The 144,179-nt window shown below is 35.7% G+C and overlaps 4 protein-coding genes, 1 non-coding gene and 1 pseudogene across 5 annotated transcripts; 2 read left to right on the forward strand and 4 right to left on the reverse strand.

Moving 5' to 3' along the window:
• The first annotated feature begins 9,821 nt into the window (after nt 1-9,821).
• Nucleotides 9,822-10,163, forward strand: LOC142634888 (uncharacterized). Its single transcript, XM_075809135.1, has one exon. It carries the CDS (start codon nt 9,822-9,824, stop codon nt 10,161-10,163), a length of 342 nt encoding a protein of 113 aa, XP_075665250.1.
• Nucleotides 10,164-12,750: 2,587 nt separating this feature from the next.
• LOC142637408 (uncharacterized) lies at nt 12,751-15,847 on the reverse strand. Its single transcript, XM_075811684.1, has 2 exons — nt 15,564-15,847; nt 12,751-13,573 (listed from the first exon to the last, which is right to left on the reverse strand). The coding sequence occupies exons 1-2, from the start codon at nt 15,763-15,765 to the stop codon at nt 12,912-12,914; spliced, it is 864 nt and encodes a 287-aa protein (XP_075667799.1). The 5' UTR covers nt 15,766-15,847; the 3' UTR covers nt 12,751-12,911.
• A 2,089-nt stretch (nt 15,848-17,936) lies between these two features.
• Nucleotides 17,937-20,972, reverse strand: LOC142633411 (uncharacterized). The gene is made up of 2 exons (XM_075807647.1): nt 20,722-20,972; nt 17,937-18,598 (listed from the first exon to the last, which is right to left on the reverse strand). The coding sequence occupies exons 1-2, from the start codon at nt 20,936-20,938 to the stop codon at nt 18,330-18,332; spliced, it is 486 nt and encodes a 161-aa protein (XP_075663762.1). The 5' UTR covers nt 20,939-20,972; the 3' UTR covers nt 17,937-18,329.
• Nucleotides 20,973-46,368: 25,396 nt separating this feature from the next.
• Nucleotides 46,369-46,452, reverse strand: TRNAL-CAA (transfer RNA leucine (anticodon CAA)). The gene has a single exon. It is a non-coding gene; the product is annotated as a tRNA-Leu (tRNA).
• Nucleotides 46,453-49,480: 3,028 nt separating this feature from the next.
• On the forward strand, nt 49,481-50,359 carry LOC142634430 (transcription repressor OFP14). Its single transcript, XM_075808720.1, has one exon. The coding sequence runs from the start codon at nt 49,481-49,483 to the stop codon at nt 50,357-50,359; it is 879 nt and encodes a 292-aa protein (XP_075664835.1).
• A 20,189-nt stretch (nt 50,360-70,548) lies between these two features.
• LOC142634890 (receptor-like protein EIX1) lies at nt 70,549-113,984 on the reverse strand (annotated as a pseudogene).
• Between the last annotated feature and the right edge of the window lie 30,195 nt (nt 113,985-144,179).

The following is a 144,179-nucleotide window of genomic DNA, read 5'->3' on the forward strand; positions in this document are numbered from 1 at the left end:
TGAAAAATTGATTAAATGGAATAAGGAAACTAATTGAAAAGTACAGTAATTAAGATCAATATTAAATGCAGAAATGCAACTTATTATGACATGAAAATATCCACATGATTAATTTTACTATGTTCCTTTTCAGATGGATCAAACTTTCTTCTAAAAAAGAAAAAAAAGAAAAAAAAGAAAAAAGATGAATCAAACTTATCCTAAAAGAAATGATAGGAGACCCTTATAGAATGCGCTGGAAAAAGGTGGATTGCATTACCAGCAGCCCATACTTGTGACAATAATGAAAGTAGTCTCAAAAGTCAACTAAGTTTGAAATGTTCTCAAGCACATACAGCGGTGCTTACCAAACTGCTTTTTTGTGTTTTTCAAGCCAATACCACCGCAGATAAGAAGGGCATAACTATATATGTAGTCGAATTAAATAATAAATGTTTTAGCTTCCACTCCAATTAATGTCAAAAACTAATGAAATTTAACCAAGAGAATTAAACTGCTCATGTACATGCATGTATTATGATCAATGATCATTATGCTAAATCAACCTCTTGATAGCATCAACAGATTGGATATAGTTATCAATAAGTATAGGGACACAATATCTTTACACAACTATTGAAATGACTTCTATAAAAATTAAAAATAATAAAAATAAAAATATTGAGATGACTTGTTGATTGTTGCATAGTAAAACCATAAAAGTGGTGTTAGTTGTAGGCTCATGGGAAAGTAATATTACTCCAATCATAATAACCATTTCAACCATCATAAAAAAAAAAAAAAAAATTGTGAAAAATGTAGCGTTCCTAGTATTGCTTGTTGAACAAAATTTAGCTACAAAATCGGTTGTAGCCTTAAACTACAAACTCACTCAATATCTTTTTTACTGGAGGTGAATTTTAACAAATCTACCATTGGATTACATCTTCTTCTTATATCCTATATGTTTTCAAAATTTCAAGAAAATTAAAGATCAATAGCTATGTCATCAATACATTTTTAAATTGAAATTTTTTGTAATTTAAAATTATGTATAAAATAAAAGTTTATAGATTATATAGTAAATAATATCCGATTGACATAAAATTTGACATATGTATTAAGAGGATAAAGAATATACAATTCAACGGTTAAATTTTCAAAATATGCAGTAATATATATTTTATTGAGTGAGTTTGTAGTCTAGAGCTACAACCAATTTTGTAGCTAAACTTTGTCCTTGCTTGTTAGTTATTATTGCCTTATGACATAGAGCTTCAAAACAAACCTTACCAACTAATTATTAGTGACAGTTAAATATTAACCCTAAGTTATAAACCCCATCACAAACCAAGACAGAATACGTACAATTCTTGGGGGGAGAAAAGGCAGCCACTCTTTGAGATATATATCTCACTGAAACCTCAAGTCACATGCATTAGAACTTCAATGCTTTGGCCTCCCACTTACAAAGTGATGTAAGTTTGACACTCATCAAAATATTAGATGTTTAATCTAGTGCACCAACAATATGTCATTGGAATTTAAAGGGAAGGACAAAAAAAAGGCAATTCAAGGTCGATTGATGGTTAGGATGGGGGTTGGAATGTTTCGAGGACTTCTATTTTATATATTTCTCTCTCTCTCTCTCTCGCTCTCTCAAAGATCTCTTCTCCAAAAATTATGGGTTGACTAAATTGCTTTAGAAATTTCCCCACTTCCAGCATCTTATTGCTTAACAATTTTATTTTCATCTATTTTTTTATATTACACAATGTACTATACATGTATTAGAACCCCTAATCCCTAACACTTACAATATCCATTCATTTTTTTAAAATAAAAAAACTAAATTAAAAATAAAATCAGTGAATACTTTTTTTAACATTGTTTTCAGAACCGAACCGGACCGGGATGTAGGACTGTGAAAACCGGGAACCAGGATGAAAACCGGTTTTTTAAGTATAAAGAATAATATTTTTAGTTAATTCCGTGAACCCCTAAAACCGGGGTTGGACCGTACGAACCGGTCAAGAACCGTGCGGTCCAATCCCTTAGCAATTTTTTTAAATTTTTTTATTTTATAAAAACAACTTAACACAATTTTATTCTACTTAATTAAATTATCTATCTCTTACAAGGAATAAAAAAATATATAATTAAAATCCTTCAAAGATATTCAACTTTACTTCAAAAATTAATCATAAATTTTAATGTTTTCATGGTTATTATTTTATTTTATTAACTTTCTTATTTAATTATTAAATATATGCTTGAAAATCATTAAATTTCCCTCATATATATAGATATATTAGTAAATTTTTCTAGTTTTATAAATTTAATATCTATATTTAGGTTTTAATTAATTATGACATCATCACGATTCGACCCCTGTTCGACCTTGGTTCGACCTCAAAAACTTTGAACCTCTCCCTTTTACGGTTCAATGAACGGTCGGAGTTTCAAAACCTTGCTTTTTAATACAATTATTACAACGAATAATATTTAACTTGTACTTCAAAGAATTTAAAAGCCTTTTGCACGTAACATCAAATTACAAAACTATCAACTTGCATATAATTATTTGTTAAACCTCAATGAATGAATAAAAGTCTAAACATAAAAGTCTCTTAAACATAACATTTATCTAAACATAAAAGTCTCTTAAACATATGAGAAAATTAAATAATTTTATAAATTCATTCCTTTTATGCATGAATGAATTAATTACAACACATTTGACTGTGACATTATCAATGAATTTTCTAACTTTAAACATGAATTGAGGGCATTTTGGTTTGGTGGTTTTCGGTTGATATTTGGTCATTTTATAGTGTTTGGGGTATTTTGGTAATTTTGGATGCTCCAAGAATATTTTGGTCATTTAAGGGTTTTGTGGTATTTTGAAAGCTCCAAGTATTTTTAGTTATTTTTAGATGTTTCAAGTTTCAATAATTTTATAGGTTATTCATTGAGTGCCATAAAACGTGGCTTTTACACCATGACCTATTCTGATTTGAACTCCTTTAGGGGGTAGTTTGTAACGTGCGTATAAAATCTAGTCTACATGGACAACAACTAAATTGGTTATATATATAATAGATTATAATGTTATAGAGTATATTCAATCTTTTTGTTTTAGCTTTGATCCATTGAGCAATAACTGAAGTGCTTATATATATGACAAATGTAAAGCAAAATATTGCTATAGGATTTATTGTCATTCTTTGAGGCAACTGCGTCAACGACTAATATGATTCCTTAAGGCCCAATGAACTCTTTGAACATTCTACAAATATCTAAATTTGTTTGTATTTTAAAATGTATTAGAATGTCTTTCAATAGGCTATTTTTTATAGGTAACATTATTCCTCAAACTTTGAAATTATAATGACTAATTTAAAATTTTAATTAAACAATTAACTTTGCTTGTAATCTATATGCTAATAGCATTATTAGCATGATATATATATATATATATATATATATATATATATATTGATGATGTGAAGAAAATCAGTAGGCTGGATGTTTCGGACTTGAAATGACTACTTGCTCTCTTGGTGGTCTGAAAAAAAAAGAAAAACAATCAAAGGTGACCGGGGTTGCCGGTCAAGAACCCTCCAATGGCAAAGTTAGTTTTCTCTCTATAGTTTTGGAGTTCCAACTTTTTTGGAAATGTCAAAACGTACCTTTGTTTTGTCTGAATGAATGTATATATAGTGTCCTATGAACAGTTATCAAACTTGTAACCTCCCCTGGATTTGAGGAGGTGTGAGGGTTCAGAGATAACTTCCACAACTGTTTGAGAGTTACAGACTTCTCACCTAACTGTTATTGGAAGTTATGCGTGTAATAAGGAGCTGTACTACATGCTCAGGAATTTTCCCAAGTGTCCGGGGTTCGTCCAGGGGTCCTCGTCCTGAGGACTTCCTGCCGAGCGTATCTCGCATTTTAAGGGAGGTCCTTCCTTTATGGACGACCCTTTCTATGGACGAGGTTCATGATGACCCTAGACGACATGACGAGGTTCTTGTGAAATTTGACCATGCTAAACCTCATCCAAACATCTTTCTACATGGATAAGCTTCTTGGACGAGGTTCTTACAGCCTTCGATTGCTTGGTCTTGCCCTGGATGACCTCCATGGACGATTATTGGAGTTGTATTTTTTATACCCCATATATATATATATATATATATATATACATATATATATATATATATATATATATATATATTTGTGTGGAACTAATGCATATCAATGTTAATTGATGATTATGATGGTGTCTAGATAAGCTTTTGACACTTCTATTATATATTTATCGAAAATTTCTCCTTCATGAATTAGTGGGTGACTAAATTGCTTCAAAGATTTCCCCACTTTCGACATATTTTTACTTAACAATTTTATTTTCATTTGTAATTTTTTTAATACACAATGCACTATACATGTATAAGAGCATCTCTAGCAGATGCGGTATCTCTATTTTTTCTCCAAAAAATGCTACCGTTCATGCTCCAACTGATTCTCTATCAACAAAACTTTTCCAAATTTTTTTTGAAGTTGCTACAGTCTCTAGCAGATGCGGTATCTCTATTTTTTCTCCAAAAAATGCTACTGTTCATGCTCCAACTAATTCTCTATCAACAAAACTTTTCCAAATTTTTTTTGAAGTTGCTACAGTACTTCTCTTAATTTAGAGAACACTGTAACAACTCTATTCCCTTATTTTATCTTAAAAAATTGCCAGCAGTATTAATTTACTATTCTTTCTCTCTCATCCAAACGTTTTTCCTCCTCTCTGCTCTTTGGTTTCTCTTTACTCTTCAGAATACATCAACGCCATGCCACGGCCACACCATCAGCTTCTTCCTCAAAATCTTCAGAAAACCACATCCGGCAAGCTCTACCGGCTTCTTCAAACCTGAATCCCATCGGCACTTCCTTCCTCTCTCTCTTTCTCAGATCAGCACGGAGACAACCCCATCAGATCGGCATGGTTGTTGCGGCGTGGTTTTTGTGGAGAAGTGGTTGCTACGGCGCCGAGATCGGCGCGGTCGTGGGTGTTGATGGGTTTCTAATCGGTTCTTGATGATGGGTTTTGGCTGTGGGTCGTTTTGGTCATTTTTTTAGTAGAATTAATTTGGGTATGGGTGGTGTTTGTGTTGTTGATGGTGGAGATTGCGTGGTAGTGGCTGATGGGTTGTGGCTTGTGATAGTTGAGTTGTGGCGGTAGTTTTTTTTTTTTTTTTTTTTTCTAGTGGTGGTGGGTTAGATGAGTGTGGGTGTGGGAGTGGCTGGGTTTTGTGACTGATGTGGTGGTAGTGGTGAGGGGTTGCCGTGTTGGTTGTGGGGGTAGGGTGATTGATGGTGGTGGTGGTGGTGGATGTGGGTTTCCGATGCAGTGGTAGTGGCATGGTGGTGACAGCGGCAGTGATTGTGTGGGAGTGAATAAAGAAAGATTAAAAAAAGAATGAAAAAATAATATTTAAATGAGAATGAGGAAATGATAGAGAATCTATTGGAAGATGTATTTGAAAAAGTGATAGGTAAAAGTTAAATGTTACTATTGATTGTTCAAATAGTACAAAAATATGGAGAAGCTGTTGGTAATGCCCTACAAACCCCTAATTCCTTTCACTTACTTAATCCATCCATTTTTTATTTTTAAAAAAACTTAATTAAAAATAAAATCATTGAATTCTTTTTTTTGAAATTCATATAATTATTACAAAAAATAATGTTCAAATTGTACTCCAAAGAATTAAAAAAACCTTTTACATGTAGTACCAAATTACAAAACTATCAACTTAAATTTAATTATTTGTTAACCTTTAATGATGTAATAAAATCTTTGCAAACATAACATTTATCTATACATAAACTTATACTTAAACATATAAGAAAATTAAATAATTTTATACATTCATTCCTTATAAACTTATTCTCAAACAAAACCTTTTTACTAATCAAACAATGAATACATGGTGAGTTCCAGCTAGCTCAACTGGTAAAGTCTCTGATGGTTAAATAAGAGATCTGGGGTTCAATTTCCGCTTACACCAAAAACTAATTGGTATTTTGGTTTGATGATAAAGAGCTATCACCAGGAGTGAACGCCACAGGTTGAAATTCTCTCTAAAAAAAAAAAAAACAATGAATACATGATATGGTAAAAATTTAAAAACACATAGAAAATGTTGCCAAAAGAAAGATTACTACAAGGTAACTTACTGCGGCTAACAAAGGAGTCCACTGTAATACCGACCTTTGAACAAATAGGTTACTTTAGTAATTAAGAACACATTAAGATCGATTGAAGAGCAATCGAATTCTCATAAATTCTTTTATTAAATTTCTTTTTGTACAAAAAGTCTAACTTGAATTAATGAACAGGAATGTATATTGTCAATTAATTGATTATTATTTTTTTTTTGAGAATGTCAATTAATTGATTAAAACAAATTTGGCAATAACATATTGTCAAGGAATATTCTAACATTAAACTACCATTGAGGGTATCGTGGTCACTTAGCAGTTTTGATGGATATTTAGTTATTTTAGAGTGTTTGGGTTATTTTGGTCATTTAAAATGTTGTAAGGATAGATATATTTTTTTCATTTTAAGAGTTTTGGGGTATTTTGAAAGCTCCAAATATTTTGGCTATTTTAAGATGTTTCAAGAGTATTTTAGTAATTTTATAGGTTTTTGGTGTGGACATTGTTAAGGGGCTGAAAGCAGAAAATATTTTACAATTTTTTTTATAATTTTTTTTACTGGGATTTTATGAACTGGAAATAGGTAGGTTGGATTACGAGCAGCCCATACTTGACAATAATGAAAGTAGTCTCGAAAGTTAACTAAGGTTGAAATGTTCTCAAACAAGTTCAGCTGTGCTTACCAATTTGCATTTTGTGTTTTTCAAGCCAATACGATCAAAGATAAGAAGGGCATAACTATATATGTCGTTGAATTATTAGCTGATACATTTTTTAGCTTCCACCCCAATTAATGACAGTAACTAATGAAATTTAGCCAAGAGAACTGAACAGGTCATGTACATGTGTCATGATCATTATACCAAGTCAACTTCTTGAAAGCCTCAAGCCCTCAACGGCTTGGTTATAGTTATCAATAAGTATAGGGACACAATATTTATTCATAATCATTGAAATGATTTGTTGTGATTGGTGCATGGTAAAATTATAAAAGCAGTGTCAATTTTGAGCCCAATTGAAAGTGATATTGCTTCAATTATAACAGACCAGATATTGTGAAAAAAATTATGAAAAATGTTGTATTCCTAGTATTGTTCTTTAGTTATTAAACCTTGCTACTAATTAGTATTAACATTTAAATATTGGGGGAGAAAAGACAGCCCATCTTTGACATACATATCTCACTGAAAACCTCAAGTCACATGCATTAGTACTTCAATGCTATTTCCAGGCAGATTTGGCCTCCCACTTACAAAGTGATGTAAGTTTGACACTCAATATCAAATTAAAATGTCTTGCTTTTAATCTATTGCATCAACACAATAACATGGGAATTTAAAGGGTAGGACAATGCACAACTTTTTTTCATGGGGAAAGTAATTTGTTAACCCAAGAAGAAACCTCCTTCCTTGCCTATAAATAATTTAAGTAAATTTCTTTGTTCTTTCTTCTATTTCATAAATTCTTTGGCACCACTGTCACAGTGTTCTAATTGCAATGCACCACGCCTTGTTGGTTGTACATATCGAATGGTCCAAAATCTCTGAATTGGTCCCCCAATTTCATTCAATGAATTCCAGTTACCTTACCAACTATTGATCCTCACCGGATACAAAGGTTTTAAGATGGTATGGGCATCTACCCAAAGCAACTAATTCCCACCAACTACGTACACTGGCGAATTTTTCATCATGTACAACGAAATAGACATGCGCATATGAACTCAAATTTCCACAAAATGCAATAAATTCTAGTGAGACTTTTTTTTTTATGTGCTCTACTCTATAGAGTGTTTAAAAAAAAAAAAAAAAAAAAAAACTGAGAATATAAGAAAATGCAGTAGGAAACTATTTGTTGTATCTTGAATTTCTTCAATTCTTCTCTTGGCTGAGAGAGATATTTTTAGTACTTGTCCAGCCATATTATTACCAAGTAAAAATCGCACCACTGATTTAAAAACATGTACCGATGATAACTTAATTTTAGATTGGCCATGAGCCCATGACCAAAAGTCCTTTTTGAGCACATGGTCTTCCAACGGAGAGAGTCAGACAATGTCACTGAACCTAATATTTACAAGAAAACACCAAATATTCGATAATTAATGACATTATCACATACAATTGATATAGATTATGCAAGAAGCTCCAATAAGTTACCTAGTATACAATGTTTGTGCAGCAAGCTACATAAGCTGGATGTTCATGCACTCATGTGTCATGGCAAGTGGATTAATTATGGATACTAATATAATAGGTAAAAATAACTAAAATATACCATTCAAAATGTATATGTATTTAAATAAGCGGAAAGTATATTGGAAACACTCGAAGGAATTAAAAGGATATACATACTCATGGACCAAACTAGTCAGATAGCCCTCCAGTTCTCAATGAAATTAAAGAAAATGATCGTATCAAACAGGCAATGGCAGAGTACATAATTATAAAGGGTATATTGCCCCACTAGCTAGGACCTATATAGATATAAAGTTCTATTCTTGATACATCCCACTTTATTGATAATTTAATACTTACAATGGAAAGAATAATTTAAATTCTAGATGTCATGGACACATCAAAAGATGCCAACCAGTTGAGTTATTTATGATACGGATTTTTTTTCCAATTAACCTAAATATCAAACAATTTCGTTAGTTGTCAAGTTTCAAAACAATCTGAAAAACTAGCATCTCGAGTGTCCAAAACTCGAGTTCCAAGATAAAACTCAAGCTTCTAAGTTTCGATTTGTAAGTGGTGAGAAGTGATGTGGAAAAAAACTCCATGTGAGAAGTGAAGTCGCTGGTGTTCTTCTTCGTCGCTCCACCCAGCGTTCTTCTCCAGCCAAAACGCCCACCCAGCGTCTCTTTGTTCTTTCTTCAAATCTTTAGTGGGTTCTTCTCTTTGTCTTCAATTTCTTTAGAATCTCAGATCTTCATCATGTTCTTTCGATTCATCTTCTTCTTCTATAGAACTCGAATCTTAAATACTTGAGTTCCATGTGGCAAAAATATCTCCATGTCAGTAATCGATCTCGAGGCTTTGAGGCTCGATTTCTTCACCAAACTTGAGTTTCAAAGACTCGAGTTGCTAGTTTCCTAAATAGTTTCAAAACCTTGCTAACTAACGATATTCTCTCCCCTCACTATGCTAGTCTCCAAATATCCCCTTATGATATGTATGATTTTAGTTTCCGAGCCGCATCGTGTAAATTAAATGTCGAAATCATAAGCAATCTAACTCAGTAATAGCCAATTGAATGATCGATCAACTGGCCCTCAATCGTTTTCATTGTCTTCCAGTACAAGTACAAAGGCTTAGAGAATGAAACCAATGCGTCAATAAAAAGCAACCACATAATGTTGCATAATTTAAGCCTTAATTCTTATCACATTCTTTAAAAAAAAAAAAAAAAAAAGAAAAGAAAAGAAGGTAAAATGACAAGTTTACCACCACCCCAATTTGTCCTGTTGTTATAGTTTATAGTTAGGATTTTAGGAGGCATAGTATTAGATTTTGCAATCTCGTATAAATAGGCAAGTGCATGCACTTACACTCTTTGCTAACAAAAAACCCACTTCAAGTTCTAAGATCTACATTATTTATTGCTGTCTTTTTGCGATGGACTTCAATACTTGGTGGAATTCAGGAGGTACAAGCTTCAAGTCCAGCCTGAAATATGTGAAAAATGGCTATGAAAGAATTGCGTCATGTGATATAGTGGTGAGTGGATCTAAGATATCAAGGTGGAGAATCCTATGGAGGAAATTTAAGAAGGAAAAGAAGAAGATCTTCAATCGTTCTTCGAGTTTAGAGCATGTCCCTTCTTATGATCCTTATACGTACTCGCAGAATTTTGATCATGGTTCGATGTGGACTGACCCAGATAACCATTGTCGTTCATTCTCAGCTCGGTTTGCAGTTCCATCAAGAATTTTTCAGAAGAGAGAATTGATAGGTTGATGGGAGATATGAGGAAGAAAATGGAAGGTTTGAGGGGGTTTTTTTTTTTTTTTTAAAATAATAATAATAATAAATGTGTATATTTAATTTTGTTCACTGAAGTCTTTCTAGTTTTCAAGCTCCATTTGCTTCTTTTTGTTGTTGGGTTAAAAATTTAGATGTCATGTTTTGTGATGTCAAGAATGTCTTTGTCTTCTTCATATGATCTATCTCTGTCTCTGAGACACACATACCAGTTACAACGAATTCTCAAAGATTGGATCTCTCATCATGACTTTATTCTATTGAAGTTAAAGCTATAAGTTAAAGTAAGAGGAAAAGATAGCTGTTGTTTTTGTTCCCTTTGGACTTAGATAACACTATTATACTTGTGATGATGAAAAAGCAAAGTTTTAGCTTGAAGGAATGCCCTTTAAGTGTAATATAAGTTAATAGTAGTTGAAAATACAATGCTCTTGGGCATGTTCATTCTCGTTTCACAATGAATTACACTACTATGATCGATCTACTAACAAAATCATGAGAGTCTTGTTAAATGACTAGTGCCCCATAGTGCAGGCCTTGCAATAATTGTGATATTTGCTTCGACCTAAAATCTTAGATATGTAAAAAAAAAATTAGTCACATATCAGTTGAGTAGTAATGGCCTAGTAACAAAATTATTAGAATCTTAGTGGCGTCATGTTAGAAAGGACAATGTTTATTAAAAGCGTTTATAATATGTGATCACTTTTTTTTAGTGGTAAATCTTTTGGTGATGTTTATTTGCCTTTAATGATATATAATCATATAAATGTCTCTTTAATCTTTATATTACATAAAAAAGACTTTATCTTTTTTATTATGATATGAGGATCAAATCTCCTTTTTCTTCTAATCTCTCTCTCTCTCACTCAGACTAGAAGTGAGGTGCTTTAGCAGCTGTCTTGACCATTTCTGTCCGAACTTTATGTAATTGAAAATTGAAAGAATCCATGTTTACCTCAGATTTAGAAAACACTATTAATAAGATTACACTATTAATAAAGTGGTAAGTATAACACTACGCTGACATGGGGGTGCTCAGGTGGTGAGCTTATTGGTCAGGGGTGTAACGTAAACCAGAGGTTAGAGCGGAATAGTCTAGCCAAAAGCTTGGTTAAAGTATTGTGCTAGTTGATTAGTGGTCTTAGACCTTGCAATGGGGGGCGAGTTTACTTGCTTAATTATCTAGTAAAGTGCAAGCAAGCATGTGCTAGAAAACGTTTATACTATGTCACCTAAATTTCAAACCCTGCACATGATGATCGAGCCCACTATAGGCTTGATAACCAAATTCAAAGCTTTTGCGCTTTATCTGACTCACACTTTTTGGAGACATGAACAATTAGTCCAGACAACTAGTGCAACCCGGGCACAGCCTAGCCAATTCTTGCAGTTTAGCAGCCAAATGGAAAGCTTTAAGTGTTTATAGCAAGCACAGACCAGAAAAATCTAAGTGCTTTTAGGAAGCAATAGTTTAGATCCAATATTAATTGTGGCTACAAGTCCTACCTAAAGTGGTAGATTATCATAGAATAATAATGACTATCACACACTCGCTATCAAATCGTTTTCAAATGGAATGTATACAAAAGATGCAATAGCAAGTGTGTAACAAGATTTTCCCATCTGAAAAGGGAAAACCACTTTTTCTGGTACATACATTAAAGAAAAAATTAAGTCATATACATATGTTAACTGCAGCCAAAAAAAAAAAAAAAGTTTAACAACTGCATATATTAATGAGAATTATTCTTGACAGTGTAAAACGTTCGAGTCAATAGTTACAACAAATTAAGTAAATTTGAATCATTCTAACTCTTGCAACAACAACCAAAACGATAAAGGTTCTCTCCTTCCATGATTCCATCATGCCTTTTTGTATTACAAAGAAAAGATTTAAAGTTCTAGTCTTCCAGAAATATTGGTCCCCAATTTATTCAACGAATTCCAACTCCTAAGTTCTTCACAGCCCAATTGGTCACTATGAGCTGCAAAAGCAATAGTTGGCAGCATATCTATTGCCCAACAAAACAATGCTTCAATATATTGTTAACCTACTGCACTCATTAATCTCTACTCCTAATGATGATCGGTCTTGGCAGTCCTCAGAAGCCAGAACAAGTTGAAAGATACAGTCACCTACATTATGCACTAAAGTTAATATTCCAAATTCTAGATATATGGGCCATATGGCTAGTAATGGCATATTCGACATGCTCCATATTTAAACATGAAAAACTGAGAATGAATATCTGTGTATGCATGGTATAGAATTGTAGGAAACTCCTTTTGGTGACAGCAAAGTACAACTCACCTTTGATTTAGTTTTCCAGTGATAAGAAATTCTTGAATTGGCCATGTCCCAGAGATGCGTGCATCTGGTTTAATATACTTAAAAAAAATTCACTACTGAACAGTCGGTTGATGAACTGTGTCTGAACACCATGTATTGGTGATGAAGTGCTATGCAAACACAAATTGTTTACGCAGAAAACCATAGTAGCCCTTTTGTAGAATAAATGATTATTATTCATATATTTTTCAGTTGTGAACACAATTATCAGAAGCTAAATAGGAGGCGATCAAACTAAAGGCCATTTTGGTTACATGTCATTGTTTTAGGCAAAACACATGCTCTTTCTTACTATTCCTTTGATTTACATCAACGGGATAGATAAATTAATAAATAGAATAGAAATAAGTTTCATCATCATTGCAGCAGAGCTACACCAGAGAGAGGCCACATATGACAACAACTAAATAAACACTGCAGTCAATGAAGATCGCACGGGTGGCCTGGTACACCACCAGGCCTCTCTCTAAAACCTTCTCTGCTTTTGCCCAGTTATCTCTATCTTTCGGAGGTGCCACTTCTTCTTCCTCTGCCTCTTCAGGGCCTCTTAGCTTCTCGAAGTGCAATAGTACAAGCACAATTGTCACATCAGTTAGCAGAAGTATGTAAAGAGGTCTTGAGGCTACAACACTCTCTGACTTCACTATGTTTCTCCCAAATAATGGATAATCAACATAGGATAAAACTGCTAAGAATGCTATTATGAGAGCACAAATAATGCGTGTACCCTCAGAAGCTATAATGCAGGTACTCATTCGTTTGGAGGTAAAAATTTTAGGCTGATGCCTATGTACTTTTTGGTGCGGTTCTCTATCAATTGAGGTTCTTTGAACCATTGATGTGCCAAGTGATGGTTGCACTTTTATCATATCATCCAAAGTAGTCTTAATTTCTTCTATACTAGTGCCACGTTTCCTCAGTTGAGGTTCTCCGTGGCTTCCAATATCGAAATGATTTCCCCCAGAAACATCATCACTAGTCTCATGTTTCAGCAATGTAGAATCAAAGGCATCATTGTTGCCCTCAGGACCATCTGCAAAATGAGTAAAAAATTAATGAGAAATACTAGTTGAATATATATAAACTTCACACATTGAAGTAATAATGAGAAATACTAATTGGATATGTACAATCTCCACAAGTTGAAGTAACGATGGTATCTTGTCTGGGTGTAGTAACAATGTTTAATATCCACGATATACTGTTTTACAGTGCACAAATTGGATGGCAAGATTTTGTTCAAATTAATGCTGATAATCTCAGCCTTACCTTTGATGCTGTTGAAAGTACATTCTGCGTGACACTGACAATGCAATAATTTAAATTTCATTTTGGTGATACTAGAACATGTACTCTTAATGTACTATGGAGCCTTCTGAGTACCACTTAGACCACTAGAGCTATATTAAGAAGGCACTACTTTATAGAATTACAAGAACTTGTCTCAGTGCTAGTATACCGGGCTGACCTGCAGTTATAATGTTGCAAAATATATGTTCCCATTGCAAAATAGACAAAATTTACAACTTCAGTTTATTATTTTCTTTTATTTTACTATGACTTGCCATAAATCCATACATTGAAACCCTTTTGTTGCAACAATTTGAGAGATATCTAAATCTCAATCATGGTTTTGGATTTGAAAAATATAGGAGGTTGCTATTATGTTTTATGTTGGGTGTATTGGTGCAAGAGTGTTCGTAAATCTACCTGTAACAAGTCACTTTGCTGTTTGTGGCCCATTCCTTTTTATGTATTTGTATTGAGGGTTGTAGTTAGTTTTTAGCTCCTGGTTTTGTTTGTGTAGATGTGGCTTTATTGCTCTGCAGCTAAGCTATTGTCTTTTTTTGTGTTAAATGAAATTTCTCACTTATCGAAAAAGAAAAATATAGGAACTAAGAACTTAAATAATTTAAACCTTGCACAAAAGGTCATGTTTTGTCATTTGATGCATGCATAAATTCCTTTACCTTCTCAAGATACCTTTTGTAACTTGTACATGCAGCATTACTCTCACATGTACAGGGAGTTCATGTGTGTGACATAGATCCATTGTATAACATACTCTTTTACCAAAATGCAGTATATAGTGCATTGACTCAACAGAATTTAGGAATACTGGCAATGGAGTTTCGAAAATCTGAACTTTCCCATATACTTCAAAAGGAGTTTCTTTTTCTTTTCTTTTTTACAAAATCTGAAACATATTAAAAAAGCATTATAATTTACAGAGGATCCTTCACCATGATCTGAAAAGAATATTAGAGAGTTCACAAGCCAATCTTTAATCAAGCAAACCTTTCCTTTTTCTTTTCTATTAGCATAGGAAGTATTGAAGATAAATTCAAGCATGAACAATGAATGTTTTTCCCATTTCTTTCCCCTAAATAGATATACTAATCGTACAAAATTTTGTACTAAATAATGACTTGAAAAATCTAATGTCACACAACTTTATTTAATTTTTTTTTGTATGGAGAAATTAGCTTGTGAACTTTTACATAATCTGAACTTTTTCATCATCAGATTATGTCTTGCTCTCTAAAACCTCACTTTTAATAGATGTTTAGTTTTAAAACCTTACATAGTTTATTTTTAAGCATAATATACCAAAAATTAATCTCATCCAAAATCACTCTAATTCAAAAAAAAAATTGTAGGATGCAAGAATTATAGAATGCAGAAGAGAACCCACTTAAAAAGCATATCAACACAACTGCTCATATAAAAGTGAAATTGTCCAATGGTAAATCTTCATATAACTAATAATTATTGTAAATCACCAAAACCCAACACAAAATGAAACATATATACATCTCAAAAGTCCAAGAACCTTAACACTCTGCAAGTGAAGTTGTTTCACCCAGAATGTCAACTACCAAAACACAATTGTGTGACAAAAACAAATTGTACCCATTAAAAGAGAGTGCAGTAACAAAGTTATGCATAAGAATGATAAATAGAAAGATGAATGAATTATGTGTGTGTATATATATATATATATATAAAAAGAATGAGTGTACCATTGATGTGATGATGAGGGGGAGAGGCAGAGGCATGTGTGTCAGGGACATGAACATAGGGGAAGAATGATTGTGTTTGTGTGGCATGAAAATGTTGACGAGTTGATGGTGATGATGATGAGGATGATGGGGATGGAGGAGGTGGTGGTGGTGGTGGTGGTGCAATGGAAGCGTAGATAATGTCGTCGGTGGGTTTAGACATGTGAAGGGCCGCTGGGTCTATGGTTTTTGTTCTCTCTTGTCTGCTATTGCTATTGTTGCTTGCAATTTTCTCTCTCTCTCTCTCTCTCTCTGGTGGCTTTGAAAAATGCCAGACACTCAGACAGTTATTTCTGTTGAAAAGAATGACATTATTTTGACTGGAGCGTTGTTCGTTGAATGGCTGTTGAAAACAGAAAAGAAAAAATAGGAGAAAAAAGAATGTCAAAAGTGGGATTTGAACACACGCTCTCTATAGACTTAAGTATTTCACATTTCCTTTTTATGCGACAAATTTCAAATTTATTTTATGAGAAATGATATGTCCATAACATTTTTACAATATTTTTACAACAAATCCTAAGTGGCAGGATGTTACTGGTTGTTATTGTTGGGGCAAAAAAGTAATCTTAGTGTTAGGTTCAAATTTGAACCAATAACAACTAACCACCTATGATTTGTTGTAAAAATGTTGTGGACGTAGCACCTCTCTTATTTTATTATTATTTTTTTTATTATAGGAATGTCAAAAACCCTCATTGAAAAGTGAAAACACATAGCTGGAATGAACTTTTCCTATTTTATCAATAGTTTTTAATTTTCAAAAGTTATTAAAAAAAAGTAAAATTTTTTAATTAAAGAGAAGAAAAAGATCCATAAAAAATTGTCACCTTTAAAATAGAGTTTTAGCTGAAAAATGTTGTTTCCCCCAAAACCCCCCCCCCCCCCCCCCCCTCTTTAGCGGTGAAATAATAATAATAATAATGATATAAATAATAATTATTATTACTTGAATGCTTAAATAAAAAAATAATATTACCTATATATATAGTAAGATAGAAACATTTAATAAAATTTATGAAAAAATTATAAATATACATATATAAAAGGTATATTTGTTATAAAATTTTGAATATATTCAACTAATAACTAATTTATTCATCACTTATGTAATAATATTTAACAAGCTAACTAAATAAATCAAACTAGTATGTGATTATAACATATACATTCAAATTGCTTAAATTTGAAAGTGATAACATATTACAAATGATCCAAAAATAATAATTTATTTTCATTGTATTCATCATATTACCTAATCAAACCCATCTAAGTCAATGATTGATATTATGACGTTTATCATTTTACAAACTTATTTCTTTATTAAAATTTTCTTCATTGTCATTAACATTTAATATCTCTTCTTGTTCTTTTTATTTTAATAATTTTTATATAAAAAAAAATTTCTTCTTGACATTCAAGTTTTTTGGACTTATAACAATAATGAAAAAAAAAAAAAATATATATATATATATATATTATCAATTAATATCTTATTCATAGTATAGAAAATAAATTTGCAAATATGAAAGTTAAGCGTAAGCGTGTACTATGTAGTCCAAATTTTGTAGGAGAAAAAGAAGATTTTTTTTTTATTACAAATATATTATTTTATTAGGCAAAATTAAGTAACCAAATAATTTTATGTTAAAAGTAAGATTCAAATAAAAGTACAAATTTTAACAACAAAAACCTCATTTAAAGCATTTGTCTATGTATTATATGATATGCACGATTTTACGATATGATTTGATTTACACGATACACACAGTGTATCGTACAATTCATGAGCACTTACGATATGCTGATACGATATAGAACTTTTTATACATAATACAATACCTATTGCATATCATATGATACTTACAACTATATATATATATAATTATCACTATCAAATCTTCTATGAAAAAGTGTGTAAAAGTGTGGGTCTGTTTGATAATATTGTTTAGTAATGTTATTTATATTTTTTAGAAATACGTGTGGGTAAAAAAGTGTGTGAAAATACGTGTAATGTTGTTTAAACACTCAAAATTGTTGTTTAAACAATGGTTTCAAACGGGCCCAATAAACACTCTCATGAACCACAACACTAAGAATGAAAAATCTATATAAAAGTATTTTGGATAAAAATGAAAAGGGAAAACCACTATTTCTGATACACACATTAATGAAAAAAATTAAGTCATATACATATGTTAACTGCAACCTCATGAAAATAGTTTAACAACCACATATATCAATGAGAATTATTCTTGACAGTATAAAAAGTTTGAGTCAATAGTTACAACAAATTTAAGTAAATGTGAATCATTCTAAATCTTGTATCAACAAGAAAAACAGTAGAAGTTCTATCCTTCCATTATTCCATCATGCCTTTTTGTAATACAAAGAAAAGATTTAAAGTTTCAGTCTTCTAGAAATATTGGTCCCCAATTCATTCAATAAATTCCAACTCCCAAGCACTTTACAGACCAATTGGTCACTATGAGTTGCAAAGCCTATAGTTGGCAGGTTATCTATCGTCCAACTTAACCAAGCTTCGATACATTATCCACCTACTGCGCTTTTGAATCTCTCCTCCTAATGATGGTCGGTCTTGGCAGTCCTCAGAAGTCAAAACAAGTTGAAAGATACTGTCACGAACAATATTATGCACTAAAGTTAATATTCCAAAACTACTAAGAATGCTTTTATGAGAGCACAAATAATGCGTAGTCTCAGAAGCTATAATGCAGATGCTAATTTGTTTGGAGGTAATTTGTGTGGTTCTCTATCAATTGAGATTCCTTGAACCACTGATGAGTCAAGTGATGGTTGTACTTTTATCATATCATCCAAAGGAGTCTGAATATCTTCAATACTAGCGCCACGTTTCCTCAATTGAGGTTCTCCATGGCTTCCAGCATCGAAATTATTTGCCCCGGAAACATCATCACTAGTCTCATGTTTCAGCAATGTAGAATCAAAGGCATCATCCTTACTCTCAGGACCAGCTGCAAAATGAGTAAAAAACTAAGGAGAAATACTAATTGGATATATATCAACTTCACATATTGAAGTAATAATGAGAAATATGAATTGGATATGTACAAACTCCAAAGGTTGCAGTAATGATGGTATCTTGTCTGGGTGAGGTAACACTGTTTAATGTCCACAATTTACTGTTTTTCAGTGCACTAATTGGATGGCAAGGTTTTGTTCAAATTTATGCCGATAATCTCAGCCTTACCTTTGATGCTGTTGAAAGTAAATTCTGCATGACACTAACAATACAATAATTCAAATTTCATTTTACTGATACTAGAAGAACGTGTACTCTTAATGTACTACAGAACCTTCAGAGTACCCCTTAGACCACAAAGAAGACACTACTTTATAGAATTGCAAGAACTTGTCTCAGTGCTAGTATACCAGGCTGACCTGCAGTTATGATGTTGCAAAATGTATGCTCCATTGCAAAATAGACAAAATTTACATTTCAGTTTGATATTTTCTTATATTTTAATATGAGTTTCATAAATTTATATGTTGAAACCCTTTTGTTGAAACAAAACTAGAGAGATATCTCAATCTCAGTCATGGTTCTGGATTTGAAAAATATAGCAGCTTGCTATTATGTTTTATGTTGGGTGTATTGGTGTAAGATTGTTTGTAACTCAACCTGTAACAAGTCACTTTGTTGTTTGTGGCCAATTCCTTTTTATGTATTTGTATTGAGGGTTGTAGTTAGTTTTTAGCTCATGGTTTTGTTTGTATAAATGTGGCTTTATTAGTTTGCAGCTAAGCTACTGTCTTTTGTTTTGTTAAATGAAATTTCTTGCTTATCCGAAAAGAAAAATATAGGAACTAAGAACTTAAATCATTTAAACCTTGCACAAAAGCTCATGTTTTGTCTTTTGATGCATGCATAAATCATTTCATCTCCTCAAGATACCTTTTGTAACTAGCATGGAAAGTTCATGTGTGTGACATAGACGAATTTTATAACATACTCTGTTACCAAAATGTAATATATAGTGTATTCACTCAATAGAACTTGGGAAAGTAGGCAATAGGGTTTTAAAATTCTGAGCTTTTCCTACGTACTTCAAAAGGATTTTCTTTTTTTACTTTTTTTTTTTTTTGCAAAATTTTAAACATATTAAAAAGCATTATAATTTATAGAGGATCGATCCTTTCCTTTTTCTTCCATTTCTTTTCTATTTGCACAGGAAGAATTGAAGATAAATTCAAGCATGAAAAATGAATGTTTTTCCCCTTTATTTCCCCTAAATAGATATACTAATCGTACAAAATTTCATACTAAATAATGACGTGAAAAATCTAATGTCACACATTACGTTGTTTAATTATTTTGTGTGGAAAAATTATATGAATTTCTTTGAATTTTTCATATAGACACAATCTATAAAGATTAAAGAGTATGTTTGTTTTAGCTTGAAGTCATAATCTGATTTTTTTTATTTTTTCATCATCAGATTATGTCTTGCTTTCTCAAACCTCATTTTCAATAGATTTTTATTTTTAAAACCTTGCATAGTTTATTTTATTTTTAAACATAATAAACCAAAAAAATAATCTCATCCAATTTCACTCTAATTCAAAAAATAAGGCCCTGTTTGGTGAGTTAACTTAAACTCACATTTTTACATTTTAAACAATTTCACAAACATTTTCACACACTTTTTCATCCGCACAAATATCAAAAAACTATAAAAATCTTATCTCAAACTAAACTACCAAACACCCCTAAATATCTAGGATGCAAGAATTATAGAATCCAGAGGAGAACCCACCTAAAAAGCATATCAACACAACTGCTCATATAAAATTGAAATTGTCCTACAGTAAATCTTCATATAACTAATAATTATAATAAATCACCAAAACCCAAAACAAAATGGAACATATACACATTTCAAAAGTCCAAGAACCTTAAAACATTCTGCAAGTGAAGTTGTTTCGACTACCAAAACACAATTGTTTGACATAACAAATTGTACCCATTAATTTTTTTTTTTTAAATAACGATTATTGTATTAATAACAATATATGCATAAGAATAATAAACAGAAAGATATATGAATGAATTATATATAAAAAAGAATGAGCGTACCGTTGATGTGATGATGAGGGGGAGAGGCAGAGGCATGTGGGTCATGGTCATTAGCATTGGGTAATAATGATGATGAGGAGGAGGATGGTAGGATTAGAGGTGGTGGTGTTGTAATGGGAGCGTAGATAATGTCGTCGTAGGCTTTAGGCCTGGGATGGGCCGCTGGGTCTATGGTTTTTCCTCTCCCTCGTCTGCATTTGCTATTGTTGCTTGCCATTTCTCTCTCTCTCTCTCTCTCTCTGTGGTGGCTTTGAAAAATGCCAAACACTCAGACTGGTATCTCTGTTGAAAAGAATGACACTATTTTGACTAAACCGCGTTGTTCGTTAATTGGCTATTGAAAATAGAAGAGAAAATTTGGAGAAACAGATTGTCCAAAAGTAGGATTTGAACCCACGCTCTCTCACGAGAACCAGGGCTTGAGTCTAATGCATGGTTTTAAAAACCAGTACGATGAAAGAATCGAAAAAGAAACTGATTATTAGTTTTCTGGTCTGACTGGGGTCCAACCGATGGTCGAATCGGTGACATCATAAATAATTTAATTAATAATTTTTTAAATTATATCAATAAATAGTGATAAATATATTTTATTTTTATAATGTTAATAATTTTTTACAACTTATATAATAAATATCATTTAAATATTAAAGATAACTTACTATATTTGTCACAAATATAGTTAAAACTTTAAAAGAGGCACATACACTACAAGACTTTCTAAGCTCCACCAAAAAGAAAAAGAGATAATGAATAAAAAAATTAAAAAACCCACCTCACTTTGGTTACTTCTCCAAGCCATTGCTAACAATTATAACACTCACCCTTGACTTTTATGACATTGCATTTACTTCTCCCAACTCCCAAGACTCTCAGCCTTTCCACTTTTCTAATAGAAATCCATCAGAATCCAAATTGGCAATTTCCCATAAGGCCAGAACCTCTCATTCGTCTCTCTCTCTCTCTCTCTATTCTATCTCTCCCTCTCACCTTTTCTGCCAAGCCCGTCCATCACTCCATCTCTCTGCAACATATCAATTAGCAATAGTTCAAACTTCAAACCAAAATACCTTCCTCCACCCTTCTCATGTTGCTTCTCTTACCTCCTTTGCAAATTTTATTTTACCCGCAGATTTAAAAGTTTCATTCACCAAATCTATTTACAATAGATCTAAGATTCTCAAAATGAGGAAGAAAAATCGTTCATTCCCATCATTCACAGCAACAAAGTAACCGCTGCACCAATGAGAGAGGCCGAATGGGGAAGAAATCAAGAGAAACAAAGTCATTTTCTATGTATTTTGCAAAACTAGTTCAACCATACCGGTTTCCAGTTTTACGGTTGAATCGACTGGTTAATTACTATTTCTGGTTTTTATATGATTTTTGGTTTTTAGCTATAATCGGACCGGATTGTATGCCGGTTCTTGGTTGAACCGGTCGGACCGGCTGGTCCGGTCCGGTTTTTAAAACTATGGTCTAATGCCTTACACCACGTGGCCCTAGATTACGTATTTCACATTTGCGTCAAATTTCTAGAAAGTTTTAAATTTTTACTAATTAGACTCATTATCACTTGGCAATGGAGTGAGATAGTTTAGTAATCCAAAATAAAAAACATTATCTGTTCCTTATAATCTAACTTAATTTGGGGTTTATTTGGTTTCCTTTTACATATATAATTGTTACTCTGGATTTTGAAAAGAGTGATATTAAGACAACCTCATCCTTATTCATTTCTTTGTCACAACTATTCTTGTCAACTCAATCGTGGATGTGTTTCTTGAAAGTGCTATTAAGTATTAATATGTACAAAAAGATCCAAACTAACATTGGATCTGAATACAATTATGTTTTGGTCACAAGCAAGCAATATACAATTAAGTCCCTAATTCAATTATCTTTATTTTCTTTCTTACTTTACCGCCGGTATGATCGCAAGCTTGTAAAACTCAGTCCTTATTGTTCTTCTTTTCTCAAGCAGGTAGTGATGGGACTGACAAAACCACTTTCCTTAGACAGACTCATGAAACACCTTCGTCCACTTACAAAGAGACATGGATGAGAGTAGACAAGTCATTAATAAGAGGATTCAATGCCCCGGACAGTTACTGGCTAGCTGTCAGACCGTTGGAGCCTCATCAAAGCCTACATTAATAAGCCCTAAGGCATTACAAGAAGAGGCAATCAAAGCCCCAACGGCTAAAAACCATGAAACTATATATACACACTCATTAGAGGCACAAAAGGTACATAATTCTTACCCAAAGAAATACTTTTACACTTCTCATTTTCTCTAAAAAGATTTCTGAAAGTTCAAAAAGCTTGTAAAACACCTTTGAACGTTTAGACCCCTAAATTACAAATTACCAATTCAAGCTTATTAACAAACAATTTATGTGCGGAAAATGTAAATAAGCTAAAACAGAATTGATAACATAATCTAAACCAAATAAAATCACATCCACAGCAGAAATTAAATGGCAAAGATTAAGGGAAGAGAGATGCAAACACAAGGACAACACAACAATGTGTTATCGAAGAGGAAACCGAAGCCCTCGACGTAAAACTTCTCCGCTGCCCTCCAAGCGGTCAATAATCCACTAAAAATGTAGTTGGGATACATGGACAACAGAAGACCCTCCAAGCCTAATCTACCTAGTGTAGCTAAGCCCTCCAAGCTCCTACTCCAACGAGGTTGCGCCAAACCTATTTCTTCTTCAGCTTACTGGATTTCACTATAGCCATAGCATCAACCAATAATGAAATTGGTCCCTTCCTAACTGCTTCCCAAAGCACCAAACAGCCTTCTCACAGATATGGGTATGGTGAGAAAAGGTTTTGGTAATGTACCTCTCAAGGATGTAACAATGGAGAGAAAGAGAGTAGAGGAATTTGAAGAGTCTCTAAGTGAAGATTGTGGATGAGTCAATCTTGTTTTTCTCTAAGGTTTCTCTCTCAAAATTTTCTTTGGAAGCTCTCTACATTTTGTGGATATAAGGGGTATTTATACTGGGGTGAGAAAGGAGTGCAAAGAGTCATATTTTCCCAAACAGGGCTGGCTGGCGACTTGGCCTCGCAACTTGACTGAGTCGTGAGTTCAAGCCGCGAGCAAACAAAATGGCCAGACTGGACTTTTTGTCCTGTAGTGCTCCAGCTGGCGTGATTGTTCAACTTCTCAGCACGCTTCGCTCGTGTGCATCATCTAGCGGCTTACAAGCCGCGAGCCACCCGCGAGATCCAGCCTCGAGTCCCTGCTTCACTGCACATTCTTGAGCATTTCTTCACACTCTCTCACACACTACCTTTATATGAATCCCACCTAAATATAGGGTTTCTAAGTGCTGAATTACAAGCAAATTGGCACGGAATAAAGCCAACACAATAGTTGATAAATTTCAACCTTACAATTTCTATATACTAACTTTGGCATCAGAGACGTTGTGGCAGGCGCCACACCTGTGTTTATCTCAAGAAAGCCTTATTACCATTTTGCAGGTGCAGTGACGAGGGCCCGGCATCATCTGGACGAACCCACTTGACTGACGATTTAGACATCATCACTTAGGCGCCGTTTGTAGGGAAGACATTTTCATACTGCGGTTTGAGAATATAGTTCCAGTCATTCTCAAAGTTCAGATGGAGTCTAACCAAGACCCTGCGACACTGGCCCTGCAAATCCAAGCACTTACAACTAGTGTGGAAGAACTCACCAGACAAAACCAGGAGATGAGGCAGCGGCTTCAGTAGGAAGCCAACAGGTCTAGAGACAATCAGGAAGACGAAGGAAATAGCCAAAGATGGAGCGACCACTGAAGGCCAACCACTCCAGATGAACCGAGCTCAGAACTTCTTCGGGAGATGAAGAAGGAGATGATCGAGTTAAGGAATGCCATAAAAGAGAAAACGGATCGGAGCATGGACAAGATGGTCAGGACGACGGATTCCCCTTTCACAACAGCAGTTCTTGAGTGCCCAGTCCCGTCAAAGTTCCGCCTAGCTCAACTCGAACAGTTTGACGAACTTAAGGATCCCTTGGACCATCTTAATACTTTCAAGACAACATTAGGTCTTCAGCAGCCTCCCGACGAAATACTATGCTTTTTCCCTACTACTCTTAAAGGGGCTGCAAGGGAATGGTTCACGAAGCTACCCACATCGTCCATTGACATCTTTGAACAATTGAGCGATTCCTTCCTACATCATTTCGTTGGAGGTCAATGCCCAAGGAGACTAGCAGACCATTTACTCACCATCAAACAAGGGGAGAAGGAAACCCTAAGGTCGTACGTGAAACGCTTCACCCGCGAAACTTTGGAGGTAGACGAAGCTGATGAAAAGGTACAGCTAACAACCTTTAAAGCTGGATTGAAATCCATGGAGTTTGTGATCTCACTCGTGAAGAATCCTTCAAAAACGATAGTCGAGATGCTTCTGAAGGCACAGATGTACATGAACGCCGAAGACGCTTTAGCCATGATAAAAGATGAAGGGAAAACTAGTGACAGGGGGAGGAAAGAGGACGACCGGAGAGGACAGAAAAGGGAATGCTAAGATCGTCAGACTAATGACGGGGGTAAAAGGAAAGACGAAAAGGGTCCTCTAACGGTAAATTTCACTCCTTTAGTTATGTCTGTTGACAAAATTTTGGCGCAAATTAAAGATGAGCACTACCTCAAATGGCTCAGGCCATTACATTCGTTGCCCAACGTATGTGACAGGAACAAGTGCTGCCGTTTCCATAAGGATCACGACCATTACACAAAGGATTGTAGAGATCTAAAGGAGCAGATAGAGGAGCTCATACGAAAGGGGAAATTGCAGAGGTTTGTGAAGAAGGGAGAGCCTAGTAGGACCAGGGACGATGACAAGGGCAATCGCGAAGCCTTACTGAAGGATGAGGATCTCGCATCCCAGCGTCCACCAAGTGTGATCGGGGAGATAAAGACGATCACAGGCGAGTTGTCCATAAGAGGATCATTCAGATCTGTCAAGAAGTCATATCAGAGACAAGTGAACAACGTCCATAGGATACCCCCCTTTAAACAGAGACGAACGGACAGGGATATGTTTTTCTCTAAAGAAGACGACAGAGGAGTAAAGTAACCCCATGATGACCTCTTGGTCATAATGCTCACGATAGAAGGGTTCAACACCAGAAGAATCCTCGTGGATAATGGTAGCTTTGCGGACATCATTTACCTCTCTGCTTTTCAACAATTGAGGCTAGATCCGAAAAGACTGTGCCCTTTTGAGTCCCCCCTCGTCAGCTTCAGCGGAGATAGAGTGTATCCTAAAGGCATAGTGACGCTAACAGTCACAATGGGATCTTATCCATGACAGCTGACCCATCAGTTGGACTTCCTGGTGGTAGACTATCCTTCCTCGTACAATGTGATCATTGAGAGGCCCACACTCAACCGTTGGAAGGCAACCACATCCATGTATTGCTTGTAGGCGAAGTAAAGGGAGATCAGGTACTGGCTAGGGAATGCTACCAGGCCGTGCTAGCTGCAAACGAAGACCATACCTAGATGATCGAGGAGAGGGAAGAAGGTAAGGTGGAAGCTTTGGAGATAGTGGAGTTGGTCGAAGGAGAAACGGCAAAGACGACCAGGATAGGGATGTCTTTGAGTCCTGAGATGAGGATGAAACTTGTCCAGTTCCTTAAAGAGAACATGGACATCTTCACATGGAATCACGAGGGCATGCCAGGCATATCCCTAAAAGTCATTGAGCACAAGTTAAATGTGGACCCCAAGAAGAAGCTTGTCCAACAAAGACGACGGGTCTTCGCTCCAGAACGAAACCAAGCAATTACAGACGAAGTCAGTAAGTTGTTATCAACAGGCTTCATTCGGGAAGTCTACTACCCAAATTGGCTCTCCAATGTCGTCCTAGTGAAGAAGGCAAATGGGAACTGAAGAATGTGTGTGGATTTCATGGACCTAAATAAAGCTTGCCCGAAGGACAGTTTCCCTCTGCTCAGGATAGACCAGCTAGTGGATTCTACAACAGGGCATAAACTACTGACGTTCATGGATGCATTCTCGAGATACAATCAAATAAAGATGGCTGAAGAAGACCAAGAGAAAACTGCTTTCATCATGAGTCAAGGGCTCTATTGCTATAAGGTAATGCCCTTTGAACTGAAAAATGCAGGAGCAACCTACCAGAGGCTAGTAAATAAAATGTTTAGCAAACAGATCTGGAGAAATATAGAGGTATATGTAGATGACATGCTCGTCAAGAGTAAAGAAGAGCTTGCTCACCTGGACGACCTCAAGGAAACATTTGCCACACTCAGACAGTACTAGATGAAGCTGAACCCCAAGAAGTGTGCCTTTAGAGTAGCTTCAAGGAAGTTCTTGGGGTTCATGGTGTCCCAAAAAGGGATAGAAGCAAAACTAGAAAAGGTGCGAGTCATACTCGATATGACATCTCCAAAGATCGTCAAAGAAGTCCAGAAGCTCACAAGAAGGATAGCAGCACTCAACATGTTCGTCTCTAAAGCGACAGACAAATGCTTACCCTTCTTCAAGACAATGAAGCAAGCCTTTGCCTACATTGATGAATGTGAGGCAAAATTTCAAGAACTCAAGCGTTACCTGAGCAATCCACCCCTCTTAAGTTCGTCCAAGGAGGGGGAAAACTTGTATTTGTATCTGGCAGTATCAGCTACAGTCGTAAGCATAGCCTTAATTCGAGAAGAGGATAGGAAACAACTCCTAGTTTACTACATCAGCCAAGCTTTCCAAGGGGCAGAGGCCAAGTACCTAAGAATTGAAAAGATTGCATTTGCATTGATAGTAGCTTCGCGCAAGCTGTGACTATATTTCTAGGCGAACCCCATCTTGGTAAGGATGGACCAACCTATTAAAAAGTCCATGAACAAGCCCAAGACAGCATGGAGAATGGTCCAGTGGGCGATTGAGCTTAGCTAGTTCGACATTGAATACCACCCCAGGACAGCAATTAAAGCGTAGGCCTTGGCAGACTTCATTGCCGAGTTCTGAAGGAAAAAACTGGTTTTGTATCTCATACAAAACATATAGCGGAAGCAACAAATAAGGATCTATTTCATTCATGATTGATAACGTGCACTATGTAAATTTCAGAATTTAAGAACAAGATAGCGTACCTTGGTGTGGAGAAATTCAAAACAAATATTAGAAGCACTTGGGAACACTTTTAATCTTCACTCCAATTCCACTTTACGCCCAAGATGTGGGGTCTCTCAATCAGCTTTCAAAGGGAGAATGAAAGTGTATCTCACTCTCACATACACACCGTTTCTTATATCTCTCACAAAAATTCTGTATGTTTCTCCCTTTATAACTAACTGATTATCTAATTAGGCTGGCCTATTGGGTCTTTCCAATTGGGTTTTAGTGTGTGGCTTTAGTGTGTGGCTTGGAGTGGGACCAAAAGGGACCAATAAGACACTAGCTCTAATGAACCTTGGGCTTTTCTATCAACTCTTGACAAGTCCACAGTTACCATTAATTATATTTAATACCACTATATAAATATAATTGCACTCTAGGCCTTATTAATAAATTATATCCCAAGACTTTATTATACACACAACCCTTTCATAAAATATTCGTAGTAACACAAAGTCATGAATATAGACTGTCACTTTGTAAATTACTATATCTTATCCTTGAGCACCCAGTTTAATCCTTTAAAGTTATTCATCATATATTTATGAAATCCTTTAAAGTTATTCATCATATATTTATGAAATCCTTTAAAGTATATATATTTATGAAATTGGATTTCATAAATATATATACTTTAGTAATTTCTTACCAAAGTGGTTAGGTCTAACTCTCTGAATAACCAAACCCATTAAACTTATCTCAAGGGAATATTTTGTATCTCCGTTAAAAGGCTATGAATTCCATCTTGAGAATATATGTTCCATCAACACTAAATGTGGCTGCCCAACATACTGAGGTTTTGACCATTACTTTAGATCTCACTCTTGATATATTAAAGCAACCTACACCTCGTGATCAGGTCTATTATTCTCAGGATTAAGAGTTCATGCAAATAGAAGTCGTGAGATTTATTATTCATTTGACAGTCGTTAGGAGAATAATAAATCTTACACTGTCCAGTTCAATATGTCTTAACTCTTAAAACATATCAACATATCAACTAGAAGTCTGCACTTCCATGATCAAGACAAATCATCTTAGTCGATACGTTATAATCTTCGCAGATGAAATGCCCAATTTCATCACCGACTATGAACTATAAATTCTGAGTTTACAAAGAACTTGTGACTTATATCTTCTATGACTAAATTACATAAATCACATACTATGCATCTCAAGGACTATATGATAATGTCCAAATATTCATGTTACCATTATTTTAGATAAAAATAAAACAACTCTATTAATCACAATATTAAATCATACATCATATCATACATAATGTCATACATAGCATCATACAATAGGATTTAAGGGCACATATCCTAACAATCTCCCACTTGCCCTAAAGACTATTGTGCACTAATCTAACTCTCATTCCCTCCAAATGTGACTCGAAAGTCCTTTAAGGCAAGGCTTTCGTAAAAGGATCTGCTAGATTATTTGCACTTTCAATCTTTGCTACCACAACATCTCCATGAACAACAATGTCTCGAATGATGTGGTACTTCCTCTTAATGTGCTTTCCTTTCTTGTGATTCCTTGGATCTTTGGATTGTGCAACTGCTCCACTATTTGTCGCAAAACAATGTGATGGGAACTTGCTCCATTCTCATAACACCAAGATCAGAAAGGAATTTCTTGAGCCAAACAGCATCCTTTGCTGCTTCATAAGCAGCAACGTACTCAGCTTCCATGGTGGAATCCGCAATACAAGATTGCTTAACACTCCTCCAACTTTTGGCTCCACCTCCCAAGGTGAAAACACATCCTGAAGTGGATTTTCTGAAATCTAGATCTGATTGAAAATTTGAATCTATATAGCCAATGGGAATCAAATCCTCACATCGATAAACAAGCATATAATCTCTCGTTCTCCTAAGATACTTGAGAATATGCTTTACTGCTTGCCAATGTTTTGGTCCTAAATTTGATTGATATCGGCTGACCATGCCAACTGAATAACAGATATTTGGTCTAGTACAAAGCATGACATATATGAAACTTCCCACTACAGAAGCATAAGGAACTTGTCCCATCATATTTTCTTCCTCTTGAGTCTTAGGCCTTTGGTCATCAGACAGAGGAACTCCATGTCTAAAAGGAAGCAATCTTTTCTTTGAGTTTTGCATGCTAAACCGTTCTAGGACCTTATCTATATATCTAGCTTGTGATAAGCCTAACATCTTATTCTTGCGATCTCGCCAAAGCTTGATCCCTAGAACAAAGTTTTCCTCACCCAAGTCCTTCATATCAAATTGGCTTGACAACCAAACCTTTATCGATGGCATTACCCCTACATCATTCCCAATGAGTAGAATATCATCAATATAAAGCACTAGAAACATTACTACTTTATTTCGATGTCTTTTGTACACACATGGTTCATCAAGATTTTGTTCAAAACCAAATAACTTGATTGCTTGATCAAATCTGATGTTCCATAACCTAGATGCTTGCTTAAGTTCATAAATGGACCTATTCAACTTGCATACCATATGCTATTGGTTCTTTACTATGAAACCTTCTAGTTGCAACATGTATATTTCTTCTTCAAGATTGCCATTAAGAAATGTAGTCTTGACATCCATTTGCCAAATCTGATAATCATAATGAGCAGCAATAGATAAGAGAATTCTGATAGATTTAAGCATGGCTACTAGTGAAAAAATTTCATCATAATCAATACCTTCTTTTTGTGTATACCCTTTCGCCACTAGTCTTACTTTAAAGGTTTCAACCTTTCCATCTATCCCTCTCTTCCTCTTGTAAACTCATTTGCAACCAACAAGTTTAATGTCGTTAGGCGCCTTTACAAGATCCCATACATGATTGGAATCCATAGAATCCAATACAGATTTCATAGCTTGGACCCAATGATGTGCATCTATATCATTCATTGCTTCATCATAAGTGTAAGGATCCGATTCAGCCTCTTCTAAGATAGCCTCATAAGTTTCTCCCAAACCTATGAATCTTATAGGAGGCCGAACAATTCTCCCACTACGACGAGGAACCTGTGTACTAGACATCTCATTAGTAGTATCTTGTGGTGTATCTAATACAGTCACATCATCCCTAGTTTCATCCATTGATTGTTCAACTACAGGTTCATCTAATTCAGCCAATACAACTTTACTTCTAAGATTAAAATTATGCACATAATCATGTTCCAAAAATTTGGCATTGGTGCTAACAAACACTTTGTTATCCTTATGATTATAGAATAAATAACCCTTGGTTTCTTTTGAATACCCTAAAAACATACATACTTCCATTTTAGCTTCCAACTTACCAGACTTCCCTTTCAACATATGTGCTGGACATCCCCAAATGTGGAGATATTTCATATTAGGCTTGCGCCTACTCCACAATTCCTTAGGTGTGTTAGGAACAGATTTTGATAGAACCAAATTCAAAACATGCATAGCAGTTTTTAGTACATATCCCCAAAAAGAAACTGGTAAAGTTAAGTAACTCATCATGGGCCTAACCATTTCCAAAAGAGTCCTATTCCTTCTTTCTGCTACACCATTTTGTTGGGGAGTTCCAAGTGCCATCAATTGGGAGACAATCCCATTTTAAATTAGGTAATCCTTGAAATCCCCAAGAAGGTATTCGCCACCTCGATCAAATCGAATGGCCTTTATGCGTTTATCCAATTGATTCTCAACTTCGGCCTTAAATTCTTTGAACTTTTCAAAGGTTTCGGACTTCCGTCTCATTAGGTACACATAACCATATCTTGAGTAATCATCCGTAAAAGTGATGAAATACTCATAACCTCCTTTTGCTTGGGTTGACATAGGTCCACATACATCTGTATGAACTAATTCAAGCAACTTTTTGGCTCTTCTACCTTTTGCATTAAAAGGTCGTTTGGTCATCTTACCTTCCAAACAAGATTCGCAAACTGGAAATCCATCAAAGTCCATGGGCTGTAAAATTCCATCTTTGATTAGTCTTTGAATCCTATTTGAATTAATATGACCAAAGATATGCATCATCTGTAGAAGGAAACTTTCTCTTTAATGATTTTACATGAGAGCTACTATCTAATTCAGAATTGTATAATTCATGCTTGTCAGAAGTTAAAATATAAAAACCATCCACAATATTACCAGAACAGATAAACATTTTATCCTACTTTATTACAACATTGTCTTTGAGGATAACACAATATCCATGTTTACCTAAGTAAGTTGCAGAAATTAAATTCCTACGAACATTAGGTACATACAAACAGTCTTCCAACATTAAAACTCTAGACATAAAACATAAATTAAACACTCCAACAGTTTCAACTAGAATCTTGCTCCCATCAGCCAAAGTAAGAAATAGTTCTCCCTCATTCAACTTTCTAGTCTCCTAGAACCCCTGCAAAGAATTGCAGATATGATTAGTACAACTTGAATCCACACACCAGGAATCCGTTGGATTCTGTACCAAACATATTTCAAGAAGAAATGAACTTTCCATACCCTTATTCTTAGCAGCCTTGAATGTTGGACAATTCCTCTTCCAATGTCCTTTTTCACCACAATGGAAACACTTTCCTTTGGTTTTCTTTCCTTTGTCGGCAACTCCTAAGGCAATTTCTTTACCATCTTTCTTAGTGAAGTTCTTTTTCTTCTTCTTCTTCTTCTTCTTTTTCTTCTTCTTACCCTTGCCTTTCAACTTAGGTTGAGAAGTTGAAACTTCACCCACATTGGCTTCAACACTAGAAGTACCAAGGATGCCTTCCGCCGCCACTAACTCATTTATTAATTCAGACAAGGAATAAATCTTTTTTTTTTATATTATAATTAAGTTTGAATTCCTTGAATGATTCCGGTAGTGACTGGAGTATCATATCCACTTGGGATTCTCCATCAATGTCGGCACCTAAAATTTCTAATGTGTTCAGATTAGCAATCATCCTAAGACAATGCTCCTCACTGAACTCCCTGCAGCCATTTTGGTATTATAAATTTGCCTCATGATTTCTTGCCTTGCAGAACGACCTTGCTCACCAAAAATCTCCTTCAGACTATGCATTATGTCCGAAGCAAGTTCTACATCCTGCATTTGATATTGTAGAATATTTGAAATAGATGCTAGGATATAGCACTTAGCCATCTCATTAGATTTCTGCCAACGATCATATCGCTATTTTTCCTCAAGAGGGGCATCTAATGAAGGAAAGTTAGGACATGGTTGAGTAAGCACATATTTGTGCTCTTCAGCCGTAAGAACAATGTCCAAATTTATTTTCCAATCAACATAGTTGGATCCAGTCAGTTTGTTTTGGTTAAAAATAGCAACAAGTGGACTAAATGATGCCATGATTTAAATCTGAAAATAATAATCATGAATACAATAAGTAAACTGGACATTATCAATTTAGCATATAAGCATATAATATGGAACCTTAATAAAACCATAAAATAACATATGCAACGACAACCCAATCCATGTCTATAATTCCTTGGTAGCAAGTTTATTATAAACACATTAATTGGTTGAGAACTATTCTCATTATTAGTGCTATCATGATAGCCTCTAAGTAATAATGACATAACTCCTTTGGAAGGTTAACATTACACTTAGTCTAGTGTACAGCATTATCAAGAGTCATGTGTAGCCACATTTCATCTCCCTTTTATAGTATTTAAACTTGTAGTACTATGAAACAAAACACCCTCCTTTGGGATCGCGAGGCATATACGCCAAGATGAGGTGTTTGTCCACACTACTTTAAACGGGTAAGTTCAATCTTGTAGTACTATGAAGTAAACACCCTCATTTGGGATCGTGAGGCATATACGCCAAGACGAGGTGTTTACCCACACTACTATGAACCGATAATGGAGGTCGTGAGATCCAACTCTTGTATCTCTCTCCTACTAGATATTTTAAATTAAAGGTTTTTAAGATCAAGAACTATAATAATGCTAGACTCGTGAAAAACATAATCATAATCTCATTAGGAATAAATTTCATTAAACCAGCATTAACATATATAAATATATATAACGTAATAAAAACCCTTATTACATTTAAAAATCCATATTATATTATATATAATATAATATACAAATTAATATATGTAATATATAATTATTACATTACAAAATATATATATATATATCATATAAATTGCTAGAATCCTTAATAGTTAACCAAAACATGCAATCCGTATATATCAAAGCATGAAATTAAGTCTAAGCCATGGCCAATGTCATCCAATTAAGGTCCAAGCCATGCAACAAAACAAGCCATGCATTAACAAACCAAGCCGTGCAATAAAGTCAAGCCATGACCATTCAATAACTTCCATATTGAATCCGTATCATCCAATATATATATATAAACCAAGGAAAATTATTAGTTACTCCTGGAGTACCATAAATGTGTACTCCCCCTCTCACATGAATAGTAGGTTTTACCATGAATTTAATTAGTAAGACCCACTATTTATGTGAGAGGAGGGAGTATGCATTTATGGTACTCCGGAAGTACACAATAATTTCCTATAAACCAAGGCACTGTTTCGGATTGAAAGGCATTAACAATCCAAAGGCAATTGACGATTACAAGACTTCCATTAATCAATGCAATCCGTACAAAATTCATACAATCAATGCATCAAGGCAATCTGTCAATGCATTAACACTCAACCGTATTCTTCCATTAATGGATCACTTGGTTGATATATAGTAACAGTGCCTTTCAATAGTCACACGGATATATATTCTAGTGATGCAATTCTCTTCATTATATCCAAATGATGCAGAAAATTGAAACACAAATTTTCTTAAATTCTAAAAGCCAATCACATGCCATACAATCATGATATGAAAACCTGGCTCTAATACCAAATGAAGAAAAAAACTGGTTTTGTATCTCATACAAAACACATAGCGGAAGCAACAAATAATGATCTATTTCATTCATGATTGATAATGTGCACTATGTAAATTTCAGAATTTAAGAACAAGATAGCGTACCTTGGTGTGGAGAAATTCAAAACAAAAATTAGAAGCACTTGGAAACACTTTTAAAATTCACTCCAATTCCACTTTATGCCCAAGATGTGGGGTCTCTCAATCAGTTTTCAAAGGGAGAATGAAAGTGTGTCTCACTCTCACATACACACCGTTTCTTATATCTCTCAAAAAAATTCTGTATGGTTCTTCCTTTATAACTAACTGATTATCTAATTGGGCTGGCCTATTGGGCCTTTCCAATTGGGCTTTAGTGTGTGGCTTGGAGTGGGACTAAAAGGGACCAATAAGACACTAGCTCTAATGGGCCTTGGGTTTTTCCATCAACTCTTGACAAGTCCAAAGTTGCCATTAATTATATTTAATACCAGTATATAAATATAATTGCACTCTAAGCCTTATTAATAAATTATATCCCAAGACTTTATTATACACGCAACTCCTTTATAAAATATTCGTTGTAATACAAAGTCATGAATATAGACTACCACTTTGTAAATTACTATATCTTATCCTTGAGTACCCAGTTTAATCCTTTAAAGTTATTCATCATATATTTATGAAATTGGATTTCATAAATATATATACTTTAGTAATTTCTTACCAAAGTAGTTAGGCCTAACTCTCTGAATAACCAAACCCATTAAACTTATTTCAAGGGAATATTTTGTATCTTCGTTGAGAGACTATGAATTCCATCTTGAGAATATATGTTCTATCAATACTAAATGTGGCTGCCCAACATACTAAGGTTTTGACCGTTACTTTAGATCTCACTCCTGATATATCAAAGCAACCTACACCTCATGATCAGGTCTATTATTCTTTCAGGATTAAGAGTTCATGCAAATAGAAGTCGTGAGATTTATTATTCATTTGACAGTCGTTAGGAGAATAATAAATCTCACATGATCCAGTTCAATATGTCTTAACTCTTAAAACATATCAACATATCAACTAGAAGTCTCCACTTCCATAATCAAGACAAATTATCTTAGTCGATACATTATAGTCTTCGCAGATGAAATGCCTAATTTCATCACCGACTATGAACTATAAATTCTGAGTTTACAAAGAACTTGTGACTTATATCTTCTATGACTAAATCACATAAATCACATACTATGCATCTTTAAGACTATATGATAATGTCCAAATATTCATGTTACCATTATTTTAGATAAAAATAAAACAACTCTATTAATCACAATATTAAGTCATACATCATGTCATACATAGCATCATACAATAGGCATATCTTAACAAGTTCACCCTTCCAGACAAGGACAATCACCCCGACGAGCTAGAACGTTGGACGATACAGACTGATAGTTCATCAACCCAAAAGAGGGAAGGAGTAGGGGTTGTCATCATCACCCCAGGTGGAGAAATGCTTAAATATAGAGTCTAGCTAAAATTCCCGACCGCCAATAATGAAGCTGAGTACGAAGGAATATTGACGGGGCTAAGGGTCGGGAAAGCACTAGGAGCAAAAAACTTGCTCCTTTAAAGTGATTCTAAGCTAGTAATAGGGCAGATAAAGGACGAATATGAAGCAAATGAGGAGAGAATGCGAAAATACCTTAGGCTAACGAAGCACTTAACACAAGAGTTTGACAAGGTGGAATTCGTGTAGATCCCAAGAAGCCAGAACATGATAGCAGATGAGATTGCGAAGCTAGCATCGTCGGAAGAAGGATCAACGAGCATGGACTTAGAGAGGGAAGTCCAAAAACACCTCAGCATTGAAGAAGTCTCTACATTTGTAATCCAGAGTACAAATAGCTGGATGACCCTGATCATATCCTTCATCCAAGATAGACACCTCCCACAAGACATTGAGGAAGCCAGGAAGGTCAAGAAGAGAGCAGCCCGATTCACGATCCTGAATGATACCTTGTACAAGAGAGGCTTTTCCATGCCTTACTTGAAGTGCGTCGATGAAGAGGAAGCCAAGTACATTCTGGAAGAGATCCATGAAGGAGTTTACAAAGACCATGTAGGCCCCAGGTCCTTGGTAAGCAAAGTTATCCGAACAGGTTACTTCTGGCCTACTATGCAGGTAGACGCAAGAGAGCTCGTCAAGAAGTGTGACAAGTGCCAGAGATTTAGGAATGTCCAACGCCTTCTAGCCGAGAAGCTGAAGACGATAGCCTTCCCTTGGCTGTTTGCACAATGGGGAATTGGCACCATCGGTCCACCACCACGAGGTAAGGGACAGGTAAGGTTTCTACTAGTCGCTATGAACTACTTCACAAAGTGGGTTGAAGTGGAGACATAGTCAACCATCATTGAAGCAAAAATCCAGAGCTTCGTATGGAAAAACATAATCTACAAATTCGGGATTCCACAGACAATCATATTAGACAATGGGTGGCAGTTCAATAGTCAAAACTTCAGGTATTTTTGCTCAAGCCCAGGGATCAAGAATCAGTACTCATCCCTAGGACACCCACAAGCGAATGGACAGGTGGAGGTGACCAATCGAACACTACTCAAAATCATCAAAGCTAGGCTGAATGATGCCAAGGGGCCGTGGCTGGAGGAATTGCCCAATGCCTTGTGGGCTTACAGGACTACAACAAGAACCCCAACAGGAGAGACCCCCTTTAGACTCACTTACAGTACTAAGGCAGTGATCTTGGTCGAGGTGGGAATAACCAACATCAGACGAGAGACATTCCACGAAGAAAGCAACGTCGATCAATTAAAGGTCAACCTGGATTGCTTGGACGAGGCTAGAGCTGAATCCTCCGACAGATTGACGAAATATCAGCAGAAGATGGTCGAGTACTATAACAATAGAGTGAAGCTCAGATGACTTGACATAGGGGACCTCGTCCTATGCAAAGTCACCCTAGCAACCAAGGACCCAGCACAAGGGAAACTCAGCCCAACTTGGGAAGGACACTACCGGGTCGTCCATTACTCAAGACAAAGTAGTTACCACCTGGAGACCTTAGATGGACAAAGACTTCCACGACCATGGAACATTGAGCACTTAAAGAAGTACCATCAGTAGATGTAACAAACAATTGTATTCATTTTTTAGAAGTAATAAAAGGATTATTCAACCAATGACCTAATGCGAGCAAACCTAGCAGCCTAAAAGCCCAAAAATTGGCTAAGTAACAAGATTCCGCACAGACGAATATAAGTTACTAACAAAGCCAAGAGTGACAAGATCCCTGAAATAGGGTGTAAGTCACAAAAATGGCTAAGTAATAAGAATCTGTACAGAAGGATGTAAGTTACTGACGAAATCAAGAATGGCAAGATTCCTTAAATGGGTGTAAGTCATAAAAAGAAAAATGACTAAGTAACAAGATTTCGCATAGACGGATATAAGTTACTGACGAAGCCAAGAATGGCAAAATCCCTGAAATAGGGTGTAAGTCACAAAAATTGGCTAAGTAACAAGATTCCGCATAGACGGATGTAAGTTCCTGACGATAGCAAATGAATGACAAAGTCCCTCAAATGAGGGTAAATCACGAAGAATAGCCAAGTAACCAGGTTCCGCCTAGACAGAGATAAGAGTGTAAGTCACAAGGTACTAACGCAGAAGGAACAACTAAAGGGATGAAGCAAACAGAGATCACGCAAGAACAAGAGTACAGACAAGTATACAATCATGGATATAATTAAAGGCCCAAAAATAACGGGCAACCACCATTGTTTTCATACTAAAATTAAAAACCCATAAACACTAGGCCAAAAACATTGTTCTTAAATTAGAAATATTATCTTGAAAGTAGAATAAAAAAGCCCAAAACACACTAGACACCCAAAAAGAAAAAAAAAAAAAAAAAAAAAAAAAATATATATATATATATATATATATATATATATATATATATATATATATATGAAAGAAGTCATAAAGAAAAAGCAGGTTCAGGCGTCTAGAGGAGGTAAGGGGGCGTCCTAGGAGCATCACCTTAGGAGCAATGGACTGAGAAGTTTCGTCAGTTGCCATCTTCTTGTCCACCTTTTCAAGGTCCAGGTTCTCTAAATCTACTTTAGCTGAATGCTTGACAAGATACCGCCTTAGGAGCTCGAAGCCTTTGAAGTACCAACTGAAGAGGATGGTGTTGTACTCCTTCGTTGTTTGGAAGGCTTCCACGAACTTCACAGCAATTGTCTTGAGTTGCAAAAAAAAAAAAAAAAAAAAGATGAAAAAAGGTTAACACGGACGAACTCAACAAACGCTTACTCTTCTTTTGTTCAATTTCTATGTTGCACAACATGAAGGCAGAGGGCTCCAGACCAAGACAGTGAAGATTCTGCGAATCAACAAGATTGTCAAAATCTTCTATCTTCCTCGCGTACTCAATGACCGCTTCAACACGCTGCTTATATCTGCTCTTAAGTTTTGGTCGTCTCCTAACTGTACACGAAATGGCAAATAGAAAAATTTAGTAGCGACAAAACATGATCAAAGGAAAAAGAAATAAAACAAGATAAAAATATTGACTAAAAATTGGCGGAAAGACGACGCACCTAGACTCGAGGATCCCCACTGATGGAGCAACCTAGGGACGTCTCCCCACACCTCACCAGAAAGGGTCTCCCAATCATCCCTGGAGACAAAAAGAATCGGGACTTCCAATACTGGAACAACGAGGGCAAGTCCCTGACGATCCTAGCCTCCCGGACCCAAGGCACTAGCTTGTAGTACCTGTACTCCTTGGATTCTTTCAAACGATACAAGTAGACAAGTTCGGCCACCCTAATCATATCTCCATCGGTAGCAGCCAGTCATATCTCCATACAACTGACCACTATCCTCCAGGAGTTGGGCATAAGCTGCCCAGGAGCAATTTGAAAATGGTTCAAGAGCTCCATGATAAAAGGGTGAATGGGGAACCTGAGCCCACTTAGGAAGGCAGTGTCGTAGAAGCATACCTCCCCAAGCGAGAATTGGCAAGCCTATTCCTCCTCACGAGGAAGACGAACCCTAACCCTATCAGAAAATTGGAATCTACCCCTAAATCTGGATAGCGTATCACCGTCTAAACCACATACCTCCCCAAGGGCATGGAAAGCCCTAACCTCACAAGGGACGGAGACAGTGGTATGTCCCTCCATGGGCATTGCCCTTCTCTCACTCACCAAACTCTCAAACCAATTGATCGATTGACAAAGCACAGGGGATAACTCACCCAAAACAACACCTAAACCACTACCCTCAAAAACAAAATTCCCAACCAAAGGGAGAAAAGCATGAGAAGTACCTAAAGAAGCCCCCAAACTTGCCAAAAAGAAGGAAACCGAGGGGCAAGCTACCTTAACCTCAACACTATTGACCATGAAAACCAGGAAATGGAAGGCAAGAGATGAATCCTAAAAAACCCAGAAAACCAAAAACAAACACATAAAGAAAGAGAGAAAAAGAACAAAAAAAATCAAAAATTTGCCATAATCTATGTCTATGCCATAAAAGAGGGAAGGGAAGAAAGGCATACCTCAAAAGGAAAATGTAGAGAGCTTAGCCACAGAACACACTGGCTCGGAGAAAATCACAGAGAGAAGTTAGAGAAGAAGAGGCTCAGAGCAATGATTGGGAGTTGGAGAAAGTGAAGGGGAAAGTGAAAAGAAGAGAAGTTTAAAAACCAAAGCACAAAAAACTGAAATTCAGCGAGAAAACCAAGAGTCACCCAGTTAGGGCATTAACTGCACTAGTCAGAACGTGCAACGTTGCCACGATGCGTGTGGCGCCGCCACTATGCATTAAATGTGGAACAAAACTCCAAGAGCCACGTCTGATAAAAAAACCTTTCGTCTTTCAATGGTCGTCCTGACACACCACGACGATCATAGAACCGGGGGAGCAGCTGATGGGACTGACGAAACCACTTTCCTTGGACGGACTCAGGAAACACCTTAGTCCACTTACAAAAAGGCATGGATGAGGGCAGGCAAGTCATTAATAAGAGGATTCAATGCCCCGGACAGTTACTGGCTAGCTGTCAGACTGTTGGAGCCTCATCAAGACCTACATTAAAAAGCCCTAAGGAGTTACAAGAAGAGCATTAAAACCACAATCAAGGCCCCAACAGCTAAAAGCCACGAAACTATATATGCACGCTCATTAGAGGCACAAAAGGTACATAATTCTTACCCAAAGAAATACTTTTACACTTCTCATTTTCTCTAAAAATATTTCTACATAATAATTTTGGCATCGAAGACGTTGTGGTAGGTGCCACATCGGTGTCCATCTTAGGAAAGCCTTAGTACCATTTTGCATGAGCTGTGACGAGGGTCCGGCATCATCTGGACGAACCCACTTGACTGACGATTTAGACATCATCAGGTAGTATAAAAGAAGTCATTAATGAGAGAGAAGAATCTAACTGTAGATAGTTAATGTCTTATTCACTAATTACTAGACATAGTCACTGATAATAGTTTAATTTTGTATATTTATATCATTATTAGAAAGTATTATCATACTTATTTTGAGTTAATTCTTACATTTTATATTTGGTTTTGGAATAATGTTGAATAATCAATTCTGTGTTTAATTGAATTTTAATGCATGAATTTGTCTTTTGTAGGAGAATGAAACTAAATGCTTCTAAAAAAAAAGGAGAACGAAACTAAATAATTGTATTTGTGCAAAGAATAAGTCTAATGGAGTTTACTATTACAAGACCCATAATAAAAGTCAAAGTAGGCCAACCAATGAAATTTGAGTCCAATTGGAGCAATGAATTAAAGGAAATTTGCACCAAATCCAAATCTAATTTGAATTAGGATTCCAGCTTGCGCACTAGTTAGTATTTTGGGCATAACGTTCGGCTTAGATGTTTAATCTAGATGATTCAAGTTGGGTTGAAAAATTAACTTAAAGAGATATAACTTTGTAGTTTACCAAAAATCCTAATTTTGATGTTAAATGGGCAAAGACATCAATTAAGTGAAGCCTAAAAATATGAGTTTTCTCCAAATGGGAATTCAATTTATAATAGGATTTATTGACCTATTTAAAGGCTTTTTAGGGCAAAATTCAGAAGGGAGTTGTTGTGGAACATAATTTAGGTTTTCTTAAAATTTCTTTACAGTTTTTAGAGTTTTATTTGTATTATAGTTTAGTAGAAGCCTTGTTGAGGTAAGGGATGAAACCCAACCGTTTATTGGTTCGTTCTTAACAATTGTTTTAAGGTTTTAATGCTTATGTTATTATGTTTTTTGATTGATTTACTTATCTAGAAAAGTTTTTAGTTCTGTATAATTCTTTAATTTATTATAGACTTCGAGCACGTTAAATGCATATTTTCCTTGCAAACTAACTCACTATTTTTGGTTTGCCTAAAATTAATTGATTTCATGAAACTAAATTAGACAATCAATTCTTGAGTTCTAATTGTTAAATCATCTGACTAAGATTATCCTTTGTATGAATTTTAGTTGAGTTATAAAATAAATATTGTTAAGACTACTAATAGATGGGTTGTGTGTGGATCCCTAAACCTTAGTGCCTTAATATATTGTTATTTCCTCTCATTCAAAATTATCTTCACCAAAATATCAAAATTTCTCTTCAATATAATTTTTATGTATTAGTTATTTTCTCTTGTGGTCTGCTAATCAATTCCCTTTTCCCTGTGAATTCGACCTCGGACTTACCGAGTTATTACTTCACGTAACAATCCTGCACTTGTGAGCAATATTTAAGTTGCAGTAGCCACTAATGCCTTATCCTCTTTAGCGAATACTTCGAAAGATAACTACAAATAAGTTCAAACTTCAGGCAACCTCATCCTTATCCTCTTCATCATCACAACCGTTCTTATTAACTCAATCATGGATGTGTTTCTTGAAAGTGCTATGAATATGTACAAAAAGATTGAAACTAACATTGAATTAGGCTTCAAAACTCAAAAGGATAAGATAAAGATATCTGTGTTACGAAAGAAGGATTTCTTTTCCAGATCGATTTGAAATGTTTTGGTCGCAAGCAAGTACAATACATTTAAGTCCCTAATTCAATTTTATTTTTATTTTCTTTCTTTCTTTCATGAATATACTATTATCCAAAGTACTAGCCATGTGGATCTCGCAAGCAAGCTAGGTCATGAGCAAGTCGCCTCCAGGTCGTGAGATCACTTGCTGATGCTGCTTCAAATCTTCAAGAAAATGCTTATGTACTTTACCCCAAAATACATGAATACCTTGGAAATAGTACATCAACATTAAACACATTACGAACAAGCTTTTGTCATTGAATTAAGCCAACACTAAAACGTGATTACTCACAATAATAAATTAAATGTCACATTACCATATGTTGATGCATTTTCTAAGAGTAAAGATATAGTGAGTTATTATTATTACTTTGCACTGTTGGAAGTACTATACATACCCTTTGTCTTTTCCTAGTAGGATTACAGTCTTAAATAAAGCTGATCCCAAAATTTTGAGACTAAATTTTGGTTGTTGAATTACAATGTTCTAATAGCACTCTCATTATTTTTCTTTTTTTCCTTTTGTGGGTAGATATAAACACTCTCATGAACCACAACACTAGAATGAAGAATCTTTATAAAAGTATTTTGAATAAACTGAAAAAAAAAAAAGAAAAAAAAAAGGAAAACCACTATTTCTGTTACCTACATTAATGAAAAAAATTAAGTCATATACATATATTAACTGTAGCCACATGAAAAAATGTTTAACAACCACATATATCAATGAGAATTATTCTTTACAGTGTAAAAAGTTCGAGTCAATAGTTACAACAAATTAAGTAAATGTGAATCATTCCAACTCTTGCATCAACAAGCAAAACAGTAGAAGTCCTCTCCTTCCATGATTCCATCATGCCTTTTTGTATTATAAAGAAAAGAATTAAAGTTCCAGTCTTCCAGAAATATTGGTCCCCAATTTATTCAATGAATTCCAACTCCTAAGCACTTTATAGAGCAATTGATCACTATGAGTTGCAAAACCTATGGTTGTCAGGATATTTATCGCCCAACTAAACCATGCTTCAATATATTATCCACCAATTGTACTTATTAATCTCTGCTCGTAATGATGGTTGATCTTGGCAGTCCTCAGAAGTCAGAACAAGCTGAAAAATACTATCATGTACATCATGTACTATAGTTAATATTCCAAAATAACTAAGTATGCTATTATGAGTACACAAATAAGGCGTGTACTCTCATAAGCAATAGTTGGTACTCATTCGTTTGGAGACAATTGGAGCGGTTCTTTATCCATTGAGATTCTTTGAGGCACTGATGTGTCAAGTGATGGTTGTACTTTCATCATATCATCCAAAGCAGTCTGAATATCTTCACTAGAATCAGAAGCATCATCCTCACCCTCAGGTTCAGCTGCAAAATGTGTAAAAAACTAATTGGATATATATAAACTCCTTAGGTTGAAGTAATGATGGTATCTTGTCTAGGATAGGTAACAATGTTTAATATCCACGATTTACTGTTTTGCAGTGCACTAATTGGATGGCAAGATTTTGTTCAAATTTATGCTGATAATCTCAGCCTTACCTTTGATGCTGTTGAAAGTACATTCTGCATAACACTGACAATGTTGTAATTTAAATTTCATTTTAGTGATACTAGAAGAACATGTACTTTTAATGTACTACGGAACCTTTTTGAGTACCACTTAGACCACTAGGGTTATATTAAGAAGGCACTACTTTATAGAATTACAAGAACTTGGCTCAGTGCTAGAATACCAGGCTGACTTGCAGTTATAATGTTGCAAAATATATGCTCTCATTGCAAAATAGACAAAATGTACAACTTCAGTTTATTATTTTCTTTTATTTTAGTATGACCTGTCATAAATCCATATGTTGAAACACTTTTGCTGCAACAACTTGAGAGATATCTCAATCTCAGTTATGGTTCTGGATTTGAAAAATATAGGAGCTTGCTAATATGTTTCATGTTGGGTGTATTGGTGTAAGAGTGTTCATAACTCTACCCGTAACAAGTCACTTTGCAGTTTGTGGCCAATTCCTTTTATGCATTTGTATTGAGGGTTGTAGTTAGTTTTCAGCTCCTGGTTTTATTTGTGTAGATGTGGCTCTAATGGTCTGCAGCTAAGCTACAGTCTTGTAATTTCTTTTGTTGTGTTAAATGAAATTTCCCGCTTATCCAAAAAGAAAAATATAGGAACTAAGAACTTAAATCATTTAAGTACCTTGCACAAAAGCTCATGTTTTGTCAATTGATGCATGCATAAATCCTTTCATCTTCTCAAGATACTTTTTGTAACTCATATATGCAGCATTTCTCTCACATGTATGGAGAGTTCATGTGTGCGACATAAACCCGTTAGCTAATATACTCCTTTACCAAAAATAGTGCATTGACTCAGCAAAACTTGGGCAATCCGTTATCTAACAATCCAATATATGTGTGTATATATATATATATATATATAGGAGAGAGAGAGATTTTATGAATTTCTTTAAACTATTCATTCATATAAACACATTCTATAAAGAATATGTTTGCTTTAGCTTGAAATAACAATTTTATTTTATTTTTCATCATCAGACTATGTCGTGCTTTCTAAAATCTCACTTTTAGAAAATGTAGCTGTAAGCAAAATAATCCAAAAATAATAATCTCATCCAAATTCACTCCAATTAAAAAAAAAAAATCAATATCTAGGATGCAAGAATAATAGAATCCGGAAGAGAACCCACGTACAAAGCATATCAACACAATTACTCATGTAAAAGTTAGATTGTCCTACGGTAAATCTTCATATAACTAATAATTATTGTAAATCACCAAAACCTAAAACAAAGTGAAACATATACACATTTTAAAAGTCCAAGAACCTTAAGAATCTGTAAGAGAAGTTGTTACACCCAGAATGTCAACTACCAAAACACAATTTTGTGACATAACAAATTGTACCCATTAATAAAAAAAAATTAAAAAAAATGTATTGACAAAAATATGCATAAGAATAATAAATAGAAAGATGAATGAGCGTACCATTGCTGTGATGATGAAGGGGAGAGGCAAAGATGGGTTGGTCAGGGTCATGAGCATTGGGGTAGAATGATGAAGGGGATGATTTTGTGTGTGTCACACGAAAAGGTTGACGAGTACTTGATGGTGATGGTGATGATGATGAGGATGTTGACGATGCTGGGGATGGAGGTGGTGGCGGTGGTGGCGGTGGAGGTGATTGAGAGAAAGTGGTGTTGACATTGTCGTCGTTGATACGAGTCACGCGATGGGACCTAGTTTCTAAGATTTTTCTTCTCAGTTCTTCTTTGCTATAATCGTTGCTTGCCATCTCGCTCTCGCTCTGGGGTGGCTTTGAAAAAGCCAGACGCTCAGACAGGTATTTCTAGTGAAAAGAATCACACTATATTGACCAAATGGCTACTGAAAATAGAAAATGGCAAAAAAAACAAACAAATAAACAAAAAAAATGAAAAGAAAACAAATGTCAGAAGTGGAAAAAAAAAATGAAACGAAAACAGATGTCAGAAGTGGGATTTGAACCCACGCTCTCTCACGAGAACCAGAACTTGAGTCTGGCGCCTTAGACCACTCGGCCATCCTGACAGTTCTGTTAGTAAAATTCAATATTTCTTATATATAGAGTTATTCAACGTATAATGTTTATCTCCATCCCTCTGAATTAAAAAAACTAGCCCTTTACACATGTAATGAGTTTTTTTTTTTTTTTTTTGGTCTAGTGTCATAATTTTCCCATTTTGTTAAAAAAAATTTATATAAGTTTGTTTTGAAGATATGAATTACTAGAAGAGTGTCCTATTTTGTAAGCATTTTAGGTAGAATTGGAGATATATTTTTATCAAGTTGTACTCAGAATTTTTCTTTGTTAAACTTAAGGTTTAAGAGTATTTCTGAACCACATAAAAGTCCAATCCAAAGAGAAAAATCATTTTATAAATAGTATAGATATCCATGTTTTTGCACACTATAGACATGCTCCTAGATTAATTTTTTCACATTTCCTTTTTTGCATCAAATTTCATTCCTTTTTTTATAATTATTATATAGGAATGTCAAATTTCATTGAAAACACATAGCTAGAATGAAAATTTTCCTTTTTATCAATAGTTTTTAATTTTCAAATTTTATTAAAAAGAGTAAATTTTTAAATAAAGAGAAGAAAAAGGCCCATAAAAAATTTCCACTTTTAAAATTGAGTTTTAGCCGAAAAAAAAAAAAAAAATTCCATCCAATTCTTGCTTGCTATTAAAGCAGGATCTCTACTTTTGAAGACATGAGCCTAGCCCCCCTTCCTCTCCCCTCTTATATTCATCGTCGTTAGAATTGGTTCAATCTTTTTTGCTTTCCTAGCTCATTCTCATCCATGGATTCTTAATGCATACGAAAGAGTGTGGTTGATTCGATAATGAATTAAATGTCACATTACCATATATTGATGCATTTTTTTAGAGTAAAGATGTAGTGAGATATTATTATTTCTTTGCCTTCAAAACCTCATAATACAAAATGTTTTCTATTATAGGGGGGGTAAACTATTTGTCCAGCCTAATCATTTTGGTGCACAAATCAGGAAATGTGGCAATGTGGAAACTTATTCACTGACTATAGTGATGATTTCATTCCTGTGTTAGGTTGTAATTTTGATCTTTTATAGTTATTATGACGTGCATCAGTGATCTTTTTCTATTTGTGGCACTCTCATTTTCTGTACATATCAACATATATATTATATACATTGAAACAGACAAGCAGTGGTCACCAATAAACCTAAATGGGGCATTTTTTTTCATTTTTAGTTCCGAAGAAGATTATAGCAGCTCTATGGATAGGCTTTCCATATTTTGTATCAAGGCTTGCGCTGGCAAAATGAACAACATACTAACTAGGGGACACCTCTAGCTGTTTGTTAACTCATCCAAACCTCGCTCTTGTCAAGTCAAACGAACCTTCTGTAATCAATTTCTTTTCTTTTTTTGGTTAACAATCCTTAATCAAATTATATTATACTCGTTTTGATTAAAATCTAATTATATTTTAAATATTAATTGTTTCACAAGTCAAGCTTCAATTATGTAAGGCTAGGTTGACACGTTTAGCCCTGTGAATTATTGAGGGTAAAAGTCAAGCTTCTACTACTTTTTATTCATTTTTAAATATATTTGCATTCTCAATCAAAAACGCCTCACAACTATAACAATAACAAAACCTTTATCTCAAAATTTTTTTGTTAGCTGTTTGAGATTGGTTGTAGTTAGGGCCGGCCTTAGGCCTAGGTCATTTAGGCCATGGCCTAAGGCCTCCTAACATAAAAAGCCCCCAAATATGGGGGTGGTAAATTTTTTTTAATATTTAATTTTATAATTAAAAAAAAAAAAGTGAGTTAGGTGCATTTTTTTTCTTGGTCTAAAATATTAGTGCTATTATATTACAAGTTTTATTACATAGGTCCTATAAATTGATATGTCGACAATCATAAGAAGTAATTCAATACTCATTTATTCTTTTGCTAAAGTGTTACCTCATCAACACATCAATTTGTAAGTTTTTGTAATAAAATTTGTAGTAAGTTTAGCATTTTCTTTCATATACATATACATATATATATAAATTAGTGCTATTTTGTTTTTTGAGAATACTAAGTATTTAACACATATACACAGAAGGGGGGAGAGGAGAAAATCTTAAAAAAATTAACAGTGGTGTATATCCAAAAGGATCTTATAATTCATTATCATTGGACCAAGATACCAATCGGTTTTTGGTGTAGGTAGAGATTGAACCCCAAATCTCTTATTCAAGCATCAGAGACTTTACTAGCCGAGCTAACTGGAACCCACTGCCCAATCACCATTAAGTGAATAAAAAAAATAATCCAATCACCATTAAGTGAATGAAAAATGCTAAAACCAATAAAAATTTTACGACAAAAAACTTACAAATTAATGTAATAAAAATATGATTGATGTTACTTAAACAATATAATGAATGAATGTTTGAATAATTTATTTTTTATTAGTGATATGCCAGTTTGTAAAACCTATATAGTAAGTATTATTAGCTCACTTTTGATGAATTAGAATTAATAATAATTAAGAATTAATAATAGATTTAAAATAAAAAATAAATTAGTAAATATTATTTAAATGATATTTAGATATAAAAAGACTCCTTTAAAATTTTGGCCTTATGTCTTAAACAATCTTAAGACTAGCTCAGGTATAGCATATTTTATACATTAAAAAGGTAGACTTCACACTTTACTGAGAAATCTTAATTTTTTTTTTTCTTCTCAAAATTTCTTTTTTCTTTCTTTCTGATAGGTAACAGACATTCTTTTTTTATTATTTATTGGAAGATAACCTGTAAAGTTGGTCTTACGTTTTAATTTCATTTTACTGTGCCGTTATATAGGCATTTATATAATTATTAAAAGATCGAATTGATGGTTGTCAAACCTCCAGACTAGTAAAGATTCTTTAATGAATATGTTACCATTTCTGTATATTTTATTACTCTTCCTTGCCTTCTTTATATATATAAATATGACCTACCTCAAATCGTTTTTACTCCAACCCACTGTAGTAAACCAGAGGCACCAACAAGGAAAAAAAAAATGCCTAAGAAGCTTCAAAAATCTCTCCAAGATTACCTTACCAAGATCAAAAAACCACCTTCTTCACACATCCATCTCCCCTCAAATTCCTTCTCATCTTCTAAAAATTGGATCCTCTCCGGGTGCAAGCACCCCAAGACTCTTTCATTCGCCATTGACTCCAGCCAAGACAAGGCCGGAAAAAACAACAACGACGACGAAAGAAACAACAAGAGCGAAGCAACCTTATCGGACGTTGATCGCTTCCTCTTGGAGAATTTCAAGTCACTGTATATAAAGGACGATGAAGACATGGACAACAAGGGAAAAAGAGGCAAAGCAAATCATGAAGGTGAAAACCCTAATCATGCAGTTTTGTTTGGATCGCCTAGGTTGATGGACCCTCCATCGGATCTTTGTGGATCCCATCGATTCTTCATTAACCCGGGCTTGTCGGGCTCGCTTATCGAGGAATCCCGGTCGAGTGTGACCACCACATCGGAGGATGCAGGTTCAAGCTCAACCTCAACTAGCACAACCCTAAATGATTCCACCACAACAACTAATGACCATACTAAGGATGTCACACTTCCCGATGACAGCATCGCGGTCCTAGCGTATTCTCCGAGCCCGTACGAGGATTTTCGACGCTCCATGCAAGAAATGGTCGATGCCCGTATGCGAAATCAAGGAAGGGTTGATTGGGATTTCATGGAAGAGCTCTTATTTTGTTACCTAAACCTAAATGAGAAAAAATCATATAGGTACATTTTAAGTGCTTTTGTTGATTTGATCGTCGATTTGCGTCAAGATACTGATAGAATTCCGGCGAGCACACGGAATGTTCGTACTATTCGGATGATTGAAAGAGAGAGGAGAAGGAAAATGAGAAGGAAGTAACGTACGAATTAAGTCATTGAGTTCATCTAAAGAACTTAAAAGAATGCTACAAGAAAATGTAGGTTTTAAGATTTTTGTTGTATTCTCCCTTAGCTCTCACATGCATTGTGCATGTGTGAAATGTATTAATTACATTTTCAAGAAAATTAAAAAACATTGTTTATGATTAAAGTTTTGTCTTCTTGTATTGTTTGGTGAAATTTTATTGATTTTTAGGGTGAGCTTGTCTGTTGCATGTTCCCCGGTGCTTTTACTAGGAATTTTCTATTCCATGTTTTCTAGCGTGAATATCATCGATCAAGGTAAGAATATGAACAAAATATGATACAGAATGAACATGTACACTATTTAATTATTAAATGACGAATATTTTGACATTCACAATGGCCCCCGTATTTTGAGGTCAGATGAATTCAGTATTCAGGTATCCTCGGTAACGTTTTCTATTTCTTTAATAATTTACTGTTATTGAAATGTGTCAACTAAAGAACTCACTCAGTAGCTAGGTTCTATTGAGAAACTGTCTTCGCTGTACAAATTATTTTCTTCAGAAGTGACTTTTTAGGGTATATACGATATAATGAGGTCACTTAAGAGGGCTTTTCCCTCCAAAAAACCTTTTTTCTCCCCAAAAAAACCCTCGGTCAATAAGAACCTGTAAATGTTGTTTCAATCATTCCATCATGTACTATTTTTCTTTTTCTCAATATAAAGATGTATTGCACAAAAGAAAAATGATATTAAATCCTATAAAGATGTGATGTAAAATTCAAGTTTTACACTCTTCAATTCTAATATGACACATCATCATGTTACATATTAAAGAACAAGTACAACCACACTCAATCAATTCTAATACCCATATGAAATCCAACCTAGTTGAGAGTTTATTGAGATGTTATTATTAGGATTAGTGCCTTAAATCCTATAGTATGATACTATGTATGTTATTATTTATGACATTATGTATGACTTAATATTGTGTTTAATAAAGTCATTTTATTATTATCTAAAAATAATAGTAACATGAATATTGAGACATGATCATATAGTCTATGAGATGCATTGTATGTGATTTATGTGATTTAGTCACAGAAGATGTAAATCACAAGCTCCTTGTAAACTCAAAATGTAGTTTGTAGTCGGTGATGAAAATTGGGCATTTAATCTGCGAAGACTATAATATATCAACTAAGATAATTTGTCTTGATCATGGAAATGAAGATTTCTAGTTGATATGTTGATATGTTTTAAGAGTTAAAACATATTGAACTGGATCGGTGTGAGATTTATTATTCTTCTAATGACTGTCAAATGAATAATAAACTCACGACTTATATTTGCATGAACTCTTAATCCTGAGAAAATAATGGACTTGATCATAAGGTGTAAGTTGCTTTGATATATCAAGAGTGAGATCTTGAGTTACGGTCAAAACCTCAATATGTTGGGCAACCACATTTAATGTTGATGGAACATATATTCTCAAGATGGAATTCATAGTCTTTTAACGGAGATACAAAATATTCCCTTGAGATAAGTTTAATGGGTTTGTTATTCAGAATGTTAGGCATAACTACTTTAGTAAATAGTTACTAGAGTATATGTTTATGAAATTGGATTTCATAAATACATGATGAATAATTTAAAGGATTAAACCGGATACTCAAGGATAAGATGTAGTAATTTACAAAGTGGCAGTCTACATTCGTGACTTTGTGTTACTACGAATATTTTATGAATGAGTTGTATGTACAATAAAGTCTTGGGATATAATTTATAGATAAGGCCTAGAGTGCAACTATATTTATATAATAGTATTAAATATAATTAATGGTAACTTTGGACTTGTCAAGAGTTGACAGAAAAGCCCAAGACTCATTGGAGCTAGTGTCTTATTGGTCCCTTTTGATCCCACTCCAAGCCATACACTTAAGCCCAATTGGAAAGGCTCAAAAGGCCAGCCCAATTAGATAATCGGCTAGACACAAAGGGAGAAACATACAGAATTTTCTATAGAGAATTTTGTAAGAACACTATTGCGAAGTGGTGCATGTTCTTGTTAGACACTTTGACATTTCTCCCTTTGGAACTGATTGAGAGACCACACATCTTGGGCATTAGTGGAATTAGAGTGAAGATTGAAAGTGTTCCCAAGCGATTTTGATCTTCGAATTTGAAATTCACCACTCCAAGGTACACTCTCTTATTCTTAAATTCTGAAACTTATATAGTACATGTTAACTTCTATGATGTGGTTGAAAATTCGAGACATTGGCTGAAATGAATGAATCTGTAAATCAACAACCGTTGGATAAAACTAGGGATGATGTGGTTGCATTAGATACACCACAAGATACTACTCATGAGATGTCTAGTACACAGGAGCCTCGTCGTAGTGGGAGAATTGTTCGGCCTCCTGTGAGATTCATAGGTTTGGGAGAAACTTATAAAGCTATCTCTGAAGAGGCTGAATCGGATCCCTACACTTATGATGAAGCAATTAATGATATAGATGCACATCATTGGGTCCAAGCTATGAAATCTGAATTGAATTCTATGTATTCCAATCATGTGTAGGATCTTGTAGAGACGCCTAACAGCATTAAACTTGTTGGTTGCAAATGAGTTTACAAGAGGAAGAGAGTGATAGATGGAAATGTTGAAACCTTTAAAGCAAAACTAGTGGCGAAAGGGTATACACAAAAAGAAGACATTAACTATGATGAAACTTTTTTGCCAGTAGCCATGCTTAAATCTATTAGAATTCTCTTATCCATTGTTGCTCATTATAATTATGAGATTTGACAAATGGATGTCAAGACTGCATTTCTAAATGACAATCTTGAAGAAGAAATCTATATGTTGTAACCGGAAGGTTTCATAGCAAAGAACCAAAAGCATATGGTATGCAAGTTGAAAAGGTCCATTTATGGACTTAAGCAAGCATCTAGGTCATGGAACATCAAATTTGATCAGGCAATTAAATCATTTGGTTTTAAATAAAATCTTGATGAACCATGTGTGTATAAAAGACATCAAAACAAAGTAGTAATGTTTCTAGTGCTTTATGTTGATGACATTCTACTCATTGGAAATGATGTAAGAGTAATGTCATCGGTTAAAGTTTGGTTGTCAAGCCAATTTGATATGAAAGACTTGGGCGAAGCTAACTATATTCTAGGGATCAAGTTTTGGCGAGATCGCAAGAATAAGATGTTAGGTTTGTTACAAGCTGGATATATAGATAAGGTTCTAGAACGGTTTAGCATGTAAAACTCCAAGAAATGATTACTTCCTTTTAGACATGGAGTTCTTCTGTCTGATGACCAAAGGCCTAAGACTTAAGAGGAGGAAAATATGATGAGACAAGTTCCCTATGCTTCTGCTGTGGGAAGCCCCATGTATGCCATGCTTTATACTAGACCGGACATTTGTTATTCAGTTGGCAGGGTCAGCCGATATCAATCAAATCCACGACCAAAATATTGGCAAGCTGTAAAGCATATTCTCAAGTATCTACGGAGAACGAGAGATTCTATGCTTGTTTACCGTTGTGAGGATTTGATTCTCATTGGCTATATAGATTCGGATTTTCAGTCGGATCTAGAATTCAGAAAATCCACGTCGGGATGTGTTTTCACCTTGGGAGGTGGAGCCATAAGTTGAAGGAGTGTTAAGCTTTTTTGTATTGCTGACTCCACCATGGAAGCCAAGTATGTTGCTGCTTGTGAAGCAGCAAAAGAGGCTGTTTGGCTCAAGAAATTCCTTTCTGATCTTGGTGTTATGAGAATTGAGCAAGTTCCCATTACATTGTTCTGTGACAATAGTGGAACGGTTTCACTATCCAAGGATCCAAGGAATCACAAGAAAAGAAAGCACATAAAGAGAAAGTATCAGATCATTCGAGACATTGTTGCTCGTGGAGATGTGGTTGTAGCAAAGATTGATGGTGCAAAAAATCTAGCGGATCCCTTTACCAAAGCCTTGCTCCAAAGGACTTTCGAGTCACATTTGGAGGAGATGGGAGTTAAATTAGTGCACAATAGTCTTTAGGGCAAGTGGGAGATTGTTAGGATTAGTGCCCTTAAATCTTATAGTATGATGCTATGTATGTTATTATTTATGACATTATGTATGACTTAATGTTGTGTTTAATAAAATTGTTTTATTATTATCTAAAAATAATGGTAACATGAATATTGAGACATTATCATATAGTCCATGAGATGCATTGTATGTGATTTATGTGATTTAGTTACAAAAGATGTAAATCACAAGTTTCTTGTAAACTCAAAATGTAGTTCGTAGTTGGTGATGAAAATTGGGTATTTCATCTACGAAGACTATAACATATTAACTAAGATGATTTATCTTAATTGTGGAAATTGAGATTTCTAATTGATATGTTGATATGTTTTAAGAGTTAAAACATATTGAACTGGACCGGTGTGAGATTTATTATTCTCCTAACGACTGTCAAATGAATAATAAACTCACGACTTATATTTGCATGAACTCTTAATCTTGAGAGAATAATGGACTTGATCATGAGGTGTAGGTTGCTTTGATATATCAGGAGCGAGATCTAGAATAACAGTCAAAACCTCAGTATGTTGGGCAACCACATTTAATATTGATGGAACATATATTCTCAAGATGGAATTCATAGTCTCTTAACGGAGATACAAAATATTCCCTTGAGATAAGTTTAATGGGTTTTTTATTCAGAATGTTAGGCCTAACTACTTTAGTAAATAGTTACTAGAGTATATATTTATGAAATTGGATTTCATAAATATATGATAAATAACTTAAAGGATTAAACCTGGTACTCAATGATAAGATGTAGTAATTTATAAAGTGGCAGTCTACATTCGTGACTTTGTGTTACTACGAATATTTTATGAAGGGATTGCATGTACAATAAAGTCTTGGGATATAATTTATAGATAAGGCCTAGAGTGCAACTATATTTATATAGTGGTATTAAATATAGTTAATGGTAACTTTGAACTTGTCAAGAGTTGACAGAATTGCTCAAGGCCCATTGGAGCTAGTGTCTTATTGGTTCCTTTTGGTCCCACTCCAAGTCACACACTTAAACCCAATTGGAAAGGCCTAAAAGGCCAACCCAATTAGATAATCAGTTAGATACAAAGGGAGAAACATACAGAATTTTCTGTAGAGAATTTCGTAAGAACACTATTGCGAAGTGGTGCATGTTAGTGTTAGACACTTTGACATTTCTCCCTTTGGAACTGATTGAGAGACCACACATCTTGGGCGTTAGTGGAATTGGAGTGAAGATTGAAAGTGTTCCAAAGCGATTTTGATCTTCGATTTTGAAATTTACCGCTCCAAGGTACACTCTCTTGTTCTTAAATTCTAAAACTTATATAGTACATGTTAACTTTTATGAATGGAGTAGATCCGTTATTTTTCCACTGCGCACATCCATATTTCTATCAGTTATCTAAATGTTGTAGGATGTATTGAGTTTTAAGTAAAAAGCTGATATAAAAATTTCTTATTTAATGGTTTAAAACATAATTTTTACATCCCATCCTTACCGAATTTGGACTCCAAAAATTATAAAAAAAAAAAAAAAAAAAAAGCTTCAAAATTTACTCCCAAGATTATCCTTCACTAGGTAGTATACACTACACAGTACTACACACACTCTTTGAGAAAAAGCTTCAAGAGCCAAAAAACTGATTGGAAGAGTATGTCATTTTCAAAATTGATTGAGAAGTACATCATCTTCAATAATAACCTTGATAATCTTGCATTGATGATCATTTCCATGGTTAGAGCATTTGCATCAATTCGTACAAAAATTTCTATCAATTTTTGCATGATAACCTATATTTTCTATTTTAAATAATAAATATTTTCAAAATAACCAACATCAGATTATCTATTTTATACTACATTTCATTAAAATATTATTTTTTATTACTCTCAATTCATCTTTCTCTGTGTATATGGATAAAGGGATATTAAAAAATAGATTTGCATGTGAATAACAATATTGTAAGTATACAAATTTGACATGTTATGATATTTTACATGGGTAATTCTACCGTACCCCCCTCTTTTTTTGAGGGGGGTATGGTACCCACAAGTAGACAACCTGTTATATCAGGTTACATTTTTTTTTTTCACATTGGATGGTTCTATCTTCACATTATGCAGTTCCAACGTCACATATGACAGTTCTTTTGTCATATTTGGCGGTTCTCTTACTTTTTCCTCACATTTGATGGTTCCATCCTCACATTGTGCAGTTCCAACATCACATGTGACAATTCTTTTGTCACATTCGGTGGTTCTCTTATTTGTTCTCAAATTTGATGGTATCATCCTCACATTGTGCAGTACTAACATCACATGTGACTGTACTTTTGTCACATTTGGTGGTTCTCTTTTTTTTTTTCCTCATATTTGATGGTCCCATTCTCACATTGTGCAGTTCCAACATCGCATGTGATAGTTCTTTTGTCACATTTGGTGGTTACCTTACTTTTTTCTCATATTTGACGATTTCATTCTCACATTGTGCAATTTCAACATCATATGTAAACGTTTTTTTGTCACATTTAGTGGTTCTCTTACTTTTTTCCTCACATTTGAATGTTTCATTCTCACATTGTGCAGTTCCAACATCATATGTGACAGTTCTTTTGTCACATTCGGTGGTTCCCTTTTTTTTTTTTCTTCTCACATTTGATAGTTCTATCCTCACATTATGCAGTACTAACATCACTTTTGACCATACTTTTGTCACATTCAGTGGTACTCTAATTTTTTTTCTCATATTTGATTGTTCCATCGTCACATTGGACAGTACCAATATCACATATGACCGTATTTTTGTCACATTCAATGTTTTTTTTTACTCACATTTGACAATTCCATCGTCATGTTTAGTCATACCAACATTACATATGAACGTAGCCAACCTAACCCAACCCTACTAAATTACCTAATAATCAATAAATATATATAACAAAAATACTTCTAAAGTCTCTAAAATTATGAAATACCCTTAAATTTAGCTAAATTACCAAAATGCAGTCTAACAAATAAAAATTACCAAAATAACCTCGAAACTCTTAAAAATTATTGGGATATCCTTAAAACCTAAAAAATGACTGAAATGATCTAAAATCTAAAAAATGACTGAAATACTCTCTATACCTAAAAAATAATCAAAATACCCTTAGATACTAAAAAATATTACCTAATTGATAATCAAATTTAAAAAATGACTAAAATGACCTTGTAACTTAAAAAGTGACAATAATGCCCTTAGAACCTAAAACTGTCCGTAATGCAACTTAAACCTAAAAAATTACCAAAATACCCATAGAACCTTAAAAATTACCGAAATGACCCTAAAACCTTAAAAAAATTTGAAATGCCATTGAAACTTACAAAATGACCAAAATACCTCATTAAACTTGAAAATCGCCAAGATACCGCCTGAAACCCTCAAAAATTACCAGAATACCCATAGAACCTAAAAAATGATCAAAATACCTTAGAACCTTAAAAAAATGACCAAATGACCCTAAAACCTAAAAAAATTTCTGAAATTACCCAAAAACATTAAAAATGATCGAAATAACCAAAAAACCTAAAACAATGACCAAAAATACCCCATAACAGTTGCAAATAACCAAAATACCTTTGAAACCCTTTAAAACTACTAGAAGACCCTTTGAACCTAAAAAATAACTTAATGACACTTGATGGGTACTGATTTTCACCTTGAAGCCGTCCATAGAGGTCGTCCGTGACCCAACAGTATTGCAAACACCCCAGAAAACCTTACCTATAACCATCTCGTCCGGAGAAGAAGAGACCAAGACGAGGTCGTCGTGACCAAGGGATGAGACCCTCGTCCAGGGTGTCAGCGATCTCATCCTCAATAAATTCGTCCGTAGACGGAACGGTCCCTATTCATGAGCTAAGCACACCCGACAAGGGGATGCTAGGACGAGGGTATCATACTTAGGAAAATCTCCGAATATAATGTGACAATTCCTCATTTTACGCGTAACTTCCAGGTATCCGTTGTAGTACATAACTCCTAAACGGTTATGGAAGTTATTTTTAAATACTTACGCCTCCTTGAATCCAGGGGAGGTTATAATTGCGATAACCGTCTATTAGAACACTATATAAAGGCTTATTCAGACAAAATAAAGGTATGTTATGATTGCTCCCAAAAAGTTGGAACTCCAAAAATATAGAGAGAAAACTAACCTTGCCATTGAAGGGTTCTTGGCCGGCAGCCCCGGTCACCTTTGATCGCTTTTCTTTCTTTTTTCAGGCTGTTGAGAGAGTAAGTGGTCCTTTCAAGTTCGAAGCATCCAGCCTACTGATTTTCTTTGCATCATCAGTTGGCGTCGTCTATGGGAAGAAGAAAAACATACGAGCACTGTTCACTGTTCTTTTCATTCGACTGTGTTTTTGTTGTCAAGGATTAGTCTTTCCCAGATAAAAGGCTGAATGGTTCGAACAAGATCAAGGGCTACCAGCCCAGGCTACCAGGAGAGTAGGGATGCTTCTAGCAACCCCTTTCGCGATTGCAGGTCAGCGCCTGTCATGCAACCGCCTTCCATTCAACATATACAATCCATGGCCGCTGCTATGGCAGAACTGACATGTCAGAACCAGGAGTTGAATAGGGAGATCAACCTCAGGAGGCAGCACCAAGATGGGCACGTGGATGGTTGGGCACCGAGTCAGGAAGGTGGAGGAGAAAATGTCGAGTCCGAAGATCAGACGAGGGGTACCGCTTCAAGAAGAGTGCCACACTTGGAAAAAGAGATGGACCAGATGAGAAAAGCCATGGATGAAATGAGGGAAAACATGAAGCGGGCGAACCTAGTGGATGATATGGTCCACCGAACGGACTCCCCTTTCATGGCTTCCATCAACAGTCACCCCCTACCTCCAAAATTCAAAATGCCTTCTCTGGACTCGTATGATGGAAATCGCGACCCTTGCGATCATATTGCGACCTTCAAGACGACCATGCACCTACAAGGAGTCCCGGACGAGATTATGTGCAGAGCTTTTCCCACCACACTTAAAGGACCAGCGCAAGTGTGGTTCGGTAAGATACCCCCAAACTCGGTGGGATCATTTGAAGAGTTGAGTAAGTTGTTTGTCAACAATTTCATTGGGGGACAGCATCACAAGCGTTCCTCCTCTAGTCTACTAACTATAGAGCAAGGGAAAAATGAGAGTTTGCGATCCTTTATCACCCGGTTTAATAGGGAGGACTTGACGGTGGACGAGATGGATGACAAGTTATTGCTGGCTGCATTCCACAATGGGGTCAATTCTGACTTGTTCATCATAAGCTCTACGAGCAGGAACCACAGACTATGGCCGATCTCGTCCATTCGGCCTAGAATTTTATGAATGCTGAGGACACTATCATAGCCAAGAAAAGAAAAAGGGCAGAACGCTCGGAAGCGGGTCACCATCGTTATTCGGATCAAGGACCTCGTCCGAAGAAAGCTCGGGTGGACGAGAAGAAAGATAAGGATGGTAAGAAGGTGAGTTCCTCCGCGAGGAATCAGAAATACACGCCCTTGACGATGCCACTAGAGCAGGTTCTTATGCAGATCAAGGATGATCTGTCCTTGAAGTGGTCGGATAAAATGAAGGGAGACCCCAGCAAGCGTAATAGGAGCAAGTACTGCCGCTTTCACAGGGACCACGGGCATGATACGGACGAGTGTTTTGACTTGAAGCAACATGTAGAAAATCTCATTAGACAAGGAAAACTGAGGAACTTCCTTGGACGAGACCAAATAGATGAGAAAATGAAGGCCAAGGTGGAAGAATCATCACGTCCCCCACTAGGAGAAATAAGGGTAATTGTAGGAGGAAACTCGACAGCGCAGTCATCCAAATCAAGGAAGACATACCTGAAGGTGGTGCAAAACATCCAACTGTCCGGACGACCTCTTAGGACGAGGGAAGTAGACCAGCAGGCTGTTACATTCACAGACGAGGAAGCAGGACGACTTCACCACCCGCACGATGACGCGATAGTCATCACCCTACTCATCTCTGACTACATGACTAGGAGGGTGTTGATAGATAATGGCAGTTCTGCAGACATTCTCTACTACCCCGCATTCCAGCAAATGAGGCTAGGACGAGATCAGCTTCGGCCAATGAATTCGTCGTTGGTAGGATTCGGAGGAATGAAGGTGCAACCAGTGGGAACCGTCACACTACTAGTGGTTGTTGGAGCATATCCACAGCAGATAACCAAGGAGGTAAATTTCCTTGTTGTTGATTGTGCATCGTCATATAATGCAATTATTGGAAGACCAACCCTGAATAGCTGGAAGGCGGTAACCTCTACCTACCACTTGTCCATCAAATTTTCAACCAAGCACGGAGTAGGCCAAGTACAAGGAGATCAGTTGGCCACCAGAGAATTCTACTTAGCTATGCTGGCGATGGACGAGCACATACAGGCAATGAGTATAGAAGGGAGAAGGATCGCGGCAGAGCCCACTGAAGCATTAGAAGACGTCCCTTTGGACGAGAACCAGCCTGAGAAGTTTACAAGAGTTGAGGCGAGCATGGAAGAGGGAGTGAAGCACGCTTTGGTCCGGTTCCTCAAGAAAAGCCTCGATGTCTTTGCATGGAGTCATGAGGACATGCCTGGCATTGATTCGAGTGTCATTACTCATAGCCTGAATGTGTGCCCCCATTCAAAACCTGTGCGTCAGAAGAAAAGGATTTTCGCTCCTGAGCGAGACAATGCCATTAAGGAAGAAGTACAGAAGTTGGTCGCTGCAGAGTTCATCCGAGAAGTTTATTATCCAGATTGGTTGGCGAACGTGGTCATGATCAAGAAAGCTAACGGCAAATGGTGAATGTGCGTGGACTTCACTGATTTAAACAAAGCTTGCCCCAAGGATAGTTATCCATTGCCACGCAATGACCAGTTGGTGGACTCGACGGCAGGTCATAGAGTGCTTAGCTTCATGGATGCTTTCTCAAGATACAACCAGATACAGATGGGTGAAGTGGATCAGGAGAAGACCTCATTCATCACGAGCCAAGGGTTGTATTGCTACAAGGTAATGCCCTTTGGTTTGAAGAACGCAGGGGCGACTTACCAAAGGCTGGTTAACCATATGTTCCGTCCTTAAATCGGGCGAAATGTGGAGGTTTATGTAGACGACATGCCGGTAAAGAGTCAAGACGAGGATAAACATTTGGACGACCTTCAAGAGACTTTTGATACATTGCGGTAGTACAACATGAAATAAAATCCAAGCAAATGCGCTTTCGGAGTTTCGTCAGGAAAATTTTTGGGGTTCATGGTGTCACATAGAGGAATTGAAGCAAATCCGGACAAAATCCAAGCGATACTGAACATAGAACCACAAAAAAATATCAAGGAAGTCCAGTCTATTAACGGGCGGGTTGCTGCCCTTAACAGGTTTGTCTCAAAGGCTACTGATAAGTGTTTGCCTTTCTTTAAAGTCCTTAGGAAGGCATTTGAATGGACAGACGAGTGTCAAAGCGCCTTCCAAGACTTGAAGACATATCTCATGACAGCGCCGCTATTGAGTCCATCTATAACTGGGGAAGTGTTGTATTTGTATTTGGCAGTGTCCCCACACGCAGTAAGTTCAGCGTTAGTCAGAGAAGAAGGGAGAGTCCAGAAACCGGTTTATTATACAAGCCGTGCAATGAGAGGAGCAGAAGGACGATACTCGATGATGGAGAAGCTAGCATTTGCACTAATCACGGCTTCCAGGAAGCTGAGGCATTATTTTCAGGTTCACATCATCAACGTCCTAACAGACCATCCCATAAAGAAGGCAATGAACAAGTTGGAAGCTGCTGGACGATTAGTACAGTGGGCCGTTGAGCTTAGCGAGTTTGATATCAGAAACCTCCCAAGGAGTGCGATAAAGGCACAGGCATTGGCAGATTTCATCGCGGAGTTCATCCCCAGCCAGGATGAGCTGGACAAGGACGAAAGTGCTGAGAAATGGGTGATCAATGTCGACGGGTCGTCCACACTGTATGTAGGAGGAATTGGGGTTATACTGAAGTCCCCCAAGGGTGACAGGCCGGAGTATACAGCCCGTCTGCAGTATCAAACTACCAACAACGAGGCTGACTACGAGGCTCTACTCAAGGGATTGGAGTTGGCTAAGTCCCTAGAGGCGGAGTCGGTAACAATCAGAGGAGATTCTCAACTGGTCATTAACCAAGTAAATGGAATGTGTGATGCTAAGGAAGATCGAATGAAGAAATACCTTAACAAAGTGAAACGTCTTGCATGAAAATTTTCAGCTGTAAGTTTTGTTCAACTACCAAGGGAGGAAAATACGGAAGCGGATGCCTTAGCATAAGCAGCTTCGGCAGGGGTGACGGACGAGTACGACAACATCCAATACCTGCCGAGCATAGACATCCCCGAAATACAGCAGGTAGGAGGAGAAGAAGATTGGATGAGTCCAATAATGATTTATTTCAAAGATGGAAGGTTTCTAGAGGACAAGGATGAAGCGAGAAAGTTGAGGGTCAGGGCAGCCAAGTACGTCCTCATAAATGAAGTATTGTACAAGCGAGGTTTTTCCCAACCTTACTTAAGGTGCTTGGCTCCTGACGAGTCAAATTATGTTCTAAGGGAAGTTCATGAAAGAGCATGTGGAAATCATTCAGGAGCAAGGTCGCTAGTCCATAAGATTGTCCGTGCCGGCTACTACTAGTCTACAATGCAGGCAGATGCTAAAGCCTATATCAAGGTATGTGACCAGTGTCAGCGCTATAGCAATGTACCTAGGCAGCCGTCAGAATACCAGACCCTAATGATGTCCCCATGGCCCTTCGCACAGTGGGGACTGGATATCCTAGGCCCTCTCCCCATGGGAACCCGACAAATGAAGTTTCTGGTGGTAGGAATTGATTACTTTACCAAGTGGGTACAAGCCGAACCTCTTGCAGCAATCACTCAGCAAAATGTGAAAAATTTCGTATGGAAGAACATTCTATGTAGGTTCGGAGTACCCAGGGTTTTAGTATCGGATAACGGACGTCAATTCGACAACGCACCCTTCAGAGACTTTTGTAATCATTTTGGAATCAAGAATCACTATTCATCGCCCTCCCATCCACAGGCAAATGGGCAAGCAGAGGTAGCGAACCGATCCCTGTTGAAAATCATCAAGACTCGGCTCGAGGGGACAAAGGGATTTGGCCAGACGAGCTACCAGGCGTTCTTTGGGCCTACAGGACGACAGTACGAACCCCAACAGGAGAAACCCCTTTAAGTTTGCCTACGGAAGTGAAGCCGTTATACCGGTAGAAGTCCATATGGCTAATCACCGAGTGATGAAGTATCAGGAAAGAGAGAACGCGGAGCAACTCCGTCTTGACCTCGATCTTATCAACGAGGTAAGAATGGACGCGGAGCAAAGGACAGCAAGATACAAGAACCTTATGGCCAGGCAGCATGACGCCATGGTAAAACCCAGGCGGTTCAGTGTTGGGGACCTTGTTCTCAAAAGAGTCTCCTTGGCAACCAGGAACCCAACTCATGGAAAGTTAGGACCTAATTGGGAAGGACCCTACAGGGTAATTAACTGCAAGAGGCAGGGGTCTTACTACCTGGAAGCTCTGGACGGACGGAAGTTAGAGCATCCCTAGAATGTGGAACACCTAAGGAGGTACTATTAGTAATGAGCAGGGACAAGGGAAATCACTAGCAAAGTTGCAGCTATAACCTATGTTCACTTATACTTACTGTTGTGTTCTTACTACTATTATGGTGTGTTATGAATAAAAAGTGCACTAGTTCTTAAACTTTTGCACCGCTTACAGACTAGCTTATGAAAGGCGAGGTTATGTATTTTTCTTAAGTATTTTAATAAGGCACTAGCTTATAAGCATATGCCACGTTTGTGAACAATGTTTATGTAATAATATGGTTTGGATTTCTTATGTATTTGATGCATAGATCTAGTTTCCATAATAATGCCCACAGAAAAGGCAAAAGCCTAAGACGAATAGAAATCTTCGGACGCAGAAAAACTCGTCCAAGGCTTTCCTTTAAATAAGGATAAAGCAAAGAGAAATAAGCCAAGGCATACTCGTCCAAGATTTTCCTTAAATAAGGATAAAGCAAAAATGCTTTCCTCTAAATCAGGATAAAGCAGAAAGAGAAAGCCAAGTCTCACTCGTCTAAAGAAAAAAGGGGGTAGGCGCTATGGCATAACAGAGACGAGAAGCTATTCAAGACGCCTCAATATTTTGAGACGAGTAAAATATAAAATCCTTGTGGAAAGACGAGAAATAATTGCCTAAGGGACAAGCAAAAGCAATGCAGTTATCATTATTGTCCTAAGTGGGTCGTCTATGAGGAAATCACATAGACGATCCTTCGACACTTGGAACAAAAGCATAAATGATAAAAGTAATGCGTAAACTCATCTGTGAAACGATAGCAACAAATGAAAATAAACATTCATTAAAGATTAAAGGGTAGACGACCACCGTCCAAAAACCCTTATAAAATAAGCATTAAAAAACAATTGCTAATAAACTCGTCCGGAACACTCTTGACGAGGTAATTGTACTTGAATACATTTCAAATAAAAAAAAAAGGGGAGAGAGAAGAGGAGAAGAAAACATTTTGAAAGGAAATAATAATAAAATCTTCAGACAGCAAGGGCATTAGGCATCGGGGTCATCCTGGGCAGGCTTAGTAGAGGCATCGTCTTCAATATTGACATCTTCAGAGCTGGTCTGAAGAAAAGAACTAGTAGCACCCCCTAATTGAAGGACGATAGGGCTGAAATCAACCTCTGGAAACCTCTCCTTCGCCTCCATGCGAAAATCTTCAAATCCAGCCGCATAGTTGGCGTCCAGAAGGTCAGTTAATTGCTTCGAGACCTTGAATTCCTCCACAGCATCGTCTTTAGCCTTCTCAAGGGAGTTGCTTAACTCGTCAACCTTCCTCTGAAAGTGGTCAAGACGAGTGTCTTTCTCTACTATGTCAGCTCTTAGCTCCTTGATGAGGTCCAGCAAACCCTTGGCCTCGTCCTTAGCCTTAGCCGCTATTTCAGCCCAGCCTTTGCAGTCGTCCCTGACTTCCTGTATCCTCCTCTCCAATAGAAGCCTCGTCTTATCCAGCTGAGTGGCCTACCTGGACGCAGCTATGAACTTTGACATGGCCTACACAAGCAATTACAAATTTTCGTATTAAGCAAAGCAAACAAGCTTAATGATGAGGAAAACATAAAAAAAAAATTAAAAAAAAAAAACGAGAAGAAATTTATATCAATTACCTTGAAAAGATCGTGGACACCTGAGTGTTCAAAATCTCTCAAGGACATGTTATAGCATGCAGCCACGTCCTCGCCAGAAACTGCTTTTTCAAACCTCTCCCAGGCCAAGTCCTCACTTTCAAGGAGGTTTGACGCGACTTCAACAGGAGGCTGGGACGAGGTAGGAACACTAGTTTTAGGCAGAGGAGGGTGAGTAGGCTCAGACGACTCCACGTCAAGAATCTGGATGGATGGCGATTGAGATGGAGGGGGAACAGGGGCAGCAGGAGAGACGACTCCAGGCTTGGACGACCTCCTATGCTTCGCTCTCCGGCTGGGGAGATTTTCAAGATTAATGGCCTTCGACAGGCTTCTCTTGTCACCAGCAGCAGGACGAGCTCCAGTTTCGGCGTCTTGCCTAGTAGGCTCGTCCGTGACTCCCTTGCCTTTGTTCTCCTTCATGGTAGCCATCCCTACAAAAAATAGACGAGTAATTCAGCAAATGTGCCTATGACGGCATGATTAAGTTGATGGCAAAAAAGAAAAAAAAATTCCCAAGGCAAAAACTTACGTCGACGGATTGTGATTTCGTGAGCTAAGGCTTCTAGAGAAGGTTCTGGGCCAAGTCCCTAAGTCGCAAGACGTTGAAGGGTGACCAAAGAATGGAAGTCCCTCTCTGGGTGGAGACGGGCCTTTTGGACACGTCCCAAATAAAACTTGTTCAAGGACGGCCTTCTAACACCTGCAGTAAGGACGAGAAACTTAGTTAGTGTAAAAAGACATGATAAGGGAGATGTTACAACGGTGATAAGCATACCTTTAGGATGAAGGTTCCCTAACTCTCCTGTATAAGGGGCAAATGGATCCCTGCCCACCTCAACAGGGCGCCCAGCCCAAAAACTTGAGACGAAGAAAAACTCCGTCTTCCAACTCCTATCCGATGTAACCAATGACTTTATAATCCTACAATCTCTTCTTCTGGCTGTAAACTGATAAAAGCCCTGGGATTGGCCAATTTCAGAGGGTTTATAGCAGAAAAGGAATTCATCCATGGTAAGAGGACAATCCCCTTCAAAAACCTCTCTCCACAAAATTTGCATAGAAACGATTAGTCTCCATGCATTGGGATTAAGCTGACACAGCGCTAAACCCAATCTAGTGAGCAACTTCCTAGCGAAAGCATTGAGAGGCAACCTAAGACCTCCTAGGAGATAGGCTTCATAAACTCCAATGCCAAAATGAGGTTGGCAACACCACTCGTCACGGACGGCCAACCTAGGGTTTAGCTCTTCTGGAATTTGATACCAACTCCTAAGAGAAGCTAATTTCCTCTCGTCTGTCTTAGCAGGAATCCCCACAGCACAGTTGTATATGGTCTCAACCTCGTCCTTTTGAGGGGACGAGGGCGCACCAGAGGGACCAGCCCTAGACCCAGATGCCACTCTCGTCCTAAATTCCTCTTGGAAGACTTCTAGGGGAACCCAGGAACCCCAAAAACATACTCGTCTGAGGTATTACCCCCATTACTACTAGTATCACTGCTAGAACCACTGTAGCTAGTAGAATTGTGGTACTCATCTATCTCCCTATCAACACTATTACTAGACGAAGAAACAACTTCTGACATTGTGGAAATTCAAGGGAAACCTAAAGACGAGCGTAGAATAAATACCTGGCTCTAGACGAAGGAAAACTAGGGACGCTGGAATACTTCTAAACGAGTCGATGGACGAGAAATGTCAAACAAGAAAATTTGGAAAAGTGGAGAGGGTATGGGAGGAAATCCACTATTTATAGGCGTTGAAAAATGAAACCTGAAATGAAGCACTCAATCAGGAAGAACCACGTGGCAACTTCCTCGAAAACTCAAAATGACACAACGGTTAACCCATATAATGATGACGCGTGGCGCGTTCTAGAGTCACTGGAACCCCACCATATAGATCGAGACACGTGGGGTGGCGTAATGAGACGTGTCTAAAAACCAAAAGCCTTGGACGACCCTTGGACGAAGAGGCAACTGATGGGTACTGATTTTCACCTTGAAGCCGTCCATAGAGGTCGTCCGTGACCCAACAGTATTGCAAGCACCCCAGAAAACCTTACCTATAACCATCTCGTCCGGAGAAGAAGAGACCAGGACGAGGTCGTCGTGACCAAGGGATGAGACGCTTGTCCAAGGTGTCGGCGATCTCATCCTTAATAAATTCGTCCGTAGACGGAACGACCTCTATTCATGAGCTAAGCACACTCGACAAGGGGATGCTAGGACGAGGGTATCATACTTAGGAAAATCTCCGAGTATAATGTGACAATTCCTCATTTTACGCGTAACTTCCAGGTATCCGTTGTAGTACATAACTCCTAAACGGTTATGGAAGTTATTTTTAAATACTTACGCCTCCTTGAATCCAGGGGAGGTTATAATTGCGATAACCGTCTATTAGAACACTATATAAAGGCTTATTCAGACAAAGCAAAGGTATGTTATTATTGGTCCCAAAAAGTTGGAACTCCAAAAATATAGAGAGAAAACTAACTTTGCCATCAGAGGGTTCTTGGCCGGCAGCCCCGGTCACCTTTGATCGCTTTTCTTTCTTTTTTTAGGCCGTTGAGAGAGCAAGTGGTCCTTTCAAGTCCGAAGCATCCAGCCTACTGATTTTCTTTGCATCATCAACACTGAAACCTAAAAAATGACTGAAATGACCCTATAACCTAAAAAATTACTGAAATACGCTTAGAATCTAAAAAATGATCGTATTTTTGTCAAATTCAGTGGTACTCTAACATCACATTTGACAATACCAACGTCACATTTGAAAGTACTTTTATCACATTTAGTGGTTCTCTTCTTCTTTTTTTCCTCACATTTGATAGTTCCATAATCACATTGGGTAGTATTAATATCATATCTAACCTTACTTTTACATTTGGACCCACCATTGAAGTCACTTTTTATACTTATTTCTTTATATATATGTTTATAGCAAAAAATTAGGATGAAGATGGCAATCAATGGTTTAAAATACATATAGGGACGATGACAAGTATATGTCAAAATTGATGGTTCCTTTTTTTCTCATCAATTACCACAATACTCTTGAAACCTAAAAAAATGACCATAATACCCACTACTAGGCAACCTGCAATACCAAGTTACCAAAACATCACATTTGATAGTCCATTCCCACATTATGCAGTACTAACTTCACATGTGACTGTACTTTTGTCACATTTGGTGGTTCTCTTATTTTTTCTTACATTTGATAGTATCATCCTCACATTGTGTAGTACCAACATTACATGAGTTGTAATTTTCTCACATTTGGTGATTCCCTTATTTTTTCTCACATTTGATGGTACCATCCTCACATTGTGTAGTACCAACATTACATGAGTTGTAATTTTCTCAAATTTGGTGGTTCCCTTATTTTTTCTCACATTTGATGGTACCATCCTCACATTATGTAGTACCAACATCACATGTAACTGTACTTTTGTCACATTCGGTAGTTCCCTTGTTTTTTACACATTTAATAGTATCGTCCTCATATTGTGTAATATCAACATCACATGTGGTTGTACTTTTGTAACATTTGGTAGATCCCTTATTTTTTTCTCACATTTGATGGTACTATCCTCATATTGTGCAGTACAAACATTACATATAACTGTACTTTTGTCACATTCGGTGGTTCTCTTATTTTTGCTCACATTTATTGGTTCCATTCTCACATTTGGCAGTACCAACATCACATTTAATTGTACATTTCTCACATTCAGTGGTACTTTAATTTTTTTCCTCACATTTGACAGTTCCATTGTCACATTGGGCAATACCAACATGATTTGTGATTGTACTTTTGTCACATTCGATAATTCCTTTATTTATTTTCACATTTGATGATTCCATTATCACATTAGACAGTACTAACATCACATTTTACTCTACTTTTGCCACATTCAATTGTACTCGTATTTTTTCTTACATTTGATAGTACCATCCTCAAATTGTGTAGTATCAACATGACATGTGACTGTACTTTTGTTACATTCCGTGGTTCCTTTATTTTTTTTTCTCACATTTGATGATTCCATTGTCACATTAGATAGTACTACCATCTTATTTAACAATATTAGATTACGCTGTATGCAATCATAAAAATTAGCTCAATTTAAACATTCAATCGCTATTTAACAAATCTTGTTGTTGGCTTATTTTGACAAAGTGATGAACTAAATTAAGAAAAATGATATCTTAAGGACTAATGTGAAAATTGAAATAGAAGTCAGGTGACTAAATTGAATTTTAGCCAAAAACTTATATCATATCCTTAGCCTTATTTATTTGTAGGGAGATATGTAGCATGTACTGTAAACTATTCCATCAGTATGCTAATGCTAACAAAGTAACACATACAGCTTTTGCAATTCTTGTCACATAAATGTTTTACAAGTCCCTATTTATTTATTTTAGAGAAAAACCAAGTTTAAGGACCTTGATGGTAAATCAGTAGCAAAACTAAGTATAATTGATACTCTGTCAAAAGACAAAATCAGCTGCTTGCAAATTGGATGTCAATGGGTTCATACAAAAATATTGCAATAACATCCTAGAGGGTTGGCATTAGTTAAGTTGTATTACCAATTCAACTAAGAGTTTTCAACTGCGACAAACGCAATTAGTAATTCCAATAAATTTTGGCATGAATGCATTAACAATACTTCATGTAATATGAGTAATTAAGCACTTTTCTTTAGATAAAATTGTACATAGAGAGAGTTTGATGCCAAATAAGCCATTTTGCAGGTTACAAATAGGTTCTAACTCCAAGAGTAAGACAAAAAACTAATATTTTATCTGATCCTCTTCACCAGATTGACAGACACAAAATGGGGTCTATCATCATTCCATGTGAGCCTGGGTTCAATGCCATCTTCAATTATTATACTCCTGGCTAGCCTGAAAGAGGAAAGAGAAAAAGTTTGAAGATTAGTGAATCGGAGAACTATTGACCACCTAAAAAATGTGGTGCCATATCAAGTAATGACCCTTCCAGTGTGTTAAAATATTACATAATGCTAAAAAACGAACAACTTAATCTGCCAAGGAACCTGTATGCCCTTCAAGCTTCAGATTACAATTTTAAAATCCTATTATGCAAATGACATAATGACCTTTTCAAAGTAGCATATCCAAGTCATGCTCTTCCTTATAATTGAAAGCATCATCAAAACCAATAGATCAACCTAATTCATCACAAAAAAAAAGATGAGTATTTCATGCTTAAAAAGATTTTTTTTTTTCTTAAACTTTTTTGTGAATGGTACATTCATCCCACCAGCCCACTCCACAATCACGGAAGGAGAAAAGGACTGTTTTTTAGTAGGGTTTGTGGGGAAGGAAGATTCCATCCTGTCCGAATTGATCAATGTGAAATTCAGATAAGGAGCAGCTTGTAGATAAAGAAGGGCCAGTGAGTACTAAAAAGTATATATCCAAATAGAATATACATTTTCTTTACTTCCAGCACTTCCAACTACGTAACAACCCAACAATTTTGCAAATTGTCCAACAAGCTGGCCAATTGTTAGGATTAGTGCCCTTAAATCGTATTGTATGATGTTATGTATGATATTATGTATGACATTATGTACGACATGATGTATGACTTAATATTGTGGTTGATAAAGTTATTTTATTATTATCTAAAATAATGGTAACATGAATATGGGACATTATCATATAGTCCATGAGATGCATTGTATGTGATTTATGTGAAAAGTCACAGAAGATGTAAATCACAAGTTCTTTGTAAACTCACAATTTATAGTTCGTAGTCGGTGATGAAATTGGGCATTTCATCTGCGAAGACTATAACGTGTCAACTAAGATGATTTGTCTTGATCATGGAAGTGGAAACTTCTAGTTGATATGTTGATATGTTTTAAGAGTTAAAATATATTGAACTGGACCGCTGTGAGATTTATTATTTTCCTAACGACTGTCAAATGAATAATAAATCTCATGACTCTTATTTGCATGAACTCTTAATCCTGAGAGAATAATGGACCTGATCATGAAATGTAGGTTGCTTTGATATATCAAGAGTGAGATCTGAAGTGACGGTCAAAACCTCAGTATGTTGGGCAGTCTCATTTAGTGTTGATGGAACATATATTCTTAAGATGGAATTCATAGTCTCTTGATGGAGATATAAAATATTCCCTTGAGATAAGTTTAATGTGTTCAGTTATTCGGAGAGTTAGGCCTAACCACTTTAGTAAGAAATTACTAAAGTATATATTTATGAAATTGGATTTCATAAATATATGATGAATAACTTTAAAGAATTAAATCGGGTACTCAAGGATAAGATGTAGTAATTTACAAAGTGACAATCTACGTTTATGACTTTGTGTTACTACGAATATTTTATGAAGGGAGTACGTGTATAATAAAGTCTTGGGATATAATTTATTAATAAGGCCTAGAGTGCAATTATATTTATATAGTGGTATTAAATATAATTAATGGTAACTTTGGATTTGTCAAGAGTTGACGGAAAAGCTCAAGGCCCATTGGAGCTAGTGTCTTATTGGTCCATTTTGGTCCCACTCCAAGCCACACACTAAAGCCCAATTGGAAAGGCCCAATAGGCCAGCCCAATTAGATAATCAGTTAGTTATAAAGGGAGAAACATACAGAATTTTTTTTTGAAGAGATTAGAAAAGAAAAAGAATCGGTGTGTGAGAGAGTGTGTGACACACTTTCATTCTCCTTTTTGAAAAACTGATTGAGAGACTACACATCTTGGACGTAAAGTGGAATTGGAGTGAAGATTAAAAGTGTTCCCAAGTGCTTCTAATCTTTGTTTTGAATTTCTCCACACCAAGGTACGCTATCTTGTTCTTAAATTCTGAAATTTATGTAGTGCACGTTATCAATCATGAATGAAATAGATCCTAGTTCGTCGCTTCCGCTGTGGGTTTTGCATGAGATGCAAAACCAGAATTTTTCCTTCAATTGGTATCAAAGCCAGGTTTTCATATCATGATTGAATAGCGTGTGATTGAGTTTTAGAATTTAAGAAAACTGTTATTTTTGTGTTGTCAATTTTCTGCATCACATGGATATAATGAGGAGTAGTTATTCATGTGGTCATGTATTAATTGAATCCATGCCAAACCACTGGAAGTATTGGTTTAATGCATTGAAAACTTGTGTTGATGCATTGATTGTTATTTCACCAAGTTTGTACGGATTGCAAGTGTGATTGAAAGAAATTCTTTATGGCCGCGATATCCATTTCAAAAGTAACCGTTTTTATCGAATGAAGAATAACTACCTTTTGATTACTCTCATTCATTGCACCGTTTGACTTTGAATTTAATTGCGTGGTTTGAATTTTGTTTCACGGCTTGCACTTAATGCATTGCTTAATTTTGTTGCACTACTTGGTTTAGAACAAGACAGGATTGTGGTCCACGGTTGATTTGGTTTTTGTCCAAATGCTTTATGGCCATGAATGAATAGAATTCATATAGGGAGAATTCCACCATCTGATAGCACTATATATAATATAATATAATTATCATATATTATATATTGTACTTGGTATTGTTGCATGGCTTGGACGGACCTTCATGGCCTAAATGCATGACACCTTTTGAATTTTAAATACATGTTTGACCATTGCATGGCTTGGCCATTTTTTGCTTTGAAAAGTTGAATCCATGCATAAAGGATTCTTACAATCCGTAGGTTATGTGTATATATATATATAAAGTAATAATTATATATTATATATATTAATTTGTATATTATATTATATATAATATAATATAAATTTTTATATATAATAGGGATTTTTATTACGTTATATATATTTATATACGTTAATGCTAGGATTATGAAATTTATTCCTAATTAGATTAGAATTATTTTTTTTCAACGTGTCTAGCATTATTCTAGTTCTTGACCTTAAAAACCTTTAATTTAAAATATCTAGTGAGAGAGAGATTCAAGGGTTGAATCTCACGACCTCCATTGTTGGTTCATAGTAGTGTGAAATATATACTTTGTCTTTGCCTCGAGCTTAGCATTCCATGCGGAGAGTATTTATTTCATGGTCCTACAAGATTGAATTTCTTGGTTTATAGTGGTTTGATAAACACCTTGTCTTAGCTTCGAGTTTTGCATTCCATGCGGAGGGTGTTTTATCATGGTACTACAAAATAAGCCTGTTAAAGGGATGAGATGTGGTTACACATGATTCTAGACAATGGTATACACTAGACTAAGTATTTTAGTATCCTCTATGCTGAGTTCTTACTATTATTACTTAGAGGCTAAATATCAAACGGCATATTATTAGTGTTTGATAAGAGTTATCATGATAGCGCTAATAATGAGAATAGTTCTCAATCAATCATATTATTTTATGTTCACTCTATGCTGAGGGATATTGAATATGAGATTGGGTTGTCGTTGCATATATTATTTTATGGTTTTATTAAGGTTCCATATTATATGCTTTTATGCTAAATTGATAATGTCCAATTTATTTATTATATTCATGTTTATTATTTTCAGATTTTGTCATGGCATCATTTAGCCCACTTGTTTCAATTCTTAACCAAAACAAACTGACTGGATCCAACTATGTTGATTGGAAAAGAAATTTGGACATTGTTCTTACTGCTGAAGAGCACAAATATGTGCAACCATGTCCTAACTTTCCTTCATTAGATGCTCCTCTTGAGGAAAAACAACGATATGATCGTTGGCAGAAATCTAATGAGATGGCCAAGTGCTACATCCTAGCATCTATCGCAAATGTTCTACAGCATCAAATGCAGGATGTAGAACTTGCTTCGGACATAATGCATAGTCTAAAGGAGATGTTTGGTGAGCAAGGCCGTTCTGCAAGGCAAGAAACCATGAGGCAAATTTATAATACCAAAATGGCTGCAGGAAGTTCAGTGAGAGAGCATTGTCTTAGGATGATTGCTAATCTGAACACATTAGAAGTTTTAGGTGCCGACATTGATGGAGAATCCCAAGTGGATATGATACTCCAGTCACTACCAGAATCATTCAAGGAATTAAGACTCAATTATAATATGAACAAAAAGATTTATTCTTTATCTGAATTAATGAATGAGTTAGTGGCGGCGGAAGGCATCCTTGGTACTTCTAGTGTTGAAGCCAATATGGGTGAAGCTTCTACTTCTCAACCTAAGTCGAAAGGCAAGGGTAAGAAGAAGAAGAAGAAGGACTTCACTAAGAATGGTGGTAAACAAATTGCCTTAGGGGTTGCCAACAAAGGAAATAAAACCAAAGGAAAGTGTTTCCATTGTGGTGAGAAAGGACATTGGAAGAGGAATTGTCCAACATTTAAGGCTGCCAAGAATAAGGGTATGAAAAGTTCATTTCTTCTTGAAATATGTTTGGTACAGAATCCAACGGATTCCTGGTGTGTGGATTCAGGTTGTAGGAATCATATCTGCAATTCTTTGCAGGGGTTCCAGGAGACCAGAAAGTTAAATGAGGGAGAACTATTTCTTACTTTGGCTGATGGGAGCAAGATTCCGGTTGAAGTTGTTGAAGTGTTTAATTTGTGTTTTAAGTCTAGAGTTTTAATATTGGAAGACTGTTTGTATGTACCTAATGTTCGTTGGAATTTAATTTCTGCAACTTATTTAGGTAAACAGGGATATTGTGTTATCCTGAAAGACAATGTTGTAATAAAGAAGGGTAATGTGTTTACCTGTTTTGGCAATATTGTGGATAGTCTTTATATTTTAACTCCTGATAAGCATGAATTATACAATTCTGAATTAGATAGTAACTCTCATGTGAAATCATTAAAGAGAAAGTTTCCTTCTACTAGTGATGCATATCTATGGCACTTGCGTTTAGGTCATATCAATTCAAGTAGGGTTCAAAGACTAATCAAAGATGGACTTTTACAGCCCATGGACTTTGATGGTTTTCCAGTTTGCGAATCTTGTTTGGAAGGTAAGATGACCAAACGACCTTTTAATGCAAAGGGTAGAAGAGCCCAAGATTTGCTAGAACTAGTACATTCAGATGTATGTGGTCCTATGTCAATCCAAGCAAGAGGTGGCTATGAGTATTTCATTACTTTCACTGATGATTACTCTAGATTTGGTTATGTGTACCTAATGAAGCGGAAGTCCAAAGCCTTTGAAAAGTTCAAAGAGTTTAGGGCTAAAGTTGAAAATCAATTGGGTAAACACATAAAGGCCATTCGATCTGATCGAGGTGGCGAATACCTTCTTGGTGATTTTAAGGATTACTTGACTGAAAATGGGATTATATCCCAATTGACTGCACCTGGAACTCCACAACAAAATGGTGTAGCAGAAAGAAGGAATAGGACTCTTTTAGATATGGTTAGGTCCATGTTGAGTTATTCGACTCTACCAATCTCTTTTTGGGGATATGCCTTAAATACTGCAATGTATCTTCTGAATTTAGTACCTTCGAAGTCTGTTCCTAAAACACCTGTAGAGTTGTGGAATGGGCGTAAGCCTAGTATAAAACATCTCCACATTTGGGATTGTCCAGCACATGTGTTGAAAGGAAAGTCTGACAAGTTATAGTCTAAAACAGAAGTGGTATTTTTTGTAGAGTATCCAAATGGAACTGTTGGAGGTTTATTCTATAGTCATAATGGTAATAAAGTGTTTGTTAGCTCAAATGCCAAATTCTTGGAAAATGACTATATGAATAATTTTACTCCTAGAAGTAGAGTTGTCTTGGCTGAAATGAATGAACCTGTAGTTGAACAACCAATGGATGAAACTAGGGATGATGTGACTGTATTAGATACACCACAAGATACTACTCATGAGATGTCTAGTACACAGATGCCTCGTCGTAGTGGGAGAATTATTCGGCCTCCTATAAGATTCATAGGTTTGGAAGAAACTTATGAGGCTATCTCAGAAGAGGCTGAATCGGATCCTTACACTTATGAAGAAGCAATGAATGATATAGATGCACATCATTGGGTCCAAGCTATGAAATCTGAATTGGATTCTATGGATTCCAATCATGTATGGGATCTTGTAAAGGCGCCTAACGGCATTAAACCTGTTGGTTGCAAATGGGTTTACAAGAGAAAGAGAGGGATAGATGGAAAGGTTGAAACCTTTAAAGCAAGACTAGTGGCGAAAGGGTATACACAAAAAGAAGGCATTGATTATGATGAAACTTTTTCACTAGTAGCCATGCTTAAATCTATCAGAATTCTCTTATCAATTGCTGCTCATTATGATTATGAGATTTGGCAAATGGATGTCAAGACTGCATTTCTTAATGGCAATCTTGAAGAAGAAATATACATGTTGCAACCAGAAGGTTTCATAGCAAAGAACCAAGAGCATATGGTATGCAAGTTGAATAGGTCCATTTATGGACTTAAACAAGCATCTAGGTCATGGAACATCAGATTTGATCAAGCAATCAAGTCATTTGGTTTTGAACAAAATCTTGATGAACCATGTGTGTACAAAAGACATCGAGACAAAGTAGTAATATTCCTAGTGCTTTATGTTGATGATATTCTACTCATTGGGAATGATGTAGGGGTAATGTCATCGGTTAAAGTTTGGTTGTCAAGCCAATTTGATATGAAGGACTTGGGTGAGGCTAACTTTATTCTAGGGATCAAGCTTTGGCGAGATCGCAAGAATAAGATGTTAGGCTTATCACAAGCTGGATATATAGATAAGGTTCTAGAACGGTTTAGCATGCAAAACTCCAAAAAAGGATTACTTCCTTTTAGACATGGAGTTCCTCTGTCTGATGACTAAAGACCTAAGACTCAAGAGGAAGAAATTATGATGAGACAAGTTCCTTATGCTTCTGCAGTGGGAAGTCTCATGTATGCCATGCTTTGTACTAGACCAGATATTTGTTATTCAGTTGGCATGGTCAGCCGATATCAATCAAATCCAGGACCAAAACATTGGCAAGCTGTAAAGCATATTCTCAAGTATCTTAGGAGAACGAGAAATTATATGCTTGTTTACCATAGTGAGGATTTGATTCCCATTGGCTATATAGATTCAGACTTTCAGTCAGATCTAGATTTCAGAAAATCCACTTCAGGATGTGTTTTCACCTTAGGAGGTGGAGCCATAAGTTGGAGGAGCGTTAAGCAATCTTGTATTGCGGACTCCACCATGGAAGCCGAGTACGTTGCTCCTTGTGAAGTAGCAAAGGAGGCTGTTTGGCTCAAGAAATTCCTTTCTGATCTTGGTGTTGTGAGAATGGAGCAAGTTCCCATCACATTGTTTTGTGACAATAGTGGAGCGATTGCACAATCCAAAGATCCAAGGAATCACAAGAAAGGAAAGCACATTGAGAGGAAGTACCACATCATTCGAGACATTGTTGCTCGTGGAGATGTTGTGGTAGCAAAGATTGAAAGTGCAAATAATCTAGCAGATCCTTTTACCAAAACCTTGTCTCAAAAGACTTTCGAGTCACATTTGGAAGCAATGGGAGTTAGATTAGTGCACAATAGTCTTTAGGGCAAGTGGGAGATTGTTAGGATTAGTGCCCTTAAATCCTATTGTATGATGTTATGTATGATATTATGTATGACATTATGTACGACATGATGTATGACTTAATATTGTGGTTGATAAAGTTATTTTATTATTATCTAAAATAATGGTAACATGAATATAGGACATTATCATATAGTCCATGAGATGCATTGTATGTGATTTATGTGAAAAGTCACAGAAGATGTAAATCACAAGTTCTTTGTAAACTCAGAATTTATAGTTCGTAGTCGGTGATGAAATTGGGCATTTCATCTGCGAAGACTATAACGTGTCAATTAAGATGATTTGTCTTGATCATGGAAGTGAAAACTTCTAGTTGATATGTTGATATGTTTTAAGAGTTAAAATATATTGAACAGGACCGCTGTGAGATTTATTATTTTCCTAACAACTGTCAAATGAATAATAAATCTCACGACTTCTATTTGCATGAACTCTTAATCCTGAGAGAATAATGGACCTGATCATGAAGTGTAGGTTGCTTTGATATATCAGGAGTGAGACCTGAAGTGACGGTCAAAACCTCAATATGTTGGGCAGCCACATTTAGTGTTGATGGAACATATATTCTCAAGATGGAATTCATAGTCTCTTGATGGAGATATAAAATATTCCCTTGAGATAAGTTTAATGGTTTCAGTTATTCAGAGAGTTAGGCCTAATCACTTTAGTAAGAAATTACTAAAGTATATATTTATGAAATTGGATTTCATAAATATATAATGAATAACTTTAAAGAATTAAACCGAGTACTCAAGGATAAGATGTAGTAATTTACAAAGTGGCAGTCTACATTTATGACTTTGTGTTACTACGAATATTTTATGAAGGGGTTACGTGTATAATAAAGTCTTGGGATATAATTTATTAATAAGGCCTAGAGTGCAATTATATTTATATAGTGGTATTAAATATAATTAATGGTAACTTTGGACTTGTCAAGAGTTGACGGAAAAACCCAAGGCTTATTGGAGCTAGTGTCTTATTGGTCCCTTTTGGTCCCACTCCAAGCCACACACTAAAGCCCAATTGGAAAGGCCCAATAGGCCAGCCCAATTAGATAATCAGTTAGTTATAAAGGGAGAAACATACAGAATTTTTTTTTGAAGAGATTAGAAAAGAAAAAGAATCGGTGTGTGAGAGAGTGTGTGACACACTTTCATTCTCCTTTTTGAAAAACTGATTGAGAGACCACACATCTTGGACGTAAAGTGGAATTGGAGTGAAGATTAAAAGTGTTCCCAAGTGCTTCTAATCTTTGTTTTGAATTTCTCCACACCAAGGTACGCTATCTTGTTCTTAAATTCTGAAATTTATGTAGTGCACGTTATCAATCATGAATGAAATAGATCCTAGTTCGTCACTTTCGCTGTGGGTTTTGCATGAGATGCAAAACCAGAATTTTTCCTTCACCAACAGCACCAGATGCTGCTGAAACGAAGATATATTCTCCTTTCTAAGGAGAACAAACTTCATGGAAATCAGCATAGGTGGTCATACTAGGCATACCTTTTTTCAAATGAAAAGCCAAAGTTAGAAGATTAGTGTACATTTACAGGGAGAATTGAACAAGATGCCCACAAAATCAAAGGAGATATTAAATTAATGAAACTACTCTTTGAGACATGCATATCAAAAGGGTATGTAGCATAATCACCTTTGTCTAAATCTTATGTTTTTCCAATCTTTATAGAATAAGCAAACAACATACAAAAGTCGAGTATAGTATGAAAGGGGTACATCACTGCACGTGATCTTTCTGAGGCCTTCGGTTGCTGTGATTGGGCTATACTCTTCTCATCTAGCAGACCCCCATACCCATTTATCAGCTGCAAGTTCTCACAAAGAAAAGTTCACAATTGCAAGCTCAAAATTGTACACAACATCATTTTTAACGAGCAGTCACTCATGCATGCACATACACACACACACACACACACACATATATATATATATATATATATATATAATTAATCTATTTTAGTCATACAAAGAATTAGTTAATCTTTTAGTAGTCTCTAAAATGTTTAACAAGGTTATTCTTCTCTACACATTCTGCTTTCTTTCTTTTCTGTCATTTATCTCCTCTAGTAGCAAAAAAAAACATACTCTGCATTTATCATCAACTATATCTTATCATTTTATTTACCAATAAAAGATTCCTTATTGTGATTCCAACTACACACATTACAACTTAGATGTACACCACATAGAAAAGAAATGAAATAGAAACAAAGAAATAGCAACTCTATACCCGTGTCCTCCCTAGGACATAGAAGAAAAAATTTATTTCTTTATAAAACCCTTCCACCTTAAAAGGTGTTGCCTTTTTCCTCTGCTAACCAAAAAAATAAAATAAAATAAAATTTCAACACCACACTAACAAGAACCCACACCCCCTGATGAGCAGAACACAAAGCCACAAGTTTTGGAAAAACTGAATCCCTTAGAAGCATTCAACAAGCACTTTCTGTGCCACTTATAAGAAACTTTTTTTTATATTATATATAATTATTTTTATATGGAAAACTTGATCTACAAGTGGTCATTGGAATCCAATATTTAAATTTTGCATAAAGTTTCTGTTTTTCTAAGGGGAACACAGGCCATGTCTTTAAAAGTGACAAAATCAAAGCTAAAATCAAAATTGACCACATGAGACTTTAAAATGTTGTTCAATGTTTAATTGTTGAACAACTACAATTAAATAACAAGACACGAAATAGCTAAAACTAGCAATATTTTGAATAACTGATTAAAAGCACTCAACATCCTTGGACTGCATTGTCTTTTCTCTTAACAGAATTTTATAAACACAAAGATAACTTGATTATCTCTCCCTCTTATCTATTTTTGCTCCAGTGCACTATCTGCATCTTTCTGGTAGGGGGGGGGGGGGGGAAGAAGAAACAAGTAAAAACAGCCAAATTTATGAAGAAATAAAACCATAATCAAAATCTGTTAGACTAATTCTTTTTATATATTCTTGAGCTGTTATTTGCTACTCCTTGGAAACCTCAAGTAACATGATAATGATTCCAAATTAACTCCGAGGAGTAGCATATAACAGCTCAAGAATAAATGAGGCTAAAAAGGAAATAAAGAATAAGGAACTAGTACTCAGTCAAGCACAAAATGAGGCTAAAAAGGAAACAAAGAATAAATTATTCATATTGATAAGCTGAGTTATCTTTGATAGGAAAAATGAAATGGTTATATATAAGCTGAGTTATTAAAATTAGATATCACTTTAAAAAACATGTTATAAGTGTTTGGACCCATTTACAGAAGCAATACACAGAGTAAGCAAATAATTAAACTTATTTAATAAACCCATCAATAAAAGGATTAGTCTCTGGTTACACCACTAGATTAGGAGTAGGTTCTTAGTAATAACTTATATATGGGGTAGACTTTTATCAAGGAACTTAGTTCCTTCCAATTAGGATAGTTTCAAATTTATCCACCAAAACAGAGCTATTGAATGGTATGTTTCACAAGGTTTTCAGTTCAATCCCGTTAGGATAGTTTCAAAACTAACCCATCAAAACAAAGAAAATGAATGGTATGGCTACAAATTTTTCACAACTGCAATAGTCATCCCTCTACTCCCTCACAACTTTCCCTGCTCCTTGACTCAAGATAAGGCATACTTTACAGCTAGCATTTCAGTAGATAACTAGAAATTCCTCCATTTCTCAATATCAAGACAGATACACAAGTTCATTATCTATTGCATTTCACAAATCAACCCCTAAAGGTCTTCTATCACTATTGCTTAATTAATTTAACTTTAAAAAAATAATAATAATAAAAACACATTTTTTCCTAGTGAAATTAGCGGTTCCATAGATAAATGTCATCCAAATACCCCCAACAACCCACATGGTTAGGTAGGACGAAATATAAGAAAAACAAGCTTTCTATATGAAAAATGAAACAAAAAGGAGAAGGGCCAAACCATAGGTGAAGAACAGCTCTTTTTGTAGTCTCACTTACGTTAAACCCCAATATTCACCGTCAGTGATTCATTTCTTAACTCAATCATCGATCAAATGAGCATTTAATAATCCACAATTCAGAGCCAACAAATTATTGCTATTTACTCATGCAAACAAAAAGCATAACCAAATTCTAGAGATACAAAACAAAACGAATTTTCAACTTAAAATTAAGATAAGGAAAACAAAACATACCCAAAATTGAAATGATATTGAGAAGACGTGAGAGAGGAGACACAAGAGAGAGAACACTAACCGGTGTATTCTTGCTTTTATATATTACCTCCTTAACTGGTAATTGGTTTTTCATTAAAAATAAATAAGCGGTCAGGATTCAAATGTGTAAAATCTATGGCCAAGATTAAAGAGGGTACCGTATCCCCTAAAAAAAGAAGGGTATGGTAGAATGACCCATTTTACCTATTCTGATGTGAGGGTAAAATTGATTTGGAAACGCGCTTCTCAGACAATCTACTTTTGAGTCAAAATGAAGGGAGGAATGGAGGATACCCATTTGTTCCGTATGGATGTACAACCTAGAAAACTTGACTAATTTAAGGGTTGGGAATTGGGATTTGTTAGTTAATTTGTTTTATAATTTCCGTTTACAAGATGCTAGAATAGTTGCACTAAAGCCTTCTTTCCTGGCAGAAATTATTAATTTATACGTAGATCCACGATTGGAATTAGTCTGGTTCACTTATATACTATTTGTTTATCAAATAAAAAAACTTATATACTATTTCATATATGGCAAGGTATCCCATTGAGATCTAAGTTTTGCACAAATGGATATGCCACGATGTTTATATAGCCAGCAAATGAATCTAATCAAGGATATACATGGAACTAAATAACCACACGATGTTTCTAATCAATACGATTGAAACTGGGTAGTTAGTCAAATATGGTACCCACATAGTCCTTTGTACCCATTTCGAGCCAAACCCTAAGTTTTACTTCACCGGAAAAGACCATTAAGTTGGGGAGTCAATTCTCTGTCACATTTTTTGTGTATCATGTTATTCTCTATAAATTACAATTTATTATGCATTCATTTGAATTTAAAATGGGAACAAACCAAACATATGACAAATTGTGATTTGTGAAACGTAGTGAGGATTTCCCTTCCATTTTTTTTTTTTTAAATTTGACTTTTACCAACCAATAAGGAAGATATCGAAACAACAAGAAAAAGATCATATTGCAGCAATTCCTCAATAAACAAAGGACATCATTTTTCCGGTCCAGTCCCCTACAACACTACAACAAGTTCACATTATGCTTTATATAAATTACAAAGACATAATTTTTATAAAGATATATATAGAAGAAACTAGAAACCAAGTACATATAGCAGTATGCTTGATATGAAATACATAATAATAGTAATTCCCATCTACAACTTCAATTTTTTACAGCCCAAATTTCCTATTCAAAAGAACTACTTTCAATGCAATTATCAGTGCTATTCTATCTTTGATGTTGTTAGTTCCATATTTTTAAGTTGGCAAGTTATGATCAAATGTAATCATTTTATAATATTTTTGTTTAGTCTTATGTGTGTCAAAGGTGTACTATAAAGTCAAAGATAAAGATTCAGGTTCAGCTCAAGAAAGACTCAAGTTTAGCACAAGAAAAACGAATTTTTTGTAATCTTTATAATTCCAACTCGACTTCTAGTTCAATCGATTGAGATTGCACTTATCAACAAAAATAAAAAACGCAAAAAATGTCATAAATTAGTTGTTTCAAGCCCAACTTGTGATATGTTTGTTGCTCTATTTAAAGGATATCATAAGCCGTTCCTAGAGAGGCTTTTCAGAGAGAGAAATCACCGCTTTTGCAGCTAAGGTTTGTATAACCAAGTTTCTCTCAATTTCACCATACTGAAGACATTCAATGTCACAATATTAATATTATTAATTACTTGGTTAAGAATTGGTCAATATTGTGACAATTGGGAGATAAAATCATAACACTAGGAGATCAAACATATCACCTACAAAACCAAAAAAATGCCAAAAGCCAAACAGAGAATGAATTGAATAAAAATATAAATAAACTTCCATATCTTATCCCAAATCTATATCTATATATTTCTAAAAGCTGAAGCATAACATTTATTGTTGCTATACTCATATTGCACCACCTCATTTGCCACGTCATTGCTTGCATAATCATTCTTTTTCTTATTTAATTTTTATTACTAAATTTTGTTGACAATATTAGAATATATAAATATTTTTTTGAGAATATATTAAATATATAAATAAATTGACTTTACATATTTATCTTGGGTAGTTTTAACTTTATATATAATTTGCATTTATAAATTTATCTACTTTATTTAGATGTTTATAACCAAGCAATAAAATGAATGAAGAATTTAAAACCAAAAACAATGTCTGTACATATCTATCTATACTATTATATAATAATTGAAGCTTTAAAATAAATTTTACAAAACTCTTTTTGTGCCATGTCATTAGTAGCCTTTATTTATTTATTTATTATTTTTTTGCAATTTTTAGTTTTTAACTTTGTTTGACCTTTCATCTTCTTCAACCATTGTTTTCTTCTTAGTTCAAATTTTCATCTTCTCTAATCATGTCTTCTTAAATTTTTCATTTGATTTCTTTTATATCTTCATAAATTCTACGGTTTCACTTTTTTGAACATTTCATCTACTTCCACTCTTCCAACCTTTCATCTTCATAAATTCTACAGTTTTACTTTTTTGAACATTTCATCTGCTTCCAACCTTACTCTTCCAACTTGATTTTCTTATAAATTTCTTTTACTTCATTTCCACTTCTCTCCCCTATTCTTTCCAAGTTATTCACCGCGTAAAGGTCAATACTCTCTCTCTCTCCAAATTTGTCTCTTTTGATGTTTTATTTATTTATTGTTTCAACTAATTTTTTCCCGCTAATAGTTCTTTTTGTTATTGTTGATTTAATTGTCACTTCACATTTGTTTCTCTTTTTGAAAAAGTTGTATCGAATTTTATGCATAATTAGGTATATTGGTATTCCAATTCCTGATCAAATTTTTTTCCTTTTTTTATTATTTTAGTGATCCATTTTGATGTTAAACTATGAGACTTTAATAAGTTTTATTTATTTTTAAATCATTTTGGGTGAACAAAATTGTAGTTTTTGTAGAGAAAGTAATCTTAATAATTGTATTAGAAATACTCTATATATAGTGTCACTTATTTAGATAAGAGAAAAGGTTAATCAAATGGAAATAATTTGATTAGTGACATATTTTAGCTTTTGCAATTGTATTTTCTTTATTATTTTGTTTTTTTATATTATTATTATTATCAATTATTATAATGATGCACATAGAAACTTAATTAGGAGATTTTGCTAATAATTGTTTATTTTATAATCTCTTTGGGTGGACAAATTTGAAGTTTTTGCAGAAAAAATAATCTTAATAGATTATATATAAAAAGTTATTTTCCTAATCGATCAAATCAATCATTGTTAAGCGATGATTGATATGACATTTTGCAAAGCAATGATTGATAAGAAATTTACTTTTTTTTGCAAAGTATCTTCATATAGGTTTGTTTTAATTCAATGTATTTTTATAGATGTATTAGATAAGTAATGTATTCAAGAAGAGGGATCAGGATTATACATTGTATACTTTAAAAGATATATAATATTAAAGTAGGATGTTTATAACTAAGTAATAAAATCAATGAAGAATTGAAAACCAAAAACAATGTCTGTACATATCTATCTATACTATTATATAATAATTGAAGCTTTAAAATAAATTTTACAAAACTCTTTTTGTGCCACGTCATTAGCAGCCTTTATTTATTTATTTATTATTTTTTTTTTTGCAATTTTTAGTTTTGAACTTTGTTTGACCTTTCATCTTCTTCAACCATTGTCTTCTTCTTCTTAGTTCAAATTTTCATCTTCTCCAATCATGTCTTAAATTTTTCATTTGATTTTCTTTATATCTTCATAAATTCTACTGTTTCACTTTTTTGAACATTTCATCTACTTCCACCCTTCCAACCTTTCATCTTCATAAATTATACAGTTTTACTTCTTTGAACCTTTCATCTACTTCCACCCTTACTCTTCCAACTTGATTTTCTTATAAATTTCTTTTACTTCATTTCCACTTCTCTCCCCTATTCTTTCCAAGTTATTCACTCCGTAAAGGTCAATACTCTCTCTCTCTCTCCAAATTTGTCTCTTTTGATGCATTTTTTTATTGTTTCAACTAATTTTTTCTCGCTAATAGTTCATTTTGTTATTGTTGATTTAATTGTCACTTCACATTTGTTTCTCTTTTTGGAAAAGTTGTATCGAATTTTATGCATATTTAGGTATTTTGGTATTCCAATTCTTGATCAATTTTTTTTTTCCCTTTTTTATTATTTTGGTGATCCATTTAGATGTTAAACTATGAGACTTTAATAAGTTTTGTTTATTTTTAAATCATTTTGGGTGAACAAAATTGTAGTTTTTGTAGAGAAAGTAATCTTAATAATTTTATTAGAAATACTATATATAGTGTCACTTATTTAGATAAAAGAAAAGGTTAATCAAATGGAAATAATTTGATTAGTGATATATTTTAGCTTTTGCAATTGTATTTTCTTTATTATTTTGTTTTTTTATATTATTATTATTAAATATTATAATGATGCATATAGAAACTTAATTATGAGATTTTGCTAATAATTGTTTATTTTATAATCTCTTTGGGTGGACAAATTTGAAGTTTTTGCAGAAAAAATAATCTTAATAGATTATAGATAAAAAGTTATTTTCCTAATCGATCAAATCAATCATTGTTAAGCGATGATTGATATGACATTTTGCAAAGTGATGATTGATAAGAGTAATTTTTTATTTATAGAAAACACAAAATTCATTACTTAAAAAAAAAAAAAACACTTGCCCTTTGTTTGTGTGGTAAACAGTTATATAATAAAAAAGAAAATGAAGTTCTATTCTGAGAAAACGTTTTGTTACATATTATTAATCCTAATAAATAATTTTTGAATTTTTTTAAAATAAATTATATATTACATTTCATTTCAAAATAATTAGATATTCCCGTGCGATGCTCGGGGTTGCAGCTAGTGCCATTATAAATTTCAAATCGACCAAAACCCAGTATCCATAAATGTAAATTTATAAATAAAAAAGAAAGAAAACATAGGCAAATCATTAATCTCGTCAACTACATTGGATAACACATTTATAACAACTAAAAACCCAAATAGAAAAACTAATAATAAAAATCTTCTACTTAAGATCTCACAGAAACCTATACATACCTTAAATTTATAACTAAAAAAGCCTTCTCATCTACAAACTTCAACTTTTTTCCCAGCCCAAATTCCCTTTTTAAATGAACTACTTTCAATGCAATTATTAGTGAAATCCTATCTTTGATGTCATCGCAAAAATGAAAATACCCATGCCTCCATGACTTCTTCAATAGTAAGGTTCCACAAACACCCCAAAACCTACAACAAACCCACGTCCAATGCTAGCATAGAACCGTAGTTTTTCTTAATCATCTCCATCTTGTTCATCTTCAACCCTACCACTAGTAATAGTTAGGGCATCAGATGTTTCATCTCCTAGGCACTTGGTCAAAAGAGGAGACCCACGCAATGAAGGGTTGCCTTTATACATGGATGTATCATCTAGTGTTTGGAGCTGATTACCAAATGGGATTCTTCCTATCAAGTTGCTAAAAGACAGGTTGAAGTGTGCCAAGGAAGTTAAAGATGACATGCTTTCAAGAATATGTTTAGAAAGACTATTTTTCGAGAGATCAAGTGTTTTCAGCCATCGCAAGTTTCTGATGTTCTTAGGAACATTTCCAGTTAGATGATTCATTGAGAGGTTTAGCGTACCCAATCATGCCAACCTTGTTAGTTCATCAAGAATTTCTCCCATTAAATTATTCCCTGAAAGATCAGTGTTGTTAATAAATATGAGAGTGGAACCTTATTCAAGCTCTCTCCCTTTTGTCAACAAGATTATTCAAAAAAGGATTGATAACCAAAGTACCCAATGGTGTTGTTGCTATAAGTCAAAAAGATTGTTTTGTGCAAGATTCAAGATATGAAGAACTGAAAGATTGCACCATTATCAAGGGATGATTCCACCAAATAGATTTGACTGTAGGCGTATTATGTAGATTTCTGATCCTATCCATGAGGGAAGGTTCCCCGAGAAATGATTCGCACCAAGATCAGTGTTGATAAGAGAACAATTTTGTATGGACGAAGGAATTTCTCCATAAAAATTGTTGTGGCTCAACACTAGTAAAAAAAAGGGTGCTCAAGAAACCCATTGAGCTCGAAATTTTTCTAGATAAGTTGTTGTATGCAACATCCACAACCTTTTGGTATTGTGAGTGTGACTCATTCCAATTATTAGGGAGCTCCCCTGAAATTTGATTGCTCCTAAGGTTAAGTATAATAAGATCATTCATTTTCCAAATCGAAAAGGGAATTTTACCATCTAAGAGGTTCTCCAAGAGATCTAATGTTTGTAAGTGTGGATTTAAATCGCCAATATTTGATGGGATATTGCCTGAAATATATTTCTTTTCAAATATAGCTGGGTTATATTAGAAAGCAAAAGTGAAATAGGACCCGTGAAGCAGTTATAGCTTAAATCAATAAAAGAAACATATGGATATACTAATTGGTGTGGTAACTTCCCCATTATTTGATTGTTGGATAAATCCAAGTAATTGAGCTGATAAGATATCTTAGATACCATTCCTCAAGAATATTGTCTGAGATTCCAGTGTTTCTAAGGTTGACAAACTTAAGCTCACTTTGAACTTGAAGCCATACAGGAAAACTAGGGCCAACAACAGCTCTATGTAGTTGAAGCTCTTTGAGCCTAAAAGGAGGAACCTATTCATATGCCACATTGAATACTACTAGGGACTATTTTTTTTCAGTGTTTAGTATAAAATCTTCTAGTCTTGTGAGATTCATCAAATGGGCTTCAGTAATGACACCTTCCCAGGAATTGTTGTCAAGGAGCAAAGTGACTAACTCTAAGAGTTGTCCAATACTTTTAGGAATGGTTCCATTCATCTCATTATAAGAAAGGTGCAACAACTGCAACTCTACAAAAAAAAAAAGAGTACTATTGCAGCGGGCCAAAACCGCCGCAAAAGCCCAAAAAACCGCATTGAGGTGTCACTATAGATCTATTGTAGCGGTCACAAAAAGCACCGCAATAGATGGGTCATTTAGTGGCGCTTTTGGCCTATTGCGGTGGGCATAAAACCACCGCCATATGAGGTTACCATTTGGGTTAAGTGACTTTTTATTAAACAATAGACTCTACGCACCTTTTATCGGCGGTTACGCCCGTTGCTAAATGTGTGAGGCTTTAGCGGTAGGCTATAAATGCCACTATAGGTTTCCAATTATTTCATAATTTTAGTCCTTTAGTGGAGGTTTTTGCCTGCCGCTATAGGTTAAATTTTTTTCCCTCCTGGGTTCTAAAACCACATTTTTATTACAAATAAACTGCCACATGCAGTTTTGGTGTTGGTGTGTGAGTGTATTCCCTTATGTCATCCCCCCTTCCCCTATGTGTGTGTGTGTGTGTTTCTAAAAAAAAAACTGTAATAATTTTAGCTCCACTAAGACAATACCACAAATGTAACTAGATAACACCACAAATGTCTCCAAACTAACATTATATTAACCAAGAAATATATTATCAAATACATGACATTGTCTATAACCATCATCATAAAATTAACAAAAGAAAGATGTGGTCCTTTGTTCACAGAAAGTCCTTCAACACTTAAATTAAGCTAATACCATAATCAAAGTTTCAAAGTATTTCAAAACATTTTTCAACACTTGCAAAAAATGTGTTTGTTCAAATGTGGTTCTTTGTACACAAAATGTCCTCAAACACCAACATAAAATTTATAAACTACTTGGTTATGGGATGTAGCTGATGATTTTTGGAGAGTTGAGGATTGTAGGATTGGAGGAACGTCCTACATACAAAAAAAAAGGCAATAATTAGGACACAACGATATCAAATATTGGAATCCAAAATTACTTTGCAACATCCAAAATTGCTTTGGTTGTCATGTCAACACGTACATGTATTAAAGATCCACCAAAACAATGCAAGTAATATCAACATGGCATCTATTGAAAAACAAAAACATGGGGTATTCTTAGCAACTTATTCTAAGCTCTATATGACCATATCTCAAGAGAGTGGCTTGGAATTCTAAATTTATTTGGAAAATTGTAATACTGAAATCTATAAGCAAACTCTGAGGCATGCTGCTTAAGAAGGAGTGAAACAAACAATACTCAAGAGATTATATAATCAAAATGTGAAAGTATTGCAAGTTAAGTCAATGGTAGTGACTGATTACATGATGTACAATAAGATAAGAAGAACAAAATGTGATATACATTCGACTCCAATGGCAGAAACATTTATAAACAAACATACTCACCTGTAAACCAACCAGGAAGGGCTACCACAAATTGTTAATAACACAAACAAGTTATCAGTTAGTTGCTAAGGCTTCAGCCTTTTAACCTAGCCGTTCAAATTCCACTAATTATGGCTAAATTGCAAGAGCAAATAACTGAATAAATGAGTTTCATTGACTGCCACTACTAACAACCAATTAGCAATTGGAATTTGAGTATTATCAAAAATCAAAACAATAGCCAAAAGCATTATAGCTCAACTAGCACTTCCTATTGGCTAGATTGTAAGGGTAAATAACTAAATAAATAACCTTACTGCCTTCAATACTTAAACGAGTTTCATTGACTACCACTACTGGCAACCAATTAGTAATTGCAATTTGAGTACTATCAAAACCAAAACAACATATCCATCACATCAACTTATCAACAAGGAACTCAGCAAACAAACATTAATGCCAACCATCACAGCAAATTATAAGACAAACTCATCAAGGAAATAGCATGATCAAAGGAATTAAACAAACATTAATGCCAATTTGACTACATTGTGAAGTTATTTGTTGCATTTGTTGAAGCATGCGAGCCATTCTTTGCTCCATCTCTTCGAATTGGCTAAGTCTTTCCTTTAGTTCGTCAAAAGAGGACAATTTCTTCTGCATATTAGCCAAGGAAGCCTTCAGTTGTGCAACTTCGTTGTCCCTTGCTTGACTTGATCGTATTTAAAGGTCCGTGAAAGCACTCTTGCTATTTCGACCACTTGGGCTTGGACCAAATCCTACCCCACGAATACGATCTTTGCGCTCCTTACCCATCACTTTGGCAAACACATCATTCGGTGCCCATGCAATACTACCACTTGTGTTAGATGATTGCAATTGATTTGAAGGTTCAGCCAACAACTCCTTCATTTTATCCTGATATTTGGGTTTGAAAAAAACAAAACAATTAAAAATTAGCAACATCATTTGATTCAAGAAAAAAAAAATTATATTGAGAATCATACACAATATATTTGACAATAAGCATAGACACAAGTGTAGTTATTATTTATAGGTCACAGATAAAAGCATACTAGCGTCTTAATGATTTTTTAGTATAATCAGAGGAAACAATCCTCTATTTATTTATTTTATGGTCGCATGTGTTGAGCAGAATTTGCACTCACAACCTCACACTTCATCCATTCTTATGCGAAGCCTATTGGCATGACTATCAAGATGAGAATGGTAAAAGACTTCCAAACTATATATATATATATATATATATATATATATATATATATATATATTTTGCTAAAATAGAAGACCCATTATATGTCCTAGACGCTTGCCAACCCTCCATGATCTATATTAGTAGCCAGCAAATTTAGCAGAGAGGAAACTGGACTCCCTGAAGTTCAAAAGCTTTTTCACCTATAAGTTAATTGATGCATGAAAATACCTATGCAGTTTCCAACCTCGAGTACAAAATTTCCAACACAATGTCTAAAAATAAAGGAAGTTAATCAAAAACTCCTTTAGACTTGCAAATGCTTTCACCTTAACATAACACAAAAGTATTTAACATATGCTATTGAATATTTAGGAACAAATTTCTATGAGATCCAAGTTGAACATGCACTAGTAGGCAGTCCATCTTTCAAAGTTAAAGCAACTTAACCATTCTTGAAACCCATTGACATTCACAAGTCCCATTCATAGGTAGACCTCAAAAACTTGGATGAAAAAAGATGATAACACTTGCATCCTTGAATATGTCCTGCCTAAGTAATCAAGAAATTTGGCTCCAGGTAGAGCAGTAGAGTAGTGATGCACCAAAACGATTGCACAATATCGATCAAAAGAATTAATGAGTTAAAAAGACTGGCTCGACTTCTAACAGATTACTAAAAGCTACACAATCATAATTCAAAAGCCGCCCACAATATAGTTGACTGATAAACTTTTAAGCTTCAGACTCATAATTCAAACACCCTTATTATAGCATAAATTTCATTTCTAGAAACAGCCAACAAAATGGTTAACTAATAAACTTTTAAACTTTAAACTCAAAATTCAAACACCCATATGGCCTTATCATAACTCTCATTTCTTGAAACAGCCCACAAAATAGTTGACTAATAAACTTTTAAGCTTTAACACCCACTGTTGATCCTGTTCCTATCTGTCACTTTGCTCTGGCATCTTAGTTCCAAAAAGGTAGCTTTCCTAATGAAAAAATACAATTAAATTGGGGCAGGGCATCAACCCCTCTTAAGAATATGTGTTGGTTCATTAATACAGAACCTTCACATCTCAGTATCTAATGAGGTGCAAAATTGGTTACAAGTTTTAAATAGAAATCACATTTACTTATTCTTAACTACAAACTCAAGCCATATCTGAGGTTATGAATGACTTTCTCAATTTTACAAGAATTCACTGCATCAGTTGTAAGCTATTGGCTGACTAAAAAGTAAGACCCTTTATGGATTGGAAAATATGGCTTTAAGGAGTACAGGCATAGAATCGTTTTTTCAACTTCATATGATCCAAATAAAGTAAAAATTCTTAAATTCAAGGAGTTGAACTCGTCAGATTGCCAAAAGAATTTCTTTACTCATTGATTAGTTTTAATTTCACTTTTACATATGCAACTATACAAATATAATCATACATGGAAAGATTTCATGATCCTTGGTACTAGAGTAAGATTCAATTAGACTACTTGGAACATATAATCAAAGATAATTTCAACATGGATCAAGCAAACATTTTAAAATATTTTGAAAGTTCAAAATAGCGTGTACAACACTTTGAACGTTTAGACCCAAATTAACAAATTACCAATTCAAGCTTAATATCAAACAATTATTGTGCGGAATATGAACTTAAGCTTAACACAGAATTGATAAATAATCTAGACTAAATAAAAAAACATCCACAATAGAAATTAAATGGCAAAGATTAAGAGAAGAGAGATGCAAACACAAGGACAACACAGCGATGTGTTATCGAAGAGGAAATCGAAGCCCTCGGCGTAAAACCTCTCTGCCGCCCTCCAAGCGGTCAATAATCCACTAAAGAATGTAGTTGGGATACATGGAAAGCAGAAGACCCTCCAAGCCTAATCTACCCAATGTACCTAAGCCCTCCAAGCTCTTACTCCAACAAGGTTGTGCCGAACCTATTTCTTCTTTAGCTTACCAGATTCCGCTATGGCCCATAGCATCAACCAATACGAAATTGGTCCCTTCTTAACTGCTTCCCAAAGCACCAAACAGCCTTCTCACAGATATTGGTATGGTGAGAAAAGGTTTTGGTAATGTACCTCTCAAGGATGTAACAATAGAGAGGAAGAGAGTAGGGATGACAATTTAAATCCAGCCCGCGGATACCCGGTCCGGCCCGACCCTAATGGGCCAGATTTTACCCGGCTCGATAAAGCATAGGGTCGGGTATGGGCTTTTAAAAAAAAAACCCGAAGCGGGTTCGGGTCGGGTCCGGGTTTTATAAAAAAAATCCGAAACCCGACCCGAAACTCGCCCCGGATAAAAACCTGGTTATGGAGGATAAGACATTTTGTAAGAATTTCTTAGTCTTTTTCATTTGTTAGTTGGAGGATAAGACATTTTGTAATTTCTTAGACTTGTGGGATTTATTTTATAGCTTTTTAAGTGATTTGTTGATTTAAAATCTTAGTTGTGATTTATTGATTTATGATTAACTTATAATTTGGTTTGATTTGGTTGCCCTATAATGTGGCCTAAATGCCAAATTTTGGCATTTGGGCCATGTTAAATGGCTTGAATCTAGGGAAAATTTTAATGGGCTTAAAAAAAAATTGTTGGGCTAGATTTAGGCCCAAGAAGATAAACGGGGCCCGGCAGGGCGGGTATGGGCCCTGGAAAAAAAACCCGATTAATAATCGGGCCGGGTCCGGGTTCCGGGTCTTGGCCCGCGGGTCGGGTCCGGGTATGCAAAAACCCGGCCCGAACCCGACCCGTTGCCATTCCTAGAAGAGAGTAAAGGAATTTGAAGAGTCTCTATGTAAAGATTGTGGATGAATCAATCTTGTTTTTCTCTAGGGTTTTTCTCTCAAAAATTCTCTCTAGAAGCTCTCTACATTTTGTGGGTATAAGGGGTATTTATACTGGAGTGAGAATGGAATGCGAAGAGTCAGGATTTTCTAAATAGAGCTGGCTGGCGACTTGACCTCGTGACTTGACTAAGTCGCGAGTTCAAGCTGCGAGCAAACAGAATGGCCAGACTGGACTTTTTGTCCTATAGTGCTCCAGCTGGCATGACTGTTCATCTTCTCTGCATGCTTCACTCGTGTGCATCATCTGGCAGCTTGCAAGCTGCGAGCCACCCACGAGATCCAGCCGCAAGTCCTTACTTCACTGTACAGTCTTGAGCATTTCTTCACACTTTCTCACATACTACCCTTACATGAATCCCATCTAAATATAGGGTTTCTAAATGCTGAATTACAAGCAAATTGGCATGGAATAAAGCCAACAAAATGGTTGATAAATTTCAACCTTACATATTTAGTGAAGTTATTTCACTAATATTGGAATTAATGGATACATCAATGCAATGAAAAGATAATATAGGTTTTTCCCCCTACTACTAAATATATTGGCATTGAACTATCTAGCTGGCTAGTCCATCTAGAATTTGCGTACTCGACCCCAAAAATCAACACACATTAGGCTAGTTTTCGATTTGTAAAATTACATACCAGCTAGTGTACATCCGTTTCTAATCAGTACAGTAAGTAGCTTTTGCATTAATGAAATATTACATTAATTTAACTAGAAGCTAGACTTTGTGAGTCGCTACAGTTAAGGCCAATACATTGACCAAGCACTTAAGAACCATTTCCAGAAGTTTATTTAATGCATACACGTATTCTACCAGCAGTTCCAAATAGGCATCTAGCTTTGTTGATCATTATCAACAAACAACAGTAGTCTAAGTTCACAATTTTCAATTTTCATAGACTCAATAGCCTAAGTTCTCTTTGAATTTTCTAAATTAGTAGTATAAATAAGGAAATAATTATTTAAATTTTTAATGTCTTAAACAAGAGCAATTCACCATTTTTTAACAAAACCACTATACCCTAAATATGAAATGGATTACTCACCATTTTTTCTTGCACTACAGGATTAACTGCGGATCCATCTTTACGAGTATGCAGTATTGAATATAATGTTGCACACTCTACAAGACGTCCATTCACTTTTGCCTGCAATATGAACAACATATTTATGTAATGATGAATATTGGTTGAAAAAAAACTTAAGATAAATCAAATCATTTAAAAATTAGTCATAATACTTATTACCTTCTTTGCAACGTGCACGACAAAGCTACATGAACCAGCAGTATGTAAGTCCTCTTGTTTAGAACGATGGTCCCTATTCTTCTCTGATTCTATCTACAAAATGATAGAATTACAAAATATATCAACATTTTACGCATGGAATAACTTCATTTACAAGACAAACAAACATTAGAGAACAATGATGCTTGAGACAGATTATAGACCAACCCAAAGAAACAAATTATTTAGCTTGTCATCTAAGAAAAGACAATTAAAGCTTACAAGTTCCAACAGGATATATATATATATATATATATATATATATATATATATATATATATATATATATATATATATTGCAAAAACAAAATTGATTCATTTATTTTTCAAAAAAATAAATAAATAAAAATTGCTCTCCTCTCTCTACAAAATACAAAGTGTTGCATCCACAACAAAGGTCACTAATTACCCAACCTAGCAGTAAGATAATAATGAATAAACTACGGATTTGCCTTGCAATGTCATCTTTACTTGTTGTTCAATGAAACAAAAGACAAATTAGTCTAACCTATTAGATGAATTGTCTACCCAAAGTACCACAGTTTCTCTTGTCCAGTTGCAAGTTTAAAACTTTCCATCACTACAATAGCCATGGAAAACAAAGCAAACTCAACTATTACAAATCCATGAAATCAAATACACCCAATTTGCATAAACAAAGTGAAGAGAGTAAAATCGAGGTAGATGGATTCATCCAAACAAGCCTGCCATAGGCGAGGGTGCTAAGATAATGGGTTTTTAAAACACATAAACAGGATGATGGATTGAGGCACCAGATGGAGAGTTCACACGATGGACGGTTCCCTATAGTGGACGGATCTTTGGTATACGGACACGGGACTAACGGATATCAAGGCCACGTGGCACCAACACGGCTTGAGTAAGCCCCAAGGAGTCTTAAAGGGAAATATCTTGTGCCCTACGATTGGCTCTGGTCAGTGGAATCCCTATATGGGAAGAATCCCGTGAAATATGCACATTTATTAGGATCTTCCCCATAAGGAAAACAACCTCTTGCCCAAGAAACAGAATTCGGTTCTACATCACTATAAAAACCCAAGACCATCAGAAAATAAGGTACGCATAATTTCTCCCAGCTCTGGCACTCTAGAGTTGTGAACAATCTCTAACTTGACCTTCGGAGGGTATTTGGCCAGTACCACACCGGTGCTCTCTGTAGGGTTTTTCCTTGTTGTACAGGTTTTTTCTAGAGCACATAATGACTGCATAACTTACTGACGAATTTCAGCATCATCACAAAGAAATAATCAACACCAACTGCCATAAAAATCACAATAAGGCCAGCACAGCAACCTCACCAAAGCATAATAACAAGCATATATACAATGTGTGTACATTATGCACAACAGAATGTTTAGTACTTATTACAACGAATCCAAGCATGTCATCCAAAACATGCCTTTGTTATTATCCTACAATAATTAACTCACATAACTTTGGCTATTATATTGATATATATTTTATATGCTAAAAACTAATTGCATTAGAACAAGAATAGTAAATATACTAAATCCTACTAATGTCTTAGTTTGTTATGCATCATAGATGCTACCCTTTTTAGCTACATTATTAGTGTAGTAGATGATTTGTCATGATCCAAAGTAGCACATCCTTTCATTGCTATAACATAAAATTAGGTGGGATTTAAGAAATTCTGGGTACAACTAAAGTAGTTTCATACTCTCATTAAAAAAAAAAGAAAAGAAAAGAAAAAAAGTAGCTAGTCTCATACTTTCTTTTTTTTTTTCTTTTAGAATTAAGTTGTCTCATGGTTTGTAATGAATATTAAAGAATGTTGGCATTATTTTGAAAATCTATTTACTCATATGGTTCATGATTAGGCAAGGTTCAGATTGATTGGAATCAGGATGGAAGCAGCAATTAGCACAATTAAAAAAAAAAAAAAAAAGAAGTAATCATTATGAAACAAATATTGTACATTTCAAATCCTATTGTATCAAAAAATAAAACCAAAACCAATAGGTCTCTCCCTCACTCACTAGCTTCAAACATATTTGACATTGGAGAATAATTAGATACATAAAAAATGAAAAGTAGGGAGAGAGAAAACAAACATACCACTGCATCATCAGTACACCAATGGTCAACAAGAACATCCCAATCTTCTGGTATGCATCCCTTGGGTTGGTTGTTCTTCACTCGTGCTTTGTTTCTTGGATGCGGTATGTAATGAGATGTTTTCAGCCTATACTTGTGATCCCTCCAAGCCTTCCTAATTTTATGTAAGGTAAATGTCTTCAAAGGCGCATATACAGTTGGATTAGTAGGGACGACGTATTTTCGCTACAATCAAATACTTGAGTTAGCAAATTACAAATTTTTTCATTCTCAAATGCTTATGTATAACCTAGTACAAACTGTCATAATTACAAATATTATAAGTTCCTGGTTTACCTCTACAAGACACCAACACTCTTCTTTAAGTTCTTTTGGCACGTCCCTCCAAGTTAGATATCTAATCAGACATATGTGGGGTTTTCGCGCAATCGTCCCCAAGAAACCAGTCAAATCCCTCACCCCTTTATCAACCGGTTGATGCATACTATTTAGCGGCAACTCAATTACTTGGTTGTTGGGACGATCCCAAACATCCAAGTACTTGCTTGGCCCGCAAGTGGCACATACAGGTGGCTGTACATCTGAAATTTAAAGGAGACAATATCGTTAAAGCAAGTAAATATATATGAAATTGAACTTATATTTTTTCGTAATGATTAATATCATAAAATTTAATGTACAAGGGGTCTTTTTAAAAATTAAAGGGACTTTAGGGATTGTATTTATAGGGCAGGGGCTAAGACATCAGACATGACAACAACCATCATGAGACATATAGGGCAGGGGCTGAGACATAGAGTCTGCTCCTTTATTCTTTTTTTAATAGAATTTTTAAGCAAGCTAATACCAAATTTTATATCAAGTTGTAAGCTCATACCTTGCGTAGAATCTTCGTGCATTTCTTGGTTTGTTTCTTGATCTACATGTTATGTAGAAGCTCCTTCCAGGGTTATGCTCTTAGAACGCGTGCACAAATTTGCTTTTCGCCTTGCCATTTAAACTGTCCAAGTGTTAAATACAAACAAGTATATAAGCACAATGACAAGTAAAAAAAAAGTTGATATCAAGTTGATACTGCAAAACTTGTGCATGATATTAACACAAAACAATTGAAAGGAACATTAAGTTTTTTTTTTTTCCCTTTTCTCTTTATCCTTTGCTTTACATAATGCTGTTGCATTAACTTACTATGGAGTTGTCATTAAACTTAACTAAATTAACAAGTTAACAACTTCAATTTCTTGCCATTTCATAGTTGGAAACTTCTAATATTATAAAACACTCCTTAACAAAATATGGGTAACTTATCCACCTACTGGAATTCATTAGAGCATCTATAAGCTGTTTAAACAAAACATAACATCATGCAGACATAATAACATTAGATACAGCGGAAGACTATCTATGCATATGACAAAGCAACAGAAATATAACAAGGGTTGAAATGATTGGTTAGGAACAAGGAAATCAATGGCCAAGTTGTGCAAATATTGAAGCATTCAATATCTTTCAAGCCAAGACATAGCTATTGTCTAGTTTATCTATTGGGGTACAGATTAAGAACATATACACTTTTAGGCCAAAAAATTTTCTTCCTAAGAGTTAGTCTTGAAAAAAAGCAAAAGAAATATCAGACTTGAATAGGTGAGTTAGTCTTGAAAAGAAGCAAAAGAAATATCAGACTTGAATAGGTAGAAAATAAGAATTTCTGCTCGGAAGTTTTGAATTTCTATTACTTAATTAAGTATCTACCAAACAATTTCGTTCATTTGAGATAGTTGTATTTAAAAAATGATATTAAGTAGCATAAAAATTAATTGTATTTAAAAAAATGAAAATTTAAGAAGTTTTACATAAATACAAAATAGCTATACCAAGTCAACTAAACAGAAATATTATATAAAAAAACAAAAAAGTCAACTAAGCAAACTAGACATCAAGGTCAAAACCAGCCTACGGCTTCCTTCTTTTAAAAAAGCTTGGACACATTACATAACATAACAAAAAAGAAACAAAAACAAAAACAGAAGCAAAAAAATGTAATATGAATGAAAGTCAACTGCATGTAACTAATTATTATTCACAAGAACAATACTTTTTAAAAAAGAAAAATAAGAGGGAAACAACAACAAAAATAGCCCTCCACTAATAATTCATTCGTCTGTTAGAGTTTTAATAAAGAACATAGCAGTTTTGGTTTTGGAAGAACAGTTTATGGAGCAATCAACTTTGCAGGCAATTTGTAATTATTATTAACCTTTCTCAAGGTTTTAAAAGGGGAGTAATATTTTAACTCTAATAAATAATATCAAACAAATCAAGATCTAATTAAACATATCAACCAAACCCTAAGCGTTTTTTTTTTTTTTTTTGTTATGAGACATAGTACCAATTATTTAAAATGAAATTATCATAGTGTTGTCAGATATAGTACCATTATTTTAAAGAAACTGATGATAGAGTCGAATATAGGTTTGGTAGAAGAAACAAGTGATAGTTTTCTTGTCTAACGTATATATTATTTTATATAAACCAGATCCAAATTGAAAGATACACCAGAATCGAATTAATGTCCAGCATTTTCTTTAGCTAATTGTAGTCAGACATAGTATTAAGGGTTTTGTGTCTCTCTCACCTTGACCACAATGTTTTAAATTATAACTAATTCTACAAGGAGAATAAACTAGTCACAAAACATATAAGTATGCTAACTGCAATTCTCTGGGAGTACCACCATCTACATCTACTAAAGGAGAATTGCCACTCCCATCCTTAGTATCCCATATATTGTTTTCTTTCTCAAGATAACATGTACTAGCTTTAAGGTTCCAAACAAATCTTTCTATCCCTATTTATATATTCATGCAAACAACAAGGGTTGCACCATTTATCCTTTTGATCCCTTTCAATTTATCTAATACATTGAATTAAAAAGTCATAAATTTATTGACTTGGTGCTAAGTCAGTTTATAATCAAGTCATTATAAACTTTATTAAGACTTGTCATGAAATGCTGAATAGATTATCCATTTATTGACTTCTCATTCACTTTTTCATTACCAAATAGAAAAAAGTTTTGCAACCTTCAATTCACTTTTTCATTACTTTTCATTTTCTAACTTCAATTAAATGTATGTGTGCAATTCATAGAACAAAATCAAACTTCTGAACCAAGCTAATTTCCCTCTAATTTTCCTTTCCTTTCTACCATTTTCTCAACAACCAAACACAAACCAAGACCACACAAAAAAAAAAAAAAATCAATTTCAAGCTCTCCATAAATAAAAAATACTGTCAGCAATGAAACATAAACCAAGACAATAATAATGCATTTGGACACATCTAACATCTCAAACCAAAAATAAAAAAACATATTCATTAACAATCAAACAAGAGTAGTAAAATACCCTAATCATAGGGATACCCATAATCTAATGTAAAATTTCCATTGACAAACCAACGCACCTTTGAAAATCACAGGGATAACACATCACAGGGATACCCATAAACTGATAAAGCACAAACCAATGCACATTGAACTTTGTTTCTTATCATCAGATAAATAAATAAATAAATGAAAGTAAAAAATCCATTTTAAAAAAAAAAATCAAAACATCATAGAGAGTGTTCGAGACAACTTATAGAGAGAGTGTTTGGTTTTTGGGAGTGAAATGAGGTAGATTGGGGTTGCTAGGTGGCGGCCACTGAGTCGACGGTCTGGTGGATGTGGTGGGGTTGTTGTGAAGGTAGCGGCGGTGGTGGGATTTTGGGTCTATGAGTTAGAGATCGAGAGGGAGAGTGAGAGAAAGGGAGAGAGAGCTAGAGAGAGAGAGAGAGAGAGATAGAGTGAATAATGTTTGAGCTGGGTGTTTGGGTAAGATTTTGGGTCTCTGAAGAGTTAGAGAGAGATAGAGTTAATAGTGTTTTGGGGTCTCTGAAGAGTTAGAGAGATAGAGTGAAATGAGAGAGACAGTGTTTTTGGCAAAAATGAAAAGACAAAAAAAAAAACAGAAGGAAGATTTTGGGGGAGGCGGGAAATTAGAAGGTCTATTGTAGCTATCTTTATCGCCGCTATAACTAAGAAGACGTGCCACAAAATAGGTACCTATTGTGGTGGTCATATCAACACTGCTACAACTCACATATTGCAGCGGTTTTCTCTACCGCCGCTATAGTATCTGCGCAAAATGATATATTTATTGCAGCGGATTTTTGGAGAGTCGCTATATCTAAGTTACCTACACTAAAACATATATATTGCGGTGATTCTATGTCTCACCGCTATAGGACACCGCAAAAGACTAGAGTTACTGCAGCGGTCCAATAAAATGCCGCAATAGACCCCATTTACAGCGGCGGTCCAAAACAACGCCACAATATGCAACATATAGTAGCATTTTTCGCACCCGCTGCAAAAAATCCACCGCAATAGTATAGATTTCTTGTAGTGCAAGGATGACAACTTGCCAATAGATGCTGGAATTGAACCCCTAAAAAAGTTGTAACCCAAAGAGAGTTGTCTCAAGCTTCCAAATATCCCCAATATATCAATCAGAAAATTTTCCAATTAGCTTACTAGAATGCAAAGTAAGGGACTTCAGGTTATTGTTCAAGCAAGTCGAGAAATTACCTAAAATCCCAGCAATATTGCCACTAAAATTGTTCCCTGAAAGATCTAGAGTCTTCAATTTACAAAGATTTCCAAAACAGCTTGGCAATCGGCCTGTGATTTTTTCATTTCCATGCAAATCAAGGTGCTCAATTTTTCTTACAGTCACAAAATCATATGGAATGGTACCTTGTAACTTACTCAAGCCAAGATTGAGTTTTGTGAGGCTGGAAAGATTAAAAAAGCATTGTGGCATGGAAGAGTAAAATTCATTGTTCCATAAATCAAGGGCAAAAGGAGAGGTGAAATTAACGAAAGGAAGGGAAGGTAGAAGGCTTCCAAGCTGACAATCAGATACATATAACTCTAGAAGGGAAGGAAGCATGTTAATTGCATTTACCCAATTTTCTCCGACACCACTTAGATTCGATTGACTCATATCTAGGTACTTCAAAGAAGAGAGACTTGAGACCCAATCCAAATTTTGGGGATACAAGTCTATTGTAATGAAGGTCAAGATGTATCAGCATGGACAAATTGCTGAGGTGAGGAGGAATTTCCCCAAAAAACAATGCATCAGAGATATTGAGATACATCAAGTTCTCTAGCTTCCCCAACACTTCAAGAATTGGAATGCCTCCAAAACAATTCGAGCTTAAATCAAAGTAATTTAAATATTTCAAGTTAATCAAAGAACTTATCTCACCACCAAGGAACGAATTCAAATGTGCATCATAGTTGATTTCCATTTCATTTGGGTTCCGAAGATCAAGCTTGGTGACATGACTAGATTGGTTGTTGCACTCTCCATTGGCTGCAATCTTCACTGATCCAAGAAGAAAGCCTACTCGAATGATTAGTTAGGCCTTTTTCGGAGTTATAAACTAGTCTATGCTCAAAGTGCACTTTGTCCTCAGAGAATATGATCTTGGGTCCGGAAATGCTTAATAAGACTTTTGAAATATGAATAAGTAAACAACTAAAGGGAATGAAAAATTCTAAGTACTAAGCTCTTGAAATGTCTAACTTATCTAATTGACTAAGACATATTACATCATCTCCAAATCAAAGGGCTGGAAGTAAATCATTTCGATTGAAATTAAACTAATTAAAGCTGATCATCTTGATTAAAGGCAAATCACAAGAATTCAGTTGATTCAATCCTAATAATACGAAGTTGCACTGAAATGGACATTCATATGGATCAAATTATCATAAATATGTACAGATCACATTAAACTTAAACATAAGTACTTAGACATAAACTTACAAGCGAACGATGAAGATCTCCTTACAAACCTAAAAGACTAAGAAAATAATTCCTAAGAACCTAGTCTCAGATCTTTGAAAGTGTTCTGATATGTGCTCTAACTAAGTTTTCTTATCTGTTAGTGTGTTCATGGTGTCCTTTCCTTACTGAACGAGGTCTCTATTTATACTTTAAGGATCTGGTTCCATCTCTAATGCCATGTTTCCTCCATTTCATTCTTTTTCCATGTATCCCACATATGTATAAGCTGTTATAAAACTGTATTTTAAGTTTAAAATGAGTATTTATAAAAAGTTACAAGGAGTTATAGTTGCAAAATAAAGTTTTAGATTTTAAAAATGCCACTTTAATCTCCCAAAACGCCTAACCAAACGGATCCGTAACGATTGACATATAATTACCATTATTATTGTCTATCACGTGCCCCCAGAGTGTTCCTTTGACTTAAATCATCATGTGCCTCTCTTTAGCAAGTGAATCACTGCCCATCTGAGCTTTCATTTCCAGGCTTTTGTATCTTTGTTACTATATGGGTTTAGTATGTTCCTTTACTAAAATTAATATTTGGCCCAATATTTCCAATGAATGAATTTTTTTTGGAAGCCTCTCTCCGAGTCTCCGTGACCTCCAAACCAATTATATATCCAAAGAGGCCCATGACTAAAAATGTACGAATTGCCGAAGCACCCCATACTTTTGGGGGTAGAAGTCCCTTCTTACACTAAATGTTACTTAAATTCTGTTATGCAGCAGCGGCCGTTTTAACATCAATTATTATAATTTGAGGTAAGCAGAAGCACATTTACATGAACAATAAAATAAAACAAGAATACGGTATTAGCAACATAGTGAATCAGTGATACCAAAGGTAACTACGAGCCCAAAAGATGTTTGGTTCTAGAGCATATAGAATTCGCGGTATCCAAATTATCATATAGTTCATTCCCTTGATCCTTGTGCTAGAACTGGAATCACTCTTCTATCCTTCATATGATATGTGGTTTTCTAATTTCTATAGAATCTCTTGTTTCCAGAAGATCCTTGAGGTAATAAACCTTACTTTTAAATCCCCTTACTTTAGTAAGCCCAATTATGTATGTATATGTATGTATGGAGGGACAAACATGTGCTTAGAGTTAAAAGAATTACCTGCAACATGAGAATAATGGGCAAACTTCAAAAGTACGCTTTCCACGCTTTCTACATAGAAATGGCAGGCATTTGGGCGGAGCTGCCTGGGGAAAAAAAAAATTACATGCCTTAAAAAATTTTAATTTAAGGGTATATTGAAATAAAATAAAAATTTGACTACCCAAAATAAAAATTTGAGTCTATTGAACCCAAAATTTAGACTCTCCAAAATTTTGGCCGGTTGAAGGTTGAACTAAAAAATTATCCACACAAATACAAATAAGCCCAAATAACAATAGAAAATTAGAAATCAGTCCAAAAACTTTAACAACAAAATAAAATAAAATAATATCCCTCCCAAAATTCACAAAAATTATTAAAAGTCTGTTTGGACCCACGATTATGAGGGTCAAACCTGCGTCTGAGATTCTAATTGATCCTACATCTTTCGAATAAATGAGTATGTTTTTGTTATGAGGCCTTTAATTTGAAGCTCTAGCTAAGAAAAAGAAAAACTTGTTGAGTGATTTTGTTCAGCCCAACCCATTCAAATGCTTTTCCCAAAAAAAAAAAAAAAAAACCCATAATAAAAACAACAACAACAAAAAAAAAAAACCCAAATTTGGGATTTTAGTATTAAAATCCCAAATTTTAATATTAAAAAATTCTCAATATCCTTTAATTCCAAAACCTTATAATTGTTACCTTATTTCTAACTTTACTAGAGAGAAAAAAGAGGCAGAAAGTCATATTGGGTGGAATAAAATAAGTTGATGATATGTTTAATTAAATAGTAGGGTTTTAGGGTATAAAAAATTTATGATTTAACCTTTATCAATGCGGAGCGGAGTGGGGATGAGGCAGGGCGGGGTGAGTCTAAAAAGTCTAAACCCACCCCTGCCTTGCTCGTATAATGCGGATAAAAAATCTCACCTCATCTCCGTCCCATTACCTTTGCGGGGTGGGGAAAATCTGTGCGAGCAAAAGTGGGGAGAGGCTGGTCAAGCGAGGCGGTACAAAATTACCATCCCTATGCACATCCTGACTCAAGAGAGAAAGGAGAAAGAAACAGAAATAGATGGGCTTGAACTTAGAAAATTTGGCATCAAGAAGCAAATTCGCATCTAGAAATGAAACGTTAACCAACCCATAAAATAAATTATTATTTTATTCAAATATAGGAAATGCTAAATACTTCGGGAAAGATCTTGCAATCTAGCTTTAAAACTACTTGATTTTATAAAAATAATTAAAAAATTCATATTGGTTCGCACTTGGCCAACCGCTTACACCACTTTTTGACTTACCTATAACCACTCACTACATCAACAATTTGTAATAAAGTTTGTAGCTCTAGTATTCCTCATAAAGACTATAAAAAAGTCAATAGATCTAAAATCTAAAACAAAATATACAAGCCCAAAAAGTTAGCACAACAATAAAAATTACTAATACTAAATCTAAAACAAAATAAGCCCAATTAACCAATTTCACCCAACACAAAAAACCTGGCCCTTAAAAAAATTTTAATAAAATTATTTTGTCCTTACCCAACATCAGAGTCTCACACACACACACACACACACAAAATCCCTCAAATGGCTAAGTAGTAGAACCAAAGGTTGGAGCCAGCGCACATAACCAACAACAGACCTGCCCCCCTAACTCTAACTCTAACTCTAACTCCTAGCTCCGTCCCTGTTCTCAGCAAAGACTTTATCAAGAAAACATTATTTGAAATCATCTTAGGATGACGATGATGCCAAATGAGTACATTATGACTTTTTGTTTACCTATTTCTTTAAGGCTATCTCATGTTTTCACCAAGTATGCAAGAAATGGTTCATTTCTTCAATAAAAATTATGTGTGTATATATATTTTTTATAAAAGGTTTGGACTTCGGATGCTTCCAAAAACCCAAAGTAGTTTTATGATAATCAAAAAAATGCTAAGCAAATTTCTGTCCACACAAAATTCAGAAGTCTACAAGAGCATAACAAACAGCCAAAAACACTGCGCTAGAAGCTGAGATATCCTACAACCTAGCCATATAGTCCTGCCAAAACCAATCCACGTGGATCAACTAAAGGCTGGAAAGAAGATGGCATACTTATAAAATTGTGACATAATTAATTGGATAAATTGGTCATTGTAGCTAGTTGTTAGGACATATGTGTTTCACTTGTTTAGAACATATGTCATTCATTATTTATGTAATTGGCTAATCCTTTGTTAAAACGCACTTTACTTGTAATTGGGTAGATTTAGGATGAGGTTAATGCTTCAAGAAATAAGGTTTCAAGATCAAGTGTTAAAGCCATGCAGTCTGCTCAAGAAACAAGCTTAGAAGTGCTCTTCATTAAAGCTCGACAACTGGCTCGATAGCTGCATCTATTGAGCTTTAAGAAGCTGTTCTAGCCCCGAGGCTCGACAGCTACTTGACAGCACCTCGACACCTTTAGCTGTCGAGATTTAAGAAAAACAGATTCTGAGTTTTATTTTGATTCCAATCCGTGGATGTGTCTTTAGGCATTTTTTTCTCCTAACCCTAGACATATAAAATGATTATTTTAAGGGCCGTCAAAGTGTGGCAAGTTGCACAAGCATTGAGAAATTCTTGTTCATGCAAATTGTAACTTGAGACAAAGTTCTTGCCCTAGTTCATCTCTCTTGTGAAGAAGTTGCTGTGTCTTTGCACCGTAGGGTTTTGTAACCAAGCATCTTCTTGATCTTCATCGTGTGGATGAATTGAAGAACTTTGTAGCCAACAATCTTCTCTAGTTGGTGATTGAAGTCGTGTACTGGGATCCGCGCAATTGGTTAGTCACGTATTTGGGAGCCGTGCATCGAAAAGGAAAAATCGTCACTACAGAACAAGTCCAATTGGGTATTGGGGTAAGGGTTCAACTGTAGGTTGGAAAGGTACTTGGGATTCCTTTACCTGTAACCACTTGTTGTGATAATAGTGGAATTTCGGGAGTGGTGACCTTAAAATCACCCGGTGGAGTTTTGCCGTGTAGGTTTTCCCCATTTTTAAACAAATCACTGTGTCATTTATTTTCCGCTGCATCCTTTAGTTTAATTGGTGATTTTTTTGTGCTACCACGCGTTTGCATGTTAATTTGATTAATTAATAACTTGGCTAATTAATCAACTTAATCCATCACAAGGGGTCAATACGTTCCTAGCCTATCACTAGTTACCTCAATTGACAAAGAAAACAGTGAAGATTGTGTAGGTTCTACCACAAGTTTCTTATGTTTTCAAATTCATTCCCATATTGTTGTAGAATTTACACAATTCTATTGAAAAATGTGACATAATTTTTCATGAGATAAAAGCAAAACTTTAAGTGTTTGAACCCCTACCGGTTACCGTATTCCTCCTACGCCCAATGCATGGGTCCATTTCGTAGTAAGATGGAAAGAATACAAGCATTCCATCTGGTAAAATTTGAGCAAAGTTTATTGGAAGACAAAAATTTAAGAATCATAACTTCTCCTTAAAAAAATTTACCAATTATTAGGAAATAGATTTGGATACTCCTCATATTTTGATTAGGGACAAATTCAGTGCAATGCCTTAATGTTTAAAATTTTAAAATACCGAGTACTCACACTAAAATTGACGGTGATCAACATCAAGTGTTCTTTGTCCATAATGGTCGTCCAAGACCAGCAATGTCCAAAGCAGCCTTTAGAAAGGAGAAAAGAGAAATATGCACCACAAGCATAAAATGAGTACATCCAGGACTATCACCAGTCATCCAAAGAGAATCTTGCCTTCTAAGGAGAAACAGGTCGTCCATACCACGAGAAGGTATGGATGACCAGCAAACACTTAGTAAATTTCTGAGTGTTTTCCATAAACTCAAATGTTAGACCACTAACCATTATCTCAAAACGTGGGATGAATTCTCCGAAATTCACTCCATTCTCTCCACTAAGTTCAAACATCTTCCACGATATTAGTAGCACCCAACAAGTAGACCCACTTCAAACTCTCTATAAAAGGGACCAAGCCTCATCCAACCAAGGTACGTTCTACTATTCATCCACTCACTACTCTTGTATTCTAGAGATAAAACTGACTTAACCATCGAAGGGTCTATGGCCGGTTCATACCGGTCACCTTTAATATTTACTTTCTTTCTCTTCATGTCATCCAACTGTTGTGAATACACAGAGCATTTAGCCTACTGATTTTTGTACATAATCAAAAATATAGATAATTTCAACATTTAACTCTTTGCATATTATATAATTTATATAACGGTGGATTTGTCAAAATTCACACCCAATTAAAAATTATTAAGTGATGTAACATTATTTAGAGTTCCACTAGGTGTAACTTGAACCCTACCTTCTCTCTCTCTCTCTCTCTCTCTCTCTCTCTCTCTCTCTCTCTCTCTATATATATATATATATATATATATATATATATATATGGGGCATGGGTTCAAGTTACACCAAGTAAAACTTTAAGCAATGTTACACCACTCAATATTTTTTAAGTGGGTGCAAATTTTGACAAATCCACTGTTGAATTACATTATCTACTTATATTTTCCATACTTGCAAAATTTCAAGGTAATCAAATATCAATAGTCATGTCATCAATCAATTGTTTAAATATAAATTGTTTTTGTAGTTTAAAATAACGCATATAATATGAGCTTAATGATCATATATATATACACACATATTAATAGCCAAAACTTAGAGATAATCCAATTAGATTATAATTGGATTCTCAATTTTGCACCATGTGTCCTAATTAATTTTTAATTTTGTACTAAGTGAATTATTGATTGTAAAAATTGAAGAGTCCAAATCCAATTAGATTCTAAATCGGAGTTAAATTTTTAGCCACGTGTCCATCTAAGCTTTTAATTTTTGTGGCAAGGAATTATTGGGTACAAAAACCACAAAGTCTAAAATCAATTAAATTTTAAATCATATATATATATATGTAAGGACCTAAAATCTAACAGCCCAAGCCCACTTTAAACAGTGAGTTTTTACAGTTCAACTTTGGCCAAAATCAATAAATTTGTAAGAGAAGGAAACAAACAACGAGAGAGGCCCCCCCCCCCCCCCCCGAGGATGAAAATAAGGAAGAAAGACTCAGTATTATAGAGTATTAGTCGCTAACCCGTGCGATGCACGGGAAAATTTTGAATGTATTGTTTTACTAATTTCTTCCCAATGCAATTATTGAAATAAAGTTGCAGCATTTGCACAGTGATCAAACATCTTCTTTTCTATTTTAGCACTTTTGTTGTATCCAAATAGAGAATAACACTAAAAAATAATTAAACCATCCCAAAGCCTATATTTCTCAAAGTTAAAATAGAGTCCTAAATTTCGTTTAATTCTATTAACTGCTTAAGTAAATAAGCACATTGGTATGAATAAAGAAATGAATGGCGTCCGTGTCTATTTAGTTATCAACCATATATCTGTTATAGCAATTAAGGTGATTTATAAATTTCAACCAGTTTGTTTTGTAACACTTTTTTTTTTTTTGAGATACTAGATAGAATGACTTTTTTTTTTTTTTTTTTTTTTTTTTTTTTTTTTTTCAGAAGTAAAAAACCATGTACAAAGATAAAGACCTGGGCACACAGCCCAGGCTAGTTTGTTAGCCATACAAATTATGAAGAAAAAACATACAAGGCTTCCCTTTGAACTAACAAAACAACGAAGACCCTTCTGCACCATAATCATGTTTTCTTGAGTGGCCAAGAGCATCTAATATGTCACCAGCAATGCTAGAGCTACATCCAAAATGACTTTAGGTTGTGTCTGAACTTTCTCAAAGTATGCTTTGTTTCTTGCATTCCAAAGTACCCAAGTTGTTGTGGCCCACAGTTCCAGCTCCTTCTTTGTTTTGTAACACCAAATTTACTGTAATTAGCAAAAATCTTAACTCAGAAGATTCAATAGAAAGTAGGAACACATTGATATCAATTTAGTTATTAAAAAAAAGTCTCAGATGATGGCAATTATAAAACAACATTCTTCTCAATGAGTTTATAATCAAACATATCTATCGTAGAAGCAAGCATATATGATGTCTTGGAAATAAAATTGATAGCCTTCTTCATGGACATACAAGGCCCTAGATTTTTGGGTTTTACATGTTTCCAAAAAAAAACATTCTTAAGGTATATTATAGAGACAAATCATTATGATCTTTTGCAATTTAGAATCACTTGGAAATGATTTTTTTTACATTAAATTTAAAAATCATAAAATTATACATAGACAGATTGGATATTGTACTTCCATGCAGATATCTAACAATTTCACTAAATACAAATCTGCAAAAAAAAAAAAAAAAAAAACAGGACAAAGTATTATCATACAACCACAATTGAATTGAAGGATAGTCAAATTAGCATGTTGTGTCTCGAGAGTCAAGATATCACATAATCATTTGGTATCTAAGAATTGTATAAATATTGGACTAATAGATGCATTTGTCTCAATCTTTGTCAAAAAAATATAAGGTATCTGGAATATGCAATAGAAAAATGTAGTTATAATACATTTGAAATCACCAATAATTATCATTTGAATAATAGTACTGACTTTATAGTTTTTATTTATTTATATCATGTAATATATGCATAGAACTCTAAAAATATGGTAGGAGGGTAAATCAAAAACTAAAATATGATGATGAAGCTCATTTGACAATCCCAACTCTTTTTTACAAATCAAATAGAAGCAACAAAATTAAAGGAAGCAAATTGCGTGATGCTGATCTTGCCTTCTTTATCCACCTTTGGGAGTTTAGAACTTTTCTCTACACCTACACATCAATCATTAGGATTAACCTATCACTGATTGTAATTGGTCAAAAATCTAACAGCCCAAGAGGATTTAACCATTTGCCAAAAGAGTAACTTCAGTTCCACCTATGGGCAGCTTTACTTTGTTTAACCCAACTGTAGTGTTTTTTTTTTTTTAATATCCAAGAACTTTTTAAGAACACCGGCTAATCCAATAAGTTTTTCATATAATTTTAACCCAGCATGAGATCAAAACTCTAACAATGCTTGCAAATCAAGAGGCACAAACCCAAAGTCTTTTGAGTTTAATTTATAGAACCAAAATCAGCAAAATTAAATCTCAGTACAAACCATGATAGAGCAAACAATAACAAAAGTAAATCTCAACACACAGTCCATTACATAACCAAAAAACTTAAATTAAACAGGCATAATGACCCCTTTCAAAGTGCAATTTACATTTCACAGTTACAACTTAAAAATTTTAAGAAATTCTCACCCTAAAGTTAGGTACTTTGTAATCAGATATGATCATTAAAAAATAAAGCTTCACATGTCACACAACGGTAAGCTACTACAAACATATGTGATTGCAACTAATGAATTTTGACAATCACCTCAAGTAGAAGTGAAATCGTAAAAAGATGCTAACACTAAATGCAATAAGAGAGCAATTAACTAACAACACAAATATACATCAAAATTGGATCTCACATCAAACATTCATTTTTAAATTGCTACACTTGACATTTACACAGTATTTATTAAAAAATACTTAAACCTTGAATTAATACCCAGTCCGAACCAGATAGAAAATTCATTTCAGAATAACCTCTGATTAATCCCTTTTTAATGTCTGCCTCTCACGAATTCCCTCCCAAAGACTGGAGTTGATCAACGAATACTGCTCCACCCTTAGCCACTGGACCTATTCCTATCTATTTTAGCCATTCAAATATTTTAGTTGACTAAAAACAAAGAAATTGTATTTGTAAAGAACCTGTGATTGGCTGAGAGTATCTTCGGAGGGAGATTTCTACGTAGTAGAAGATGAACAATTTACTGTGAGGCGACACCATTTCAATCTCTTCTATCAAAAAACAATAATCCTAAACAAAATAAAATCCAACCCAAATACCCAAAATAAAATCAATTCTAACCCAAAGACCTTAGTTTAAACAAAATCTAACCCATATTCAGTTTTTATTACCAATTTAAAAAAATATATATATATTTACCAATAGCAGTTTAGTCAGTCTGATGTTGGAGAGCTATTGGCTTGCCGGTGGATGATGGTTTAACACTCCTATAATTTCTCTCTCAATCTCTTTTGTCTGTTTCTTTATAGTTACCTACACTCATTTGCCTATTTTGTGACTAAATGATTCGGTTTCTTTTTATTTCTACACGGTGAAACAGTGTCTTTCATTGAGTCATAAAGTTTAGCGTTGGGCAAACAAAACAAAAACAGAAACTCCTTGAGCAAATATTCAAAATCCCATAATTTCACTTCATCTCTACAGAGAAATTGAATGATTTAAATCTATTAACGAAAATATTTAATAAAAATAGATCATAAGTATTTGCATTAAGTGAATAAAAATTATATTATAACATAAAAAATAAAATTTACAAAATGGAAACATAAGAATAGAGTATTTTAGAAGACTACCTTTTGTGATCTACTCTCCACATCTTTGCAAAATTGAACCACCAAGTCAGAGTCCTGCAGTGGGACAAATATATTGAACCACTTAAGAGCATTCCTCCATACCATCAAACTCAATGGTCTTGTTGTTTCAGCTCCCAAGATTAAACTTTTCCAAACTAGAGTTCGTTTCTTAGGAGATGAGTCAGATTCAAACAATACTGATGATTCAGACCCAGAAATCCAAACCATATACACAATTACCAAGATCTTAATCATTTCCTTGCTGATGACAAGTTCCCTTTGCCACTTCAGTGTAATGATGAAATGTTGCTCTTTTGAAAGAAAAGATTTGGAAAAACAGAGCAATGAGCACATGCTGATAGATTTCTCCTGAGTTATCTTGTGGACCTGTGAGCCTAGAAGTGGCGTTTATTAATGGCATATATTACTAGGATACTATAGAAAATAAACTGAAAGCATGGAATAGTACATAGAACAAGATACAGCAAACTGAAGGATATTATTAGATTCAACAAGCTTTTTACAGGACTGGAAGACATAAACTGGGAAATATTACACAAGGTTCTCTTTCTTGCTAACTCTCTTTAACTCTTTTTCACTCTCTAATTCTTCGACTCTGCTCAGCTAAGGAAACAAAAGGCCTATTTATAGGCAACAATTTACAAAAAAGATAAAAATATTTTACATTCAGAGGATAATCTTTGAGTTGTAAGGGCCGGCTTATTCTTGACATTTGTCCAAAGTAGTGGGGGTCCTAGAACTAGAGTGACAATTGTCTTTCGGATGTAAGGATGCTAGTGTAGAAGATATTCGCTTCCGGATATATTGCTAACAATAGATAATTATGTTGTGGAAAAGGACGAAGGACATTATACAATAGATGTAATGTTAAAGGAATAGCTACGGCAAAATTATTAGAAGGAAAGGAAGAAAAGCCAAAATAGTAACTTTGAAAAGTCAAAAATAATGGCTCCTGACACCTTTTTTTTTTTTTTTTTAAATATATATTTCTTATATATCTATCTTTAGTCATCCCACCCATCTCTTCCTTGAAACCATTCTTCATCGACATCTGCATCGGGATCATGGTTATGGTAGTAAGGGTCATCATAGCCAAATAAAGAATTAGACATTTCCCAATGGTCTTCATGTGGCCATTGCTGTCTGCAAACATCTGGGTCGGCTAATACTATGTCTGGTAAGATTCCCTGATTGAGAGATTCTGCCATTAAAAGGGAATAGTGACAAGATATCCAAGACACCTCCACATGTGTGTGAAGAGTACCATCAGCATTAGTTACCCAATGTATATCTGGAGGGTGGAGGATTCCTTCTGCTTGAATATTATTTTTGGAATTTAGCTTGGCTACTATGCATGCTGAAGAAATCTTGCTACCAAAACGGGGGTGATCTATTTTGGGATACTTGAACCATTAGCCATCATGAGCATCATTTTTCAAAATTTCAGACCAGAATTTGTGGAAATATTTATTTTCTCGAGGGAAAATGTATGAGTAGAATTTCGGTTTGAAATTGAGGCACAAGTAGTACTCATTGAGTAAGTACCACATGTAAAGGTAGTGTACAACAATCCAGTTTGTTAGCCAAAATGCAAATGGAGTTTTCCATGGTTGCTCAATGTCTGGGAAAAGGGCAAGGAAATGACGTTGGTGTTTTTTGAGGTAATCATGGAGTACTCTAATGATTCTTTTGGATCTGGCTTGAAAGGTCAAGGTCTTTATTTAGTATTTTATTTCTGGGGGAAGTGTTTCTATCATATTGAGGATATCATTAGGGGCTGAAGTAGAAGGGCCTGAGGATGAGAATGGATCTGTTATTGGATATACACATAAGGGTGGAGGAATTATTGTGGTATGAAGAACTGGAGGCTTTCTAGAAAGGTAATCAGTGATAAGGTTGTCTGTACCTTTGATGTGTTTGACTTGGAAAGACCATTGTGAAAACCAATTTGACCATCTGAGTAACTGAGGATGTGGGAGCATTTTTCTTTTGAATTGGAGCATTTTTGGAAAAGAAGACATGTCCATTTCTACAAGAAAATTGTGACCAAGGAGATAAAACTAGAACTTTTCAATTCCATGTTTGACTGCTAGGATTTCTTTGAAAGTAGAATGGTAATGGAGCTCTGAAGGCTTGAATGCACCACTTTTATGTCCACAAATATTTCTTTTGCCATCAATTTCTTCAAAGAGAGTTGCTGCCCAATACTCATCACTTGTATCTATTTGTAGAACTCGTTTGCCTGTTCCCGGAATCTGCAAAGGGGGAAGTTTTTCTGCTAATTTTTTCAATTGTTGGACTACGTTTGTATGAACTGGATTCCATTTTGGGGGAGACTTTTTCAACAATTCAAACAAACAATCCCTGTGTTTGGAGATTTTTGGGATGAAATCTGACATGTAGTTAACAATTTCAAGAAACTGCTGGATCTGTTTGGTGCTGGTGAGCATATCTAGAAATTCACTAAGAGAAATTGTAATGTGGAACTGCAAAGTGTACTTTCCATCTGAAATGTTTACGCCCAAGAAGTCAATAGAAGATACTCCTATGACCATTTTCTTTTCTGAAAGCATTATCCCTTGAGCTTTTACCAAATTGTAGAATTTAGTAAGCAATTGTTCATGGGATGCTACATCTTTTGAAAATAGGAGAATATCATCTACATGGATCAATGCATTTGACAAAAGCGATTGGAACAGCGTTACCATTGCTTTTTGGAATTGAGATGGAGCATTTTTGAGGCCAAAAGGCATTAAAGTCCATTGATAATGATAGTCTGGGATACAAAATACTGTCTTGTATCTTTCTTCTGGGTGGATTCCTAATTACTAGAATCTTGTTTTGAAATCAAACTTTGAAAACACTTTGGCACGGGAAAGATGTTGGAAATTGGAACTTTTGTTTGGCAAATGGAACTTGTCATCAACAAGGAAATGATTAAGATCTTGGTAATTAATTACCAATCTAAGTTTTCCTTGGACTTGTTCAGCATGCTTGTTAACATAGAAAGCTTCACATGTTCATAGAGAAGTTGTGGGTTCAATGAGGTTTTCTAAAAAAATGGTGGATAACTCTTGCTTAGCCAAGGACAAATGTTCTGGATTCATTTCTCTATGACTAGTTTTTGTGGGGTTAACGTCTTCATTCTTTTTGAAGGGAAGGTTTATGAAAAAAGATGAATTTTTCCACAAAGGATTTGGATTTTTAAGTAGGAATTCAGAGTGAGTGGTTGCACAACATTCATTGATAATCTGGAATCTTAAAGAGTCAAAGGGATCTATTAAGAACAAATGAGGTACTTGGGGCCAGGTGAGAAGGTGTTGTTTATGAAAAAATCCTTTTGAGAACCATTTAAGATTGGGTATCTGATGAAGGAGATCAAATCCTATGAGAAGGTCTTTGCCTGTGAGTGGGGATCCAAGGATTTGGTGTCTAATGGTAAGAGTTGGAAAAATTCGAATGCGAATGGGCTTACTTTTCTGGGTAATCAGAAATGTTTCTCCATTGGCTACTCTAAACATCTGATGATGGGGTAGCCAAAAGTTTTTGGGTAATATCTTAGGATGGAGAATTGTTACTGCGGCTCCTGTATCAAATAAGGCTATTACCGGGATGGGTCTGGAATAAGTATCAAGGAGGATGTGAACCTGAGCTATTGGTGTGGGGCCAGTTAGTGGAGCTATAAGAGGCTGAGATGTGCATATGGTTTGGATTTCTGGGTCTGAATCATCAGTATTGTCTGAGTCTGACTCATCTTCTGAGGTAGAATAAGCCATGACTTCTAAGGCTTGGGGAGAGTAATCATCATCCAAGGAAAAGAGTGATTCAACATCTGAAAAGGGAGTGTCGTCTGCATGAATTTGGGCTTGCTCCAAAAGCTTTGCTGCTTTTTCTCTTTTTGGACAATTTTTTGCAAAATGACCAGGCCTTCTACATACAAAACAAACTTTTGAAGTTTTTCCTTTGAACTGCTTTCTTCTGAGGAACTTCCATTTATTTTTTCTGAAAAACTTCTTCTTCTGTTGAGGATGTTTCTTCTTCCAAGAATACTTTTTGAAATGATCTCTTCTCTTGGTTGGACAAGCACAATTTTTGTCATAACACTTGATTTGCAAATCTTTCCTTTTACAATTGTCTTTAAGCTTGCTGTGGACCTTGTCAATTTCTGAAAGAAACTTTCTTTAATTGCAGAGTTTTTCAAGAGCAATGAGCACATGCTGATAGATTTCTCCTAAGGAGGCTTGCTGCAGGGTGATTTTTTGAAGGTTCATTATGTGGAGGGTTTCATCACCTAATGGTTCTGGGAAAGAATTAAGGAAAGTGTGCTTAGAATTGACATCATCCATTCCATTAAAGGAGTAGTACTTGCTTGACATTCGGTCAAAATGTTTTTCCAGATCTTTTCTTTCAAAAGAGCAACATTTCATCAGTAAGAATTCTTCTCTTGCTACTTTAGTGTAATGGGCCAGTGAACCAAGGAATTCATTATGAAAGATTGTGAAAAAATCTTCTATAGTGTTACACTGGGCTGCTTGTCTTTGCTTGTATTCTCCAAGATTGATCCACCATTGTCTCAATCTTCCTGTAAGTCTTGCGACAAACTTGGCAATGATCTGTGCAACAGTATTATTTGGGGCTTGGAGTTCAGCTGTACACCATGAATACATGTTGAAAATCTCATCATGCCATTTTGAAGGAGGACTGTTATCAATGGTAAACAAGTGCTTTAAATCTGTGGTTGATGAGTAGGTTAATCTTGTGTGGTGATCAGGGATGAAAGGTGGTGGAGGAAATATTGGTGGTGGTGGAGGAAATATTGGTGGTGGTGGTGGAGGTTGTTTAGGGCGAAGGACATCATCTTCTTCTTCTACCTTTGGCTCTGTCATAAATACTTCGTCTAATTTAAGGCCAAACAAGTCTAGATCTGTGTTATCAATGACTGGGAGAACAAAAGGTTCTGTTGATTCTTGAAGAGTTAAAGTTCTAAGAAATGATGAAATCGGGTTTGGGGGATCAGAATTTATGGCCAACATGTTCATATCTGGGGGTCTTGAAGAAGCACCAATTGTTGGATCTGGTGGTTGGTATAATGGTTCTTTGTCCTTTTTGATGAGAGGAGGTTCATTTTGTGGTCTGGATTGAGATTCTAGTTGGAGTGGTGTTGGGCTGATTATGCTGGAAAAAATTCAACTTGGTTTAAAAGGATTATAAGCAGGATGTGTCATGGTTAGTGGTTGGAGGTTCTGGTAGAGGGAGACTGGGGAGAATGGTGAGGTTAAAGGTATGGACAGATCTTTATACAATGATTGACGCGGTTGATAAGGCATGTAGACTTGCATTGGAAGAGCTTGGGTAGCCATCTTTTGTGAATTCTCCATAGACTGGAGTTGCATCAACAACTATTTTCTTTCTTTTTCTTTTTGCCCAATGAGAGGAAAGGAGACAGACAAATCTTTTACTGTGGAGGCAATCGTTGCCAATTCTTGTTCAACTGACTGTATTTTTTTCTTCAAATCTTCAATAAGAGAATTTGAGGATGAGAAGGTATGAGTTACTGCTTCAGTAATCTTTTGTTGATTATCAAGGATCCTTGAAAGGACCTGGTTTTGTGCAACAGCATTTTCTGCCTGCCAATTTAGAGCTGCTTCAGCTGAGGAGACTTGTTTTTTGGTTCCATCTGGATTGGTTCCAACAGGGTTTTTGATTTTCCAAACATGTTTAACGTTAACTTGTGGATGGTCAAAACTTTCAAGAGGAGGAAAATTTTGTGAATAGGAGGGTGAAGCATGGTCAAACATGTAACAAGGTAAGATCTTTTGTGTATGGGTTTGACTGGGAGACTTGGGTTGACATTTTGATATTTGGGGGAGGACTTTCTGGTAATATGGAATTAGTGGTAGTTTCTGGTTTTGTTGGTTTTGTTCATGATTTTCTCTGCATGGGGAAAGGGATGGAGTTTTTTGCTTTCTGGTTCTGGGATAGAGGACATAGTAATCAAACTTTCTAGAGGGTTCTCCAAGGAGGTCAACTTCTAGATCTCCTGCTTCATATCTTTCTTTAAGAAGCTGCTGGGAAGACGTTTTCTTTCGTCTTTTTTGCTTTTCTTCAACTATTTCTTCTTCTTGACAATCAGGACAGTCACAAACATCCCACCATATATGGCCGGAGGATGATTTTCCTTCATAGCAAGGTTTTCCATCTTCTCGAAATGCTTTGATTTGAAGACCTTCAAGACCTTCATATGAGACTGGCTGGATCATAGCCATTGGAGTAGGAAAGACTATCACTTCTTCTTTTTCTGGTGTGGCTGCCATAAATCTAACTTCAACTTCACCATTTTGTTTTTTGATGAAGAAAGGAGTGTTGGACTGGATTGGTTGGGCCGCCTAATGAAGATTCTCATATTTTGTGATCCATGATTCTGGAAAGAGTTTTGTCATCTGCTCTTTATTCAACTGTCTTGGAACAAATGTGCACATAGGCGTCATGCCTAGGTCAACTTGAATTAAAAGAGCATCATTAGACTAGGCTATCTCTGGTATAGCTATGTCAAAAGCATGATTTTGGAGTCTGTAGGCAAGCTGATAATGAAGTGTGGCTGCAAAAGTATCATGCACTTGTGATGCTCCTGTGATCTGAACTTGGACTTTAAGAGCATCACAAAGGTGAGGGTCTTTAAGAGACATGTTAAAATTGGGGAAAAGAGTGACAAAAACTGTTCCCGCATTGAGGGTGGTTTGGACGGTTCTTATAACTGCATTATGGTATTCCAAAAATCTAGAATCAAGAAGAGAAATTCTAGAAGCTATAGGGAGTCCTTTTCTGCCATGAAAGGTGAGTGCTAATCTTACTGTACCAAAATGCAGGTGAGTGTATCCTTGTTTTTGCCATGGAATTACAAACTCTCTGGGAAGGGCAAGGGCGATAAAATTTACTTTTTCACTAGCTGAAATGTTGAACTGGTCAAACTTAGAAGCTTGGACATATTCTTTGACACTAGAAGGATGAGAAGGACCTAGAAACTTTTTTATGGATTTTTTGAAGGTATTTTGAGGTTTATCAAAGACAGTGTAAGGATTTACAATAGGAAAATCAGTAATAGGAATTTTACTATCTTCAGGTACATGGGAGATTTCATACAAGTAGTCTAATCTATTTGCAGTAGATTTACGAAGGGAAAGATCACACGTAGTTGTAATGGTATCTGTAATCGCTGAGGATGAACTAGCCATGATAGTTTCTAAAAGAATAACTGTTTTCCTAAGGTCTGACAGGACTAAAACGCCACTTCTAGGCTCACACGTCCACAAGATAACTCAGGAAAAATAGGTTCTTTGACACTTTGAGAATAACCCCTTAGTGTTCTACTTGATTATCAAATCCAGTGTTCTGATGTGACAAATACAGAGGATCCACTTATTGTGACAACTGTAAATCACAGAGCATACTAATCAGGATAATAATCAAAGTATACTAATCAAAGGAGAGTGAAACTTATTGCAAGGCACAAGCACAGGCTCTGATACCAATTATGTATGTGAAGGAGTAAAGGACGAACAAACTAAAGGACGAACAAGGAAGCTACAAGTAAAGGATGAGGACACTAGTAAAATACAAGGACAGGATGACAATGGGAGTGTAAGAAGATCATGGAAGCTTATTAATAGATTTTCAAATCTGGATGGTTATATATATATATATATATATATATATATATATATATATATATATATACGAACTGCTTTATATAAGGACATTATCTTCCTTTCATATATACAATCAAAATACATGAACACACCAAGCAATAAGTTTTAATGGGTCTAAACTTTAAACAATGAAAACCCATAAACAAACCTTTTTTTTTTCTCATTCGTCTCCCAAAGCATTGCCGCCAAACGATGCAAGCTTCCTCTTTCAAGGTTTGTAAGCCACTAAGAGCTTATTAACTTATTTAAATCCTGCTTTGCCAATTGGTTTAAGAATGCTGACTGTGGCATCTAAGAGTGTGTAGGAAATGGAATCCCTAGAGCTGAAGGATGAATTCTGTTGCCTTGTGAGTGATTTCTGAGAAACTTGTGTAGACGACTAAATTCTTAGTTCGAAATAAATCAAACAAGTAAAATAGTTTCACAAATGCAAATTTGCATTGATGAATATGTGGTACAATTCTCTGTGATTACAAAAGAGTGATCCTCTGATTCGATCTCCTTGAAATATTTGTTGATTGGAATTGTGGTAATGTGATTTTGATTTGAACACAAGATATCCTTCAATTTGGCTGAGGAATGGATCGAAGATCTTTGAAACGGAATTACAACGAATCTCTGGCTATGAGCTTGTTAGAAATTCTTTGTTCTTCGTGTTCTTCATGTTCTTTGTGTGTTCTTCGTGTTTGAAGGTTTGTGGTGGAAGTTCTTCGGTGCTTTAGAGGCTTGATTCCGTAGAGTTTCGTTGATTTATGGTGTGTTGAGGTTCTTAGAGGCTTTTGATCTTGATTCTAGTGAACTTTGAGATTTAGGAAAATGATTTGGATGATTTCTCTTCGATTGTTCTTCGTATTTGAAGGTTTGTGGTGGAAGTTCTTCGGGGCTTTGGAGGCTTGAATCTGTAGAGCTTCACCAATTTATGGTTTGTTGAGGTTTCTGGAGGCTTTTGAGCTTGATTCCAGTGACCTTTGAGACTTGGACAAGTAGTTTGGATGATTTTGCTTCAAATGTTGTTTGTATTCGAGGTTGAAGTTCTTGAAATTCCTGGAGGCTTCGGGGTTTGATTCCGGCAGAGCTTCTGGATTTCTGAACTCAAGATATCTTTCTCCGTCCTGTCCTCCGTCTGTCTGTGTACTCCTAAATGTCTTAGGAAGGCTTCTATTTATAGGAGTTTAGGGGTGGATGAGCGACACGTGGCAAAGTCTGATTGGTTTGCTTATGTCATCGCTTACACGTGCTGAATTGCTTGTGTCATCGCTTACACGTGCTGGATTGCTTGTGTCATCGCTTACACGTGCAGGGCTGTTTGTGTCATCACTTACACGTGCTAATGCAGTTTTATGCCTTTATTTCAATGACACTTGGCAAATTTCTATTGGTTTCTGAATAGTGATGGCAAAACCTAGCAGCAATACATGGCGCTTTGTAATTGGTTGTATTTTATGAACTTGGTAGTATGATGTGTCAGCTTGTGATAGGTTGAGAATTTTTCCTCTCTATAAATGCCCCCTCAAGACTCGTTCATGCACACAGTTTTGGAGTGTGGTGAGTGAATGAGTCTTGAAAGAAAATGGATTTTTATACTTGACTCTTCTAGTGAAATAGTTGAAGGTGGTGGAGCTTTTAACAGGATGAAGTAATTTCAGAAGAGTAGACCCACCCATATGAAAGGCTTTGATGAGACCGAGAAGGGGTCTGTGAGTATTTGAATGTACTTGCATGACCGAGCTTTCTCAGTAGAGATTAAGTCGAAGTAATTTCAAAAGAGTGTTTAATGGTACTTAGAGTGGGTTGCTGGGGCTGAAAGTTATTTGCAATAAGTTGGATGTACTTATAAGATTGAAACATTTCGATAGAGGTTAAGCTGAGGTAATTTTAGAAGAGTATTTTGGATCATTGGTGGCGATCACAGGGTGTTGAAGATGAAGAAGATGTGAGAATGTTGGCTGGGTACAGCATGTAGAGCTCTAGAGCTAGCCTCTTATTTTTAAGAACTTCTGGTGAAGTTATATCTGAAGGGTATGCTTTGGATCATAGAGAGAACATGTGGGAGTGTGGTTGAATGTGCATGTGTTATTGCATCACTCAGGTTAAGTTGAGGTAATTTCAGAAGAGTATTTTGGGTTTGTTGATGTTGATGGTGAAGAAGATGGTGATGAAGCAAAGTGAATGGGTAAAACATATGACACCATGGCCTTGACCCTGCATGTTGCGGACTCTTTGGCATAGATGTCTCTGGGAAGTACACCTTGAGATGTGGGACTGGCTGCATGCTAAATGAGGTCCGACAGCAAGTCATTGAATGTGCTTGTGTTATTGGACAGTGCTGACGGACATTAAGTTGAAATAATTTCAGAAGTATATTTTCTGAAATTCTTCAAGCTAATCTTATGTTGGAGTAATTCCAGAAAGTGTGTTTTGAGGTACCAACAATGATGACCTTTGGGCTCCGCGTTGGTGGAAACATGGAATGGGGCTTTGGCGACCATTCACCAACACCAAAGGCTAATTTCTGATGAGCTGGTACCTTGGAGGTCATCATAAATGTTGGATGGGAGACAATTTGTAGGATATCCCAACACTTTTTACCACCTTCACCTAATGCAACTTTGTTGGGAAAGCACAACAAATGAAAGGTGGAGTTAACTTGTGATCCTGGTTTTAGAAACCAGCCAAGCTGCTGTTTGTTCCGAACCACTGCTTCTGATGGGAGACCAAACAGTTGGAGAGAGACTACAGAAGCCCTGATCTTAGGAATGGGTGTCTCTGCTGGACTTAGATTTCCTGGCCAACCAAGTCCAAGGAAGCATGGAAGGTTGATGCAGACCTTGTTATGAGTAACTTTATGAACAAATGTGGTCGTTAAGTAGGGAAACAAAATTTGTTTGAATCCTAAAACAACGATGATGTTGTGAGAAGGGTTTCTACTGAACCATGAGAGGGTTGATTTCAAACTGATTATGAAGCGATTTTGGTTGCTAGGTGTTGAGAATGACGAGGCCATAGTGAGAACTGGCTGTGAGAAGGAGGAATTGAAATTTTGAAAGAAGCAAACCTTCATTTCATGATTCAGTGTGTTTTTATTTATGAGATTTTGATGAATCCGACCATTCTATTTATAGCGGAGAGATGAAGAACGGTAGTTGGGTAGTTGAGAATGGCGGACGAGACTTTTTGGTGAGAATGGTGGATGAGAACGGTAGGCACCGAATGGGAATGTTAGGTTGGAGACTAGTAGGCACCGACGAAAATAGTAGGCTGAAGTAGTGACCCAATGTAATTTCAATTTTGAGACATACTTGTGAGAGTTCGTCTGTTCTTTGAAAGGGGAGCCTTGATCAAGTCTAGAGGATAATCTTAAGGGAATCCAGACCAAATGGATGGATCTCAAATTATGATCTTGAGAGCTTAAATTTGGACACTGCTAGTACTTCGGAGAAGTGGGTCAGATTGGTGGTTTCTAAGTCCAAAACAAATACGCAGATTTCAAAATCAAAATCTTTGTGAAAACCTAACAGGACAAGCTTTGCTCGAACATCTTGATTTTTGGTCAAAGTTTACATCAAAGTCAACAGTTGTAGACTCACACTATTTGAGCAATTTTGGATTCTTAAATGAATAAATAGACCCCAAAATTGGAACGTGTGTGAAAAATTGAGCAAGCCAGGTCCATCTCAAAAATTTTGACTTTTGGTCAAGATTTGTGCAAAAGTCAACTTTTTAGAAATTGGACTGTTGTGAAATTTTTAAGTCTTGGTTGAAGAAACAGATCCCAAAATTGGAAAGTACGCGAAAAATTGAGTGGAATAGGACTGTTTTGAAAATTTTGACTTTGTGGTCAAAGTCAAAGTTAAAGTTCCAACTTGTCAAAGCATTTTTTTTTCAGGCGGTCCGAATCCGGTTCGGTCCGGGTCAACCCGGGGCAAACCGGTTCGTGGAGGATGACGTCATCCGTGACGTCATAGCGCTGGAATGCGCGTCAACACATGGTGCGTGCACGCGCGTGAGAGTTTGCCGGCGCGTGTGAGCGCGTGGAAGGAGAGGGTGGCGCGTGGGAGCGCGTGAACTTGATGCTTGGATCTCCAAAGCATCAGGGGGCGCGTGGAGGTGCGTGACAACGTTTTTGGTCGCGAAATTTTTGGGTCTTGTCGATCTAAGGCCGCTGGATCGAGTGGTAACGCCACTTTCTTGAAATGAAGTTTGGATTTGTATGAATATGAAGGAGTAGGCCGCGATCTTTGAAGCTTGTGTAGGCGCGTTGAGGCGCGTGGTAGAGTGTTTGCTCTTCAAATTTTTAGGTTTTGTCAATTTTTGTTGGTTTGAGATCTTGGTGGATTCAGCTTTGTGAAATGAGGTCTAGATTCCCACGAGTTTGAAAAAGAAGTCCGCTGGCATTGTTGGACCTGTAATCCTCTTGGTCTATTTTGGCGGTGGTCGTTCTGACAGTATATAGAAACTCAAGCAGGACGTAGGTTCATGGTAACCACTGAGTGCCTCTAGTGTTCTCAAGGGTTGATTTTTGGGTCATCTTGTCAGAGGATTTAGAAATTTGGAAGAGAAGCCAGCAAGCATTGTTGGACTTTGTTACTATCTTCTTGTTTGTTCGAAGTCCTCAGAAGATTTTTGTGGGTTGATTTTTGTGACATCTTGTCAAAGGATTTAGAAATTCAGAAGAGGAGACAGCGCACATTGTTGGACTGGTTGTCATCTTAGTCTTCTCTGTGGTTCTAACATAGTTGAAATCTCAGACTTTCAAGTCAGTAGCACAGTCAGTTTGAAGCATGAATAATGTTAGAGATACAAATAATTTTACAAAATGCTAATGTGGTGAGTAGTTTGTTGGTATGAAAAAGTGATATTAATGGTAGGTTTAGATACAAACCAACAATAGGTTGACCACATCAAAAAATGTTGTAAAATAATTTGTGGCGATAGCATTACTCTTGAACAATATGCGGACTAGAACTTCATCGCAAGTCTAATGCAATAAATTCTTTCTGACAACGTGATCTTCTTATGGGTACGAAGTGTGTGTATATATATATATATATATATATATTTTTTTTTTTTTTGACTTTGAGTTGCAAAATTTGACTACAAATAATATCTGTTTGGTGGCAGCATTTAATGGCTTGCCAACTTTCTTCATTTTTCTTGTCTGTTATCTCAGAAGTTTTCTATATAAAGGCATGCTATTGCCTTCATCACTGAGGCACATGTTCAACCTTCAGCTTTCTTCTCTTCCTTTCAATTTTTTTATTTTTTTATTTTACGTGCTATGAGATCTTTTTCCCTGACAAATTTTTTTGTTGCTTGTTTTTGTTTTGCAGCACAATTTTCTTGAACTTTGGGTTTTGACATCAAACTTTACGTTGACGTTCTCATGGAAGTATTTGCCTTCATTTGGTGGCTTTGAATTTCATTGATAGCAACATTCTTGCAGTGATGTATGCCTTCATGTTGTTACATTCTTTTCTTGCATATACAATCTTTTAATGATATTTGTCTTTGCAACGACGTTTCTATGAGGATATTCAGCTAGGCAATGATGCTATCGCCAGTACTCGTCTTTGAAGTCGTACTAGCTCCGGTATTGGTAATTAAGCTGTACCAACACTTGTATTTGCAACGCAGCTATATCAAGAATCTTTGCAACATAGCTACATCAAGAGTCTTTACCCTAAAGCCGCGCTAGCATTTGTCCTTGTACTGAAGCCAAATCAACACTTGCCTTTACAATGAAGCTGCATCCATATTTTTCTTTGCATCGAAATCGTGTCACCACTATCTTTGTCATAAAGCGGCGCCAACACTTGAATTTTCTATGAGGCATCACCATTAATTTGTATACTGAAGCAATATTTGCACTTGCGTCTTCTATGAAGTCACAACACCATTTGCCTTTGTAATGAAGATGCACTAGCACTCTTCTTTTGCCATAAAGTTGCCTCGACACTTTATTTGCATTGAAGCCATGCCGATATTTATCTTTGTCATGAAGCCATGACAACGCTTCCTTTGTACTGAAGCCGTGCCAACATCCATTTTTGCCATGAAGCTGCGCCAACACTTCATTAGCACTAAAGCTGTACTGACATCCATCTTTGCCATGAAGTTGCGCCAACACTTCATTAGCACTGAAGCCGTGCTGACATCCATCTTTGCCATGAAGCTACGTTAACACATCATTTGCTCTGAAGCCGTGTCGACATCTATTTTTACCATGAAGCTATGTTAACACTTCATTTGCACTGAAGTCGTGCCAACACCTGCATTAGCACTTGCACTCGCATTGAAGTTGCACCAATATTGACTTTTATAATAAAGTTATAACAACACCAATTTCTAGAGGCAACATAGCTCAGACGTCAAGGGTACATAGTACTGTCACCAGACATCAAGATTTTAGAGATGCCAACGAGATGTTGAAGATGCATGAAGTCCTTATCAAGACTTTGAAGATGCAAGGAAATGCCAAAAAAAAAAAACCTTGAAGTTTCAAGAAGCTCCCATCAAGACTTTAAGGATGCAAAGAGATACTGACAAAATCATGAAGATGTGAGGAGAATGCCGCCAAGACTTTGACATTGCACGAACATGCCCTTAGAGGAGAGATGATGCAACATCAACTTCAGATGTTGGAGGAAGGTGACGTTATCCAGATTTTAGAGACATGATGTGGAACAACACTACTCAAAAGGGAGATGATGTGGTTCAAATTTTAGAGTTGTGAAGTGGCACAACCTAGAAAAGAGACAATATAGCCTAGACTTGAAAGGTACAAAAAAGATGCCCCCAGGAGATAAGTGATGCAAAGTATACTTTAGAGACGTGGGAAGATGTCCACAGAAGATGAGCAATGCCATGTAGACTCCATTCCTTGCAACAGAGGTTGAAGATTTTATTTTACTCCACAACCGAGAATCAACTTATCATTATTTCAAGGAAAGCTAAGTAACACCAATTATTTGCAGCTATCACTTTCTACCACAATGATCTTTGAACATCATATAGTGAGCAATTGATTGATCTTAAGCGACGCCTTACCAATCAAAGGGTTCTTGAAAGCATGTTGACGACCTTTGGACAAACTCTTCAAGCTTGACTGACAGTCCTTCTTCTTTTTATGTGACTGAACTTAGTGAAATGTACTAAGCTGCCTACGTACCCCGGAGAGGGATCAAGTCATTACGTAGTTCAACAATTTTTTTTTTTTGATGATTTTTTTTATGGTTTTGATGATTTTTTTTCATGGTTTTGATGATTTTTTTTTTTATGGTTTTGATTTTTTTTTTTCATGGTTTTGATGATTTTTTTTTCTTTGTTTTGTTTTGTTTTGTTTTGTTTTGTTTTGTTTGTTTTTTTTTTCATGATTATTTTTTTTTTGTTGTTTCTTTTTACAAAAAGGGAGGGCTCACGTGTGTAATCCTCGCCCTACACCCCACGGCATTTCATGGGTACCAATTGCGCAATAGTGGGTATCACCTCTAATCGAACCCGAGACCTTGGCCTCAAGGGCGACATGGGCATCCAGCCACTACGCCACACTCGCAAATAGTGACATAGAGTGGGATTAATTTCTCCTTATTTGTACACTTTCAAAGGTAATGGGAAGACATCATGTACCCCTGTAGTGCAATAGTAGGCAGTTTAAACTCTTACCGAGGAGCAGTTCTCAATTTTCAAGCATAAAAGCGTTTGAGGAACTTCCCATTGATGGGGCCGATCCTTACACCCTCCTGATCAATCAACTTGTAAGTCTTATTGGTGTTTGCCCCTTACCTGAGAGTTGGAAGTACATCACAAGCAATGTTCACATGGTTTGACCCGACAACTTCATCAAGGTCTAGATCAATCTTGTTTTCTTTGGCAAGCTTCATGATTTGTTCTTTGAAGACAAAGCATTTTTGAATTGGGTGGCCAATGATGCAATGATATTTGCAGTAGTTAGGGTCATCAACTTTCCCTATGTCTTTTGGTAGCTTGCATTCTGGCAATTCAACTAGCTTTAATTGCAATAGTTGTTCTAAGATGTTTGGCACATCTTCATCGGGGAATGGATACGCTTTTTGCTCACGTTCCTTAAAGGTCAGACGACGCACTTCGTTCTTTTGCCATCCTTCAAGTTGTTTTTCATTTGCCTTTGCTTCTCTCCTTGGAACCTTAACGATGGCAGTGTTAACAGTTATTGGGTCTTTGAAATTGCCTTTTGCATTCCTGTCATTCATCTTTACTTCCTTTCTGCTTTCCTTAGGTATGGGAGGTTTTGTATTTCCGTGGCTAGAGATACTCAATTCCATGTCGTGTGCACGAGTTGCCAATTCTTCGAATGTTCGAGGCTTTATCCCTCGCAGGATGTACAGAAGTCCCCAGTGCATGCCTTGGATTCACATTTCTATAGCAGATATTTCAGAAAGTCTATCCTTACAGTCTAGACTCAAAGAACGCCATCGATTGATATAGTCAACAACGGGCTCGTCTTTCCACTGCTTAGTATTGGTAAGCTCCATCATGCTTACCGTACGGCGTGTGCTGTAGAACCGGTTGAGGAACTCCCTTTCAAGTTGTTCCCAACTATCAACTGACTCGGGTTCTAAGTCTGTATACCAATCAAAGACATTCCCTTTTAGTGAACGAATGAACTGCTTTACAAAGAGGCCTCCTTGAGTCCTTGTGTTCTCGTAAGTTTCTACAAAGTGAGCAACGTGTTGCTTAGGGTTTCCATTTCCATCAAATTGCAAGAACTTAAGGGGTTGATACCCATTTGGCATTCTCATATTGTTAATGCGCTTCGTATATGGTTTTGAATATATGAGAGAATTTGTAGAAGAACCTCCATATTGTGCTCGTATGGTATTCGTTATCATGTCCTGCAGTTGTTGGACAGATATTGAGGCCATTGAGGTGGATTGTTCTTGTTGGGGAGTGTTTTCAATTTCTTTCCCTTCATCATCCTTCGCAGATGTGAATTTATGACCATGGCTTGATTCACCAAGATCTTGTACTTCGAGTTTGTTCATTAAAGTTACAATTTAGAGGTCCTTATCTTCAAGTGCTTTTGTGAGAAGGACAACCATTTGTTCCATTTCAGCCATCTTTTCTTCCATGGTAGAGGTGTTAGTCATCATGACTGACACAACTTCCACAGATGATGGAGAAGGAAGTAAATTGAAGTGAGCACGTGAAATCTCATCTTTTGGGTTCCCTTTGATGAGAGAGAAATCGTGCGACCAACTTCTTGTGAAGGAAGAAGGGGATTTGCCCCCATACTTGAGGTGTTCTAAGGTGGAGATGTCCTTGTTGATGACCTTGTTTCTTTTAAGAGGGTCTAAGGAGATGATTGTCTAGACCTTGGCTTCCTTCGTTGATTGAGATTGAAGTTGATTGTGAGCTTCAGGTTGGCTACAATTGATTGCTCCAATGCAACTGCTGGTGGTAGTCGTACCAAGTTTAATTGAAGCAGCTATTGTTGGAGCTTGAATGTTCTTGCTAGAGGCCATTGAAGTTGGTAGCAAGATGATGAAAATTTCTTTCTTTGAAGGAGAATGAGATGAGAGGCAAAGAGGTCCCACTGGGCGTGCCAGAATTTGTAGACGACTAATTTCTTAGTTCGAAATAAATCAAACAAGTAAAATAGTTTCACAAATGCGAATTTGTATTGATGAATATGTGGTACAATTCTCTGTGATTACAAAAGAGTGATCCTCTGATTCGATCTCCTTGAAAGATTTGTTGATTGGAATTGTGGTAATGTGATTTTGATTTGAACACAAGATATCCTTCAATTTGGCTAAGGAATGGATCGAAGATCTTTGAAACGGAATTACAACGAATCTCTAGCTATGAGCTTGTTAGAAATTCTTTGTTCTTCGTGTTCTTCGTGTTCTTTGTGTGTTCTTCATGTTTGAAGGTTTGTGGTGGAAGTTCTTTGGTGCTTTAGAGGCTTGATTCCGTAGAGCTTCGTTGATTTATGGTGTGTTGAGGTTCCTGGAGGCTTTTGAGCTTGATTCCAGTGAACTTTGAGATTTAGGAATATGATTTGGATGATTCCTCTTCGATTTTTCTTCGTATTTGAAGGTTTGCGGTGGAAGTTCTTTGGGGCTTTGGAGGCTTGAATCCGTAGAGCTTCACAAATTTGTGGTTTATTGAGGTTTCTGGAGGCTTTTGAGCTTGATTCCAGTGACCTTTGAGACCTGGACGAGTAGTTTGGATGATTTTGCTTCGAATGTTGTCTGTATTCGAGGTTGAAGTTCTTGAAATTCCTGGAGGCTTCGGGGTTTGATTCCGGCAGAACTTCTAGATTTCTGAACTCAAGATATCTTTCTCCATCCTGTCCTCCGTCTATCTGTGTTCTCCTAAATGTTTTAGGAAGGCTTCTATTTATAGGAGTTTAGGGGTGGATGAGCGACACATGAAAGAGTTTGATTGGTGACACATGTCACAGCCTGATTGGTCCGCTTATGTCATCACTTACACGTGCTGGATTGCTTATGTCATCGCTTACACGTGCTGGATTGCTTGTGTCATCGCTTACATGTGCAGGGCTGTTTATGTCATTGCTTACACGTGTTGATGCAGTTTCATGCCTTTATTTCAATGACACTTGGCAAATTTCTATTGGTTTCTGAATAGTGATGGCAAAACCAAGCAGCAGTACATGGCGCTTTGTAATTGGTTGTATTTTGTGGACTTGGTGGTATGATGTGTCAGCTTGTGATAGGTTGGGAATTTTCCCTCTCTACAACTTGAAAGCACAATAACTCATCAAAACAAAACAAATAAATAAATAACTAAATATCATAGATAAAAAAGAAAAAAAAAGGTTGAAGTCATATGGACTTACCCCTCCATGTCAAGATTAATGGCCATGGAGACATATATGAGACAAATAACTTTTCATTAAGCAATACCTATCAAGGTTTGTAGCAAATTCAAGAAATTTCATTCAAAATGAAGCAAGAACCATCCAAAATTACAATGAAAGAAGTCCATAACTTAGAGACAAATAGCAGTACAAAAATGAGAAACCCCAATGAATGGGCAGAGATGAACAAAATAAAAATAAAAAGGTAGAGGAAAGTATCAAACCTTGGTGGTGGCGTTGATAAACATCAACGATTGAAGGAGCAGACAACGGCATGCGACAAAGAAAAAATGAGCAGCGAGCAATTTGACAATTTGTATAAATTTCAAGTAATATAATTTATTCAGCAATCTAACAACTCTCATTAGCTAAGTTTGATTATACTTTTAGCAATATATAAAAGTATATCTTATCATTCTGCAATTTTGTAAATTATCAAATAAATTTAAATTGATTGAGAATGGTTTAGAATAATATTATTCCATGATGTTATAGTTCATAATATAATATATTAAAATTGATAAGATGTTTATGGTTATTGTAAATCAAATAGAAGAATCCCAAGAAGAATTGAAATCAAATAGAAGAATCCTAGGAAACCAAAAATCCAATAAAAATTGCATAACCAAAAAAAAGGGAAAAAGAAAATCCAAACCAATGTAAAATGAAGATGAGAAAGACACTATATATCAACTAAAACAAACCCAGAATTAAAACCAAATAGAAGAATCCCAAGAAACCAAAAATCCAATAAAAATTGCATACAAAAAAAAGGGAAAAAGAAAATCTAATAACAAAAATTTCATGATTCTTCTTTGCTACAGATTTGACAACAAAGGAAGAAGAAGAAAACGTGGAAATCTTCAAAGAAAAAAAAACAAAAAAACTTAAATCCAGAGCAACCCACAACCACAAACCAACAAAATTCCATGAAAAAAAAAAAAAAAAACTTAAATCCGGAGCAACCCACAGCCACAAACTAACAAAATTCCATAAACAATTGAAGCGGATAGAGAGAGAGAGCAATATATAGAAATTAAGGAGTAAAAAAATGTTTTACTTACCATAAAATAATTTGCCGACATAGAATATGATGGGCTGGATTGAGCGACGATGGAGAGGCAAAGAGAAATCGATGCAGTGGCAGTGATCCATGGTGGTGGTGGCGGTGGCGGTGGCAGCGACACACGGGAGGATCAGGGTTTTTGGGTGCCAACGTATATTAGAAAACAGAGAGGGTTGGGGTTTAGCACTTTGACTTTGACGTGAAGGCTGAAGAGGGAGTTGTATAGTTGTATTGGGGTTCTAAATTGATAAATTTTAATATTATAATAAAATGTTAAAAAGAATTTTTTTTTTTTTAAAGGTGACGTGAAGGTTGGGGGGTTGTATATTTTGGGGTTCTAAATTGATAAATTTTAATATAATAAAATGTTAAAAAGAAATAATAATAAATAAAAAAAGATGACGTGGAAAATTGTAGAGCTAGCAGAAGCTTCGGTTATATATATATATATATATATGGAGACAGAGACAGAGAGAGAGAGAGAGAGAGAGAGAGAGAGATGTGTGGGTAAAAGTCTTAATACAAGCTTGCTCGAGAAGGCCAATGATACATAGAGAAATACACTGTTCTCTCTCTTCTGTCAATGTCCTTATTCTAGCTCTCCTTTTTCTGATCTTTCTGGATGGATCCTTTTTTTCTGAGAACTATCTTTTTCTTATATACTCCTTCCTACTTCACATCTTGACCCCCCGATCTTCACGTAACAAATTCTCCTAGCGACACCTGTCCTTTTAAACATCTTAAGAAGGTGGTAGAAGGAGTTATACGAATTACACTATTCAGGTCACTTTCTCAACAATGCAACTAATAAAGTTGTTGCCCACCATTTAATGCAAAGGAAATAGACTACTTCTTGCTGGATACTTCTCCTATCCTTCGTGATTCCCTCCCCTCAACCCATCCTTCCCACCTGGGGCTCCTAAGTACCCTTTGTCTCTTCTCCTCATTTCCTCGGGTAGCTTCCCTCCTCGGGCACGTAGTGCCTTAATATCAACACTACAGTTCAACAATCCCTTCTTTGGTCCTTGGGCCCCCACAATAGCCCCCTGAAACTTTGCTATTAATTTTGAGATAAAAGCAAGGTTTTAGTTACAAGACTTGGTCTGATACATGCCATATGCATTCCCACGTGGTAACGTCCTTTCACTTGTCTCCAGCACACTCTTGACACTTTGGAATCCACGATTTCACATTTATAGTGTCAGGTGGCTGCTTGTCCCCCACGTTCTATAGTACGATGAGGATCCTGCAGTCCTCGTTTCTCCTCATTTATGAGCGGGAAAATTACCACTCATTTTTCACCCCTATAAAAGGAGGACTTTGGGTTTACTTTACCTTATTTATGCATTTTGGCAATTTGTGTTAAAGCAGCTTCCCAAGGAGAAATCTTTCCCTTGCTTGTAGGTGTGTTCATCCTCATATTTTTTTTTGCACAAATTTACATTAATTATACCATATAATTACATGGGTAGATTCGCTAGGCTAGTAAATACTTCGGAAGGCATGGCTGCTTTTAGGGTATAGTATAGGATCCCTAATAGTGTTGGACTCCAACACTGTGAACTGGGTGAATGGCTAGTCATGAATAAACCTTCTGGCTCCGTAGTTATTCCAATGATCGCCTTCATAGAAGGCGGGATGGAAATTTCTATGGGAAGGGTCACTAGAAACTACCTAATGAACTATAGGCTGACTCCCACCCAATGCTCCTCAAACGTCTTTAGGGTCCTCGAGTGTGTAGATATGATAAACCGAAAGATGAGGACCAACCTCACATGGCATGATGTGAATTGGGTATACAACTGCCAAAAGGGGAAAAAAAACTATATACTACATCAAATGTAGAGTCCCTTCCATTAGGTTAATCTCCTGCCTACTTGACTCAAGCAAGGTTATGGACAAGGACTTCCTCATCGTCTCGAGAGATTAGCATGATGGATTGAACTGTCCCACTCGAGAAGGGGAACCAGGTAGGGTTCCCATGGACCATAGACATATATAGGATCTTGCCTAGTTCTTATAAGTTTGAGGGTTTAAAAAAAAAAAAAAAAAAAAAAAAAAAAAACTGATTTATAACCCCTATTGTTTTCATTGGCAGACGAACACCACACTACCCCGTCCAAGCACCAATTGAAATTTACAGATTTAAACTGGATTCTTAGGTTAGAGATTTTTCTACATAAGGACGGTTAACTCCGGGCTGCGCATGTTATCCTCAAATATAAGCTCCTTACCAAACACTTCCAGAGCCCAAAGAACGTTATTAAAGCTAAAGACTCCTGTTTAGCTTTAATAGATGTAGCTATCCTAGGCTTCTTACTAGCTCAACCTCCTCCATTCGGAACCCGAGACGCTTAACTCCTAGCCCCACTTGCAGCCAAGATCCTATACTCACAAGAGTCTCTTATTCCTTCAAACGAATAGACAAAGGAGCCCATACCTAAACCTATCCAGGAAGTAACAGACAGAGACTTCAAGGTCTTCTATCAACAAGAGGACCCTGAGGATGCTCCCAGTACCTCACATCACCCTCTACACCTCACCCAAGTCAGCACTAATCAAGAGGGGACTAACATTCTAGAAGGAATGGGATTTGAAGAGAAGACTCTATACCTTCTTGCTTTGCTAACAGCCCACACTGGGGGCTTTTCTCCAGCTGTCCCCGTGGTGACCCAACCACCCAGTCTTGCTCCAACGCGCGCATCCTCTGTCGATGTCGCTGATAAGAAAAGGAAGAGGAGTCAAGGAGGTAAAGGCACTGAAGGTGTGGAAGAAGGAGAAGCCACTCACTCCTCCCACCAGCCCCCAGCCAAGGAAGCCCGAACAATAAGGGGGCACCAGAAGAAAAGCACCTCCTTAGGGACCTCAAAAGAACCTGAGGGAGACTGGCCACCCAAGCCTTCTGCCTGGAGACCCTCCTTCATACTGAGCACTGGCAGTCCTGTGATGGACAATGCCAACTTGAGGGATCACCTAAAAGGCAGCTTAAGCCTTGTGGTAGAATGCTTGGAGAAGGCTCTATGTCTACCTGAGGATATGCAAAAGCTCATGTCCTTCAGAAAGCACGAAGTCTTCCTTTCTCTGAAATGAGACTTGGCCAAGGTCCATTATCACCCTCCTTATCTTGTAAAGTTAAACCATACACGTATGAATACTAATTGGTACCAATTTTATAGTTTGTCCAAGCTGCCTTCATGGCCGAGGAGTGGGTGGACCACGCGTTGGACCAAGCTAGGCAAGCTGAGGGCAAGCTGACAGCAGCTGAGAAGGCCCGTGCCGAGGTGGACAAGAAGCTCAAGGAGACCCTTACCTAATTAACCAAGGCTAAGAAGGCTCAGAAAAATACCGAAGTTGCCTTGAACAACTATGAAAAATAAGCCGCAAAGTGCCTAAAGGTCCAGAAAAAGGCCAAAAACAGGCTAGCATTAAAAATGGTGGGGCTTAAACAGTTGCAAAAGCAACTGGAGTCCAAGGACGTTGAGAAGGCCAAGGCCGAGCAGGCGGCCTATGATGCGGGCATGACTAAGGCTGTAGAAAGCCTCACTTCCCAACTCAGGGACGTCGTTCGGGCCTTTTGCTTGGAGGTATGGGGTCAAGCCTTAACTGTAGCTGGGGTCAATATAGAATTAGAGCTCAAGGCTCCTGACAAGGTTTACTACTCTCCTGCCTTGCGCTTGGCTCCCAGCTCCCCTCAGCCTCCAACAGACCCCAGCTCTACCCCTACTTCTTCTTGAGCTCAGCTTGCCACCACTCCTTTTGCCACGTCAGCCAAAGACAAAGAAAAAGAATAGCAAGTTCCAAAAAATATTATGGATGTGGAGACAGAGGAAGCAGCAGGAGTCACTCAGTTGAAAAAGAAGAAGAAGGAGAAAGAGCAAGAAAAGAAAGGGGGTAAGATAAAGAAGCCCCTACCTAACTTAGCCCTAAATTTAGAAGCAAACAACTAACCTTGTAATCGGGTTTAGACTTAGTTGATGCCCCCTCTCCCTTTCTATTGTACCTCACATCTTAAATTTAATAGAAAAAGTTAAACTTTCTTTTACACTCTTCCATTTACTTAACTTTTACTTATCAGCTTGCATTTCATGCTATTTTCTTTTCCAGGTAACAGTTGCAACACACTGACTTGTGACTTACTTATTAAATAATTCTTACCACTTTATTCAATCTGGAATAGCTTATTAAACAATGACTAGACTAACTCATAGAACTTGGTAAAAATATCAATCAACACTTACCTTGAGTTGGACTTGGAATCCTGAAGCAAACCCATTGGCACTGATCATGAAACTTGAGGAAGTGTTCAAACTTCTTAACCTTACACCTTACTTAGACAACTTCCTGTGTGACCTGAGAAGCCACATCAAATGCTAGTCAGCACTTAGAAGCTTTTCCTTTAACTATTAATTTACCCAAGGCTTGTGACTCGAGGAATCAAACAAGGCCAAGGTTTTGTTTAATACTTAGAACTTTTCCATACAAGGTTAATTTACCCAAGGCTTATGACCCAAGGAGTTGAACAAGACTAAGGTTCTGTCTAACACTTAGGATTTTTCCTTACAATGTTAATTTACCCATGGCTTGTGATCCTAGGAGTCGAACAAAGCCGAGGTTCTGTTTAACACTTAGAGTTTTTCCATACAATGTTAATTTACCCAAGGTTTGTGACCTGAGGAGTCAAACAAGGCCGAGGTTCTGTTTAACTCTTAGGATTTTTCCATGTATAATGAGTACCATGGAAAGAAATAAAGAAGATATAATTTTGAATGAATGAATGAATGGGCAATGTATGTGATTTTCTTCTTTTAATATGGAGATATTCTTGTTTTCTTACTAGGCCCAAAAGCCAGATATTCTTGTACTTACCTTCTTTCTCTCTCTCTCTCTCTCTCTCTCTCTCTCTCTCTCTCTCTCTCTCTCTCTCTCTCTCTCTCTCTTGCTGAGTTATTCTTGTACTTACTTATGAGTGACATAGAACTGTAAATGGTATAGTGCCCATAAGAAAATGGTATAGTGAGCTTTCATTTGCAGAAAAATGAAGTAACTTTCACTAACCCTAGGGCCATTTATTCCTAAACAAGTAGTTCTAGAATACTATGCTTAATGTACGTATATAAAAAATAACTTGAATTCTATCAATTAACAAATCTAAATTTGAAAGAAAACTCAAGTTCAAGTCAATGAGGACCATGACATGCATGTTATATCCACTTGGTCAAATTCAATGTGTCCACTAATTGTAGCTAAATTACAAGCCATCCAATTAGATTTTGAGAGGGGTTCTGTTTAACTTGTTCCCATTTTTTGCCTTGGTAATATTTTCTTGTCATTCTATTCCATTTATACGCACTTATTGAGTAATCCTAATTTGTATGTAGGATATTCCTCCGGTTCAACAATCTCCAACTCTCCAAAAATCATCAACTACATCCCATCAACAAAGCAACTTATAAGTTTTATCTTGGTGTTCGAGGACTTTTTTGTGTACAAAGAACTACATTTAAACAATTGCATTTTTTGCAAGTGTTGAAGGATATTTTTAAACAATTTGGAACTTTGATTATGGTATTAGCTTAATTTGTGCAGTTGTTTTATTCAAAGGACCACATCTTTTTTTGTTAATCTTATGATGATGGTTATAGACAATGTTATGTATTTGAAAATATATTTCTATGTTAATATTATGTTAGTTTGGAGACATTTGTGGTGTTGTTAATTAGTTACATTTGTGATATTGTGTTAGTAGAGCTAAAACTATTACAGGTTCTTTGTAACAAGTCTGTGAACAATTTATTAGCAAATAGTGATTTTAAAACCCAGTGGAAAAAAAAAATTAACCTATAGCGGAGGTCAAAAAGCACTGCTAAAGGTGCACATGTTAAATGAAGACCTATAGCGGCGCTTATCGCCCGCCACTAAAGGTTCACATTTATAGCGGTGGTCATACCCGCCGCTACAAGGTGCATATGTTCTGTTTTAAATGAAGTCCTATAACAGCACTTCTTGCCTACTGCTAAAGGTTGTCACATATAGCGAAACTTCTTGCCCACTACTACAAGTGCAATTAGTCCATTTTAATTGAAGCCCTATAGTGGCGCGCATAACTCACTGCTAAAAGTCAATTGACCCGAATTCTAACCTTATATGGTAGTGGTTTTTGGCCCACCGCAATAAACCAAAATCGCCACAATAAACCAAAATCGCCATTAAAAAGTGCATGTACATGAAGGAAAAAATCGGGTTTTGTATCTCATACAAAACATATAGTGGAAGCAACAAACAAGGATCTATTTCATTCATGATTGATAACATGTACTATGTAAATTTCAGAATTTAAAAACAAGATAGCGTACCTTGGTATGGAGAAATTCAAAACAAAGATTAGAAGCACTTGGGAACACTTTTAATCTTCACTCCAATTCCACTTTACGCCCAAGATGTGTGGTCTCTCAATCAATTTTCAAAGGGAGAATGAAAGTGTGTATCACTCTCACATACACACTGTTTATTATATCTCTCATAAAAATTCTGTATGTTTCTCCCTTTATAACTAACTGATTATCTAATTGGGCTGGCCTATTAGGCCTTTCCAATTGGGCTTTAGTGTGTGGCTTGGAGTGGGACCAAAAGGGACCAATAAGACACTAGCTCCAATGGGCCTTGGGCTTTTCCGTCAACTCTTGACAAGCCCAAAGTTACCATTAACTATATTTAATACCACTATATAAATATAGTTGCACTCTAGGCCTTATCTATAAATTATATCCCAAGACTTTATTATACATGCAACCCCTTCATTAAAATATTCGTAACAATACAAAGTCATGAATATAGACTGCCACTTTGAAAGTTACTACATCTTAATTCTTGAGTACCCGGTTTAATCTTTCATGTTATTCATCATATATTTATGAAATCCAATTTCATAAATATATACTTTAGTAACTCTTTACTAAAGTGGTTGGGTCCAACACTCTGAATAACCAAACTCATTAAACTTATCTCAAGGGAATATTTTATATCTCCATTAAGAGATTATGAATTCCATCTTGAGAATATATGTTCCATCAACACTAAATGTGGCTGCCCAACATACTGAGGTTTTGACCGTGACTAATAGATCTCACTCCTGATATATCAAAGCAACCTACATCTCATAATCAGGTCCATTATTCTCTCAGGATTTAGAGTTGATGTTAATAGAAGTCGTGAGATTTATTATTCAATAGACAGTTGTTAGGAGAATAATAAATCTCACAGCGGTCTAGTTCAATATATCTTAACTCTTAAAACATATTAACATACCAACTAGAAGTCTCCAATTCCATGATCAAGACAAATCATCTTAGTTGATATGTTATAGTCTTCGTAGATGAAACGCTCATTTTCATTACCGACTACGAACTACATTTTGAGTTTACAATGAACTTGTGATTTACATCTTTTGTGACTAAATCACATAAATCACATACAATGCATCTCATGGACTATGATAATGTCCCATTAGTTCATTTATAAATAATCTCATATAATTAAACAATTTAATTATTTATGACATGCCAATAAATTGGATTTTAGGGCATAAACCCCAACAGTACAGTGGCGCTTTTTCTTACCATTGCAATAGATCTACTGCGACACTACAACAGTGACGGGATGAACTGCCGCAATAGCACCTGCCACTAAAGGTCAAATGTACCTTTAGCGGCGCTTTTGGCCCACCGCAATAGCCCCTTTTTCTTGTAGAGATTCATATGGAATTTGTTGGTGTTATTTGCTAGTTGGTTTTTTTTACTATTATTGTATTGGCTTCTCATAAGATTGGGTTAGAAATTGGAAAGGAGTTAATAAATCACAGTTTATAAAATTCAATTCTATAAAGCATTGTCCATGAAACTATTATTGAGTTTCTTCAAATTGAATTTATGTTGTATATGAAAATAATAAATGCTTTTGACCTATTCGCTTTCAATACATTGCTTACTTCATATTTAGGTGTATATAATAGAATTCAATTACATGTTGATGCCCTAAAAAATAAGTTACATTAACAATAAACATGTAATTTTTTTCCATTACAATAACTACAAAAATGGCTATAATTTAGCTAGTGGTGAGTTAATCCAGGGGTCCCCCTGTGGGGCTCTTGTCCCACATCGTTTAGTTTCAGTTAGGGGTGTCCACAGGTTGAGTTTGTGCCCGACCCGGACTCAACCTGAAACTTTCGGGTGGGTGAAAACAGAACCCGAAACCCACCCGGAATGCTAGTCAGATTGACCGGTTCAGGTCGCGTCGAGTTTCCAGGTTGTACGGTTGGTTTCAGTTTTTATCGCCGGTGTTGTTATTTTGGCTGGATCCATCGGTTTCGGTTTTTATCCCGAATCTCGTCCGATCTAATGGGTTTCAAGTAAATTTTCACCGGATAACTTCAAATATCGTCGGATTTTGTATGTTTTCGTCAAAGAACCTTCGAATATTTCCGAAAGTTTCTAGGTTTATGATCGGGTTAGGTTGCTCGGGTTTTGGGAGAGGAAACTCGCCAACCGACCCAAAGGCGTCGGGTTCTGTGGGTGGCGACCTGCCACTGACCGTCGGAGTGTCGATTTGGGCGGTTTTCGGTTCGAGCTCAGGCGGGTTGGTCGGGTATACAGGTTGGGTGGACAATCAATTGTGTGTGTGAGTTTAAAAGCCTTGCTTAAGCCTTCAAAAGCTAGGCCCTTTTGAAGGTTTAAGTATTGTATGTCTTTGTAACAAAAAAAAAACTACAAAAATAAAATTTATATATTTACGTTCTTATGGGAAAAAGCCCGTGTGCGAAGCACGGGTCAAAAACTAGTTTAATTGAAAAAAGAAACTCATAATAAGAAGATTATGTTTGTATTAAATTTTAAATAGCTGTTAAGATTTATAACAATTCTTTTCTGAGAGTCTGACGAGTCAGAAGCCCATTTTAGAAAAGAAAAACAATCTGGCCCTTATCCTTGTGGTACTTCTTGTGTCTTCAAGTAAGATGCCTAGGGCTAGGAATCATAAAATATCCCACAAAATTATCCGATTATTAAAATAAGAAAAACAAAATCTAAAGTTACCGACTTACCGTGTGGAAAAGGAAATGGCATGGCTTTGAACTTTGAAGAACTTTGGCTTACCGTGTGGGAAATTATATATTTTTTTTAAGAAAGAAAAACCTTTATAATGTTGACCGTTAAAAACAAAAAGGGTGATCAACCATTTGGCCATTGGCCACTGAACCTAGTTGGAAAAAAGAAAAAAAAAGGTTTGTATTATTTATTTATGCCTAGGACTAACGTAATAGGTGGGGTTATTCCACTCACTAAAGTCATCATCATTGACCTGAGTGACCACTGACCAGAACGATCTATCTAGACTAATGTTGGTTCAAACTTGAGGAGATTCTAGCCTTTTGCCTTTATTGAGCAAAATATCTGGCATTATGCCACTCTTTCGAAACTATATAGGGGCGTGCCCCTGTTTCTATACTCGATGTCTCAGCAATCGAGTTACTTAAGTAAATCGACTATTTCAAAGTCGAGTTCTAGGCAACTGCCTGCCATGGTGGTGATCCAATGTGGCTTTTGGGAATAAAATATTCCCGCATTACTGTTTAAAACTCGGCAATGGGGAAACCGAGTTACTGACGGGATTAAGAGGTATTTTGAATGTAACGTCTCTGAAACTATTTGTCTCCCTTCCTCAACAGTTTCTCTCCCTTCCTCAGTCCGATCAGTGCCACCCTCAATCCGTTTAGTAGACCCTTCCCAAGTTCAAGCCCTCTTCAAGTTCTCTTATTTCTACCCGTACCCAAACCAAGCCGTTTAGTAAACCCTTTCCGAAGCTCAATCCTAACCCACACCTTTTCACTCTCACCATAGCCAAAGCTCAACCCAATCCATCTTCAAAGTTAAAGGATTAGAAACTTATCTATATATTACTAAAAGCTGAAGCGTAGCATTTAATGCTGCTGCACTCACGTTGAGCCACGTCAACGTCCACGTCATTATCTTTTTTCTTTCCATTTTCTTATAATTATTTTTAATATTTTTTTATTTCATATTTATACTTCTCCAAACTTTCTCCCTCTCTTACCTTTTCATCTCCCCACTACTTCTCCAACCTTTCTTCTTCCCTCACCTTCTCATCTCCCCACTACCCTCTACATTAATATCATTCTTCATCTTTCCCTTCATCTTCCTCTATATTTGTCTCTTCTTATTCACACTCTCTTACTATAAATTTGCCACTATCTCTTTCATTCTATGCATAGTTTTCCCTTACAAAAAAAAGGTTCTCTCTCTCTCTCTCTCTCTCTCTCTCTCTCACACACACAATTTTTGGGTGGATTTTTATTTTTTATTTTTCTTGCATCTTCACTTTAGGTTGATAATTTTTTATATTCTTTAATCTACTTTAGGTTAATGCAATTCAGTTTTGTTTTTTTTAATTGTTGTGTTTTTTTCCTCTCTTTGATTGTTAAATGTTATCCTTTTGCGTTATAAATGATTATATATAGCATATAAAAATATAATATTATTCTACTACATAGAATGATTTGGATAATTTAATTTGGTAGTTATTGTAATTTGATAGCATGATTTTTATAGTGCTCAATTTAGATGTTAAACTATGAGACTTTAATCATTTTATTTTTTATTTTTTAATCATTTGTGGTGGACAAAGTACTCTTAATAGTTGTATTAGAAGTACTCTACAATACCATTTATTTAGAGAAAAACAAAGGTTGGCTA

This window comes from Castanea sativa, chromosome 5 (genome assembly GCF_040712315.1).
Source record: "Castanea sativa cultivar Marrone di Chiusa Pesio chromosome 5, ASM4071231v1".
In the NCBI taxonomy this organism is placed as follows: domain Eukaryota; kingdom Viridiplantae; phylum Streptophyta; class Magnoliopsida; order Fagales; family Fagaceae; genus Castanea; species Castanea sativa.

What these genes read in the sequence shown, in the direction of transcription:
- LOC142637408 (XM_075811684.1), bottom strand. Translation starts at nt 15,765, where the DNA reads ATGTCTAAACCCACCGACGACATTATCTACGCTTCCATTGCACCACCA. An exon ending in CCCTCATCATCACATCAATG is followed by an intron (nt 13,574 to 15,563) that starts GTACACTCATTC and finishes CTCATTTTGCAG; the next exon opens with ATGGTCCTGAGGGCAACAAT.
- LOC142633411 (XM_075807647.1), bottom strand. Translation starts at nt 20,938, where the DNA reads ATGGCAAGCAACAATAGCAAATGCAGACGAGGGAGAGGAAAAACCATA. An exon ending in CCCTCATCATCACATCAACG is followed by an intron (nt 18,599 to 20,721) that starts GTACGCTCATTC and finishes CTCATTTTGCAG; the next exon opens with CTGGTCCTGAGAGTAAGGAT.
- LOC142634430 (XM_075808720.1), top strand. Translation starts at nt 49,481, where the DNA reads ATGCCTAAGAAGCTTCAAAAATCTCTCCAAGATTACCTTACCAAGATC.
- LOC142634888 (XM_075809135.1), top strand. Translation starts at nt 9,822, where the DNA reads ATGGACTTCAATACTTGGTGGAATTCAGGAGGTACAAGCTTCAAGTCC.